This window comes from Spinacia oleracea, chromosome 2 (genome assembly GCF_020520425.1).
Source record: "Spinacia oleracea cultivar Varoflay chromosome 2, BTI_SOV_V1, whole genome shotgun sequence".
In the NCBI taxonomy this organism is placed as follows: Eukaryota; Viridiplantae; Streptophyta; class Magnoliopsida; order Caryophyllales; family Amaranthaceae; genus Spinacia; species Spinacia oleracea.
Window position 1 is genome coordinate 50,217,256 of NC_079488.1, and position 144,179 is coordinate 50,361,434.

Genomic DNA, 144,179 nt, shown 5'->3' on the forward strand with positions numbered 1-144,179 from the left:
TGCATCCTAAACATATTTAGAACTTTCCCCAATATCAAAACTTAAACATTTGATTTCCTAGAATCATAATTATTGAATTAGTGATTGAAATTCGTTGAAAACTTTTGCAAACATCGTACTTTAAATTTTCAGCAATATAAATTCATTTAAAAGCTTCACCATGGTCAATCTACGTTCCTAGTATCTCAAAACAACCAATTCAATAATCCACACTCAACTCATCATGATTAATAATCATAAAAACCTTGAATTTCATACTTTAAATAATCAAAACCAATATTTCAATGTAATTAGATAATCTGAAAATTAATAACTTTATTATAAAATTCATATAATCTTAAATTCATAATTTAAATCACAATACCTATAGCTTTAATTCAAGAAAACATAATTCAAATTAATAAATCATGATTAAGCTCTAATCTTAATTTTAATTAATCAAAACTGAAAATTAATTCGTTTTTAATCTCAGCATCAAATCTGAAAATCATATTTACCATAAAAATTATAAATTTAATTTAAGAACATAATCTAAATTAACAAACTTTAATTTAAAATAATTAGTTACTTAGGGTTTAAGAAAGTAACCAATTCAAGAAGGAGGAGAGAGAGTTGGCCGGCGAACGGAGGTGGCTTGCGGCAGGGGCTGTGCGACGGCGGCACACGGTGGTGCTACTTGCGGTGGCTGCGCGAATTGGTGAAGGTAAGCCATGAAAAGGGAGGAGGAACGAGTACGAAAATAACAGAAAGAAAAAAGAAAGAAAAGGAGGGAGGATGGAAGATCATTACCGGCGGCAATAGGGTGGCGGCTCAGCGACGCGGTTGGGCGGAGGAGTGAGAAGACGGTGTCAAGTGATCGTGGTTGCTGGTGGCTGCGGCTAGCTTGCACAAGGAGTTTGCAAGAAACAAAATTAGCATAGGAACGAAGGAGGAGGGATCGAAGGAGAAGGAGAAGGAGACTCACCGGCGTCGAGGAGTCCGACGGCAGGAGACCGACGAGAGGGAGGAGAGCAGCGGCGAGGAGAGGGAGGATGAGTTCTTGAGGGTTTGAAAACTTACGTGAATAGTGAAGGAGGGTTTTGTTTTTCTCTTTCTAGCTTTCACGTGAATTAGAAGAAAGAAGGGGAGGGTTTGAGTTTGGGTTTTAATGTTGGGCTTTTCAAGTGGGCTAGACTTAGGATTTAGCTTTTATGATTCGAGTCCAAAACTGAATAGAATCGTTTTCTAAATTCAATCAATTTTCGTAATTTAAATTCTTTTCAACTTAAAATTCTAAAATCATTTTCGATTTCGTAAATCGTTGAAAATATTAAAATGTAATAAATAAATATACGTTAACTATATATTTATTTCCAAAATTCATAAATTCTTATTTAAATATATTAAATATACGTTAAAATATATAAATGAAATGTATAAAATTACGGGGGATTACAATCTACCCCTCTTAAAAGAAGTTTCGTCCCGAAACTTGACACGAAAATTCACATATTTTTCCAAACTTTTCAACTTACTCTTATTGTAGAAGTACTTTGTGCCACTCTTGTGCATTATTTTGCCAACTAAGAGTTACTTGTAATACTCAAGAACACATTTTCTTATGCGGAGAATCTATTTACTTGCATCAACATGTAAAAAAATAAGCATGAAATGCATAAAAATACAATAAAAATAGGTAAAAAGCGCGAATTTCTATCGCATTCTACCCCTCTTAAAGAAAACGAGTTACGCCCTCGTAACTCACCTCAGAAAATAACTCTAGATACTTGATCTTCATTTCAGCTTCGGCTTCCCACGTTGCCTCTTCGTACTCGTGGTTCGACCAAAGTACTTTCACTATGCTGACGTCCTTATTGCGTGTACTACGCACTTTCCTATCAAGGATTTTCACCGGCCTTTCTTCGTATGTGAGGCTACTATCAATCTGGATTCTCTCAGGCTCTAAGATATGACGCTCATCAGGGATATAGCGCTTTAGTTGGGAAATGTGAAACACGTCGTGCATCTTTTCGAACTCCATTGGCAAGGCTAACTTGTATGCTACTTTCCCTATTCGTTGCAGAATCTCATATGGGCCTACATACTTGGCACTTAGCTTGCCCTTTTTCCCAAATCTCATCACACCCTTGGTTGGTGATACTTTCAAGAACACTTTATCACCTACTGCAAATTCGTCATCTCTTCTTTTCAAATCAGCATAACTCTTTTGCCTATCCTGGGCAGCTTGAATTCTAGCCTGAATCATTTTTACATTCCTGACAGTCTCCTCAATGAATTCTGTTCCCAAAACTATATTTTCACTGAAATCATTCCAGCAGGTGGGACTTCTACACTTTCTCCCATATAGTGCCTCAAAAGGTGCCATCTTAATGCTTGCATGGTAACTATTATTGTATGAGAATTCGATCAAGTCTAGATGGTCTTCCCAACTACCCTTAAAGTCAATTGCACAAGCTCTCAACATATCTTCCATAGTCTGGTTAGTTCTCTCAGTCTGACCATCGGTTGCAGGGTGGAAAGCAGTGCTCATTTTCAAAGTTGTCCCAAGGTTCAACTGGACCTTCTGCCAAAATTTCGAGAGGAATCTTGAATCACGGTCTGAGATAATATCGGTTGGGACCCCATGCAACCGCACTACATGCTTAATGTAAGTCCTTGCGAGCTGTTTCTTTTTCCATGTCTCTTTAATCGGAATAAACACGGCTGATTTTGTTAGACGGTCCACAATAACCCAAATGGTATCATTTCCGTTCTTTGATCTAGGCAAGGCAGTAACAAAATCCATAGAAATGGAATCCCACTTCCATCCAGGCACTTCTAAAGGTTGAACTTTCCCCATGGGTCTTTTGTGGTCTATTTTGACTTTCTGACAGGTTAGGCATCTAGACACAAACTCGGCAACTTCCCGTTTCATATTAGGCCACCAATAGATTTGCTTCAGGTCTTTGTACAACTTGTCACCCCCAGGGTGCACAGAATATGGAGTATTATGCCCCTCATCCATAAGACGTCTCTTGAGTTCTTCACACTTCTGTGGTACACACCATCTCCCTTTGAACCTCAAACTACCATCTTCATGAATCTTGAATTCCACTTCTTTCCCTTGACCCATCTTTTCTTTAATTTTCTCTAAGTACTCATCCCCAGCTCGACTTTCTCTAATCTCCTCGAATATAGACAGCCCCAACGATAATGCACTCAGTTTTGCTTTGGTTTCCCCAGGATTTACTATTTCCAGGCTAAGTCTCTACATGTCTCGACACAACTCTTCAGGCACTACCAAGACATTCATACTATGGCTAGATTTCCTACTCAATGCATCGGCAACTACGTTTGCTTTCCCCTCATGGTACTGGATGTTCAAATCATAGTCCTTGATCAACTCTAACCATCTTCTTTGTCTCATGTTGAGATCTTTCTGGGTGAAAATGTATTTTAGGCTTTTGTGGTCTGTGAAGTTCTTACATGTTTCCCCATAGAGGTAATGTCTCCAAATTTTCAAAGCGAAAACAATCGCAGCTAGCTCTAGATCGTGGGTAGGGTAATTAGCCTCATATGGTTTCAATTGACGCGACGCATACGCAATCACCTTCCCATTTTGCTGTAATACACACCCCAACCCATTCTTCGACGCATCACTATATACCTCAAACCCTTCATTCCCATCAGGCAAGGTTAAAACAGGTGCTGAGGTTAAACGCTCTTTGAGAATTTGGAAGGCTTCCTCACATTTTTCGCTCCACTCAAATTTTGATTCTTTCTTCATCAAGTTGGTCATGGGTCTTGCTATCTTTGAGAAATCTCTCACAAATCTCCTATAATACCCAGCTAGACCTAAGAAACTCCGAATATCAGACACATTCTTCGGAGTAGGCCACTCACTCACAGCTTGAATCTTGGCATGATCCACAGAGACTCCTTCCTTTGACACATAATGCCCCAAAAATGCTACCTTTTCCAGACGGAACTCACACTTAGAGAACTTTGCATACAACTGGTTCTTCCTAAGCGTCTCCAAGATAACCCTCAAATGTTCATCATGTTCCTTTTTATTCCTCGAATAGATCAGAATATCATCAATGAATACCACCACAAACTTATCTAGGAACTCATGGAAAATCCTATTCATCAGATCCATAAATATGGCGGGTGCATTGGTTAACCCAAAAGGCATTACTGTAAACTCATAATGGCCATAACGAGTCCTAAATGCAGTCTTAGGAATGTCTTTTTCAGCTACCCTCAATTGGTGATATCCCGAACTCAAATCAATCTTTGAGAATACACTTGCCCCGTTCAACTGGTCAAACAGGTCATCTATCCTAGGCAAAGGATATTTGTTTTTTATTGTTACGTTGTTCAACTCCCTATAATCAATACATAGCCGCATACTCCCATCTTTCTTTTTGACAAACAATACTGGAGCTCCCCATGGTGATGCACTAGGCCTAATGTACCCCTTGTCGAACAAGTCCTGCAATTGTGTCTTTAACTCACTCATTTCTGGGGGTGCCATCCTATAAGGTGCTTTGGCTATAGGTGCGGTTCCGGGATTTAACTCTATGGTAAACTCGAGGGCTCTAGCCGGTGGCATACCCGGGATCTCATCCGGAAATACATCTACGAATTCTCTTACTATTGGGACATCCTCTATCTTTACCCCAACTTCCTTACTCACATCTTGGACACTACAGAAAAATAGTTCACACCCTTTATTGACCAATTTCCTCACTTGCAATGCGGAGATCACCCCAAAGTTCCTAGACTTCCCAAAACGTCTATATGATATTGATTTCCCAGTAGGGTTCTTTAGGCTTACTTTCTGAATCTCGCCATCTATCCTGGCCTTGTATAAGCTTAGCCAATCCATCCCCAGAATCACATCTAGGTCCCCCAAACTAAATTCTATCAAATTAGATGGAAAAGTGCAATCTTTTATCTTCAAAGGCAAGTTCTTAAATAATTTCGTACACCTTATGGTTGCACCAGTAGGCATACTAACAGGTAAATCAATTGCCTCAAAATCTACTAGCTTCAAACTTTTAACAATAGAGGACGAAATAAAAGAATAAGTTGCCCCTGAATCAAACAACGTTTTAACAGGTAAGGAGTGAACAGAGAAAGTACCCGAAACTACATCTGCAGAACGTTCAGCTTCATTTCTACTCATTACGAACAGCTTTCCAGGAGCCCTGTTGTTATTGTTGTTTCCATTGGCAGGTTTATTTTGGTTTCCCTGGTTATTTGGTGCCCCAGCAGGCTTCGAACTTTGGTTCCCCGAATGGTTAAACCCTGGTTTCCCTTGGTTACTACTCCCACTACCATTCTGCTCTTTGTTCTTCTTTGTGAAGCACTCAAACTCCCTATGTCCCTTCTTATGACAATAGTTGCAAATTACTAATTCCCCCTTACAATCCTTCCCATAGTGGTTGTTGTTGCACCTCCTGCAGTGGTACACTCTGTCAGTTTTGTTTCTGTTCTTATAGTTATTCCCCTGGTTGTTTCTTCCCTGGAAATTACCATTACCATTACCATTACCATTACCATTCCCATTTCTATTCCTTTTGAAGTTCCCCTGACTTCCCCCAGCATTAAACTCTTTCCTTTTATCCCCAACAATAACATTCTTCTTGTCTCTCCTGGTCTGCAGGCCATAAATATGAGCAGCTCTCCCATACACAATGTCTAAGGACGTAAAGGTTTCCCCGCCTAATCCCAGTTGGATCTCATCGGTTAACCCTTGCTCAAACCTCTGAGCCTTTAGTTCCTCAGTAGCTACTACCTTAGGTGCAAACCTCGACAAAGCTATAAACTTACTGTATTATTCAGCAATGGTCATATTCCCCATCCTAAGGTTGATAAACTCCTGTGCTTTCTGCTTCCTCATAAAAGGAGGATAAAACTTCCCCCTCAAGGCAACAATAAAAGAATCCCAATTGAATCCCTAAGCAGCACTTAGTCTAGTCCCATTTTCCCTCCACCAAAGGTCGGCCTCATCTTTCAGGTAGAGGGCAGCTTGGCCTACTTTCATATTCTCAGGACAGTTTACCGCCCCAAATAGTTTCTCAAATTCCCTGATCCAGTTTTCAAGGAAGGTGGGGGTCTGCCTGCCCCTTAAAGTATGGTGGCTTAACTTTCGCAAGCCTTTCAAACATGTCCCCTGCAGAATCGGGGCGCTCAGTTCTTTCCTGGGTTAGTTTTTCCGCCAAGAGGCGAATAGCAGCAGCCAGGTCACTATTATTGGCCATCCTAGAGTGCGACCTGAAATTCATATACTCTAATTTAGGTTCAAACTTTACTTATATTATCCTCTAGTAATGCAATATCACATCAACATTCAAAATTCACACAAAATGGACAATCATGCAGAACATTCAACCGAGAGACAAGGAATAACTTCAAACATCACGAATAATAAGGTAGAATAGAATAAAAGAATAAAACATTCCCCCTTGCGTGCCCGTAATAAACCTTGATCTTTTAGATAGTCAATAATCTAGCTTTTATTCCTCAGAAGAATGTCAATAACAATCCTAAATATTAACACACACCTGTTCTCCAAATAAAGTAAAAAGGTTCTACGATATAAACATAAACTATGGTTGGGCGGATTGTCCAACATTTTTCTCACACACAACTAAATATGTAAGCAAAGCTAAAGGGAAACATCATCAGACTTGTCCTTTGATTCGCTATAACCTTCTAGGGTGAATAACTCATATTTAAGTTCATCATCATCATCCATATCAAAATAATAAGCTTCCTTTCTTGGCCTAGAGGATCTTCGTAGACCTTGAAGTTGATGATTAGCTTCCTCTGGCTCAGGCTCAGGTTCAGGTTCATGTTCAGGCTCGAGTTCAGGCTCAAACTCAAACTCAGGCTCAACCTCCAATTCATGCTCGAACTCAAATTCAAATTCATGTTCGAACTCATACCCAAATTCATGCTCAAACTCAGGCTCCGAATCGCTTTCAGGTCTCAAAACAGCTTGATAAATATCGACCCTAGTTTGCCTTCTAGCACGATCAAATTCACGAAGGGCTTCATCATCACTATCAGGTTCTCCTGCTCTTAAAACTTGACGCAGAACAAGTTCATGGCTGGTGTAACTGTTAATGTCAGACTCGTAATCCATTTCATTTTCATCATCGCTCAGAACAATAGGGTTAGAATTGCTCCCTATTCTATTTCCTTGTATGCCAGACATGATTAATGATCTATAACAATTAAACATAGTTTCTATGTTAGTAATTAGTACTCTCGCTTGCCGTATGATCCCAATACACAACAAGTAAGAATATGTATTAATGGCAAAGCATAGGAAAGACACGACAGTTAGCAGGCACAAAAGTACAATCATGTTGACATAATGCAGACACAATGTTCCTATTCTATATGCCCTTTCCTATGCTACCCATCTCTCAGAATAAACATAGTATATCAAACATTGAAGCATAAAAGAATAAAACGAGAATGATTTATAAGAATTAATTTGCTTAAACGAATAATTATTTAAACGACAAATAATTAATAAATAAATACAATATTTTTTTTTTTTTTTTACGGTACTGTAGCAGCAGCAGTAAATTTTTTTTTTTTAATTTTTTTTTTTAATATATAATTACGAAAATATTAATTTAAATTTAAAAAAAAACGAAATACATGAAGTCACACAAACAAGAACGTATTTCAAAGCATGTAATTCAAGAGTTAATTTTTAAAATAAATTCAAACATTTCTAACTAATAACTTTCAATTTATTCACTAGTTGTAGTTTACTTCAACGAAATTCTTTTTACGTAACTAATTAGTTAGTTAGGCGCCTAAAATTTAAAAGGTAGACACGAAATGTCAGTAAAACTTTTAGCTCAAAAATACCACTTTGTAACACCCCGACAATTCCCATTTTCTAAAATACCCCTTTTTAAACATAACTGTAGGGAATTATCAAAGTATTATCGCCCGTGTGAAAACGTAACGGCTTATTCAGAATTTTGCAGCGGAAAACATAAAACTAACTTGTAGGTTCATAATTAATCTTATTACATATTCGGTCCAAAACCAATTAACTGAAATAAGGAAATGCGAATAGTACGACAAATTTCAAATTTAAGTAAACAAACTAAATCACTTAATAAAGCAAATATAACTACAAGCTCTCTAATCCCGATCCCCAATGATGCATCATCTTCAAACCTGTAGATGGGCAACGCTTATTGATCCTTAGAGACTGCTCACCAAAGATAGGTCATCACAGGATCAATAAGGCATAGCCATGATCAACACACACAAACAAAGCACGTAATCAGCAAAGCTGAGTACTACATACTAAAACAATAATTATCCTAACATGATACTATTAAATGAACCCTAACATGATACTATTAAACATAAGTAAGGGCAGACAAAACACGATAATTTGACGACCATACTTGACTAGACTAGGCTAGACTTATGACAATAATATTATTTTGGTTGAAATAGACAATGGACCGAGTTGTCCATCCAGAAGTCTTCACTAAGGAAGACGAGGTACGGGCGCGACTCCGTAACCTCAGTGACCTGCGATATCGAGGAACGTTTAAATAAAAATAGAACACGGTGATCAATCCGGTCCCAGAAAAGGCCATGGGCTACCACCATGAACCCCAACTCCTGTTTGTCCGTCACTTTAGACGTGCACGGTCTAAAGCTATTGCTACTCAGTTTCACTTTACATGATTTACAATTGAGATTTCGTTATGACTCAACAATCACATAAGACATACAATTCACATTTGTTCACAACTGTTTTTATCTTGGAAATTAAGTAAGTGATCATAAAAGCATCAATCAAGACTCAATCCAATTTATCCAACCTTTCCTTTAACCATGAGCAACCCTGTATATGGGCATAAGTTTCAACTTACTAAACAAGGTCCACCGCCCTCATAAAGTAGTGAAAAGATAGAAAGGGAACAACAACAAATGGATCCAAACCAATCATATAGAATAATCTAGTGTTCCCAACCAACATGTTTGTATCAATCATCCATACTAACATGTTACAGTTCTCATAGTGCAAAATAAGTTCAATAAGTTTGTCCAATAGTATTAAACATGCACATTCCATATAACCAAGTTCGTCCATAATATCAACATCACCAAGTTCAACAACAAATTCAACATGATTTCAACAATTAGCACACATTCCAAGCACGCAGGTATGTACGTACCTTGTGTAAACAAATTGATAGGCCACTTTAACACTTTCAAAAGTCGCCTAAAGAGAATTCTCCGCCTAAAACAACCAACAAATATTCCCAATCAATTCCTAATCATTGATAACCATAAGAGAGCATTCTAAATGCATCCTAAACATATTTAGAACTTTCCCCAATATCAAAACTTAAACATTTGATTTCCTAGAATCATAATTATTGAATTAGTGATTGAAATTCGTTGAAAACTTTTGCAAACATCGTACTTTAAATTTTCAGCAATATAAATTCATTTAAAAGCTTCACCATGGTCAATCTACGTTCCTAGTATCTCAAAACAACCAATTCAATAATCCACACTCAACTCATCATGATTAATAATCATAAAAACCTTGAATTTCATACTTTAAACAATCAAAACCAATATTTCAATGTAATTAGATAATCTGAAAATTAATAACTTTATTATAAAATTCATATAATCTTAAATTCATAATTTAAATCACAAAACCCATAGCTTTAATTCAAGAAAACATAATTCAAATTAATAAATCATGATTAAGCTCTAATCTTAATTTTAATTAATCAAAACTGAAAATTAATCCGTTTTTAATCTCAACATCAAATCTGAAAATCATATTTACCATAAAAATTATAAATTTAATTTAAGAACATAATCTAAATTAACAAACTTTAATTTAAAATAATTAGTTACTTAGGGTTTAAGAAAGTAACCAATTCAAGAAGGAGGAGAGAGAGTTGGCCGGCGAACGGAGGTGGCTTGCGGCAGGGGCTGTGCGACGGCGGCACACGGTGGTGCTACTTGCGGTGGCTGCGCGAATTGGTGAAGGTCAGCCATGAAAAGGGAGGAGGAACGAGTACGAAAATAACAGAAAGAAAAAAGAAAGAAAAGGAGGGAGGATGGAAGATCATTACCGGCGGCAATAGGGTGGCGGCTCAGCGACGCGGTTGGGCGGAGGAGTGAGAAGACGGTGTCAAGTGATCGTGGTTGCTGGTGGCTGCGGCTAGCTTGCACAAGGAGTTTGCAAGAAACAAAATTAGCATAGGAACGAAGGAGGAGGGATCGAAGGAGAAGGAGAAGGAGACTCACCGGCGTCGAGGAGTCCGACGGCAGGAGACCGACGAGAGGGAGGAGAGCAGCGGCGAGGAGAGGGAGGATGAGTTCTTGAGGGTTTGAAAACTTACGTGAATAGTGAAGGAGGGTTTTGTTTTTCTCTTTCTAGCTTTCACGTGAATTAGAAGAAAGAAGGGGAGGGTTTGAGTTTGGGTTTTAATGTTGGGCTTTTCAAGTGGGCTAGACTTAGGATTTAGCTTTTATGATTCGAGTCCAAAACTGAATAGGATCGTTTTCTAAATTCAATCAATTTTCGTAATTTAAATTCTTTTCAACTTAAAATTCTAAAATCATTTTCGATTTCGTAAATCGTTGAAAATATTAAAATGTAATAAATAAATATACGTTAACTATATATTTATTTCCAAAATTCATAAATTCTTATTTAAATATATTAAATATACGTTAAAATATATAAATGAAATGTATAAAATTACGGGGGATTACATTTAAATTATAATATTAATATTGTTTTGAGTAATTAAAATGCTGGGAACCGGTTATGAATACCGTGGTTTGAGGATTTGCGTGTTGTGATTCATTAGGCTTATTTTAATTATTAAAGGACGAATTTTCAGATTTGTTTATTGAATAAAGAATTGATTTTTATGATAATAAATTAGTTTTATTGGGATTTTCAAGTTAGGGTTTTAACCTAGACCTAATGAGTCAATTCATTAGCATAATTAGGTGATGATTTTAATTATGATAATAAATTATATTTTCATATTTGAATAAAGGCTTAAAGTGTTGATTTTTATTGATTTTAAAAGGCGGAAAAAGTATGTTTTCGTACTAGGGATTGGTTTTACAAATTGAGACGCTTATATTATCGAAAAACGATTGAATTCTAAAGTTTTAAATTTTATAAAGTTTCTGGAAATTTAATGAACATTGAAATAATTTAAGTTTCATTATTTTGATGATAGGAGGTGATTTCTAGTTGAGTGCTCGTTATTGCAAAGTGGCTCCTACGCTTAGGTATTCAAGGTACGTACAAGTCTAGGGCGACCACACCAATTGTCAAGAGAATTACATGATTGTTGTTGATGTGAATTATATTATGTGGAATCATGTTTATTTTGGTGAACGAGCATGTGATTTACGATGTTGGATTTATTGGATTAATTGTTGAACAAGCATGTTGAAATTATTATGAGTATGGATTTCATCGTCAATCATGTTGTTCAATATTTATGCATGTATGGTTTGTTTCACATGCAAGGGATGGATTATTTATTTGTATGCTATTGTACGGGATGTCTAGCATACTTTGAGCCAATTATTCGTACCTCGTTGTAATATTTATTTTACCACATGTGAAGGGTTAGCTCGTGTAAGCCACCGCACATGTAGGGTTCAGTTGGGAATATTATGTATGAAATGAATTAGGATTTGTCGTGCAAGGGCACAACCCTCATGTTAATGTGCATGATGTGGAGTCTCACTTTGGTGAGGAGGAACATGGTAGTAATTTCACAAGAGTCTTACTTGGTTGATCACAAGTCTTAAAGCATTAAAATAAGATTGTTTTGGTTGTTGTTTGTTAATTGTATGTGTGTACATTGTTGAGTCTTGAGTTCACCTTTAATAAAATATTAATAAACGTAAAGTGCAACCAGAACAAGCTTCAAAACTCTTGGAACGTATATACCTTGAGTATGAACAATGGGGGGAGTCTTGCCGGAAAGCTTGTACTCCTACTAATGATACAAGACGTTGTTTCATTTATATTATGCGCAGGAATTCCGTCGGTATGGCCCGACACTCGGTATGACCCGAATTTATTATTTATTATTTGGTGTATGGTTGGCTCCCATCACCTTTTCCTTTATGGAATATTCTTTTGGCCCGTTCGAAGCTTATTCTAATTGAACTGTGAGTCAAGAGTCGAGTCAAGGGTCGAGTCTTGTATTCATGATTGATTGTTTATTATTATATGGCTTTTGCATGTTGATTAGTACTCAGTGAGTGATGCATGTTTTAGTTTCATTCACTCTATTCTTGTAAGTACTCAGCTTTTGCTGACTGCGTGCTTTGTGTGTTTTTGGTCATGGCCTTTGCCTTAATGACCCTATGATGATCTATCATTTGCACTTGCATTGGTGGGGAGTAGAATAATATAGCAGGTTGGTAGATCGGAATCATGTGGCTTGGGATGATCGAGAGAGTTGCATGTTTTCGTATTTTTGAACTATTTAATAATACTTTAATTATGTTTGAAATGTTTGAACTATTTATACTTTGGGTTTTGGGCCATTATGGTTCCAAATTGTAGGAGGCCTCGATATTTCATTAATTATGTTTTTGAAAGTTAGTTGACATTAAATTCCGCTGCGTAATTCTGGTAATAGCCTTAACCGTTATCACGGTGGCGGTAATGCTTTAGTAATTCCTTTATTTTAAGTCGGAAAATGGTTTTATAAAAGCAAGGAATTATTAGGGTGTTATAGCACGTCTATCTTCCATTGGAAGGAAAGGTTGAAGGAAAGAAAAGGATGAAAGAGGAGAAGCAATGAGGGATGCAGGAGAAGATGGGAGGAAAGAAACTGGAGAAGGTGAGGATGGAAGTATGGAGGTGAGCAGCTAAATGGCTAGAAATCGAAGGTGAATATGCACTGGATTTATATTCCACCACCGAGGCACGGGGGATAGAAAATCGAGCTTAATTAATTAAGATCTTAAGTAGTATTAGGCTTCCACTGAGAGAAATGCATTTTTTAGTTCTCATGAACATGTTAATAGATGGTAACGGGGTTGGTGGGGGGGGGGGGAGAAAGATAAATGGTTTTTTTTTTTTGAATTAAAATATAAAGGTATGGGTAAGGTTTGCACTGGATAACATCCGTGAAAACATAGAAAGGGAATAACGGCTCACATAAAATTGGAGGAATAAAAGTAGGAAAGCTGACTGTCGTTTTCACGGTTAATGACACACTTTGTCCAAAAGGATAGAAAAGAAAGAACAACTACTGGCCAAAAGAAGAAAAATGATTGGGATAGAAGAACACTACTGGTTAGGCAAGCAGGTTCAATAGGAGGACGCCACGTGGTCCGTAGTCATAAGCATACAAAGGGGCAACCAATGAGGGGAAATAGTCTAAAGCAAGCTAAAACACTCTCAAGGGTACATGCAAAAAAAGTGACTCTTTAAACAAGACAATTAATTAAATACTAACCGACCTTTCGTTAACCAAGGCGGATGAGGGGGATTAACCTAGCAATGAGTGGGATGTGCACAACACGTCTCACCATAAAAAAATGTAAAATATCTTTTGAGAGAAACTCTTTCTGTAAGGTGAAAAGCTCTCTATGTTAGAGTTCAAGACTGCGCATGTTGAAAAGAACAAGAATAGTAGAATCATGAATATAATTTTCCAACCAACACATAACGGCATTTGCATCCCAATATTTTGCATGAACTAGTAGCATCTGTTTGCTTCCATTCAATTTGAATGAAATTTAAAAACTGTGCTATCATTCATTTGGCAGTAACGGCACAAATTAATGGTTTCCTTTTTTTTTTTTCTTTTAAGAACACAAAAAATCCACTTAACCACTTAACCATTTTACTCACGACTGTGAAGATTTTCTGGGTGTATTTTTTTGGTAGGATTTACAAGGGTACTTTCAAAATTCACATTTCCTCCCTTTTCCTCCCTTCCAACCATGGCGGAAATCCACCACCCTGCACCACCACCACCCTATGACATCATCGTACTCGGCGCATCAGGCTTCACAGGTAAATACGTCCTCAAAGAATCTCTAAAATTCCTCAACTCATCCTCTTCCCCTCTCAAAACCCTTGCAATCGCCGGTCGAAACCCCACAAAACTCGCCCAATCTCTCATCTGGGCTACCCACCCAACCCCACCTCCCGACATCTCCATCCTAACCGCTGATACTTCCGACTTCTCTTCTCTCCTCCACATCGCTTCCCTCACCCGACTTGTTCTCAACTGTGTCGGCCCCTTCCGCCTCCACGGGGACCCTGTCGTTCGAGCGTGCCTCGACGCGGGGACCGATTACTTGGATATTTGCGGGGAACCTGAGTTTATGGAGAAGATGGAGGCTCGGTATCATGATCAAGCGTTTGATAAGGGTTGTTTGGTGGTTTCTGCTTGTGGGTTTGATTCTGTTCCTGCTGAGCTTGGATTGCTGTTCAATTCTCGTCAATGGGTTTCGCCTTCGGTGCCGAATTCGGTAGAGGCGTACTTGAGCTTGGAGAGTGACAAGAGGATTGTGGGTAATTTTGCTACTTATGAGTCAGCGGTTCTTGGGGTTGCGAATGCAGATGTGCTTCGGCAGTTGAGGAGGTCTCGTCCTACAAGGGCTCGTCCTCAGGTTCATTTTGCGGAATTTTCGTGTGATTTGATTAAGATTACAGATTTTTGGGTTCATTAATTGGTTGCATAATGAATTATCTGATTGAGTATTTGTTGATTATCTGATTAGTTAAATATTGTTGAGGAGGTGTCATCCTACAAGGGCCCGTCCTCAGGTTGAGTATTTGTTGATTATCTGATTAGTTAAATATTTGGTTACATGTTTATATGTCAATATATGTGTTAAGGGCTATTGATGTGAGTTTTAGAGCTAAGAGAAAGTTCAGAGAGGGAAATAGAAAGAAACTCTGGAAGAGAGCTGAGTGCAAGTGAAAGAAAAAATTGGTATAGAGATTCTTATATTAGAATGATTTAATCAGAGGAAGCAAATGTGTTTTAATTTTGTTGTTATTTGATGTCAATATTGATTATTTGCTTGTGTAGGGATGTGCTTTGATTTACTGTTTGTAATGTGTTTAGTATTCCTCTGTATCACATGTTTAGGCTTTGAAGATAATTTACAAATGTGTAGGTTGATAAAGAAACCTTTGAAATTTGTTGTCTTGTTTCTGTTAGTTTGCATTTGGGTTTCATGTATACCCTCTTGGGCAGGTTTTTGTGGGCTCAACTTCGTTTGCCTGTTTTTTCTTTTATTTAATCTCCGTTTCTAGATGATATCAATTGCGTCAGATTCTTGTCACTGGTATGGTTTGACTTTTTATTTGGTGGATTGAGTTGCAAATATATTTGTCTAACAAGAGCAGCTGGTATTGCTGTTTTTTATGTTCCCAGAACTTGACCATGGGAAGTTTAAGTCTTATTTTTTTCGATGTATGCAAACATTATAAAATGGAAGGGGTTTGTGGTGGCAATATTGAGTTTTGAGTTTATATCTTACAGGCCTACTTCTGGAAATTTGATTTTGATGTTTTTTTTTTTCTCCATCGGTCTCTCCCCACCTGTCGCGGGGAAGGTGTATGATAACAGTTAGCCTTTGATCGTTCATGCTTTCATGTATGCAAGTTCTCAGAATTTCCAGCAAGCAAGCAAGCATTTTCTCTCTTTCATTTCATTGTTTTTTGTGCTCTAAAATGAGCTCTTACATGCCCTTAAATAGGCGGCGCAATACTGCCACAAAGTTGGAGGCATTCACCCTACCAACCCTACCATACAGCTGTCCCATATCAACTTAGAAAACAGCAAAACAATCATTGCCATAATTGGCAAGAAAACAAAAAACAAGTAGAGAGTATTTTTGGATAAAACTACATGAGCTGAAATATTGTAGTGGACTTGCTTTAGTGGGCTGGACCATGATTTCTTTCTTCTCTTCTTAACAGTGTATGTGGAGGGAGCTAGGGAGAGTTGCAGTGGCTGGTAGGCGTGATAAAGTTTGAAATTCTTATCCCTAATCACCAGCTGAATCATTTTAGAGATTTTTAGCACACAATAAATGAAAGAGACTATGTTTTTTCTGTTGGCCAACATAGTTCGTATATTAGTTGCTAGGGTGGTGAGTTGGTGAAAGTAAGCATGCTTGAGGAGAATATAAAAGTTGGTTGTCACTCAATTATTTTATTGGGGGACAGGTTATTGATAGAAAAAGGCCACAGAAGTGAAGATATTTCTCATGCATGTAATCATGTCTATTTTAGCTAGTCAAGTGAAATATTATATATTGTTATAGCTGGTCTAATCAGTAGCTCAAATAAGTGACTGAATGATCTACTTCGATGTTGAAATATAATTAACTATTTCAAATATTTTCACAATATTCATTAGTTGTGTAATTTCTGGTTCATTTTCAGTCTTGCTGCTAATTCAATTGTGGATCTTCTCGATCATTACATTGGTACTTATTTAAGCTGAAATGTAATTACTTCATTCTACAATCTAAACGTTGATCATTAGATAAGTATTTTGGTTGAAGCTTCATTGTCACTACTGCGGTACTGTTCAGATGTCAATCTGGTGGAGTATGAATTCGGAAGTAATCAGTTGCGGAGTATTTTGTGTTTCTATGATGGGGGGAAAATGTGTAAGTTTTATTCTCATATCCTTGTTCTTCCATGCCTTTAGTCAAGAGAATAAGTTAAAGCATAGATGTTCATCTACCTCTAAAATTTGGAGAGGTGGGGGGAGGGAAGCGAAACATTTTGGAAGAAGTGCAACGAAGCGCATGAAGCGTGCTTTTATGCACTTCATTGAAATTCTTTATTCTGTTTTTATTTTATGATGGAATCTTCTTTTCTTATGTTCTTACTGTGTTCATATATTTTTGCGGTTTAATCTTTAACAATAGAAAGTGGGCCAAGAGTCCAAAAGAAAAGGAAAAAAGAAAAAAAAGAAGAAGACATCAGCCGGTGATGTTTATAGTATATTTGTTTCTCAGTGGATAGTGCATGATAAACACTATGTTATATGCTTCTTTTTTGTTCTAACAAAAAGTAACAAGGAAGCAAATCTGATGTTCATATATTTTTGTGGTTTAAATACTCTATTTTAGTCATATATATGCATAATAGTAAAGAAACCTTTAATTTTAAAAAGTGCGCTTCACTTTGATGAGGCACGCACCTTGCACTCAGGCTCTAGGACTCTTATCGCTTTAGTGCGCCTTGTGCTTTTTTATAAACTGGTTGGTTTCTGCTATCACATCTCCCTCAAATAAAAACTCATTTTATGCAGATTCCAGGTCCTGCTCCTAAAGGACCAACAATTGAACAACATAAAGAGCTTGGCCTCTGGGCTGTGCGGCTACCTTCAGCAGATTCTTCCGTTGTACGAAGAACCCTTTCAATATTAGCAGAAAATTCTAGGGGTCTCGTTGGGGTTAATGAGAGTGCTGATCATGTTGTTAAGAGAGAAGCATTTTGGTCGACTGTGAAGCCAGCTCATTTCGGGGTGAAAATTGGCACCAAATCATTTCTAGGCGTCTTAACATTTATCATTGTGGGTGTGCTTATCGGGCTCTTAGGTAAATTTTCCGTCGGAAGGTGGCTGCTTCTGAAATTCCCCTCAGTTTTCAGTCTTGGGGGGTTCAGGAAGAAGGGGCCCACTGAAGCAGAGGTTAGTAGTGCAAGCTTCAAAATGTGGTTTGTTTGTCACGGCTTTAGCAACAACAGTACTTCATCCCAAGGAAACAAGAATCCTGATACTGAAATAATCACTAGAGTAATGGGGCCAGAGATTGGTTATATATCCACCCCAATTATTTTGGTTCAGTGTGCTCTTATCACTCTTAGTCAAAGAGAAAACCTGCCTAAAGGAGGTGTTCTTACACCTGGCATTGTGTTTGGACCAACTGATCTTCAAGAACGGCTTCAACAGAATGGGATATCGTTTGATCTGATATCTAAACGTGCTTTGTCTTCCTAAGAAAGTGGTACTCATCTTTCATTAATTTTTTCTTCTCCTTTTTACTTTATTTTTTAGTTTTTCACACCCTTTCTTTAAACACTAATGTGGACTAACTCATAATTTCACTGATGATGGAATGCACTGAACTTAGAAATTTAGAAGAACTGCACTCTTTCTCATAACACAAAGCTGAGATCAGGATGCACACCCTTGTCCCTTGCATATATCTTTTCAGTATTCCTACATATACCTTTTTTATGTTCCTTTTACCAAATCTTCATAATACATGTTTATAAACTTTGTTATATGTTGTTTATCAAAATAAAGAAAAATTCATCCTGATCTTGCATATTATCTTATCATGCCTATTTGTTCAGTACGGAGTATTTTTTTTAGACGGATAGAATTCAATTAATTAATAAGCAGGAACTTATTTACTAAAATTTATCTTAGCTGCTCCCTCTGAAACTTTTTGGCATATTTTCCACCACACCTCTGCAATAATTCTATATCATATCTTTCGAAGAAAACAAATACAGTAATAAGAGTTATAAAGTTAAGCTTCAAGTATTTAAAGTACTAAGGAAAATTTGCAAATTAGTACCTAGTTTTTAATGACTGCGAATTACTACCTAGTTTTTAATGACTTTGCTAATTACTACTCCCTCCGTCCCATAATATAGTGCCTGTTTTCCTAAAATGGTGTCCCTAAATGATGTGCCTATTTCTATTTTAAACCATTAATTTTTACTTTGAAAATTGTACTTTTTGACTTTTATTCAACCCATGTGCTTGATTTTTATCCTTTTTAGGCCTATTTATTATGTACACACCTTTAATCTATAATTTATCTCTCCATTTTTGCCAACTAACATGTACTTTATCTTGAAAGTACAAATCATTATTGTTTTTATTATCAATGTTATCCTTTACCTTAATAACCGTGATTTTGGTCAAACGGGCACTATATTATGGGACGGAGGGAGTACCTAGCTTGTTAAAAGTTGTCAATTACTACCTATTTGTTTTGTTATTGTTGTCAATTGCTACCTTAGCTCATATTCCGGCCAATTAGTCACTAATCTTATCATAATTAACAGTTAATAATACTTTAATTAACTTATTAATTTATAAAATTAATTTTTTTAAAAATATTTCCAAAACTAATTTAATCAGAAAATCCATAAATACCAAAAAAAACATTAAAAAAAGACCCAAAAAACATTAAACTCCCTAAAACAAAAAGTTCCCTAAATTAACAAAAAAATTTGGGATTTAATTTTAGAATTTTTTTTTCGGGATTTTGGAATTTTTTCCAAAATTTACCCAATAATTTTTTATAAGAAATTTAAAAATCCAAAACATCAATCCAAAAAAATAGATATAATGTTGGTGAAGCTTGTTGCTGCTATTAAAAAGGGAAAGAGATTCCCTTCTTAAGGAGGAAAGTTTTTTTTAGATAGAATCTTAAGGAGGAAAGGTGGTTGTTGGTGGTGTTATTTTACTAGTACTGCGGTACAGTCATATTCCTCACTGAGTTGTTGATTTTTCTCAAGGAGGAAGAAGAAGCAGAACAGGAAAGAGGAGAAACTAACCATCATAATTAATTGATTTTTTTTTCTTTTTAAGTTTGGTTGGGTTATTTTTCAGTAATCTATAGGTTTTTTTAAAAAAGTTTTAAATAGTTTTAATTTTTAATTAACTACATTAAAAAAAAAAAAATAATTAACTAAAATAATTACCATATAATTAAGGTGATTATGGTATTGATGGTTGACTAATTGGTTAGAAAATAGATTGAATGACAAACAGGTAGTAATTGACATCAAATATTAAAGATGTAGGTAGTAATTCACAACTTTTAAAGATGTAGATAGTAATTTGCAAACTCATCAAAGAGCTAGGTAGTAAGTGGCAAATTTTTCCTTATAAACCAAGACCCTACTAATTTAGCCATTCATCTTTCTCCTAGACTTCTCGATTAGTGTCTCAAACGATTTTCTTGAGCTTCCATCAATTTCCCATGCTTTTGTAGCTTCTTCCCCAACCTTTCCCGCACTATTCCTTGGATTCTCGGTCGTCATCATCTCCTTTATTTTCTTTGCAATCACCCCACCTTTCACCAATTTATCTCCTCCCCATCCCCAACTTCTTTCCCAGATTCCTAGCCCCGCCTTTTCCACCAACCCGGCGTTGACCCTTTGATCTCCGTGTAGGGGCCAGGCAAGCAAAGGTACCCCTCTCTGAGCGGCTTCCATGACTGAGTTCCATCCACAATGAGTCAAGAACCCTCCTATGGCCGAATGAGCTAGGACCTCCTCTTGATTTACCCAATCCTTCACGACTAACCCTCTCTCTTTTGTGTTATCTAAAAATGCTTCACCTAGCAAGTCTCTTAGCTCTTCTTTATCTTCTTTGTCAACTACTGTTGTTTTGATCACCCACAAAAATCTCATTTCACTTCTGTCTAACCCTTCCGCTAGTTCTTTTATTTGATCTTTGCTCATTGCTGTTCTGCTTCCGAAGGAGACAAATAATACTGATTTTGACGGTTGGTTGTTCAGCCATGATATTTTGTTGCTTCCTGTACATTATAAGGTATTACAGTGGGACAATTAGACAGATAAGTATAAAAAATGTTCTCTCGCCACATTGATATAAAAATTATTGACTTTAGTTATCAAAAAATAGTTACTACAACATTTTAACTTCTTCCTCCAGCGGAGTAAACGCATATTAAACTTTTTGTGTCCTCTTTTATCTGTTTCTATTTTTCATGTATTCCACTACTAACCATAATCAAATGACATGAACTGCGGTTGAAACAGCGTCCGTATCAAGATAACAGAATGGTCACTGTGATTTCTGTCTTCCTCAACTAATGTAACAGAAAGTTTCAGAATGTTTTACAAGTTAGTTTTTACACATATATGTGCAGCATAGAGGGGTGTAGTTACCTATTTTTGACCCAAATGGAATCAACGGTCCAATTGGGAAGATCGGTGGTAGACTTGCTAGAACCTTGCCATTTTGAAGAGCTGAGATAGATTCAGGTTCAAAGAAGTCAAAGGTGTTGATTACTATGCCCTTGGCTTCGTGAAGATGCTTACAATTTGTCTCTATTAGTCGAGTAAATATATGGTCTGGATTAGAAAATATAGGAGGAATATCATCTCCTAATATCGGAGATAAACCTGGGATCTCAACAATATCACCTCTTTTACCTCTCTGGTAAGGAAGAGTAGCCATGAATGAGAAGAACCTTGCAGAAGAGGTAATGATGGTGTAGTTGAGGATACCAAGGTCGGTGAGTGGCTTGTTGATACCTGAGGCGAACATCAAGTCAGAGAACACGGCAGAGGGTGGTGGAGAGAGTGTGGAGAGGTGGTGAACAAGGAGGTGTGCTGATCGAGAGATAGCGTCGTATTGGAGGAGAAATGGGTCGTTGGTGTTGGGGCCGTCTGATGAATGTTCACAAGGAAGAGTTTGGAATTCCGAGGTGTTAACGTGGGGATGTGTGCATAAGAAGGTGTTGATTTGGTTGGCTTCGGCGGAAGAAAGAGTGGGGCGGATAATTACTAGTGTGATCCTGCAAGAGTCGAAGGAAGTTGATGCTGCTGCTAGCATCGACGCCAGCCGAAGGAATGGGGTTAAGTGTCCGATGCCTGCGCTTGGGCAAACAACTAAATGTGGCGGGTTAGTGGGTGGTGAATCCATTGATATGGTTTTGGTTGATCTTAAGCAGAGTCGAATCAGGAGAGAGAATGAGTTCGGTGAATTGTGTGGTAGATTTGATCAATGGTTTTAAAGAATAAGGTTGTGATGGAATATGAGGCACGACACCTTGGATCAATGCCTTAAATTAATGTATTTGTCAATATATTGGTAGAAAAAACAGTGGTTCAATAATGGTGTGCCATCAGAATATGTATTTTACTACTTTGAACATAAATAAATCAAATACACACTTCATATATAACAGTTGGACTCAATGTAACTTCTACTTTAATGCTATAATCGTGATGAGTTTGTTACTTCGTACTACCTCTCTTTTAAAAAGATCTTTACACTTACTATTTGCACGGACTCAGGTGCAATGTTTGACCGTTAATATATCCAATTCTGTACGACAAAAATCACAAAAATTTGATATTTATAAAATTTATTTTGAGAAGAATATAACAAGATATCCCATGATAATTTTTTATAGATATAATAGTGAGAATTTATGGTCAAAGTTTTAATTATTAGACACATTTTTCAAAGCGTAAAAAACTTAATGAAATGGAGGTAGTATGCTTTATGGTGAGAGTGAATGAGTCAATTGATTAAGAATGGTTCTACAACAATGAGGAATACCTGAAAATGGAAAATGGAAAATGATTTTGGCATACTAGAAATTGATTTGGTGTTCCCACTGTGAGAATACATTTTTCTATGCTCCACTATGATTTTGGCATACCAAATAATTTACTAAGAGATGTGCGGAATATAATTTTTCCTGGAAAATTCACAATTATTTAATCGAAACTCTAGCATAAAACAATATTAAAATATACTTTAAACCCCTAAAAATCAAAGTTTTTTTAATAAATAAAGTAATACTCCCTCCGTATTTATTTAAGGGATACACTTGCTTTTTCCGGCCGTATTTATTTAAGAGATACACTTGCCATTTTTAGTAACTTATCAACCCCACCATCTAATTAAATAATACATCTAATTTACCCTATGACCCACCATCCTATTAAACAAATAATTTCATAAACCCACCCAACCTCCCAGTTCCCACCCACCAAAATGACATGGTCCCCACTTGTTTAATTATTAAAATATCTATACAACCCAACTTGCTTTATTATTTTATTTCATTAAATTCAATTCTTCTTCTTAATACCCGTGCCCGACTAAGTGTATCTCTTAAATAAATACGGAGGGAGTACCAACTTTTATATTAGTCGGTCTTACATAAAAGACCACCTTAAGATTGGGGAGGTTTTTAATTTCGCTTTCGATTGTTAGGTATCCAACGAGCCACTGCATGATGGCGAATGTGATGCTCCTTCATCTTCGCGTGTTTGCTTGGTCCATGTTGTGATAGAGCTATCGCATGATGGAAATAGTTGTTGTTGATGGCGGAGAATTCAATATTAAAACATCAACAACAGAAATTGTTGTAGGCAAAATTACCGTGCCAGTTTGTACCAATAAGATGGAGACATGTAGCACTATTTATGCCTCGTGAGCAGTCCCTCGTAGGCTACAGACCAAAAGGGAGACAACGTGTCCCAATCACCGCTCTACACGCGAACAAATACTCCTCTATTCACATCAGCATGATTGAAATCAGCCTTTTGGACTCTCTTACTTTGCACAGAGGCCCAAAAAAGCCATTTATGTCATTTTATCAATGTGACTGCACAAGGAGAGGGACACATGTCCTCTCCTCCAAGCTCAACCAATTATATGGGGAGAATTTTAGGTCATTCCTTGAAAACCTAATACTAAAGCCCCAAATCCCAAGGACAAGGACATTGAATTACCCAACAACCACAAAATATTATATGCTCTGCCATCTCTTTACTTTCTCTCTCTAAATACCTTTGCTTACTTAGGCATCGGAGGGAATATTCCGAGAGGAATATTCTTGTTTTGCAGGTCATAGCTGAGATCGGGCCGTGTCAGACCGGAAACCTCCTTGTCACCAACTAATCGGAAAAACCCCACTACATTTGGCGTTGTCTGTGGGGAGGTACGGTAACATGGAAGATCAACGACCTGAGAGTGAAGTGGCACATCCGGTTCGAGAGGAACGACCACCTTGAGAACGGGAAATGCCGCTTGAGAATCAACAGACACCCGTCCCGAAGGTCACGGCTGATGCCGCCCGGACCTTTGCTGCAGGACACACTCCTCGTCATCCCCCCCCGAGCTGGAGGTGTCCAGTGAGGAAGATGACCAAACAAATCAACCACCCCCTGGAGGACACTTGGATCCTAGGGCAGACACTGTGCTACATGAGAATCCAGACTAGCCTGTGTCTGTGGGGACTCTGCGGAGTATCTTGGCCGGCCTGCAGGCTGAAATAGGAAAGACGGTTAATGCGGAGGTACGCAACAGTATGTTGATTTACAATACAAGTGCTAGGGAGCGGGCGACAGAGATCAGACCATCACTTTCTCTGAGTCCCTCAAACGATTGGACTAGAATACACTTTATCAAAGAATACACTTTCATTTTTTATCAAAGAATACACTTTTATTTTTTTGTCATGTCATGGTCCCCACTTCCAATTATTAATATATATTTTCTTCTTGTGGTCTCCGATCCACTCTTACTCACGTCATCTTTTTTACTATAATACTTAATTCACCCACTACCCCACTTTCATCTTATTTTAATAAATTCAACTTACTCTCACAAAGCTACGTGCCGGTCAAATTGTATTATAAAATACATAGAGTGTAATATGTTGTTTGATTTCAAAAAAGGTCTTGTACGCACAATGTGTATAATATACTTATCGTATATCGATGTAACATTTACCCAATTTTTGATAACATTTAACATTTTTTGACAAAATTTTAGATTTTAATTATTCAGTTTTTGATAAATAATCATTTTAAAAGGTTACATAATTACTTTTATACATTATGATTTGGAAAGGATAGTTTTAACTCAAGGAAAAATATTATCACTAAAAATTAGATAACTTTTACATTATATCGGATAACTTTTAAACATTTGACCTTCAATTTTACTTGATGTATAATCAATCAATCAATACTATACACTAAAAGACACACCAGGAATGACACATGCCATCTCCTGGTGTATCCTTAGGTTATATTTTTGAAAAAATAAATAATTAAAGAATCTTTTAAAATATCTGCTTTTCTGGTTTCTTTTTTCATGTGTTTTATGGCAAAAATCTAACATAATATATCAATACTAATTCGAAAAATATATGATAGGAATGGAAAAACCACAATTTTTATGATACTAGTTGTTGGACTGTGCGCGCTCCCAAGATATACAAAACTATAGTGTAAAAATGTCAAGTAATATAAGAGCACTTACAAATTTATGTAAATGGTCATATAGAAATTACGATTTGCAAAAGTAGTAGCTCATTTTCCGTGCATAGCAGTATCCGAGAGAAATAGAGAGACAAAGGTAACTTACTACAGAATAATATAAAGTACAAGGCAAAAAACGCATGGAGTAAAATCAATAGGGCGAAAGCTACTTCATTGATACACAAACCAAATGTTACAGAGTACAGAAAGGAAAACTTCTGGTTTTCTTAATAACGGCATACACAATGCAATACATAGGATGATATACACACAATACAAGAGTCTTCTTTTCATATTCCTGCTGAACTAACTCATTCCAATAATACAAAAAAGAGAAACATAGTGTTGTTCCAGGAAGCACCATATCACAACTCTTACATCTTTGTCTTCTGGATTAAATGTGTTGGGGTTGGATCTCATCCTAACATCCCTCTTCCCTATCAAGTCTTCTAAGAAGAACGCATCTCATTAAGAGTAAACCATTTGGTTACACATGATTGTAATTTACACAAAACAGATTAATGAAAAAAAGTCCGACTTACCTCTTCATTAGTTCCAGGAGAACAGTAAAAAGAAAATTAAATGGTAAGTTAGAGAAAATACACAAATCATATTGAGTAACAGGTTATAAAAATGACTCATATAGCTGGATGTAGCATGAGCTTTAGTGATTATTAGTTACGCAAAAGAAGTCTTATGTAAAGCTTGAGGCATGTGAACACTGGCTAAAAACACAAGAAAAAAGTCATAACAATTGTAGATAAAACTATTTGAAGCCAAATCTACGTTGTAGACTTGTAGTAGTCAAGTGTTGTATTCAGAAATCAAAGGGCTAAAGTTCGACAGTGTATAGTTTTCCATAGCTTTTCTTTCAAGGTGATAAATCAACAGTAGCTGCTATGGAGCAACAAGAGCACTTATATGGAGGTCATTATGAGAAATAGAAGCACCTATGTATGGTGGTCGGACATATTTTTGAAGTTTTAGTATCAAAGCAGTGTGACTATAAGAAAAAATTATTGATCCTACGCTAACTGTATCAAGATCCATATAAAGATGGTGTTTAATGGCTTAACAATCTTGTACCAAAAGGGGCTTATCTATCTAAATATTAATTGAATGACACTGAGCACTAAATTTATATAACTTATAATATTTGGGTAATTGGAAACAGAACATAAAGGAATTAGATTATTATCTTTATGATTATTCTAGCTTACCTCTTCTTGCTTAAAAAATCTAATAGCTTGTACATCAGTAGCTGCAAAAAAATAACTTGTACAAATTGTATATGCCCACAGCGCTTAAAGAACAATCATCTCATAAAGATACTTCATCCTATCGAAAAATACTATAGAACCAAATAGACTATAATTTTTTTTTTAAATAGATTAAACAAGGAAAACGATCTTACCTTATGAGTAATCAAACATGGGTTGGCCTAAGTTACATCAAAACCTAAGAAATTAACATTACAAACAGACAAACAAACAAAGATATTAGATTTACACCACCAAATAAAATTACAAACAGCAATAGAAAAGAGAAAATAAATGTATACATCAAAACCAAATTTTATAGCAGCAAACCTAAAGCCGAACCTCATCAGGTTAGAGCACAGAAATACCAGCACTGATCATAAGTTATTTAACCAACACTGATGAGACTCCAACAGGTCTATAGACCCTCAGTGCTGCAGTGAACAGACTAATAAAAAAAATCTGAATTCCTTTTCCCAAACCAAAAAACAAACTACCAACCTGCTGGTGTTACATATTACTTTTTGAGACAACAAAACCAGAATACATCAGCCCCCTTTCATTTATCAATAATCATCCTCAATCCTCCCATTGACTTCATGTTTTACCTTTTCAATGACCTGTAATTTTTCTCTTTCTATTCCTCTTCCAACAAGACGTTTATGCTGCTAGGACCTAGGATGGCCAAGAGCAACCTAATTGTGCCGCATCACTTCTTTCTCTTATTACCTATTTTACTACAGTAAAGTATCTTTATAAACTAAAAGGGTAGCTCTTATGATAGGAATTAAACTTCATACAAGCAGAATTAGCCAGATAAGACAGTTAGCAGGGAGCTTCCTTATTGAAGAGTATGTGAGAAGTAAGTGCGTGCAGTTTGCTCATATCACTTCCCCCCCTCTAAATCCAGCCCCCGAATTAGAAAGGGGAAATAAAAAAGATGACAATTAACTGCGAGGAATTCTTTAATCAGGCATATTTGAGCAGTAAAGTAAAAAGCTTGAAGTGATTCGACATCAGTTGATCATGTTTCATTGAAAGAAAAGAGTTGAAAACCGTAAGGGGTATTTATAATGAAATTTTCAATTACCATATCCCACGTACTCTGGATCAATACTCATTCCCACCTCGGCCCACCCTTTACTTGTAATTCCTTTAAACAAAGATGGGACTTTAAGGAGTTGAGATTAAAAGTTCTCATTCCCACCATCAAATCCCACCCCCTAGTTTCATTATTAATAAGCATAGTGGTTTAACTTGAATAAGAACTGCCAAGGGGAGATGATTTTTTTTATATATCCAGAGTACAAAGGCATATTCACCTCAGCCCAATGCAAAAGGAGCGCAGCTATGAATCCCATTGGCAGATCCTTCCATTTCTTCCAAGTGACGTGATGCTACATCAACAACCCAATCCACCCGAAAGAAGTACACCAAGTGGGACATCTGTCATTAATCTCTTAAGCACAGATTTAAAAGAAATCAAGAGAGTAGGTTAATAAATCTCAAGACATAAGTCTACCGTAAACCAGACAAGAAGTAGAAATCTAACACAGGTAATTTCATATTCTTCAAAAATAACAAGAGAAAAAATTCTTCACATCGTATAAACCCGGTCTTAAGTTAGGAGCAAGTCGGAATAACCATGTAGTAAATCCAGGGGAGAAGTTTGGTTATTGTGACACTGAAACTAAGAGAAAATAGACAATCAACAGTTTTAATAAACCTTTTCAAAAGCTTCACGTAAAACTACTGGATCGTATGGAGTTGGAGGTATCTACTCTAAGTACCATGGCGGGTTGTTCCACCTTCTCAATCCACCTATAATATGTTAAATTTAATGGCAATAACATCCTTAAATGCCTAGTCTTAGAGTTAAGACCACGTTTTGGCCATATAGTTTATGAATAAGATAGTAGCATACCCTGTTTGCTTGAATATATATGTCCAGGAGGAAAAACGATGAACCGTTCACAATCATCACTTAAGATAGCAACTTATTCTACAACTTACTACTCAAATTGATAGTTGATATAATATTTGATCAAGTCTTCCAACCAATTACCTTATAATCCCAGACTGTAAATGTAAAACCTCTGCATATAACCTTAGCTTACAGACTTCCCTTATCTCCTTAGTCTATCATGAACTCGTGATGATATACAACACTACAAAAGATACTTGAACAGAAAAGAGTATCATGATAAATCTATAAAATATGACATATATTACTATTTTTCCTCATGCCGAGTAAGTGCAGTAACCCATTATTTTGCAATCATGCTACTGATATTTTGAAGTTGAATTTCCGAACTGACCTTCGACCATCAGAAAAATGTTCAGTAAAATCGAGTATAATAAACTTTCTGTGGACTGGTAAGTATAACTGAGGAAACCGCAAAAAGATTGAGCACAGGAGTTTATAACTCTGATAACTGATTATACCAGATTACAGAATTCTATTCTTTCAAACAACTATGAAGATTTTCACAACGGCAATATTATGAATTTGTTCAACAATAGTTACTCAAACAAAGGGGGGCTAGTGAGGAAGTGAATAATAAAAAAAATGCTGAATATTACATGTGGATTTCCTATATATCATCATATTATTTTACCTGTTGATTTAGCAAATCATTTTTACACAAACACAAACCAAAGACATCACTAAAGTGAATGCAGACAATTAAAAAATATGCCACACTGATATTTTCGTGGTGGCGAATGAGACTTAGAGAAATAATACCTAGGTAGAACGAGGCCTTGGGGTAGATTGTGCTGCGACGTACTGTAAAATCTCGAAGATTCTTGTTTCACCATAGTTCACAGCCTTTTGACGTACATGTAAGTCATATCACCAGCCCTAATTCTTAATTCCATCAAATTGCGATCAATTTCCGTCTCATGCTTTAAAACATTTGGTTTAAAGAAGGAATCATAAATGTATGTTGTTCCCTGAAACAAAAAAATCAGTCACATAAGAATAACAAACACATTCACTGACATTAAAATCAAACAAATGTGTGTATAAATTGATACCTTTTTCCTAGTTGATACAAGTATATTACGAATGCCAGTTTCGCCTCACTATACATGGGAAGCCTAGAAATAAGGAAGTTCAGAATTCAGACAATGCATGAGTTGAGCATGACAAGTTGACAACATCATCGAAAATCAATAACAATTCAAGCACTCACCATAAAATGAACGTGTCACTAACCCTCTCAAACACTGTCATTAGAGCAACTAAAATCCTGAAAGTTCACCAAACATAAGTACTTTGCTTCCAAAAAATTCACCGATCAAACAGAAAGAGAAACACAAATTAAAGAACCAAATTAAATATGATCAATATATACTCCATATATACCAGTATTGTCACCAAAAGCGAAACTACTCTATCTCCGGTTTATTCCACTCATATGCTGGATAGGCATAACCGAAAATCATACTGCAAGAAAAAACGAACAACAATCATCCAATTAAAACCAAAATCTGAGCTAATTTAAAACCATAATACACACAATATTAGTAGGTTACTTACACAAGTCCTCTAGTAAGAAAGTGCCCAATCATTTTGTATTCCTGAAACACAACAAAACAAATGCAAAAAAGGTAAACAAACTTTGCTAAAATATCACAAAATTAGACGTTTGTAGCAACCTGCAATAAGCTACATCACCTTAACTCAGAAATAATTACCAAATAAAGAAATCATACAATCTTTCTAAGGTCATTGAACAATTTCTATTGAATCGCCTAATTTTGGCAGCAATGTATAGACATTGCAGCTAATTACACCAGAATTCCACTTTGAACAATTTCATTGAACCGCCCAGTTTTAACAGCAATTTAAAGACATCGCCATGGGAGACAGAAGAGGAGACTAAACAAGGTATGGTGAAGGTAAATCCCTACTTCCTCTTTCTCTATCATGATAATCGATTTTTAGAAAAAATCGTCATTATAATCGTGAAAAAACATATTAATTGATCGAATGAAGTTGAAGAAAAATCTCAAACTGACCCCCTAAATTTATCAAAAATACAGCTTCAAGGAAATCAAATTAAAAATGAGGAGAGAGAAAGAGGATACCTTGATAGATCGGCTTAAACGGAGCGAAGACCAGAAGAGAAGCAGGAACATATGATCAGTGAGAAAGCCATGGAAGAGAAGATGAGGAGATGTTCCAATCTGATCGAAAAGGAAGGAGGGCGAACAAACCATAGTGTTTTTTGATGGAAGAGGAATTAAGAACGGCAGGTGAAGTAATGACATGGGAGAGAAGAGGAGAGGGGCAAGTGTTAAGAGCAGCGCCATGGGAGAGATGAGGAGAGTGGGCGAAGAAACCACAGAAGGCTGAATGAGGAAGAAGGGCGAAGAAACCCGACAAAATTAGGGGTGGAAAAATCAGGTGAGATAATGGAGGATGGGTAGAAGGCAACGTGGCAGGATCTGGAAGGAGGGCAAACAACGTAAAATAAAGAAGAATAAAGGGTATTATGGTCGTTTAACTGTTACATGAATAGTAAAACATATTCAAGCCTTTATATGTGTTATGATTGTTGTTTTTATAATATATGTAGTAAGTTGCTACTCTGTAAAAGCAAGATAGTGTTTTGTTTTTCATAAACCCTTTTTAAAAAAAATTAGTTATACTCTTAGCCTACATGCAATAGTTTTAAAAAAATAATGTGTTATTATATCCATATCCAAACAAAAAAAAATTATTATTAATTTCTTCCATTTTATGTAGCGGGTACGGGTATGGTTACATTTGTGGATATCATTCAATTTTAAAAGAAACAGTTATCTGATAAAGATATGATAAGTTTTTTTGCCCAACTTAAGTATTTTCTGTCGAAACCCTAAAGACCTAAGATTGCACTAATCACTTTACAATTCGAATAAATAATAATTTTCTCTAATTTTCCAACAACCCGTGATAAATTTTGATATGATTTTGTTCCACTAAAAATCCTATAAAATAAATTCGTTAGAATAGAGAAAAAATTTATTTAATCTCACTATATCGGAGTGTTAATTATACACTACCTTTAAATAAGAAATTGTGTTGTATTAATTTTTTAGAAAAATGATAGAAAATAGTGGAGTACTCCGTATTTTGCAAATGAATGTAATAGGGGTTGATAACCTCCCATTTTTTTTTTTTTGGTAATGATGACAGAGAAGTATAGATTAAAATAACCAGGGAGCCTTTTCTAAAAGCAAATATTGTCCAAATTTAATCGTCTCACGTACAAGCTTTTTACATAGTTTTATGCGATAATTTGTTGTACGCTTATGTTGACCCACAGAGTTTTTGATGATGACAGGCAAACTTAACTAATAAATGTTTAAGTTTCTATGCTAAGAAAACCAGGAGTTCCAGAGCAGGAACAAGAGAAGGCCAAAGCATGTAGACTTAGACAATCAGAGAAACTGATCAAGCAGGCATAAATAAGTTCCTGATGGGAACATGGTTCGAGAAGTTCCAGAGGTGGAACAACCAACATGCGGAGCAGCATGGAACATGAAGACAGGAAATAAGAGTTTATTTTCTAGGATTCATGTAAGTATGTAGTAGCGTGAAAGGTAATGGAACAAGGTGTCAAAAGGAACTCGTGGAACTTAGAGTCAAAAGCATCTAAGAGTCAGTGAATATGTTGCATATTATTATCGTAATCTGTAGGGATTTATTTAGAGTTTTGTTTCTTAATAAATCTCTACTTGGTTAAGAGTTTTAGATAATATGCACTAGTTATTTTAGGATAAGATTTAGTTTTAAATAAAAGATAAGTTTTAAATTAAATCAACTTTAATTAGGATTCTGATTTTAATTTCATCTTTTATTTATTTTTATCTTACCTGCTTTTGGAAAATAAAGAGTCAAAATTTAAAATACGTATAATGAGTTTGTGAGTGTTGGAACTTGTAATGCAAGTTCCTGCACGAACGAAATCTCATGTATTTATTTCACGTTTATGAAAAGGTTTTCAGTAAAATATTTTTGCATAAGAAAATAAATAAAAAGTGAGTTTTGGAAAAATATCTCCTGGATTATGTTTTGATAAAACGTTGCTTTTTCTCCAAGTATTTATTTTCTTTTTATTTCCTATTTTTACTCTAACTGTTTTACTGTAAACGTGGTATAAGTTGTGCCCAAGACTTTGACTGCTTTCTCCCCAAGTTTCTCCCCAACTAACTGATCATGGGTAAGTGCCTAGAAGTTAGGAAACTTACTGTTAGTGGAGGAATTAGTGGGATTATGGTTAAGTCTTGTACACGCTATAAATAGAGGCTTATATCTTCATTCCAAAGAGTCTGACTTGTGTCATTCCATAAGGGTTGGCTGTGGAATAATGTTATAGAAGAATATGTTTTTCATTCCACATTTTTGAGTCAGTTCCTACGAGTTCCAAGTTCCTACGAGTGACATGTTCCCCATTGGTTTTTCACGTGCTACATTCTAGAGGGATACTAATCAATTATCAATCATCAATATTTTGAGAGTTGGTCAAGGGTTGAGTGAACTCTTGTAATGGGGAATTGGTCAAGGGTTTGAGTGAATTCTTGTATCAAGTTTTGGGCTGGAACTTGAGTGAGTTCCTGATGTGTATGGGGCAGGAACGTGAGTGAGTTCCTGATATGTATTTGGGTAGGCTTTGAGTGAAGTCTATGAGAGAGAAGCAGAGAGGCTTTGAGTGAAGTCTAAGAGTCAAGAGAGACTTCTAGGGAAGTCAGTGAGAGCGTAGTTGTTTGAGGGAACAACTATTGGGAACTTGAGTTCGTAGAGGAACTCAAGTAATGGCCAAGTTTCTTATAGGATTGTAACTGAGTTGTTGCCCTATAGTGAAAAGAGTTTGAGTTGAAATCCCTAGTGGGTCGAGGTTTTCTTTCCAGTTGGGCCCTGGAAAGTTTCCTCGTAAAATCTCTCTTGCATTGTTTCTATACTTGCTTATGTTCTTTATAATTCCGCAAAAATTGGTTAGCAAGTTCCATATTACAATTCACCCCCCCTCTTGTAGTGTTCCATCCAAATAACAATTGGTATCAGAGCCGGAACTCGCTGATAAGCAGGCAACCCTGCCGAGTTAAGTTCCTGGAAGGAGGAACAATTACAAGAAACTTGATGAAAGGAACTCGATCCTACCCATTCAAAGGAACAAGGCAGATCTGACTTTTATTGTTGAATAAAAGTCAGTCAAGGTGTAACAGGCGATCTTCTAAGGTAAATATCTATTCCTTTAGACCTTCTTTGTGTGCATGCATTAATTTATTGTGTGTTCCTTGCATTGTTTCTAATGGAACTTCTGTTTTGTTTTCATTTAAAATTAAATTTGAAAAATCTAAAATCTATATTTAATAAATGATTTTTCAATTTATTTTTTCAAACTTCAGTACATTAAAATTATGTCAAGGAAACGTATTTTGAAAAATGCATATATGTGGAACTCGGAGTTTTTAATTTTTAGGCAACAAAATATTCTTCTTATTTTTTCTCTGCCTAAGAACTATTATTTTATATGCTTCATGAATATATTGAATATCATTTATATGAAGGCTTATTGTATCTTGGTAGTAGTTGTTGTGTTGATTATTTTCTTAACAGTTACTACTAACAAGAAGGGACCCAAATCTGTTGGGTTCCCTTGACAAAGAAATTGGTACAGGAACAAACAAAGATGCACATTAATATGTCAGAGTTCCTATGAATATAAGTTCCACATTGAGGAACTCACTGGATCACTGTTGACCCACGAGTTACACTTAGTAACTCATGAGGGTGTGACATTATTAAAGATACATTACATCAGCACCCCACTTCGGAACAAGGATCAAAATCCGAAGAGGAACTTCTAGATAAAGGAACTCATTCCAGCACCATTCCAAGGAACAGATAAAGGCTGCAACTAAAAGATCCTTAATGATATATTTAAGGTAAACATCTAATGTTTGAGATCTTTATATGCATACGCTATTTATTTAACTCAAGTTCCTGACAACGTTTTATGAAAATTATTCAAATGTATTTTGAATTTGTTTAATCGATTTTGGATCTTCTCAAATATGTTTTTGTGAGACAAATTTCAGATTCTAAAATTGATTTTACATTTATGCATTATTTGTTTAATAAGAATGGTTCAATGAACAAGACAAAGGAACAATGCATATAGCCACTCTTGGAACTTGGTTTCCCTGCGAAGGGAACTTTATTCTTTGGGCTACATAATCTAATGTTATATCATTTATTGTCCAAAGAACGATTTTTCCATGTATTATGAGTATATTGAATATTTATTACATGTATGCATGTTGAATCTTAGATCCAGCAGTTTAAAATAATCATTTTCTAAGATGCTAATGCTAAAAACAAAGGAACTGAAATCATGTCAAGTTCCCAAGACCATTAATTGTTTACAGGTCTGTTAGTTTACAATTTTTGTATACTTTAATCTTCTAAATTATGCTACTTAAATATATTTACTACTAATGCATGATTATGGAACGTAGTAGAAGAGAAATGATTTTTACAGGTTTATAACTCATGATTGAGTGTGTGTATGAAGTAAAGGAACAACATCAGAATTACACCAAGGAAAAATGAGTTGGAAATCCATTAGATTCGTTGGAATAGTGAAGAGGAACTCAGGCTCGGAACTTGGAACTTCAGATGTAAACTAGTTCCAGTTCCACCAGCATGTAAGTTCCTTCCAAATATGATGGGTCATATCAACGAATCAACTCACATGCACTATATAATTGGAAGTCACTTTGAACATCTCAAAGGAACTCAATCATGTGAAATGCTAGTAAGGTTGTTCCCTCATTTTACTTGTGTTAATTAATGTTGAATTTTTTATAAACCTGTTTCTCTTAAATTATTGTGCAAACTAACCTTATTTGTGTTATAGGTTTTGTTTTGGAATTTAATATGTATAAAATGCATAATAATAAGTTTCATTGATCAAAGGAACTCTTTCTAAGTTCTGGTGAAACAATCAGCGAACTCAAGGTTACAGTAACTTGATAAATGGTGCATAAACTATTTGATAGCAAATTTTTGGTGTCAAAGTTTTTCATGTACAAGTTCTTGGTTCTTGTTAACCTAAGTTCCATGGAATATATGTTTCATGTTTCTTTCGTGAAGTAACTTTTCAGGAACATCATATTTTGTTATTATGTTTGAGTATATATATATATTTATTTTAGACTAACCTGCTAATCATAACTTTGCACAAAAGTACTACACTTGAGTGTTATTTTTTCCCAGATTACTCATATTAAAATAACTCAAGATGGAGAATGGTCATGAAGACCATAGGAACATGTTCTAGCTTACTTGTAACATGAAAAATGAGGTGGCTACAACTAAGGGGGAACAACTCGTTATATCTCGACAATGATTGTTCTATGAAAGAAAATTCACTATTATCGTTTGGTTGCTACCTACAGTGGAAACTTATAACTTTTGACAGTTAAGGTAAGATTGGTTCCAAATGAAAAGTTGGTAAGTCAAGTTCCTGTTCCATTGTGAATTTTTATTGTCGAGTAATTAATGCACATTTGTTTAGAGTTTCCAAAATTATGTTTTCTCTGGTAATTTTAAAAACAAATTACATCATTAGTAATAAATGTCATAGTTGAAGGGAATCAAAGAGGGAACACATACTTTGTGGATCACAATTTGGTTCCTAACAATAATTTGATATTTCTAGGGGTTATTGAAGATGATCCAGAGTTTACAACAAATATAAAAATGTGCGTTGAAATAAGTGAATATATTACTTGTGATTGAAACTAACATGACTATTCCCAGCAACAGGTTAAAGTTTATTTCAATATTGAACTCGCAAGTTCCTGTAGAACTAATCGAGTTTCTAATGATAAAATATGTCACTATTAAAAGCAACAGTAGCCAGCTACATAAGCTCATGTCGAGGAACCTCAAACTAAGGTTCAAGTTCCAGTTCATGAAGCTGAAGATCAACTCGATCAATCAATATCATGCAACAAGTTCCACGACTGCTCTAGTAGTAGAGGAATTGCCAGATTCATTTATCGAGTTCCTGTGTGCACTACAACATTCATTCAATCAATTTATCAATGACATCGACAAAGGAACTCAGAGAAGGTTGGTTCTTGAAAGGAACAACCAGTCAGAAAGGTATTGATTTTTAGGAGACTCTTTCTCCAGTAGCTTGTTTATAAGGTAATTATATATAATCCTATGTTGTTGCACATATGGGACGTAGGTTGTTCCAAACAGAAGATGACTTCTTTTTTTCTTATAAAGAACAATGTCAAGTCCCTTCTTGAAAACTGATTTTAAAATTAACATATTTTGTTTTCAAGAGAAACTGATTTATTAGTGATATATATACATAAATGTTGAACATAACGAATTGTTTTATAAGGTTTCATTATCATAAGTGTTTATATGAACATGATGAAAGAACACAACAACCACTCTCTTAATTTCTATAAAAATTAAATAGAGAGTGATATTTGAAATGATCAAATGACAAAAGCATGTCAAGGAACTTCTGAAGAATGATTGACAATATTCGATTACACATGAATGTTTCCATAAGATGTGAGGGCATCAAGATGGTGGAACTAGCACTCTAGGAACTCGAACATAAAGTCATCAAAATCAGTCCAGCACTTCAAAGAAATCATATACATGGTGAAAATTTATATAAGGTAAATTTTTCTTATTCATATCATAGCATGTTTTAATGCGTTATATTGTTAACTTATTAATACAAGTGTACAAGTTTTGCAATGCATTATGTGAATATGCTTTCTTTATGATTTCATCTACTCATGGACTGTTTGGAGGATCAAGACTTAGTGAAGCATGACATGAGCATAACATAGTCTTTAACAAGAGTTTTGTTGATTTGGAACGCATACACATATTTAAATAAGGCACTTATGTATGCTTAAAGTAAATGTGTCACACTTGTATTTTGTGCTGTAAAAGGAAAACGCATTATAGCTTATTTTTCCAAAGAATTATTCTTCATGCATCATGAATTTTCTTTAAAAATCCTTCATATGAATGCATGTTATAATTTGGTTGTTGTACGTATTTATCACTGATTATATATTCTTTGGTACAACTAACAAATCTTTGTGTAAGTACTTTACTAAACTCATAAAGTAACATGAGCGTAAGAATGCAGAGACGCATCACACTCCCACAGGAACACGAGCAAGACTAGATGAAGGTTCCTAAGGGATGATTGTGAGCCATACACAAAGCTTCAGAGGTATGATTGTTAAATTGTCCAATATTTAACCGCTAATAGACCAAATATTGCCATATCCATAGGTCTAAGCGAGAGGTTCCAATCAAATCTCCGAAAGTCGCATTTTACCATCCTATAACTCTTGATCAGAAGCACGAGAAAATGTGACTGGAACTCAGTATATTCAAGCTGGATATATTTTCCTTGAAGTTCCCCAAATATGGCAAAACTGTAAGTATTTAGCTTTTGGTAAAATTAATCCCACGCAATTCTTGTGTGTGAACATAGATCAGAATTGTACATTGTGAAGGACTCTCCTAATTTCTCGTTTTTTGGTTCATAATTACTTGTGCTAACTGATGAAAAGGTAAAAAGAAGAGTCATAAGCCATGTTGTTTTGTGTGTTCCTATTACTAGTACGACAAGCAATTTTTTATATTTTTTCTTTTGATTCAATCTTCGTTTATTCTTTTTCCTTTACAATTTTTCGTATTTGCTTAATGAAAGGACTCCTTGCCGATCTCAATTTTCCTCAAGGATGTTCCATCTTCTGTTAAGTTACACCCAATAAAATAAAATTTTATCTTTTAAATGTTTCAATCTATCATAAACACCTAAAACACTTAAAATCTCTTTCACCTATATCCTAAAAGACTTATGCACCAATTAAGTTTTGTTCCTCACAAAAATGTTTCCCAATATTCTCTTACCATATCAACCTATTAGAAACCACAAAAGCCAAATCAATACCACACGTTGATTTATTTGTTCTCTTCAAAAACATTCTCAAAAATTCATCACTATACAAAACCCTCTACAAAATATTCCTCCTTTGTCACTAAATCGATGCAGCAACAACTGAGGGGGAACTAATGAGGAAGGTGATTAATAGAGCGTTAATGTACATTTTGAAAAAAAAAGGGAGATGAAAAAAAAAAGGAGACAAAAGAAATCGAAAAAAAAGGGTAATAAAAGGAGAGATATGTGAAAATAGAAAGAGAAGGGATCATAAGTTCCTACAAGCATTTCAAGTTTCCAAGTTGAAATGCAAATGAAGCTGTCTATACCTTAAAGAATTATCTCAAAAATTATGTAGTTCCTTCAAGATTCACATGGGAACTTACACCATAAATGTAAGTTCCTACAAAAATTGAATCAAGGAACTATCAAAAAGTTTCAAAGAATTTATACGTACTGCTAAAGAAGAATAGAAGAAAGAAAGGAACAACGGTGTATTTTATGGCGAGGATCTTCAGTTGAAAATCCGTAAAGAAGGAGACATGCAGAGAAACAAGTGACAAAGGAATACATTCATTAAAATCATGAGCCATGCCTAACCTTTACCTCATAAATTGCCTATCCCTGCAAAATACAAATTGATGGTGTTTATGTATTTTGAAATAATTTTTCATTATTTTTATTTTGCTTTTCTGTTTTTTTTTTGGGTGAACTTATTTCTTTCTTTTCTGCTTGTTGCTAAGGAACATTGGCTTATGATAATTTCTTTTCACTTTGAATTCTATTCGCTTGAGTATGATTGTCTAAACAGTACAACATTGAGGGAGATATTTTGCTTTGTCTCTGATTCTGACTAACCATTCTCGTTAGTATGGTGCTGTGATGGGATTAAATTAATACAATTAGCTAAACCTTTTTGATGATGCCAAAAGGGGGAAAAGAAAGGCAAACATTGAAGGCAAAATATTTTGAGTTCCTAGTCTCAAATATCTGCTTTTCTCAAGTATGTTACAACTATGTATATTCTTTTAACTCTTGTAAATATTTTGTTTTAAGATTTCTATGCATGTTGGATTTATTTTCTCTATTAAGTTTGCTTGGTTTGTCATCACCAAAAAGGGGGAATTTGTTGACCCACAGGGTTTTGATGATGACAGGCAAACTTAACTAATAAATGTTTAAGTTTCTATGCTAAGAAAACCAGGAGTTCCAGAGCAGGAACAAGAGAAGGCCAAAGCATGTAGACTTGGACAATCAGAGAAACTGATCAAGCAGGCATAAATAAGTTCCTGATGGGAACATGGTTCGAGAAGTTCCAGAGGTGGAACAACCAACATGCGGAGCAGCATGGAACATGAAGACAGGAAATAAGAGTTTATTTTCTAGGATTCATGTAAGTATGTAGTAGCGTGAAAGGTAATGGAACAAGGTGTCAAAAGGAACTCGTGGAACTTAGAGTCAAAAGCATCTAAGAGTCAGTGAATATGTTGCATATTATTATCGTAATCTGTAGGGATTTATTTAGAGTTTTGTTTCTTAATAAATCTCTACTTGGTTAAGAGTTTTAGATAATATGCACTAGTTATTTTAGGATAAGATTTAGTTTTAAATAAAAGATAAGTTTTAAATTAAATCAACTTTAATTAGGATTCTGATTTTAATTTCATCTTTTATTTATTTTTATCTTACCTGCTTTTGGAAAATAAAGAGTCAAAATTTAAAATACGTATAATGAGTTTGTGAGTGTTGGAACTTGTAATGCAAGTTCCTGCACGAACGAAATCTCATGTATTTATTTCACGTTTATGAAAAGGTTTTCAGTAAAATATTTTTGCATAAGAAAATAAATAAAAAGTGAGTTTTGGAAAAATATCTCCTGGATTATGTTTTGATAAAACGTTGCTTTTTCTCCAAGTATTTATTTTCTTTTTATTTCCTATTTTTACTCTAACTGTTTTACTGTAAACGTGGTATAAGTTGTGCCCAAGACTTTGACTGCTTTCTCCCCAAGTTTCTCCCCAACTAACTGATCATGGGTAAGTGCCTAGAAGTTAGGAAACTTACTGTTAGTGGAGGAATTAGTGGGATTATGGTTAAGTCTTGTACACGCTATAAATAGAGGCTTATATCTTCATTCCAAAGAGTCTGACTTGTGTCATTCCATAAGGGTTGGCTGTGGAATAATGTTATAGAAGAATATGTTTTTCATTCCACATTTTTGAGTCAGTTCCTACGAGTTCCAAGTTCCTACGAGTGACATGTTCCCCATTGGTTTTTCACGTGCTACATTCTAGAGGGATACTAATCAATTATCAATCATCAATATTTTGAGAGTTGGTCAAGGGTTGAGTGAACTCTTGTAATGGGGAATTGGTCAAGGGTTTGAGTGAATTCTTGTATCAAGTTTTGGGCTGGAACTTGAGTGAGTTCCTGATGTGTATGGGGCAGGAACGTGAGTGAGTTCCTGATATGTATTTGGGTAGGCTTTGAGTGAAGTCTATGAGAGAGAAGCAGAGAGGCTTTGAGTGAAGTCTAAGAGTCAAGAGAGACTTTAGGGAAGTCAGTGAGAGCGTAGTTGTTTGAGGGAACAACTATTGGGAACTTGAGTTCGTAGAGGAACTCAAGTAATGGCCAAGTTTCTTATAGGATTGTAACTGAGTTGTTGCCCTATAGTGAAAAGAGTTTGAGTTGAAATCCCTAGTGGGTCGAGGTTTTCTTTCCAGTTGGGCCCTGGAAAGTTTCCTCGTAAAATCTCTCTTGCATTGTTTCTATACTTGCTTATGTTCTTTATAATTCCGCAAAAATTGGCTAGCAAGTTCCATATTACAATTCACCCCCCCTCTTGTAGTGTTCCATCCAAATAACAGCTTATTTATTATAATTTAATAGAAAAATAGGTATAGTGGGATATAGTATTTTTATTGAACACAAATTCTTATTTACAAAGGGTGTACAATAAATATTGTACACCAAAGTAAAAGTTAACTCATAATGTTTAAAAGTTAAGCTTATATATGTAAAAGTTATCTACTTTTTAGTGATAAATTTTTTCATTTCAGTAGAACATATTTTTCAAAGCCACCAATAATTTATAAAATTAATCATTTAACCATTTCTATGAACTTTTTTTTACTAATATAAAAGTTAATCAAAACTAGGTTAAAGTTACAAAAAAATGTGTAAAAGTTATCTTGGTGTACAATAAATTTATTGTACACCTTGTGCGCGCAAGACCTTTTGTTTATTGAATGCCAGAGGGTGTGGGGGACATAATTTTAAGTAGTGGAAAGAGAGAAATAATAAAAAATTAGTGAGCAGGGCCGGCTAAAGGGAGGTCCAGGCGGACCTACAACACCGAGCCACAAAATTTGGGGCCCCAAAAAGAAATTATGTTGGTCAAACCCCAAGAACAAATATTTTATATTTAACGGCTGCTTTATTATGCATTATGTAATCTATATCTCAGTTGGTAAGGACTCATAATTGTAGTAGCTAAGATCAGGGTTCGATTCTTCGCATGCCCCCTTTTTTCATGTCCATCAAACCTTTACAATAATTTTCTCAAACCATCATACATAAAACGTTAAACCATATTATTAATTTGAGTCTATATTTTGTATGAATAAAATAATATTAATATAATAATTATGTATTTTACATTAAATAATTACCCGTACAAATTTATAGGGGCCCAATAAGGGCCCGCTAAAGGGAGGTTCAAGCGGACCTTCAGCACCGGGCCACAAAATTTGGGGCCCAAAAAGAAATTATGTTGGTTAAACCCCCAAAACAAATTTTATAAAAATAACAGCAGCTTTGTTATGTATATGTAATCTTTGTTCCAGTTGGTAAGTACTCATAAGTGTAGTAGCCAAGACTAGGGTTTGAATCCTCGCTTGCACCCTTTTTTATTTGCTTTTTTCATGTCCATCAACCATTTTCATCAATTTCTGAAACCATCACACATAAAACGTTAAACCATATTATTAATCTATATAATATACTAAAAGAGAGGAAATCAATGTGGTGATGACAAATGTCACTCATTGATTCGCCTCTCTTTTAATATAAAATGAATTAATAGATAATGTTTATGTCATATTTAACTTAATGAATTTTATGGTAACCATTGCTAATATGGAAAAATCAATAAAGAATTAAAGAGCCATCAATATTTTTACTAACTTATATAGAAAATTTTCTATATATATGTATAAGGAATATCATGTAAATCTATATTTTATATCTATCTCTTTTCTATTGTTGGAAAGGATCATTCTCTGAAAAAATAATCTATTACTTCGTAGCCTATGTTCATGATTATTAGTTCTTTGGCATTCATTTTGCTTAATCATATATATACTACATTTTATTATTATTTTTAATTTTTCTTACTGCTGTGTATTTAATCTCATCGCAATAAGTTTCATATGCGAAGATCGATGATATTTATTACGAAGTATTATTCGTTTACACCTAAGTATAGTACGAACTTCTACGTGTTATTCAAAATTCCTATTCAAAAATTTAAAGTTAAATTTAATAACATACCAGTATAATTTATTATCCAAGTAAGAGAGAATAATTTGTTCAAGTATTACTTAGTTGTGTTGATGTTGGACATCTGTCCCCAACTTGTGTTAAATATTATACTTTATTCAAAATTATGATCTTCGACATCGCTAATGATTCATCAACCTTAATCTCTTATACTTCCTCCGTTCCGGAAATATCGCACCATTGTTGACTTTTACTCTTTTAACCATTACTTTGACTCTTAATATCTCAAATCGTGTTTAAGTAAAAATTATAAAAAATTAATATTTAGAAAATATATATCGATACGAATCTAACATGACCTAACATTAATAAAATTTCATTACGTACAAATCACAAAAAATGGCCAAAGTCGTAGTGTGAATAGTGTAAAAAACAAATGGTGCGATATTTACGGAACGGAGGAAGTATATGTTTTGACTTCGGTTTATATGAATTCTTACTCATAACATACTAATAATGAGTGGTATTGGAATGGAGCATGAGATTGTTTTGACCAAAATGCTAATAGTTGATAGAAAATGGCTAATTGATGGAAAATGCATTATTTCTGAATTCCTATATAAAAAATGCTAACAGTTGATCGATAATGGCTAATTGTTGAAATATATTGTGTACACATCAAGATCATTGACTAAAAACATTATACTAAGAATCTCTTCAATATCACAATATTTACAATATGACGATAACCTGTTTAACATAAAAACAAAAATATTTTAACAAGGTTGTCTAAAATATTTTATTTAAAATATTTTAACACCAATTAGCATGAATTAAAATATTTAACTTAAATTTACTATGACTAATTGTATGTATTGTCAATTTTTATTTAAAAATGTGTCTTATATTGACTGCGGATATGTATAACGAATATTTACCTTTGCTTTAATATTCGAAGTAAAGGTTGTGTAAAATATGATTTATTGAAAAAAAAAATTGTTTAATAAATTTGTATTTTTTCTTTTTCGAATTTAAAATTTCTACTTATCCTTTTATTTAATACTTCCTTAATGTTTTAAATGATTTTTTAAAGAGTTTTATAGTTTTATTTTATATTATTAGTTTCTTTGTCTTTATCATTTGATGGGTAATATATTTGCCTTTATTTTACATTGTAATCTAATTATAAATCTTCACGCGCATTTTTTGATAACGAAAATCGATGTGCAGCTATGTCGCTCTCTGATTTGCCTCTCTTGTACTTGATTCTATAAAAATTTCACTATCTCCCAACGTACCTATTTTTCAATTAAATTATAATATATAAGCTTACAATAACTTCACGTAAAACTCCGTGAAAAGACTATTGCAACGATTAAATTTGGACGGAGAGAGTACATATTATAATGTTTTGTTTATTTACTCAATTATTCTAATAAGACACTGGAATTGTAGAAGACTCTACAGAAGAATTTAATTCAAAAATCTCGACCAAAACAAAAAAAATGTTAGTCCAGGGGTGGGTTTGAGGCGAGTGTGGATACACGGGTCGGTGATAGACCGGGGATGAGTTTTATTTTTCACCCGTTAATATATAAGGAGATTGGGAGGGTTGAGTATCTTTCCTATCGTGATTCGTGAGTGACGGGGATATGGATGAGAATTTTAGACGAGTAAGAGTATGGAGACCCCGACCATCCCCAAAGTCATGACTAGCTGAATAAAGGAAATAAGTTTGACATAAGTGATGAATGGGGAGGAAAACAATTTTGTCTATGTACCCTTATTTGTTTTTTTTAATCGATAAGACACTAAATGAGGCTATAACAAATTTATCCATCATTAGTTTTAATTAGGAGATTATCTATAAGCTATATGTGTCCAAAGTATATTCTAATCAGACACCCAAATTGTCAAATACGCTAGGATAGAGTTTTAAAATTCAAAACTCTCTTACCCGAAATTAATGTCGGGCCCAACCATCTCGGGCTACGTTTGACACATGTGATGAATGGGTCGCAAAATAATTTTGTCTATGTGCCCTTATTTGTTTTCTTATTTTAATAAATAAGACACCGAATGAGGCTATAACAAATTTATCCATCATTAATTTTAATTAGGAAAATATCTATAAGCTATAATTAATGTGTCTGAAGTATAATGTAATTAGACAACCAAATTGTCAAATACTTTTAGAGTTTTAAAATTCAAAAATCTCTTATCAAAAAAATAATGTATGGTCCAGCCCTGTAGGGCTTGGTTTTAGGCGGGTGTGGATACACGTACATGTAATGAAGCGGGGTTAATTTTATTTTCCGCTCGTGAGGCGGGGATTAGGACGGGGATGAGTATCATACCTATCGTGGAGACGGGCATGGGGATGAGAATTTTAGGCAGGTACAAGTGTTGAGGGACCAACCTACCCCATTTCGAAGTTATCTCTAGCTGAATACGGTATATGGTGGGAGTGAGTGTTAAATGATCGGGCAATGATATAGATGGTAGGGGAGTATTAACTGGATATGACTATCGATGTAAAGAGCGGATGGGAATAAATTTATGTTTGACATGGGTTATGAAAGGGGAAGAACATAAATGTATCTATATACTCTTATTTAACTTTTTTTGAATTTGTTAAATAAATAAGACAAGGAACGGGGAAGTAGCAGATCTATCCATAAGCTCTATTTTAATGACAATTTTATTTAATAAGAAGATTATCTATAAGCTCTATTTTGATGACAATTTTCTATAGCTATAGTTTAGTAAAAGTTTAGATATGCAAATTTAATATTCATATCATAAATCGTGCATCGCACGAGTACTATACTAGTTTGACACTATATTTTGTATAAATAAAATAATATTAATATAATAATTATACGTTTACATTAAATAATTGCCTGTAAAAATTTGTAGGGCCTAATATTTGTATTTAGCAAAGGGCCTCCAAATTGTGAGAGACGACCCTGAGTCTAATATCTGTATTTTAGCACATAATCTCTAAATTACTGGAGACGGCCCTGTTAGTGAGACCCCATAAAAAAATGTGATGATTAAATTAGAACAGATATAAATAAAAAGTTTGATAATTAAAATGAGGCAAATGAAGTAATTTGACACGGACGAGAATGGAGGGAGTAACAAAATAACGTTAGCACCAAAAAAAGTATGGTCCCACCGTAGCACTGTTTATGTTCCGTAAACTAGTTCCCTCTTTCGTCTAAACTAACCTTATATGCTCCCACCTTCACAACTCGACACCAACGCCCTTATCAGTTATCACTCCCTCCTTCCTCACTAGTCACTAGTCACAGTCACTAGTCACTAGTCACTACACTACATTTTAAGTATTGAACTTACACCTCTCCCTCTCTCTTTCTATCTTCCATTGCTTCTCATTCTCAAGTCTCAAGTCTCAAGTCTCAAGTCTCAACAACAACAGTCGATCATGCCCTCCCTCCTCGAGTACGTGTTTTCCATTCTCAAACACTTGTTTAATTTATTTATAATATTTTGTATAGACAGATTTGAATTCAGGTTGTATTGGATTTTATATTAAAGAAAAACTTAACAATATAATGCAGGCTTTTGAAGAATGTTGGGAAGAATCAGGTAGCTTCAACCCCAGATGGCGTAACAACGAGTGGAGAGGGAAACAACAATACTACGACTAGTACTAGCAATGAGGATGATGGTTATAATAGTGGAAGTAGGAGTTACCCACCTATTGAGTGCTATGCATGTACTCAAGTCGGTGTTCCAGTATTCCATTCTACTAGTTGTGATCGAGCTGGCCAACCTGAATGGGAGGCTTCTGCAGGATCCTCCCTTTATCCAATTCGAACCCCAAATGATTTTCGATCTCGCTCTAAACTACAGGCCAAAGGAAAGCATCTCCAACGACGTCCTACGGGCCCCTTTGGACCGATATTAGACCCCAGGAGCGATACGGTCCGGAGATGGAACCGAAACATTTTGTTAGCACGTGCCGTCGCACTAGCCGTTGATCCTGTCTTCTTCTATGCTTTATCTATCGGCCGAAGTGGCTCGTGTCTTTACATGGATGGGGTTGTAGCAGCTGTCGTCACCCTCATTCGTACGTGTGTTGATGCTGTTCATCTGTGGCATGTGTGGCTCCAGTTCCGCCTGGCGTACGTGTCCAGGGAATCGCTCGTTGTTGGCTGTGGGAAACTCGTGTGGGACTCACGTGCCATCATTTCGCATTATGTACGTTCATTGAAAGGCTTCTGGTTTGATCTCTATGTTATTCTTCCAATTCCACAGGTATCAATTGTGTTACTCAATTTTAATTCTACTTTTTTTTTTAAAAATAAAGATATTTGTGATATTTATGCCAATTTAATTTTTAAATTTTGTAACAACTATTTGGGATGGACGAAAAAGAAAAGTGTAACAACTAATCTGAGATGGAGGGAGTAACTTTTTAATTAGAAATTCAATGAAAAAGTAGGGAAATTAAAGCGTTGGTTAACTGAGGCTCATATGGATAAAAATCAGATAAAATCCGTTGAAAGATGGTGAGTATCAAACGTATTTTTCATAAAATTAAGGTAATAAATATTGAATTACATTTTATAATATGGTAATACAAAAAAAATGAAATAATACTTTTATATATGTATCATGTTATTCATGTACGAGGCATTGATGTGTAATGTAACGGCCTAGGTTCAGAACAGTAACGGAGTGAAATAGTGAAAGGGGTGTTGAATAAGGTTCCTAGTTTCCTACCTAATGGCTGATAGTGACTTCAGAAGTTCATAGTAACAGTCCAACAGACCTAACATGTAGTTGAGCTTGTCTTACTGTACAATTTGTGATGTTAGTATGTTACTGTTTGGGTAAAACTGGTTTTAGCAAATAATGTACTTATGTACATCCCACGTTATGTTGCGATTAAAGCGAAAATTAGAACAAACTTATCTGATTCGATGAACTGAACGAAGAACAATTGTTGCGTCGTGGACACCCACTGTCCTAAAAGACGATTCCGCGCTACCTCCCGGTGCAATTTTGTGTGAGAGTAAAACGGTCAAAAACATTGATCATAGTAACGGACGTAATTAATGGCATTTAATAAGTACCAAGTACCAAGGCCCGGCGCGCGCGCGCGTGTGATGTGTCCACCCATACCATTCTCACACTTTCTTAAACAAGAGTTACACTCATTCCCCAATTAATAAACAAGAGGAATATGAAGAGTTTTTCCAATGTGGGACTCTTGAATTTTCACTCACCCTTTTTTCCTTTGTGTTTCCCAATGAGAATTTCCAACACGTTATACACGGAGTAATACCAGTTCATTTCAGTAAGAAAATATAATTTTGTTTCGTTAGAATGGAAAGATGAACATTTCCAATTTTTAATGTGTTTTGTAATATAAATGGGTATGGGCAACCCAATTGACAATATTGGGAGTAGCTACTCAAGTTTATAAGTTGGTATTTTCTTTTCTCTTTGTCCAATGTGACATGTGAGACACCTGACATGTGGTTAATAATGGGTTTCAACAGTACCTGTTGGTAAGCACTCCAAAACTCGTGTTTTTTTCGATAAACTTGTTTAAGCAATTCAAGTCCTCAAGTTTTTAGCAAAACTCCCTGTATTTTATTAAGCAGGTATGATTATCATCTTCATCATTAGAATGAAAAAAAAAAAAGTACAATTTCCAAAAAGTCTTTCATGTGTTTTGGACTTTTGGTGTCTGAAATTTGTAAATATGGTTTTAGCAACTAAAGTCCTAGCTAAATGCGTTGCTTTCATTAAGCTGATATGAGAGTCTTTCAATAGAATGGAAAAATATACATTCACCTCAATAATTTTCTTAATTTCAAATATTTTCGAGGATTCTGAAACACGGTAAATTTTGGTATGAACTAAAGCTTTCCTCACTTCAATTGTGTGTTTTTATAAAAGAAAAATTGTGTTATTTCAGGTATTTATATTTTAATATCTATCAAAATTCAAAAATTATGTGGAATTGTGGCACATATTGTCAGAGTTATGATGTAACCAGGTTGTTATCAAGCTGTGAAGTTAAGCTATCAAGTCAATATCATTCATTAATATTATCCTCTGTAGTTTAATACATATTGCCATTTTGCTTGCTATTATGTGGGTTAAGGGAAAACAGAAATTTGCAAATTTGGGAGTTTCTGCTGAGATCATGAACTAGAATCTGTTTCCAGCATACATATTGCCTGTTATCATCTCTGCTAATCCACTGACTGTCAAGATACAATCATACAATACCTCATATTGTATAGTTTGATAGACACTTTCAAATAACCTAAATTAGGTTATTCCGTTTCAATTAATCTGTAGCTCCTGGAAATTAATGTAAACATGCAGCTTATTATTTGGTTATAACGTCCAAGTCATGAAAGAAAGTTGCCAACTTATGCAACTTTTCCGTCAGCTTGATGTGTACGTATATGTGTATATGTTATCAAGTGTGTGAGAAAAGTGAAATTAACTCTGCAACTGCTAGTCTGTTTGCATATTTAGCGAAATTAAGGGGAAAAAGGAGTTAAATTGGTTACTTGAGCCTAAATGCTGAGTCAAGCCTGTCTCCGTCTTTGAGGGAATTGTTCTGTGGTTTTGGTTTAGGAAGGTAACTCATCACAAAATGTATGTGTATGCAATGAAGAAAGGGCATACCCCAAAAAGTACTTTTATACAATTTGCAAATGAGGTTTTCATGAGACATGATGTTGATAGTGTTATCAATAGTGAGTAATAGTACCCCAAATTCCAAGCACACTGGTGCAGTTGAATGAGTATTCAGTTGATACTGTCTGAATACAGTCGTGTGCATGCTAGAGTTCTAGGAAACATTCAACCAGATTGTTAAGATTAATCTTTGTTCGTGCTTGCAGCTCGTATTCTGGTCTGTTGTTCCAATGCTACTCAGACAAGATCGAATAAAGATTTTGATGACGTTACTCCTGCTTATTTTTCTGTTCCAATTCCTGCCCAAAGTTCATCACAGCTTATACTTAATGAGGAAAATGCAAAAGGTCACTGGATATATCTTTGGTACCATATGGTGGGGGTTTGGACTTAATCTCATTGCTTATTTCATTGCTTCTCATGTAAGCCTTCTTCTACACCTTTCCCTTATTAGTGTTATTACTCTCTCCATCCCATTATAGATATCAAATAGTCGAGGATAGTTCTCATGTTTATCAAAAAGCCTTAAAAATGACAATACGTATCAAATATAGTCTATTATTAGGGATGAAAGGAGTGACTTTTATTCTAAACCCAGAATATTGGAATATGTATGCTGATTAATTGGTGAATTGATGTGGCATGCAGGTTATTGGAGGATGTTGGTATGTTCTTGCAATTCAGCGCGTTGCAGCTTGCCTCTCACAACAGTGTAATAGAAATGGGAACTGTAATAGGTCTTTGTCTTGTTCAAAGGGGATTTGCTACCAGTTTTTTGAGCAACCAAATACAATAGAAAGATGTAATGCCAACTCCACAGTGAGCCGAATGTCGTTTTGCTTGGATGATAATGGACCTTTCAGTTATGGAATTTACAGTTCAGCTGTTCCTGTCATCTCCAGCAATGCCATCATTATTAAGATCCTTTATCCCATATCATGGGGTTTATTCCAGCTGAGGTATGTAACAATTCGCAAACTCATAAATATTGCCAACTCTCAGTCCCAACGTACGATAATCATCATGCCATAAATCTGACTAGTATTTGCAATAATGATCTCTAAAGCAAGCATCAGGGAGAATTCTCAGGCAGAGATGTCAAATATTTACCGTGTTGATGATTCTGTGTTGTGTTGTTTCAGTACTTTTGGCAATAATTTGACTCCAACAAGCCAATGGGCAGAAGTGCTTTTCTGCATGTGTCTTGTGCTTGGTGGTTTAATGCTTTTCACCTTGTTGATTGGAAACATTCAGGTAGCCTATCGATGATTTTTCAGCTATATATAAATTGATGTTTTTGGCCGTCAATAATTTGACTGGGTGTGTTTTCTAAAAGGTATTTCTCCATACTGTCATGGCAAAGAAGAGAAAAATGCAATTGAGGTGTCGAGACATGGAATGGTGGATGAGGCGCAGGCAATTACCATCCGCTCTGAGGCGTAGAGTGAGTCACTTTGAACGTCAGAGTTGGTTGACTACAGGTGGAGTTGATGAGATGGAGTTAATTAAAGACTTGCCTGAGGGGCTTCGGCGTGACATCAAACGTTATCTTTGCCTTGATCTCATAAAGAAGGTGACATGCTCATTCTATAATATGACAATCAAAGTTTCAGTAACTAATAATAAATCTTATATCCATGTCTTTCAGAATTCAGATGATGATTTGATTTGATTTGATTATTAGCGTAAAATGATCTGCAGGTTCCACTATTTCACTGCTTGGATGATCTTATCCTGGACAACATATGTGACAGAGTCAAACCACTAATTTACTGCAAAGATGAAAAGGTATATGGCTAGATTAATTATTTAAGTCGTACGTACATTCAATCAAATGAGTTTGAGATAAAAGTTTAGTAATTGTATATGTGTGATGGTATTTGACGTAGATCATGAGAGAAGGAGATCCAGTACAGAGGATGGTGTTTGTAGTTCGTGGGCGAATAAAAAGCAACCAAAACCTAAGCAAAGGACAAGTAGCACAAGACATTCTACAGCCAGGAGCTTTCCTTGGTGATGAACTATTATCTTGGAGTCTTCGAAGACCATTCTTACATCGACTTCCAGCCTCATCAGCAACTTTTGTTTGTCTTGAATCAACTGAAGCTTTTGGGTTAGATGCTTATGACCTACGTTACATCACTGAGCATTTTCGTTACAAGTTTGCCAACGACAGCCTTAGGCGGACCTTGAGGTACCATTCTTCCAACTGGAGGACTTGGGCGGCCGTTAATATACAGTTTGCTTGGCGCCGTTATACTAACAGAACTAGAGGCTCACTTACTCATTTAGCTTCCCATAATGGAGATGACAAACGTCTCCTTAAGTTTGCTGCTATGTTTATGTCTATCAGACCACATGATCATCTCGACTAAAACAAATTTGGGTTTCATATTGTTTCCTTTCCTTTTTTTTTTTTTTCATTTGTTGTTAAGAGTACATGTTTGAAACTTTAGAATCACCCATTGTTTGTTATCAATAAAGTAAAATTGTTCACTTTCTCAAGCTTTCTACTGAAATGTTAATTGATATTGACACCCAAGGACTAAGTGCAAGATCATTAGTCACTCTGGATAAGAAAGTAATTTAAGCAAAGTGGTTGATTTATTCTTCTCTAGGATGAAATAGTTGCCAGAATTAGATTTAACATTTCAACATGGACTCTTCTTCCTATAGGCATTCAGCATTCTAGCTCTCTAATTCAAGTGTTCCGATCTGAAACTGTTAATATTAATGTATACTTTACTTTTAATATTCTCTACTTGTTTCTCTTTAACAGATATTCATCTCCTAATGAAGCTTTTAAGAGGTGAGCTTCTGTGGCAATTGTTGCTGTTTTTTCTTCGCAATACTTGCGTCATTAAAAGCTTTTGATAGAGAATAGAATTCTCTTAGGATATAAATTGTACAATTCTAGTCACATTAGATTTCCTATTATAATTAGGACTATTGTAACACTATAAATATGATCAATGGAATAAACTTCAATTCAAGAAGTTTCTCACAATCTAACATGGTATCACAGCTTACGTTTTAGATCAGTCTTTCACAAAATTATTAGTCTTAATATTTTTTTTAGATCCGGGAACAGTATGACTACACAATATTAGTTTCCAGACTCATAAACTAAAAAGTATTCCTTGTTAATTTGGTTTATTTTATCATAGGAATAGGGGTATAATCCTAGAATCTGGAGACCGATGATGAAATCAAGAACGACAATAATATCATCCCACCCTCTGATTGTCTATCATTCGGCCTTCTCTGTCAACAATATCAAGAATGTCATCCCTTTAATTCTTGATCGGGAAAAAGTTCAATACTCGAATTGGGTTGAATTGTTTGAGTGTCATGTTCATGCTTTTAACGTCATAGATCACATAGATCCAAAAGCTCCTCGTCCGCAGGACATCTCCGAACCTATGTGAAAGCAACTCGATTCAGTTGTGAAAATTTGGATTTATGGGACAATTTCTACAGATCTTCTCCAGATGATTCTCTGCAGAGGAGCATCGGCTCAACAGATCTGGGATAAACTCAAGGATATTTTCCGAAATAATAAAAATACAAGGGTCGTTTATTTGGAAAATCAGTTTAATTCTCTTCACTTAAATAATTTTCCGGACATTGATTCTTATTGTTTGAAATAAAAACATTAAGTGATCAATTAGCTAACATTGATCAACCTGTGTCAGAAACAAAATTGGTTTTACGTCTTGTTGAAGGATTGGTCGAAACGGATTATGATACGGTTGCTACAATGATCCAACAAACCGACCCTCTTCCAATATTTGAAGAGGCCCGCTCACGATTGCAACTCGAAGAGGATCGTCGTTCGAATGATCAAGGTGCAAATCATACCTCCTTTATGGCCCACGGTACGAACCAACCACCATCACCACAACCGCAATTGCATCAACCACCACAGTACCATGGTAGAGGTGGTGGCAGGGGAAATGGCGGCAGAGGTTGTGGCCAGTATCAAGTGGCATTGTGTTATAGGAACTCACCTTGCCGTTCCCCTTAGTGAGAAGAGTAGCCGATGGTGGTGGAATTGTTGATGGAGATGGAGGTTGACTCGGAGCACTCTCAAGCTTCTCAAACTTTGAGCTAAGCTTCTCAATTATATTTGCTTGCTCTATAGCGAAGGTTGAACCCTTGCCATCTTCATACTTCCCCTTGCTATCATAGTTCCTAGTCCCAACATGCCATGCTTAGTAGTTTTGCACGACATCTTCGATGATCTTCTCTATTTGGTCCTCCGTCTTATTCATAATTGGACCACCCGCCCCCGCATCAAGACTTGTTTTGGAGGTTGGGTTTAGTCCCAAGTAGAAAGTTTGTAAGAGTATCCATTTAGGGATTTCGTGGTGAGGGCACTCCCTTTGGTATTCCTAAGCCTCAAATAGGGATTCATCACGCTTTTGCTCAAAGGATTGAATCTTATGCCTATACTCCGCCGTCTTCAATTCCCACGAGAGTAGAACTTACTAAGGAATGCACTTGTCACTTCGTTCCAAGTCCTTAGTGAGTTTGGCTTGACCTCCTTGTCAAGTCAATCACTTGCTCTCCCCAAGAGAGAAAATCGGAAGAGCTTCAACCTCACATAATTCGAAGTCACCCCGTTGTGTTTAATAGTATCGCAATAATGTTCAAACTGTTTCAAGTGTTCATGCGGCGATTCACTACTTTTTCCACAAAACGGGTGACTTTGAACCAAGGTAATCAACGGGGGCCTTATCTCAAAGTTGTTGGCATTAGTAGTCGGGGCTTGTATGCCACAAGTTGCCTCAAAAGCGCCCGGTATGCCTAGATTCTTAACCGGAAGAGCCATTCTATCAATGGTTGGACTTAATGGGTCTTGATCCGGAACTTCACTCAAAGGATCAAACCGATTGTTGCTCGATGAACGGGTTCGGATACGTCTCAAGCTCCGCAAAGTCCTCTCTAACTCTAGGTCGAGAGGGTAGAGAAGCCTATGACGAGTTCTTCCCCTATCTTGCATACAAACTCAAAACCAACCGTGAGCAATGCAAAAGAAAACTAAAGCAATAACGAAATATTTTTTGTATTTTTGATGAAACTAGACTCGATTGAAACTAAACTCAAGAACAACAACCGTTCCCCGGCAACGGCGCCATTTTGATGAGGCTTTTTCCGTGTCGTTGAAAACGGAGTCTACCTATCAAACAATATTTATAAATCCCTAAACCGGCACACTATATCAATTATAGTGGTAAGTTCGAGAATCGTCCCAAGAGAACGGGAAGTCAATGAGTTTAAGATCAAGCTAGCTTTGAAGACTAAGTTTAGGAATTTGACACAACTAAGGAAATCAAACGATTAAGCAATTAATATTAAGGGAGCTAGGGTATCGGGGTTAAATCGGGGTTTAACGGGGGAAATTCAAGACGCTATGCATTCATACGATACAAAGACATGCAAAACTAGGGAGTAACTAACCAATATAGTCCGGCACCCCTTTCGGTTAGCGGACCATGCCAAAACTAATCGCAAAACACGCTTTCGCGCCACTCTAAGACTAGCATGGGAGTTTAAACTACCTAGTTACTTCCAATCCAACAAAAACCCTCAATGTCTTGACAAATTAATGAAGGAAGTTCCAATTATAGAATTATGCCTAGCATTTGCAACTACCAAGCTTAATCAACATGGAATCCCCAAAGAATGCATATCAAAGTTTAATTGCATCAATAATCCAACACATTATCTCTACAACCCCCTATAAATCCCCAATTATTCCCCTAACCCTAACTAAAGAATTACTCACTAGCCATTATGCTATTGAATGAAAACATAGAGTTGAATTGAGTCATGAAATTGAGAATTAATAGGAAAACAAGTAATAGAAATTGAAAGGAAGAAGAGAATTAAGGAAAATCAATCAACAACATTCAATTAATCACCAAAATTAAGAATTCAAAGCAAACAAACTAAGAATCAATTAAAGAAGTAAAGAGAAGTAAGAGAAGTAGAGATTATTATGAAGCTTCACAAAATTTCTGGAATTAATCTTCAAATTGAATGAATTCTTGAGTTTCTCTCTCTACGATCAAGCTTGAAAACTAAGGATTGAATTCTAAAATCTCTCTAAAACTAATTATGAAACTAATTCTGAAAACTCACTTCCTAAAATGAATCATAAATTCTATTTATATGTTGCCCCAAAATAGATTTTAAAAACTCAAAAATGCTTAGCCCGCGTAGGCATGCGAACGCACAGAGGTGCGAACGCACCGGTGTGGCCGCACGAATATTTCGTGCGAACGGGTAGAGCGACAATTGCTTTTTTTGTACCGTGCGAACGCACGAATATTTCGCGCGATCGCACATACCTGAAATAGCCAAAATCTTCAAAAATACTCGTGTGGTCGCATGGCATATCTGAGTGCTCGCACAAGAATTTCGTGCGAGCGCACAAAAATCTCGTGCGATCGCACGCATAGGGGAAGAGTTCCTGTAAGTTTTTTGCGATTTCGTGCGATCACACGAATCTTCAGCTCGGTCGCACTGCACTGCTTGCTCCAACACATCTTCCTCTTCCCTGTGCGAGCACACGAAATTCCTGTGCGGTCGCACAGGGCTGCTTCGAGTTATTTCTACTTTGTTTTTCCACTTTTCTTCAATGTTTACCTACAAAAAACAAGGGTGGAATAAGGACATATAAATGCTATGAAAACTACCTAAAATCACCAAAAATCAAAATAAAGTAATACGAAAACCTAAGCTTAGAGCGACATAAATGCCGCTCATCATTAGCCAATCAAATAGCTAGGGTTTTAGGAACAAATTCCAAGACCCTAGCCTTATAAATAGTTTAGATCCCAAGGCAAAGAGCAATCAATTCAGTCTCACCTACCTTAATTATACTGCTATACCTTCTCTCTAGAAATTACTTTCTCTCTCTAGCCAATACTTGCTTAGGCATCAGAGGGAATATTCCTATGAGAATATTCTTGTTTTGCAGGTTGCAGGAAGATCGTGGCAGAGCATACTTGATACCTCCGTGGAAAGGGTGACACATCATCACCAACAAAGTTCACACAACAAAAATAGAATATCAAATAGTAAAGAGTCAAGTAAGAAGTATGCACAAAGTTAAATGCAACTCTATGCCTATGGGGGGTGGAGCACCAAAAGAAGAAAAATCAAAAGCCAAAGTAAGAAAATAAGAGGAATCAAAACCATAATCACAAGCTAAATAAAAACAAAATAAATACTCCTTTTATCTTGCTCCTTTAGAGGAGGAGAATCATTAGGACCAATAAAGGAAAAAGAATCCTCAAGCGGAAGGAGTTGGGAAAATAAGGAAGAGTGATGGGAAAGGAATGATAAATGTTGAGTTTCTTAGTTCAAAAAAGGATATGAGAGGAAAAAGTGTGAACAAAAGTTTTACAAACAACTTCACCCACATCACAAAGATTACAAAAACTCTCAACAAATGATCCTTCAAACGAAGAGGGGACTTCCTTATCATCAATTTCCTTAATAGCCCCAAGAAATTATTTTTAGTTGGCAAATTCACTTTCATTCTCAATTTGAATCGAATAAAACACTTCAAATAAAAAAGGAGCAAAAAGATTTTCATCACCATCATGGAGGCATTCACTCAAATAGGAACGAGTAGGAACAAACTCTCTAATGCTTAATTCTTTAATGGCATGCATCATAGGTGGCAATATAGCCTCAAACTATTCTCTTCTCTTCTCTTCTCCTTGTAACATCCTTAATAGATTCATGCATGAGGTTAATGATTCCCACAAAGCCTTTTACAACTCTTTGGGACATGTCCTCAATTGATTTCAAACTAGAATATACTCTATGTTCTTCTTGGAAATCAAGATATTTAATGAAAAGGAGCATATGCATAATGATTTGTGAGATTCATCTTTCAAAGAACTTAGGAACTTATCATGGAGATAGAGAAGATCATCAAGTTCACCCGATTCTCATTTCAAGGAATCATCAAGTTGAAATATTTTTCAAAATTGTGTTCTAAAAGGAAGAATAATGGAAAATGAAAAATGAAGTAGACTAGTGAACTAGAATAAAAAATCAAACAATGATGTCATTCTCCGGCAACATCGCCATTTTGGTAAGCGATTTTCCCGTGGTTGACGAACACTACTTATTCAAACAATGTTTATAATTTAAACACCTAAACTAACCAACTATAAGGACTATAGAGGCAAGTATAGTGATCGTCCCAAGATAATAGATTTTTGACTTTTGACACCCAATCTATACCTAGTCTATACCTAGTATTTAAAAAGAAAAACCACATTTGATTAGATGACATGTGTCAACACATTTGATTAGATGACACATGTCAAAAGCAAAACCACATTTGATAAATGACATGTGTCAACACATTTGATTAGATGACACGTGTCATCCATTCTTTCCTCCAACAATTTGCTTTTTTATTTTATTTTTTCTTTGTTGTTTGATATATTATACAACTCCAGTCACCTCTTTCACCCCATCTTCCTCATACAGTCTATTCATTCAACATTTTGCACTTCATCTTCCCGATTAACACTCGATATTAATACACTATTAATTTATGTATTCTTTCAACTTTCAAAATTTACCTCTATTTAAGTCATATATTCACTCTAAAATCACAACCTCGCAAAAATTAGAACTTAAAAAGATAGACTAAATAACCACTGTACAACCGTCCGTTCTTTGAACGAGGATCAAAAGCTAGTTGTATTCACAAGCTAGCTAGCTATATTTGAAATTGTATTTTTGTATCTATACAACTATTGAAATAAAAAAATAAAAAAATATATGCACAAGTTCCTTCAAAATGACGTCTTACAAGAAATAAGTCTCGTGAGGTAGAGGCGTAAAAATAACCCCTTTTTTCATAATCACCACCTTATAAATTCCGGTTTTTCAAAATTACCACTTTATAAAGTTTTATATTAAAATTACCACCTAAAATTTATCTCAACTTTCAAAATTACCACCACTTAACGAAACTGTTAAATCTTATGTTAAGTGGTGGCAATTTTAAAAGTTTAGACAAACTTAAGACGGTAACTTTAAAATTTTATTTCAAAATTACCACCTTAATTTTGTATCAACTTATAAAATTACCGCCACGTAACAGAAAAAAAAAAACTAAATATTTTACGTTAAGGGGTGATAAATTTAAAAGTTTAGACAAATTTAAGATGTAAAATTTTAAATAAAATTTTATAAGATGGTAAATTTTAAATATGGACTTTACACGGTGGTAATTTTTTTTTTGAGGGGAATACACGCTGGTAATTATGAAAAAGTCCTTACGTTTTTCACAATTTTTTTCATATTCCATTAACAATGAGCGATTTCCTTTAATATTCCATAAAGATCCAATAATTCCCAAATACGTTACTTTCTAACTTAATTCCCACTATACCGTCCACGTCAACAAGGGAGAAAGAAAAGTATTTTTTTTTTCCGGTTCAGCGTTGAACCGCCATCTGAAATGGCGGTTTTGTTTTAAAGCAAACCACTATCTCAGATGGCGGTTCAATGGTATAAACCGCTATCTGAGATAGCGGTTTCTTTTAAACCAAAACTTTATAAAACCGCGTGGTTTTATAAGCCGCTATTTCAGATAGCGGTTTACCTCTTTAAACCGCTGTTTCAGATAGCGGTTTATTGTAGATTTTATAAAAAACTAGATTACAGCCCGTGCACGCACGGATTTTGATAATTTTTTTCACAAAATATTTAACTGAATCAGCGCGTTTTCTATCAGGCGGCCTGACGGCCACGCGCCTGTCAGTCCGCTGACTCCCCCACGCGCGCGTGGGCTTCACGCGCCACATAAATACGAAACAGCGCGTTTTTTTCTCTCTCTTCCTCCTTCCTCCTTCCTCCTTCTTCCTTCCTTCTTCACAACAGCGACATCCTTTCTCAAACCCTAATCTAATTTCGCGAAATTATTTAGCTTGCTCCGCCGCAATCGCAGCCAACAACTTTCAGATCCGACATGGGCGACGGCGGCTATGAGCAATTTCAACCACCAATACCGATATTTCCGCCACAATCACCGCCGACAAATTTCAGATCAGACATGGCCGACGGCTTTCAACCACCACCACCATTATTTTCGCCACAATTTCAACAACCAACACAAATGTTTCAGCCACAATTTCAACCACCGAGTTTTCAACCTCGCCACCTTCAACATTCTCCTCGATTTTTAACACCACCGAATTTTCAACCTCGCCACCTTCAACATCCTCGATTTCTACCACCTCCGATTTTTCAACCTCGCGACCGTCATCCTCCTCCTCGTTTTCAACCTCCTGCGCGATTTGATAACCCTAACCAAAGAAACCTTCATCCTCCTCCTCGATTTCAACCTCCTGCCCGTTTTGATAACCATTATCAAAGCGATCTTCATCCTCCTTCTCGATTTCAACCTTCTGCGCAATTTGATAACCCTAATCAAAGGGCTTTTACAACATTGCAGCAAGTAACTACTGAAACAAGTTCTGGAACAAAGGAAAACACATCTGAAACAAGTTCTGCAACAATAGGAGAAACAACATCAGCTTATTTTTCAGGTTTTAAAATTAATTTAATGAATATAGTTAACTAATTGATTACTTGTCGTAACTAATTAGATTGTGCAATTAACTAAGCGGCTAAAAAACTAAACAAATTGGTTAACTAATTGCTTTGAAAGAATCACTAACTGGTAAAAATAGTTAACTAATTGGATAATAAACTAAATAATATATAAAGGAACTTAACTAATTAATATCAATACTAAACTATTTTTTTTTAAAGCTACTTTTCAAATTTCATTTTTCACTAAGTTAACCATTACCATCATTTAGGTAACCTTTTCCACCAAATAGTTAACTTTTTGAAGCAACTAGTTAACCTTTTCCACCAAATAGTTAACTTTTTGAAGCAATTAGTTAACTTTTATCATCAATTAACTTTTTGAAGCAACTAGTTAACCTTTTCCACCAAATAGTTAACTTTTTGAAGCAATTAGTTAACTTTTATCATCAATTAGTTAACTTTTATCATCAATTAGTTAACTTTTATCATCAATTAGTTAACTTGTACCATCAATTAGTTAAGTTGTTCCCTTAATTAGTTAACTTGTACCATCAATTAGTTAAGTTGTTCCCTTATTTAGTTAACTTTTATCATCAATTAGTTACCTTGTTCTCTCAATTAGTTCAATTGGTTAACTAATTTCCTGAATTATGTAACTAATTAGTTTCTTTTGTTAATTATTACTTTTGTTCATTTTACAGGTTCAAAAGATATTTGGAACGATTTAACAGAGGATGATATTAGAGGACCTTTGACTGGATATACTGGCACTGTAGATGAACTACATGAACTTTATGACAAACATTCAATACTTCTTGGATTTTCAATAAGAAAAAACACATTAAGGAGAGATAAAAAAACGGGAGAGATAAAGGAAAGACACTTTTGTTGTTCAAAGGAAGGAAAGAGAAAGGAAAACACAAAGAACACAAAGAAAGAAGAAGCAACTGTATCAAGTGAGAGCAAACAGAAAGAGCAGTCAAAGAACGCAAGGCAGCAAAACCTTACTAGAACAGGGTGCAACGCATCTATACGATTGAAGTTACAAAAGGATGGAAAGTTTATAGTCTTTCATCATGTTATAGAACAAAATCATGCCTTAACAAGAGAGTCACTGCAAAACTTTCAAAGGTACAAAACAAAATACAAGTAATTAGTTAACCATTAAAGAAATTTAGTTAGGCTTTGACATTAATTACTTAAGCGTTTAAATAATTTTGTTTTAATAATAAACTAGATAAAACAGTTACTTACCTTTTTCCATCAATTACTTAACTTTTTTCATAAATTAGTTAACCTTTTCCATGCATTAGTTAACTTTTCAAAACATTTAGTTAATGTTTTGCATCAATTAGTTTACTTTTTCAATCAATTAGTTACGTTTTTGCATGAATTAGGTAACTTTTATTTTAATAATATATTAGTTATTTACCTTTTACAACAAATAGTTAAATTTTTGCATATATTAGTTAACTTTTTGCATATATTAGTTAACTTTTTGCATATATTAGTTAACTTTTTACAACAATTAGTTAACGTTTTGCATCATTTCCAGATCACAAAGAAAAATTGATGAAGAAAAGGGAAAAGTAATTGAAGGACTCACACTATCAGGAATAACACCAGCAGATTCCTATAGATATATGTGTAATGAAGCTGGCGACGCAAGGGTCGTTGGACACACATTAGTTGACCACATAAATTTCACAAGTAGATTGAAAATGAAAAGACTAGAAGGAAAAGATGCACAAGCAGTTGTAAACATGTTAATTAAGAGAGGAGAAGAAGATCCAAACTTTTATTTTCGAGTAAAGGTGAACGAGGCAAACCAAGTAATAAGCATGTTTTGGAGGGATGGAATGATGCAAGAAGATTATGACATATATGGTGATGTCTGTGTCTTTGACACAACTTTCAGAACAAACAAATACAATTTAGTTTGTGCGCCATTTGTAGGTGTCAACAACCATTGGAGTAATGTGATGTTTGGTTGTGCTTTTATTGCTGATGAGAAGACACACACTTTTGTGTGGCTATTGGAAACATTTCTGGACTCTATGGGAGGCAAAGCACCTATAACTATCTTTACAGATCAAGATCAAGCAATGGCAAATGCTATTGAACAAGTAAGAGTGTATTAACTATTTGGGTTTTATAGTTAACTAATTGCTAAAAATTGTTAACTATTTGCTACTGGTCTTTAACTAATGAGTTGAAAAGTTTAACTAAATTGATATCCATTCATCAGTTACTTTTTCCATCAATTAGTTATCCTATTACATACATTAGTTAACTTTTTGAATCAATTAGTTAACTTTTGCAATGAATTAGATAAGTTTCTGCATGAACTAGTTAACTTTTGTTTTAATAATATATTAGTTACCTTTTTGCATAAATTAGTTAACTTTTTGCATGAATTAGTTAACTTTTTGCATCATTTTCAGATTCCTAACTAATACAGAATTCTGTTCTGACTTAACTATATAGTTTAAATTCTTAACTAATACATCATTCATCAAAAAAATTGCAGGTATTTCCTAATACAAGACATAGATTATGCTTATGGCACTTACAAAAGAATGCTGTGTCAAGATTTGGAGACTTAAAAGCTGACAATACATTCAAAGACACATTCAAGAAGTGCTTATATCGTTGTTACAATGAAGAAGAATTTGAAACCACTTGGTTTGACATGATTACTAAGTATAACCTTCAAGATCATGATTGGTTTACAAATCTCTATACAATAAAAGAAAAATGGTGTACAACTTTGAACAAAGATTTTTTCTCAGCTGGAATATTGTCTTCACAAAGGTAAATGCTTAAATAAAAGAAGTCCACTAATTTTTTTAATGCTATTCTAATTGCTCAGAATAATTCACTAATTGCTATAAATACTTCACTAATTACTATGAATACTTCACTAATTGCTTTGAATACTTCACAAAGTTTAACTAATTGTTTCATCTACTTAACTAATTCCTTTGCCTGCTTAACTAATTAATCAGAAAGATTAACTAATTAAACAAAATGTTTAACTAAATGTTTCACCTTCTTAACTAGTTCCTTTGTTTGCTTAACTAATTCCTGTACCTGCTTAAATAATTAAATAAAATGTTTAACTAATTCAATCTTGTTACACAGGAGTGAGAGCACTAACAATGCTATTGGATTTAAAGGGAACAAATCAACTTCACTAACAGAATTCTTTCACATTTTTGGAGCAACAGTGGATCGTTGGAGATATCAAGAAGATCAAAATGAATATGATTGTGGAAATGCTTTGCCTAAATCTGATTTTCCAATGGTCGGAATGATAAAACATGCGGCAAATGTTTACACACTTACATTGTTTAGAGATTTTGAAAAAGAATTCAAGTATGCAATGGGTTGCATCTCAAATGTCAACTACATCAATGGAAATTTCTTTGGTTACAAAGTGCAACATGAATCTTGGCCTGAACATACTGCCCATTATGTAGCATTTGATCCAACAACAAATTCCATTAAATGCACTTGTAGGAACTTCGAAGAATCAGGTTAGTTAATGCTCTTAACTAATTGTTTTTTTACATACACTATCAATTAGTGAACTTTTTCTAACAAATAGTGAACTTTTACTATCAATTAGTTAGCCTTTTCCATGAATTAGTTATACTATTAACGTACCTAGTTTTGTATTCACTTCAGTTAGTTTGTTGTACAATTAGTTAACTTTATTCATCAATTAGTTTACTTGTACCATCTACTAATTAATTTTTTCATCACTTAGTTAACTTTTTCTATCAATTAGTGAACTTTTTCTATCTATTAGTTAGCCTTTTTCATGAATTAGTTATACTATTAAGGTACCTAGTTTTGTATTCACTTCAGTTAGTTTGTTGTACAATTAGTTAACTTTATTCATCAATTAGTTAACTTTTTCTAACAATTAGTGAACTTTTACTATCAATTAGTTAACTTTTTTCATCAATTAGTTAATATTTGGATGTCACAATATGCAGGATGGCTATGTTTCCATGCAATACGAGTTCTACATATACATTCTATTGTCAACATTCCAGAGCAATACATTTCAAAAAGGTGTACAAAGTTTGCAAAAAGTGAAGTATGGAAGAGAATGGAACATAGAGAAGATAATGGAACAGAAAAGAGAAAAATTACTCCATGGCGTTATGAGATGGCAAGAAATTTGTACAACTTGGTTATTAAATGTCAAGGGAGTGATGCAGCTAAAAAGGTTTTTAATAACTATTATTTAACTAATACATAACAATAAATACTAAATACTTCAAGAGTCTAACTAGTTTGCTTTAAATCTTAACTAATAGGTGCTTAAAGAGGCTTATGCTCATGCTAACGAAAGCATAAATAAGGTTCTAGAAAAAGAAAAAGCAGCACAAAAGGAGGCAGCACAAAAGGCACAAGACGATGTTGAAGCACAACAAACCACAATCAACATAGCACCGTCTACATCATCATCATCATCATCAAATGCACCACAAATAATAGTTGAAAATCCACCACTAGTGAAGACAAAAGGAAGAAGTAAAAGAAAAAAAGGATTCTTTGAGATAAGGACATCGTCAACAGCACCTACAGAATTTGGAACTTTTACACCAAAAGAACAACTTTTTTAGTGACATTGGATTAAATTTAGTGTTTATCAAATTAGTTAACTTGTACCAGCAATTAGTTAACTTGTTCCCTCAATTAGTTAACTTCTTCCCTCAATTATTTAATATTGTTAACCTTACAATACATTAGTTAACGTTTTCCATCAATTAGTTAACTTTTTTCAGCAATTAATTAGTTTACCTTTTGCATCCATTAAGATTTTAACAATAATTAGTTAACTTTTTCCATCTATTAGTTAACTTGTCCCATCAATTAGTTATCTTTTTCATCAATTACTTATTGTTTTAACTTTTTAACAACTTTTTCTATCAAGTAGTTAATCAATTTAGGTAACTTTTTACTGCAATTAGTTAACTTTTTACTACAATTAGTTAACTTTTTACAGCAATTAGTTAACTTTTTATAGCAATTAGTTAACTTCTTCCCTCAATTATTTAATATTGTTAACCTTACAATGCATTAGTTAACCTTTTCCATCAATTAGTTAACTTTTTTCAGCAATTAGTTAACTTTTTCTATCAATTAGTTAACTTTTTCCATCAATTAGTTACCTTTCTATAAAAATTATTTAACTTGTTCCCTCAATTAGTTAACTTTTTTCATCAATTAGTTAACATGTTCCCTCAATTAGTTAACTAATTGATTTCATTTTCAAAAGTCAAGTTACTGTAATTATTGTTGACGTCATAATATGCAGGATGACTATGTTTAACTAATATTGTTAACCTAAAATTAGTTAACTTTTTGCATCAATTAGTTGAACTTACCACTCTTTAGTTAACCTTTACCATCAATTAGTTAACCTTTTCCACCAAATAGTTAACTTTTTGCAACAATTAGTTAACTATTTTCATTAATAAGTTTTAACTAATTGAATTTGATATTTCACTAATTGAATTTAATGCTTAATAATATATTGAATTAGATTGACTGACTTATGAAATATACCAAGTAAATAATTCAAAATAAGCTCCCTCAATTAGTTAACGTTTTCCCTCAAATAGTTACCTTTTTGTAAAAATTAGTTAACTTTTATCATCAATTAGTTACCTTTTTCTAAAAATTAGTTAACTTTTATCATCAATAAGTTAACTTGTACCATCTATTAATTAACTTGTTCCCTCAATTAGTTAACGTTTTCATCAATTAGTTAAATTTTTCCATCAATTAGTTAACTTGTTCCCTCGATTAGTTTATAGTATTATTAGTTAACTTTTGCTACCAATTAGTTAACTTTTTCTATCAATTAGTGAATTTTTTCTATCAATTAGTTAGCCTTTTCCATGAATTAGTTATTCTATTAAGGTACCTAGTTTTGTATTCACTTCAGTTAGTTTGTTGTACGATTAGTTTACTTTTTCTATCAATTAGTGAACTTTTTCTATGAATTAGTTAGCCTTTTCCATGAATTAGTTATTCTATTAAGGTACCTAGTTTTGTATTCACTTCAGTTAGTTTGTTGTACAATTAGTTAACTTTTTTCATCAATTAGTGAACTTGTACCATCAATTAGTTAACTTGTTCCCTTAATAAGTTAACAAATTGATTTTATTTTCAAAAGTTTAACTAATATTGTTAACCTAAAAGTAGTCAACTTTTTGCATCAATTAGTTAACCTTTACAATCTATAAGTTAACCTTTTCCATCAATTAGTTAACTTTTTGCATCAATTAGTTAACTAATTGAATTTGTTATTTAACTAATTGAATTTAATACTTATGAAATATATCAAGTAAATAATTCAAAATAAGCTCCTACTAAATATATATATACCAAAAGAGCTACTTGCCCAAAATATTCAAAGATTAAATTTCTGTTTTAAAGCACCTATTCTCAAAATATATCAACCAAACAAAGCAGTTAATAAAAATATTCACATATAAATTGTTTACTAAATAACAACTAAAAACAACCTGATAGATAAGTTTACTGATTAACTGGAAGGTGGCTTATGATGAACAACTTTTGCTCTCTTTTGTTTCAGTGCAACAGTAGCTTTGTTTTGATCCATATCAGAGAATGGCACTGCTTCTACTGTTGGCACTGCTTCAGCTGCTACCACTGGTTCGTTGTTCTTGGCAATTCGCCTTGATGACTTGTATGTTCTCAAAGGAGCATTGTCATTTCCTTCTGGCTTCTCTTGGGCTGCTGCTTTTCTTTTTGCAATTGTTTCTAACCTTTTCCTTGTAGTTTCAGCCTTTTTTAAATCAGCCTGCTGTTTCAACTTTGCAGCCTCTTCTTCTTCTAGCTTCTTCTTTGCTTCTGCTTCTTTTTTCTGTCTTTCTTCTTCTACTTCTTTCTTTTTCTTTCGGCGATCACGAACAGCATGGGAAATACCAACTTTAATCATGTTGAATGATTCCATTTCCTCCAGCACATCAGCCCGAATTTCATTCATATCAGAAAGGACTAAGGTTGAACAAATCTTAGCCCGTAACATTGTCCTTGTACCGCGCTGAAATAAAAACATAATATATAAGATAATGTATGTGTACTAAATACTGATTGTATGAAACAAAAAATAGGTTTATTAATAGATTAAAAAAGTTAACTAGTTGCTGTAAAAAGTTCACTAATAAATTTAAAAGTTAACTAATTGCTGTTAAAAGTTAACTAATTGCTATTAAAAGTTAACTAATTGCAGTAAAAAGTTAACTAATTGTTGTAAAAAGTTAACTAATTGCTGTAAAAAGTTTACTAATTGCTGTAAAAAGTTAACTAATTGTTATAAAAAGTTAACTAATGGCTGTAAAAAGTTAACTTATTGCAGTAAAAAGTTAACTAATTGCTGTTAAAAGTTAACTAATTGCAGTAAAAAGTTAACTAATTGTTGTAAAAAGTTAACTAATTGTTGTAAAAAGTTAACTAATTGCTATAAAAAGTTAACTAATTGTAGTAAAAAGTTAACTAATTGCAGTAAAAAGTTACCTAAATTGATTAACTACTTGATAGAAAAAGTTGTTAAAAAGTTAAAACAATAACTAATTGATGAAAAAGATAACTAATTGATGGGACAAGTTAACTAATAGATGGAAAAAGTTAACTAATTATTGTTAAAAGCTTAATGGATGCAAAAGGTAAACTAATTAATGTAAAAAGTAAACTAACTGAAAAAAGGTTAACTATTTGAAGTAATAAGTTAACTAATTGAAGAAAAATGTTACCTAATTCATGAAATACTTAATTTGAAACTATTGAAACTAGAAAAGATAAACTAATTGCTTGAAAATCTTAACTAAAGTAGACTTACATAGGAAAGGTCCATGGGAATATTTTTGCCATTAGAGTACTGCATTGCTGTCATCAAAAAAATTCCGCAATCTATATGATCAGGGTTATCTGATCTCCCAGCAAAGTCCAGAATTGACATTTCAAAATTTAAGCAATCAGCAGCAGCCGCATGGCCAATCTCTAGCAGAAACTGTGCAAATGCTTCAATAAGCAATGACACCATTGCCATATAATCATCATGAATCTTCTTATTCCAAATTATGTTGTCAACATAGACAAGACTTCTCTGATTTATGTTGACAATCAACAGAGAGTGGTGTTCTTGGTAAATAATGGGAAAGAAAAACTGCAAATGAATCAAGGGAAAAAAGTAAGAAAAATCAAACTAAAATATATAAAAACTTAACTATTTAATATCACAAATTAACTATTACATATAAAGGCATAACTACCAAAATACCAACTTACCATTCCCACATTTTTCAGATTGAATCTGTGGTCATTGATTTGCACCCAATATTTCCAATTATTGATAAGTTCATCAATAATTTGATTTAGAGATTCAGCTGACTTCGTCTTAAGAGAACCTTCAAGCTTCCTCTGGCATAAGCAAAAAACCAAATTTAATTAGAAAACAGTATAAACAAATTAACTGAACTGAATACAAAACTAGGTACTTTCATGTGTAACTAATTGATGGAAAAGGATAACTAATTCATGGAAAAAGTTAACTAGTTGATAGAAATAGTTAACTATTTGATTGCAAAAGTTAACTAATTGATAGCAAAAGTTAACTAATTGATAGAAAAAGTTAACTAATTGTACAACAAACTAACTGAAGTAAATACGAAACTAGGTACCTTAATAGTATAACTAATTCATGGAAAAGGCTAACTAATTGATTGAAAAAGTTCACTAATTGATAAAAAAAGTTAACTAATTGATAGAAAAGGTTAACTAATTGATAGAAAAAGTTTACTCAATGTACAACAAACTACCTGAAATGAATACAAACCTAGGTACCTTAATAGAATAACTAATTCATGGGAAACTAATTGATAGAAAAAGTTCACTAATTGATAGAAAAAGTTAACTAATTGATAGAAAAAGTTCACTAATTGATAGAAAAAGTTCACTAATTGATAGAAAAAGTTAACTAATTGATAGCAAAAATTAACTAATAATACCACAAACTAATTGAAATGAATACAAAACTAGTTACTTTACAGTGTAGGTAATTGATGAAAAAACTTAACTAATTGTTTGAAAAGGTTAACTAATTGTCAGAACAAGTTAACTAAATGATTTAAAAAGTTAAAAAGTTAACTACTTAATGGAAAATGCTAACTAATTGATGTAAAAAAATAAGTAACTCATTATTTAAACGATACAACATAAAAAAGTAAAGGACATTAATAAAAAAAATTACGTAAAATAGAAACTAACTGTGTACTCAACACCAAAATAGAAATTGTTTTGTTCTTTATTCAACATGAACTGATTTTTGTTCAAGAGAATAGACCAAATCTCAACAATGTTGGATAAGATATATTCCTCAGGAATCAAACATTGCATTTCCTCCCTATTTATTTTGTGGAGCATCCCAAAAATAAAAACATCAGCCCTGTTACACAAAAATTAAAACAAATAAATAAGGAAAATATTAAATTATGTAAAAATCTCAACTAAATGACATATATAGTTAACTAATTCATCTCACAAGATAACTAATTGTTAACTTACCGTTGATCAAGTGCCTCATCATCCAAGAAACAGAAGTCAATTACTTCTTTTTCCAGTCTCCTCAGACGACCGAGGGTCTTCGGAAATCTCTCCATTAACTCAGATAAGCAGAAGACTTCTTCTGTAGCAGAACCAATGAGAAGACTGCTATAGAAACTCCTAGCTTCTCGTTCAGGTTCAGCATCTTGGGGAGCAACATTTCCAGAACCTTCAACATTTTTCTCAATTGGCCCTTTATCACCAGGTCCATTATCACCAGAACCCTTGTCAGCAGCACCAACATTCTCCTGAATTGGCCCCTTGTCAGCAGCACCATCAACAGCTTGAGAAGGAGCATTATCATCAACAACATTATTTTCATTTCTCAAGTGTTCAGCATAGGCAACAATTGAGTCAATTATCTCCAAAAACACAGGATCACTGTATCCTGGACTGTCTGATAATTCTTGTCGCCGACTCTTTAACAAATTTATACGGTCCTTATGGAAACTGGACACAACATATAAATCGCGACAATATATTCTCATTACCAATTGCAACTCCTTCACACAAAAAAAAGAAAAATATTAAGAAAAGAAAACAACAGCAAAATAATTAACTAATTGAATTATCTAAACAATTATATAATTCATGGAAAAAGATAACTATTTGATGGAATACATTAACTAATTGCTGTATAAAGTTAACTAATTAAAGGAAAAGGTTAACTATTCGATGAAATAACTTAACTAATTGATGGAATGATGAAACCATTGGAAAAATTCATTAAAAAATAAGTTCACTTATAGAGAAAAATAGTTAACTAATTGATGAAATAAGATAACTAATTGCTGAAATAGGTTAACTAATTAATAAAACAAGTAACACTTGGTTAACTACTTAATGGAAAAAGTTGACTAATTGCTGTAAAAACTTAACTAATTTAAGCAAAAGGTTAACTATTGTGAGATAGGTTAACTAATTGAATAAAAAGGTTTACTAATTCATAAAAAAGATAACTAATTGATGAAATACATTAACTAATTGTTGTATAACGTTAACTAATTAAAGGAAAGGGTTAACTATTTGATGAAATAACTTAACTAATTGATGGAATGATGCAAGATTGGAAAAATTCATTAAAAAATAAGTTAACTAATTGATGAAATAAGATAACTAATTGCTGAAATAGGTTAACTAATTCATAAAACAAGTAACACTTGGTTAACTAATTAATGGAAAAAGTTGACTAATTGCTGTAAAAGGTTAACTAATTTAAGCAAAAGGTTAACTATTGTAATAGGTTAACTAATTGAATAAAAAGGTTTACTAATTCATAAAAAAGGTTAACTAATTGATGGTACAAGTTAACTAATTGAATAAAAAGGTTTACTAATTCATAAAAATGTTAACTAATTGATGGTACAGGTTAACTAATTGAATAAAAAGGTTTACTAATTCATAACAAAAGTTAACTAATTGACAAAATAGGTTAACTATTAAAAAGATTCATTAAATATGAACAAAAATAAATATGAACATTATCATGACTTACATCATCGCAGGTAGCTTGAATTTCAGCATCTGTTTGAGCACTTTCCGGAATTTGAAACTCAATAATCACTACAAAAAAACGCGGCACATTGTGACGCTTTTTGGGACAAATTGTGACGCTCTACAGTGTCGCTATTTCACATAGCGACGCTTTGGGAGAGGGTCGCTATTTTCATTGCCGCTATTTACCGACGCTTTAGAGCGTCACAATTTGCAAAATATCGACATATTTCTCCGTCGCTATTTGGGATATAGTGACTCTTTAGAGAGTCGCAATATTTAGACTGTATAAAGCGTCACTATTTGCACGTGTATAGACACATTTTTCCGCCACTATAAACCACATAGAGACGCTTTAGACACCCGAAATATATAGACTCTTATTAGAGTCACTATATGTTCACTTTCGTGCGAGGTCCCCCCATTCCCTCCAAAATAATTTAGACCCTTTGGAGCGTCACAATTTGCATCATATTATTTTTCATATATACATAATAATTTAGACGCTTTGGAGCGTCACAATTTGCATCATATTTTTTTCATATATATATATATATATATATATATATATATATATATATATATATATATATATATATATATATATATATATATATATATTAATCTAAAATCATGAATTATCTATAAAAATATATATCGACCATAGATAATTAATCATAATCAAATACATTAACTTACTATACGTACGTACACTATATATCTTAAAGCAACATATTAACTTGCTATGATTCATATATACTTAAGTAGTTAATTTAGGAAAAGTGATAAAAATCATCTATACATTAAATTAATTCGCAGATTCTAGTCAAACTGAAATAAAAGCGATATTTTAAAACAAATAACTTTCTAACTAGCATTATCATTTTTTCTACAAGATAGTCCAAAACTAAATAAAAACAACTTCCTGACTACGAACAAGTAAACATATCGTTATGCTAGCTTAGCTTCAAGATAACTTGTTCATCTCTTGATCTACATTTACTATTACCACTTGAATCATCAATAATCTGCAAAGAAAATTTAATGTCAAATATAGTATGATGAACATTCCATAAAATCAAGGGAAAATTAACAGTAATCCTAACCAGCTTGATCCTAACTACTAGTCGTCTTCTCAAAATAATATCAACTATTAATCAAGGGAAAAATGCATGACTATTAGAAATATAGACATGAACAATGAATATATATATATATATATATATATATATATATATATATATATATATATATATATATATATATATATATATATATATATATATATATATTATTGGTAAATTAGTTAACTTAATTACCAAAGGTAGAAACCCAAACAACAACCAACAGAAAACAACAAGGGAAACAAAAGCTAAGGGAGCACAGCCCGCACCCAAGCAAAAACAAAAAACACTAAAACATTCTACAACGACACCAGCCAAACTCGCAAAATTTGAGTTATAAAAGGTCATTTTTTACAAATTTGCAATGCTTGTATAATAACACTTTAAACATTAACATTTGATTTTTGCCTTGTTTTTTCCCCGTATGAATTAAAGGTTAGTTCCTACTTCCTAATCAATGGCGAAGAGACAAAAGTTAAAAGTGCTAAGTGTACTTGACGTAGCAAAGACACAATGGTACCACTTGAAAGTTTTCATGATTCTTGGTATGGGCTTCTTTACTAATGTCTATGAGCTTTTCTCCATATCTGTGGTGACCAAAATCTTAGGCCGTCTCTATTACACTGAGCCAAATCCAACTAGCCCAGGGTTTATACCCATGAATGTGGCCTTGTGTGGTACCTTTGCTGGGCAACTCATCTTTGGGTGGTTAGGTGACAAGTTAGGAAGGAAAAAGGTATATAGTCTTACCTTAGTCATAATGGCTTTCTTATCCTTAGCCTCTGATGTTCATTAACTTGCTGCTTAAACTGTGACTTTCTTTAATTATCAGGCTTGCCCATTTGAAAACCAAAAAAAAAAAAAAACAAGACACCAGCCCAACAAGCTACACAGCAGAACCAGACTGAACAACACAAGGTTTGCACAAAAGAACTGCACAACAGCAAGCCAGCCTGAGCAGAACAGTATGCTTGACTGACTGCAAACCTGCAAAACTACGCAACACCAAGACTGAGCAGTAGCAGCAGCTACAACAGCAGAACCTCAAGAACTTTCAGTTTTCAGATTCAGTAGCAGTAGCAGGACCTCAACATCAGGACCTCAACAACAGTAGCAGTAGCAGCAGATTCAGTTTTCTCATGTTATCAAAGCTGTAGATTCTTAATCTTTCGAGTTTAGTTCCTCTTGTCAGTTATAGATTTAGATTAAGACCCCAAGAACTTTCTTTTTTCCTTTGATATAATATTCAGGCGTGATGAGAAGCAAAGCAAGTGATGCTTACAAGTACAATAGCTAAAGAATTTGTACTTGGTATTCATTTATTGGTAATTGGTATTCATTTCTTATGATTTTCTTTTTACTGGTGATTTTAGATGGATGAGGAAATGCTAGAGGAGGAAGTTGGGGAAACAGAAGAAGAGACAAGTACCAAGAATATGTGGGAAAGTGTGGAAACTCTCACTAAATATTATAAGGAGGCTGTTTAACTGGGGATTATCAGACCATTACAGAATAGAGATCGCTGTTTACCGACTAGAAACAGAAAAGAACGAGTTGGTTGAGAAATTATCAACTTTGACAGAAGAGATAACTTCTGGAAAGGATAGATTTATCCGCCTGCAAGCTGACTTTGATAACTTTAGAAGGAGATCAGGTAAAGAGAGACTATCAGTTCGAAGCGATGCACAGGGAGAAGTAATTGAGAGTCTTCTTCCAATGGTGGACAACTTTGAGAGGGCGAAGCAACAGTTACAACCAGAAACGGATAAGGAAAAACAGATTGATACGATTTTTCTAAGATAGTACTATGAGTGAACAGACCAAAAATGAAACAGACTATAGAAGTCAATCAAACAGAAAACAAGCTTATACTATGAGCAATTTCTATGGCAACTAAAACTTTTTATAGTAGTTGATTTCAGACTTATCTCTCACTCATGGTCAGAGTTCGAATGAGGTTTTATTAGGAGAGTAAGTCGGAGTCGCTGCTGTCTTGGATTGACATTTAACACTGTGTTTTCTTTACGCGTTACAGAAGGAGCATCATAAATTAACTAACAGAAACCATAGTTTGTTAACAACCCAGACCTAACACCAAACTCGTGTTTCAGCTAATATCAACATAATACCTTATTATGATAATACTAAATCTAAACATCTACCTTCTAATCTCACCATCATCCATAAATAATCGACAACTATAAAGCTTGTTTCAGCTATAAGTTTATCTATAAAGCATGAAATGCAGTTAATTAATTCCATATGAAATTACCTTGCATTTGGCAATAGTGTCAAAGTCTCATTTCTCGGCCTGGTTGTCACCATTGCCACCAGAATCATCAGTAATCTACAAAAAGCATTTTAATATGTAAATTAGATATGCCACATTTCAGGTAATGATACATGATGCTCAATCAGAATAATTTCCAGAAATAACTAACCATATTTATTGCTGATTCCGCACCATCTAAAAGGTTCGATGAAACATTCCCTTTGCGTACTTCCTTCAAAACTTGTCCCAAAAAAGAAGCAATCATTTTAAATGATTGTGTTGTTTCTTCAAACTTGGTGTTTAGAACTTGATTTTGTTGCGCAAGGTCCTCATTTTGCTTCTTGACAACTGATATTTCACCTTTCATGTTCTCCACTTCCATAGCATTGTTGTTAACATAGCTTGACCCTTCTTTCCTCAGCAAACCTTCCACTCCAAAGATGTCGCTTTGCTTCACTCCAAATCCATAATTCAGAGGACGTTTAGGTACTTCACCTTTATACATGAGCTCATTAAAGACTGCATTCTCAATTTCAATTACGGGCTTTGAAGAAGAGGAACTCACAAGATTTTCTTGGACCTTTTTGTTGGCATCCTCCTGTTATATAATATGAAAAGATCACTCAAAATCTATTAACCAAGAATACTATGTACAAGCAAAGAAAAAAATAAATAGACTTCAAGAGACAAGATTGATTTATAGAATTAGCTCAATGCAATGATACCACAAATTGATGAGGAAGTGTGCCCTCTTTAAAGCTTCCATCTTCTTTGGCGTAAACTGATTTGAAAAATGCCAATTCGCTAAACACTCCTTTCTTCTCTTTCTGCAATTTCAGGAAAAAAATAAATTGAAAACTGAAATTTTGAAGTTCTTAAACCGACTATCACTATATTTGTTTAACACTTTGAGTTGTTATCCCCGTAGTAGGGTTGCTGGGTGCATTGCCACTTTGCAAGGGGTGACAGAGTCGGCAACAGAGGCAGTGACATCAGCAAGCTCTCTGCTAATTGTGTCAGGCTAAGGGGAATTCAGGAGTACGTTTCCGTGTAGATGCAGGGAAGATAATAAACAGAAGAAATATCAGCCAATAGTTGCTTTATACCTGTATTCAGTTTGTTTTGTTTCTGTAACAAGTGGCAAATATTAGTTCTAGTTATTAAGATATTAGGTAAATAAGTTTTTGCAAACTTGTTTGCAGGTACATTTTCTTTGCATTGTTTTTAGTTTATCTTACATGGTCCAATAATTAAAATCAATATGGACATTGATGAATCCCATGATCCCAGCTGGCCTCTATGCTTTTGACAGAGGACTAACAGATAATCTATCGATTCTTATAATCTGATAATGTAAACATTGACAGATAATTTGACTACTAAGTGAGTAAATAAAATGAAAACCCAGACCAATTGGACGACTTCGACGCTGTCCCACGGGCACCATAGGGTTCCGATTTCCCCTCATAAGAAGGAGAAGGAGAAGGAAAAGCCTAACTCTTTGAAGGTTGTGAGGGCAGCGCCGAAGGCAGAGTCGAATACCGATGCTAAGAGTGGAGTTCAGAAGTTTAGGGTCAAGCTGTTGCCTGAAAGTGGTGGCCAAGAGTGTCATGGATGTTCTCTGTATGGTATGTTGTTCTTGCAGCCGTTTACATACGTTTTATTCTGTTATTGTTGTGTTTATTGATTTTGGCTTCTGTATATCCTTTAGCGAGCTTGGATTTCCTGTTGGTTTTCAGTTCTAGAACAATGTATTGTCATCATGAAGGGGATTAGAATTTCCTGGAACATATATGGTTTCCTGAATGAATACTTTATTGGTTTCGAGTCAGATGTTTGGGAAAGAACCGGATTAGTTGGTTGTTAACTTTTTATGTCAGCTAGAATTTAGCTAAATTAGTGAGTTTTAGTGCTGAATGGCTTGATCAATTATCAAAAGTTCTAGAACAATGTATGTCATCATGAAGGGGATTAGAATTTCCTGGAACATATATGGTTTGCTGAATGAATACTTAATTGGTTTCGAGTGAGATGTTTAGGAAAGAACCATATTAGTTAGTTGGTTGTTAACTTTTGATGTCAGCTAGAATTTAGCTAAATTAGTGAGTTTTAGTGCTGAATGGCTTGACCAATTATCAAAAACTCATTTTAAAGGATCAAAGACATTATTTCGGGAATAAATTATATGGTGGACTGGTGGTGGTGAGGTGAAGCTTTGTTATTTTGGTTGAAATGTTAATAGAGAAAGGAATGTTGTTGGTTGTTTGTTGATTGGATAGGTTTGAATTTGTGTAATTGATTTACTCTTGAATTAGTCATGTTTAGGCTGTTGTGCTTGATTAATCTCAAATTAGAAATAATAATGGTGTTGATTTGCAACATTTGCAGCTCACAAGGCCGCACTTCACATCATCTCTAATTTTATTTACATTATGCTATGCTCTTATTAATGCTGGTTTTGATGTCTCAGCCTTACTTCAATAGCTGGGAATATCATCAACTGAAACAAGTGAGAAAGTTGGGACATTTTCACTTGCATATGCAGCTCACAAGGTTTCTGCCTACAGTTGCCCTAACTCCATTGTTGCTTCCTGGATTTCAAGAAAGTAGATAAAGATAACTAATCCCAGAATATATGACTACTCTGTATATGACTTTTCTTCCATTTGTGTAATACCAGAATATGTTATTGGATACGTAGCAGAATCAACTCTTTGTCATTTCATTGTGAATTTGCATTTTAGTGTGTTCAGAGCAAATGCAAGAACCATTAATTGCTGGCCTATCTCAAACATAGATCTCCATAACAATTTATCTGTTAACAGCTACTTACTTGATCTGTTCTCACTAAGACCAACAATGTAATTTACAGGCTACACCTACAGACTAACAGCTAAACATGTTTCGTTCACAATTAATTGATTATCATTGCAGGGTTTTTGTTGTAAAAATGCAGATCGAATAATGATTAGTTATGCTTAATTATGCATAATTTTTATTCTTTGTTATTGACTTTTAGTTAGAACTTTGTGAACAATTTTTTATCGCCTTAAGTTTATGGGGATAATGTAATAGAATGAAATACTGCCTTTGTTGTTTAAATTGAATAGTTTTTGCAGCTTCATGCACTGCAGATGGACTTCATTGCCTCTACTTTCTGATTTTTTCTACTTTAAACTTGGAGTAGCCACGCACACCCGCTCCCATCCCCAGACCACCCTCCAGAATCATACTTCTTAGTTCCTGTTAAAAAGTTGACTCTATTTGACAGTAATAGTGTCAGGTAACCCCGTTTCCTGATCCTAAAAGCTCTAAGTTCATGAGAATCTAGGACAACTATCTCCAAAACGTTTGAAGAGTCACATAATGTATACTTCTGCAACATGGTTTATAACAGAAACGGAAAGTAGGAAGATTTTCCCAGCTGCTGCTTTCAATTCCATTTGCCCGCATAGCCAACTTTTCTACATTTCTCTACTTTAACATTAGAAAACTAAAGAATGTCCTTATGTGTGAGATTAGATATGCATATACGAGTAAATATTACTCTTATTTGTTTATGAATTTTAGACTTTTATATCACTCTTATTTGTTTATGAATTTTAGACTTAGCACCTATAGCAATTGAAATGCTACAAACCAAATAGCTAGGTTGAAAAGCATACCATATCAACTCTTCGATTAGCAAAGCTTGTAGCACCACTGTTGTGCTTATTTCCTTGTAAAGCTCGAGCATTTTTTCCCATTTCAGATTTTTCCTAGTTTCATGAAACCAATGTTAGCATATATAGGTGAAACAAATAAAACTTACTAAATTTAGGATATTTTGGGGTCACAAACCATGGCCTCTGGTAAAAGCCAATAATCTACCAATTCCGTCCAACTCCTAGTGGACACTCCATCAGGCACGTTGGCATAGTTCTCTTCTCGAGATTTATTCACTGGATCGAAAAAATCCCTCTTCAATTTGTATCGATGATTGTTCCATGGTTTGTCAATACGCATCACTAGTGCCTTGTTAACTAGAGGTCCATCAGGTAACACAAAATGTTTCTTCAAAAAAAAAAAGGAAAAATTAAGTTACAATGTTAACAAAATAATTTGCCTAGCTAGTTCTGATCAGATCAGATCAGACTGATCTGTCTGATCTGATCAGCACTGATCTGATCAAAACTAGCTAGGTGAACTTAGTGATTCTGCAGAAACTTAACCCGGGGTCGGAACCCCCATGACCAAATAAAAACCTGAAAAACGGGCAACTGATTGATGAACACAGATGGAAACAGAATAAATTTAAAGCTAATTACACAGTTAACCAAGCTAAAATAAAACTACAATTAACATAAGTGTTAAGAACAATAAATCCACATACCCGAATCATTGTAACAACATTAGTTTTTAACTGATTGTTCACAGCACGCCAACTTGGGACTCCCACTGGACAAAGTGAATCATTTTTTGCAATATCTCCAAGGAAGCTCACAAGGATCTTCCCACCTTTTCGAATAGGTTGGTTGAATTCATTGAGCTTGACAATGTATCTGAACCCCTTTGCATCATGCCAAACGTCTCGAGGCAGAACTGGTCCCTTTACTAGATGTCGTATTCCATCAGCATCTGTCACAGGAGCTAAATCAGACTAAAAAATCACCAAGATCGATAATTTACAGTTTGCATATTTGATGTAGAGACATGTTTACCTATAGCTATAGCCTCCACCTTCTCATCAAACTCCCTCGATTCTGGCCAATTTGGAATAATGATTCGATGTCGAAGTGTTGCTTTCTTCACAGCAGTATCACTTCCTTCTCCTTGATCAAATTCATTTTCACTCTCAGAAGCCGATTCTTCAAATTCGTCCCAGTTGTAGTTTGGCATAACTTCACTCTCAACCTGATTGGATGGAGGAGATCGCAGAGGTTGAAATGCATTCTCACTCACATGCATGTATGTTGGAGGCAACTGACCTTCTTGCTTCCCGGTTCTCTTTTTCATTGCCATGGTGTCTGGTGGTGTAGGAGATTGTGACATCACATGTTTTGTTGCTCCCAAAGGTGCAACAAATGCTCTTTTCTCTAAATGTGGTTTGACACTTGTAAAAGAAGATACCGGCTGTTGTGTAGCTTTTTGAGGTTGTTGTGTAGCTTTGTGAAGCTGATGGGTAGTTTTTTGAGGCTGATTGGTAGCTGTTTGAGGCTGTTGGGAAGCTTTGAAAGGCTGCAAAGAAGGCTGCAAGGTAGCTTTGAAAGGCTGCAACACAGGCTGCATAGTAGGCTGGTGTGGATTCGGTGTTGACGCTTTTTGTGTTGCAATTTCAGTCAGATTGGGAAACGTAGGTCCTTTATACCATCTACTTTGTGTTGTTCCTGTAAGAGTGGGCGGAATTGGTTGTTGTAATGGGTTAGAGGATGGTTTTGTCTGGGTAAAGGATGGTTTTGATAATGCCTTCAGTTGTGGCTTTGAAACCATGGAAGTAGGCCGAGACAAGGATGATTGTGGTGCAACCATGGTTTTTTTAGCAGCTACTGGTTGCTTAATGGGTTGTGATACCGTCCCAAATGTCTGTGACACTCCAAGTGTTGGAGGACTGAACGGTCCCCAGTTTTGGGTGGATGGATCAGAAGATTTTGGGGACTTGGATGCAGCAATGCTCGACCCTTCGTCAATAGCTACCAATGTTCTTTTAGTCCTGTAACTCATATTTTAGTTCCTGTTCAGAAAGTAAGAAACACAATCAGCCATGAATAAAAAGGTCATTAAACCAACTCAATTGCTACAAGAATGAATCACTAAATAGGATAATAGGTATTCACTCAAAGTGACAATCATACACGTTAAATCAGTTTAACATTTTCACATAAACAAGAATTACAATGAGCAGAAAACTCCGAAAATATAGAAGCAAAGTGCAAATCTGATTGAGAAAAAGAAATTCATCTTGGCTCTAATTGGTCGTTAGCTCACTGAGTGATCTAGAGTCTAGAATATACAAGTCATAGACTCAAAAGTCTGAAACCTTCAAGGAACTTGAAAACTTTATATTGGAAGGCCTTTTGCTCCGTTCATCCCTTTATTAAGTTTCATTATAACCTGTCACATTACAAGCATAAGCACGAAACAAGATAGAGAAGGCAAACCAGAAAGGAAACAACTAACGGAAATGCACTGAAGATATTATCAGAAAGTGAAGATATTAGCACTATGGAAACAACCAACCTCCAGGTGGCTACCAAATCTCCCTGGAGGTCGAATTAGCACTATGGCCCCTACGAATGTGGATGCGAATGAGTGTGTAGCAGCTTGGTGGAATGAGGAGGGTGATGGATGGCATTTGGAGGGATTGATCTCACATCTTTGGGTGCACGAACAGGAAGCTATCAAGATAATGAGGGTAGCAAGAATTTTGTTTATCTCCCTTGAACTCAAATTATCCCTTTATTGGTTTTAACATGTATTTTGTTTCTGCAGAGATACTTGAAATTTGAAGAATCTGCAGGTGACCCTGCGCGTGTTCAGATTCTATATGAACGTGCTATCACTGAGTTTCCTATATCTAGTGATTTGTGGACTGACTATGCACGCTATATAGAAAAGAAGCTCAAGGTACTTTCTCAATTTCTGATTTTAACTGTTTTGGTTGAGAAATCTGCTAGCTAGCTTATTGTCAGTTGCCAAAAAACAATTTTTTCAGTTCTGATGGATCAAAGAGATGATCTCATAGCTGGCACACTTCCTTTTTTTTGGGTGTAGTTTAGACTGAAGTTATAAGCAATATTTTAGTTGGCCTACACTCATTTACTACACTTTTGCTCTACAGTTATGAGGGAAAGGGCAAGATGAACCTGCTACACCCTCCTTTTCTGAGATTCAGACTACAGTGAAAACTCTCAATTTTTATATTATCATGGCACCAGGAAAAAGCTAAAGAACAATCTAAAACAAGTCATCAAACAAATCAGGAAGCTGTGAACCAGCAAAACAACATCAAGCAACAGTTGCATGTCTGACATGTATTAACAAAATGATTTGGCTACCTTATTAGTTATTCCCCATTCTGTTTTGAAAAGAAAGGAGGGGAACCATACCTAGAATAAAGATCTTTGCTGCTTGATTCAGAGAGCCTAAATCAGTAATATCCTGAGCCTGTAGTTTTAAGAAAATGATTATCAAGAGAGTTATACATTCCATAGGAGAGAAAACAGGCGATAAAAGGATCAATATTACAATACAAATGAGCTTAGAGAAGCTTGAAAAAAGCTAGCTATAATTATATAAAGTCGGTGGTCACATATGATTCTCAAAGTCAAAAGACATAGAAAGACGATCCAATGGGTGATCCAGCAGCTTAGTATAGTAGTAAATGGCAGCTTTGAAGAGGTGGATGCACATTGTTAATTGTTAACATGAATGCAGAACACAAACATCTAAGGGAGAATCAAGCCTAAATTGCAGAACTCGAAACAGACAGAAACATAAATGAAGAAGTAAAGAGGTAACGTGTTGATACTTGTGTAATATTGGAAACTACTGGAGTGATGTTTACTGTTATAAACAATGAAATCTAGTGAATTGTTTTTAGCAATATTTTACATTGGAGTCATTTCATGATTAACTCACAGCATTTCACTAATCTTACAGATTCAAAACCGGTTTGTCTGTGTGGTTCTCCTTAGATAGCCAGGCATGATATTTTGGCAACTCTGACAGATACGCTTTGTCAAAGGGGGGTAAAACTTTCAGAACCAATACAGATGCATACAAACAAGAATCAATCTTTTCCCAATAAACCTTATTGTTTAGTTATAATGGACCAACCCACCCCTGACACACATTTTCTTGTGTACCACAGGCGCAACAAAAAAGGGAAGAAAAGCAACAACAACACTGCAACAACAATGAACCAAATCAAATACAAAAGGGGGAAATCACAAAAAATAAAGATAAATTGCCCCCTTTTCACGGAATAACGGTATAAAAATATATGTATCACCATCAAAGAAACTAGTAGTAGGGTACTTGGACATTAGTAGACAATAAAATAAGTGAGTATAGATTAAGTATATAACTCATTATTCAACCAGATTAAACAATATGACTCACAACGTCATGAACAAATACAAATACAAAGCAAAACAATAAAAAATATGCATGATCAATTGGTCCCACCCTCTTCCTCTACTGGTAAAGAATCCCCTAAATCAAACACATCTCTAGGCTTGTTCTTAACAACATGCAACCATCCCTTTTGTATCTCATCTTCTATGTAAAAAACTTGTTTTGCTTGAGATGAGAATACAAATGGATCATCTTGCAACAATCGTCCAGAATGCATCAATTTAGAGAAATTGACACATACTCCGCCATTTGGATATGCTTTTACACCCCTATGAATGTCTACCCAATCACAACGAAACAATACAACTTTGTAATCTCCGTAATAATCTAATTCATAGATATGTTTCACTTTTCCATAGTAGGCATCTCCATCCGCTTCGACCATAATTCCAGAATTTTGTGCCAAAAGACGAGAATCGCGATCCGTGGAAAGGAATTTGTATCCATTGATTATGTATCCTTTTAATTTTCTACCATAAGAATGCAAACCACCCGCCAAAGCTTTTCTTAGTTTCCCATCTTCGGTGGTTGCATCTATGTAATGTACCTACGATGATACATCATTAAATCAAATACATTTTTTTTAAAAGAAGTATGTATTCACATTAAAAGAACTTAAGTAACCTTATTTTGCAGCCACCCTCCAAACTCATTGATGATCCAGTTACTTTCATCACTCTCCGTGACAGGATTTTGTAAGTTCATTTGACGTTTCTCGGTTAAAAATTCACTTCATGGAAGAAGAACAAAATTAAAAATCATCTATTATAACAATTGATAATTCAAAAGAAAACCAACATAATACTTACTCCAGATCCCCTTTTATCTCATCAGAGTGAAGCAAAATGTAGCGATGAGCTTGTTTTAAGCTTTTGTCATCAAGGCGAATGCTGACCTCCTTCCCAATAACTCGACCACCAGAATTAAACAAGTAATCATTGGGATTTGGAATGTCATCATCCATCCTTTTAGGTATGTTGAAAATGGTCTTAACACCTTGAAGATATCTCGAACAAAACCTAATTGTCTCCTCTAAAAGGAAGCCTTCTGCAATAGATCCTTCAGGTTGGGCTTTATTGGTTACATGTGATTTCAAATGGGACAAGTACCTTTCAAATAAAACATTTGTACTTAATATATGATAAATGTGAAATATTAAATAAAAAGAATATAATTTAGACGTGTAAGATATTAACCTTTCAATGGGATACATCCATCTGTATTGCACTGGTCCACCAAGTTTAACCTCCTCCACTAAGTGAATCAACAAATGGACCATGATTGTGAAAAATGAAGGCAGAAACTCCTTTTCCAACTCACAAAGAGTTAAAATAATTTCATTTTGAAGACCATCTAAATCATCTGGATCAATAGTTGTAGAGCACAACTTCTTGAAAAAGGAAGACAATCTAGCCAACAAGTCAATTACTTTTGTAGCTTTAGAGGCCCTTAAGGCAACGGGAAGGATATCCTGCATTAGAACATGGTTGTCATGACTTTTGAGGTTAATCAACTTCCTTTGCTTCATATTCACACAACTAGAAAGGTTGGATCCATATCCATCAGGAACTTTAATTTTCTGCAAAACATTTAGGAACCTCTCCTTCTCCTCCGTAGACATAGAATAGGAAGCCGGAGGCATGCATTCACCTCCGTTAGGATTAGTACTCAGCCAAAGGTGAGACTTTATTCTCCATGCTTCAAGGGCTTCTCGATCATTCCTACTATCTCTACTCTTATCCATGCTAAGAAGAGTTCCCAAAATATTCTCAGACACGTTTTTCTCAATGTGCATCACATCTAAATTATGCCTTAGAAGATTATGCTCCCAATACACCAAATCAAAGAATATGCTTCTCTTGGTACCAAAGTCACTTTCATCTTGGACATCATCGTCATCATCGTGTCCTCTTTGCCTCTTTTTCGGTGGTGCCTTCGACTTTCCATAAACATGCTTCACCTTTTCTTGCTGCCTCAATATATCAGTGCCGCTAGGACGAGATGGGGCTTTACCCCACTCATTAGTTCCAAACTTCTCACAAAACTTGTCACCTTGACATCGATATGGGTGATCTGCAGGTAACCATTTTCTATAGCTACAATAGCAAATCTTGCTCCCAAATCTATCAGAAGGCGTGGAATCTAAGCATATAGGACATGCATTGTAACCTTTTGTGCTCAAACCAGAGAGCATTGCATAGCCGGGAAAGTCATTAATAGTCCAAAGCAAAGCCGCACGCAAATTAAATTTCTCTCCGGCAAAAGCATCAAAAGCTTCAACCCCTGTCCACAGCAATTTCAATTCATGCACTAATGGCTGCAGATACACGTCAATATCATTTCCGGGACCTGATTTTCCAGGAATAAGCGTGGACAGAATGAAAGAAGACGGTTTCATACATAACCATGGTGGAAGATTATAAGGAATCAACATCACTGGCCACGTACTATAAGTGGTGTTCATTAAACGGTAAGGATTAAAACCATCACTCGCAAGACCTAATCGAACACTACGAGGGTCTAATGCAAAATCACTGTGACGCTCATCAAATGCCTTCCATGCTAAGCCATCTGAAGGATGCCTTAAAATCTTCTTATCATCTTCACCCAATCGCTCTGTATCATGCCATCTCATATCTTCTGCTGTTGATGATGACATGTAGATTCTTTTTAGTCTCGGTATAAGAGGGAAATATCGCATTACCTTAGCTGGCACACCTTTCTTACAAGTATCCGTACCTTGATCACTTACAACGTTGCCCCTATCCTTAGTTTTCTTCCACCTCGATGTACCACAAACATGACACTTGTCTTTCTTTAAAAATTCACCCCAATACAACATGCAATTATTCGGACAAGCATCAATCTTTTCATACCCAAGGCCCAAGTCTTTTATCATTTTCTTACTGTAATAATAAGATGAGGGAAAATCAAGTATTTGAGGAAATGCATCTAGAATTAGCTTCAACAACATATTGAAAGATTCTATGGACCAGTGATTCATACACTTCAAGTGAAACAAGTGTAACAGAAAAGATAACTTTGAAAAATTGATACACCCCTCGTACAATTTCTCCTCAGAAGCTTCAAGCAACTTCTTATATGTCACATCTTCTTCTATTGTAGAATAATCATATTCTACATCTGTGTCATAGGCCAAGGGCTCCTCAATCCATTCATCATCCTCTCGTGCTTCTAAATTTGGGCAATTGGGAGGCATATTAACACTAAATGCTGATCTTAATAGCCCTCCCATATTATCTCGACCTACAAACCCACTTTGGTTATCAAGGGATCCTTCACTAGTAATCCCTCCATCACTCTCAAACATACGCTGAAACGTATCCCCTTTACCATGAAAAATCCAATCCTTATATGGCTTATAAAATCCCTTAAACAAAATATGCCTCTCCACTTCATTTACGGAGAACCATTTCTCTACCTTACATTTCTTACATGGACATCTAATTTTTCCTTCGACTAGATCTTGCTTGGCAAACTCAATAAATTCCATACAACCGTCGATATATTCATGATGACCAGTGGGTAGATCGATCCAACTTTTATCCATATCTATACGAAATTAGTTGAGTAATTAGTAATATACGTCGGTCGCAGAATAGGAAATTTTTATATGTACTTATTAAAATATTATAATCATTCTTAGAACCTTGATATATCACACGAGATTAATTTAAGTCACATAACACCTCCGTACACAACTCTTCTTAATTCATACCATAACTTATGGTTTTTTGTTTAATCATTCTTCCTTAGTGACTAATATTTGTGATCTATCTTCATCTTCTAAAAGTTATTACCCTATATCACTTCCATATTATATTTTCTTTTTGCGTACAAGATCATACTTTCAACTTCACATGAATTTGCAAGGAAAATAAAGCATGTGATTTTAGCGCACAAGGTGATATTTTCAACTTCACACGAAGACAACAATATAAATCCATTTTTTAAAAAGAGTAAGAGTACCTTAAGTAACGTGGCATCACATAATCAGAATTTATGGTAAAATTTCTTGGATTAAATGTAATTAAGCTAAGAAAAACTATGTAGTGGGGATAATGTAATTAGACAAACAATACCAACACAAAATGCCAAAGCTAACAAAAATACGTACTTACAAATTTGAAGCTATTATATCAAAACATTTGAAATTAAATCAACAGGAATACAATAGAAAGATCCAACTTTTGCATGATTGACGTAAGTTATGATAGCACAATAAACGTCGGTATATGCTCATTGTATATATATTGGACATCGAGGAAATGTAAAGCCACGGAAATTATATTCTAACACTTAACAAACCTAACTTGCAGAGTTGTAGCCCACCCTTGTCCATACAAAATTAGGGAAATAACAATTGTCCAATAAAAAACCTAAAAGGGACTTTATAGTATACATACCTCTAGTATCAAAGAGCATATGCAACGTACGAACCGATGCAGAACCTACGAACAACGCTAAAGACTTGCAGGAAACCTTGAACCGGTGTAGCAACGCACGAACTGATGCACGAACCTACGAACAACGCTAAAGAATCACAGGAAACCTTGAACCGGTGTGGTCGGCGAAACCTGATAATGTTGATAAATTATGGTCAAAATATAAGGACAACAACATTATCAGGAATTTAAAATCTAAAAAATATAGTAGATGAAGTTATCAACTTAAACAGAAAACACTACAAACATATCAATTCATGACCATGAATGCTCCATGAAAATGAACAAATGTAGGGAAGCAATGTGCTAAGCGCAGGTCAAAGAAGGGTGTTTTTTCTACATGGAAAGTAAAAGCAAATATTATCTGCAATCTACTCCGCGATAAGGGGATCAAGCAATTGAGTTTACGAAAGTCGTTATTGTGGGGCGACAAAAATACCAGAGGAGAGAGAAAGGAGATAGTGGTGAACGTAGAGGGACAGGAGAAGAAGTGAACTGATCAGAAGTGAACTGATCAGAAGTGAACTGATCAGAAGTGAACTGATCAGAAGTGAACTGATCAGAAGTGAACTGATCAGAAATGAACTGATCAGAAGTGAACTGATCAGAAGTGAACTGATCAGAAGTGAACTGATCAGGACTGATCAGGATTGATCAGTAAGGACTGTTCAGAACTGATCTGATCAGGACTGATCTGGACTGATCTGATCAGGACTGATCTGATCAGGACTGATCTATTTTCTATGTCGTCTGAGAGTGCAAGTGTCACAGTCCATAGAAAGCTAGCTATTCCATTTATTACTCAAAAGTGATCACCATACTCCGTATTAAGCAGCCATATTATCTCATATTCAAGGAAGTTGACAGAACACAACACATAATTAAAAAGACTCCCAAAAGTTTTATAATAATATTAATCCTACCTTGTTATGTCTAATCTAAATATTAGTCATTATAGATTACTCTTCTATTATGACTCATCAATTCCACGATCAATTATTTATAACTTGTACACCGTAGCAATCAGTATGTATTACTCCACTTCTTAAGCTCTTAGCTAGTGTTTGTTTGAATAATGAAATAAGAATAGTAATCACAATTTTGGATTAGATTCTATTAATTTGTTAAGAATAGAGTTATTCAAATAGAACGATAATCTCATGATTGAGCTTGAACTGATTTAGTGAAACACTCCTATCCGGTGCAATTGCATAGCCTCTAAAATGTTTTCTGTTAATGTTTCCCATTTTTTCCCGGTTATGCGCAACACATGATGTATATAGTTAAGGTTCGATAGTTATATTAGCAAACCAACATAAATTGGGATGTTTTCCAATTCCAATTACATTATTTATGTGTGGGATAAAGTAATTAAACCTAAACAACACCAACACAAATCAGGAGAAGAAGTGAACTGATCAGAAGTGAACTGATCAGAACTGATCAGGATGGATCAGTAAGGATTGATCAGGACTGATTTGATCAGGAATGATCCGATCAGGACTGATCTGATCAGGATTGATCAGAGCAGGACTGATCTATTTTCTATGTCGTAAATAGCCTAGGACTGATCTATTGTCATGTAATGCATGATCTATTGTCATGTAATGCATGATCTATTTTCTAAAATCAATAGAGATAAAAAGTTCAGGTATGTAATAAAAAATACTCTAAACAACTCTATAGAGCAATGGGGGCGGTTCGTTCCTCTTCCGACCAGATAAGAATTCCAGCAAAGCAGTCTTCAACACACAAACTTGTCTGCATCCTCGGGAGGGATGGGTTCGGTTGAACACGGATGGGGGCATACCAGGGAAGTTTTTACGAAAGGAGGTTGAGCCTCAAAAAGCTCAACCTCCTTTCGTAAAAACTTCCCTGGAAGCACTAAAAAAAGCTAGGTAACGACTCTTTACCATAATTCCATAAACCCTTACTCGCAAGTTCAAAATAATTCAACAGAAGAATACAATGTCGTTCTTTCTAACAATAGAACCTAAAGTGTAGCCAAACCATCCATCTCAAAAATTTGCTACTGTTACTTTTAACTCGATACATGTTGAAACTAACTGATATGTTATTATCAAAGCTCGTAGTCATAAAAACCATTTATGCATGCTGCAGTTTATCGGGGCAAAGATGGGGGCCTCAGGACTACAAATACAAACAGAAAGTGGCCTAATTAGCATCCCTAGTAATATCTGATGTGTTGTTGTGAAATATCTTCCTAGAGGTGCCCTAAAGAAATACCTCATTGATAATCGAAGGAAGAAGCTAGCTTTTAAGGTTGTCCACCAGTTGGCGCTTGATCTTTCTAGAGTGACAAATAATTTTGCAAACTCAGATAAATAATACCGGATGATAAGCTATAGTTCAAAGCTACTCTCAACTTGGCATGATAAACCCAGATAAACAATAAGCTAGTGCTGATAAGATAATATTTGGTTAGCTATGACAGTTCAAAACCGGATGATAGAAACTCAGAAATGGTTATCTGAGTTTATCATCCCAGCTATGACAGTTCAAAAATCAAAACCGGATGTTCTATCCCTTAACTCAGTTAAGCTATAGTTCAAAGCTACTCTCACTTCTCTGTGTTTTGAACTGCATATATTCAGATTAGGGTGCTTACTGCATAGGTTTATTCCTTACTCCATACAACTGGTAGTCAAACCTATATTTGGTGCCAACTAAAGCAGGGAAAGGCAAAGAAATTTATAATAAAGACAAGCAAAGTGCTGATAAGATAAGATATTTAACACTGCGATACACTGCCACTACCTAATACTACAGTTATGACATATAGAAAGCATGCAGTAGCTTAACATAACGATGACAGACAGACAATGAGCTTATCAGTCGCCTAATACTAAGTTCTGCTTTGTAAAGCTCAGTTCTGTTTTGTGCAAAGTTTGTTCAGTTCTTTTCTACTTACAGTCAGTCCATCGGTCACACATTTCACATAATCAGTCACAGAAAACAGTGTAGCCTCAAAAGAAGTTATAGATAACAGTAGAAAATGCTAAGTGAAAGGGTTCAAATAATTAGTATAAGTTCTATAGCGACAAATAATTTTGCAAACTCATCCAACATGCTCATTTGATGCACCAAGTTTCTCACTAAAGACAACCTAAACTAACCAAGTACAGCTAGGTGTCTTAAAGATTGACAACAGATTTTTCATACTAAGTACCAGATATCTTGGTCAGAGATTATCACCTAAATCTCACTAAATGTCTGTGTGTCTTTATACAAAGCATTGCCATGTATCCAAATTTCAAAGATTCTAGGCCAACTAAAAGTTGCAAATTTAAAACTATGAAAATTAGAAATAGATAGACAATACCTACAGTAGTAACAACACGGAAGAAGAAGTCAGACGTTCACCACTTTCCAACTATCGTCCAAATTACCAACTATCTGCAATTGAAAACTAAAATAAATGAAATAGCAAACACTCTGTAAGCGGTATATAGAAAATCACAGAAACTAAGAAGACCCATTCTAGTTTTTTTCTTGAATTAAGGATGCAATATAACATGGAAAACTTAAAGGCATATGATTGACATTAGAAATTGACATGAAAAAACGTGAATTAACAATATATGACGGAAATTAAAATAGTGAATCAAACCTAAACATTGTTATATGATAAAAATCAAATAGTGAAGGCGTGAAGCAGACCAAAAATACCTGGCGAATATATCCGGCAACACCGAGGATGAAGCAGCAATTAAGAAACCAGAGTATGCTTGAATTTCTCCAATTAAAAACCAGAGAGAGCAACGAATTTATCTTGAATTTGTTGAGCGAATTGTGAATTCAATAATTGGGCTTTTTCATGAATTTATAGGATGAGGAGTGAGATAGCTTATACTGGGAGATTTGACTTTGCTAACGTAAAGGTTGAAGACGGAATTCATGGAATTCGTTAATGGCCGGTGCTGAAGGTGAGGAGGAGAGATACGAATTCATCGGAAATCTGACGAGGGTGGTTAGTTTCAGCAAGGTATGTCGGTGGGAGGAGGTTGAGAGAAACGTGGGAGGTGGGTTGAGAGTTAGGCGGGATTCTGCGAAAAAAACAGAGAGTTAGGCGGGATTTTCTGCCCAAAAATTCAGTTGCATTGCTGCCTCACAAACACGTGCAACACACGTGTCTTTTTTTTTGTAAATAGCGACGCTTTAGAACGTCGAAATATTTTGCGGCTCTCTAAAGCGTCGCAATTTACAAATTAATATTCGCGCCCCAATTTCCTTGCGACTCTTTGTTAGACCGTCACAATAATTCCGTCTCAATATGTACCTCTTTTTTGTAGTGAATCCTGCTTCGATCAGCTTGGGAATTACCCGGTGCACCTTCCGAAGCTTTAGCAGAAGCAGCAGGAGCACCAGAAGCAGCACGAGCAGCAGAAGCAGAAGGAGCAGGAGAAGCAGAAGGAGCAGCAGAAGCTTCAGGAGCAGCAGAAGCTTCAGGAACCTCGAGTTTGATAGGGTTAAGACCCCCTAACAAATCAGCAAAAGTCTTAGACACGGGATAGCTGGTTATATCAACCAAAGCTACCCCAAAACCCATCTTCTCTTCGGAAACCAGACGTTCAGTCACTTGTTCATCATTCCAATGTTGAACAAGTGGGATTTCCTTAGGGGGGACTACACCCCGAAATAACGATCTTTGGAGATAAATTATCTCCAAAAATAGAACACAGCCACCAACCTTGTCATTTTTGACACTCTCTCTCCACCTCTCAACAACAAACCCAAGCTGGTTTAACACGTATTTACACCAATTTTGTTTCACAATCTGTGAAAACATCCTCAACAGCCTTCAAAACCTTGATGTCTAACAACCGGTTAGACGTAGGAGCCAAAAATACACCTATAAAAACAATAAGATAATTACAGAAATCAATAAGAAAATATGTTAACTAATTCATAAAAATAGTTCACTAATTAATGTAAAAAGTTAACTAAATGATGAAGAAAGTTAACTAAATGTAAAATAGGTTAAATGATTGATGAAAACAGTAACTAATGGATAAAAAAGGTAAACTAATTATTAAAATGAACTAATTAATGAAAAAAGAAGAATAATTAATAAAAAAAGGTAAACTAATTAATGTAAATAGTGAACTATATACTTGCCGTTAAAGGTAAATAACTTGAGCATGATTAATTTAGAAATTTTTACCTAAAACATATACCACAAAGGCACGTTTAAAATCATCTCCACATTCATCTGTTTTCAAAAAAGATTCCAACTCCGTCAAGGTGGGTGCCTGAACAGTTGGTTTCTTATGGAACTTCTCATTCCATCTTTGAATCATTTCATGGTTGGCATCTCCTTCAACCCGCTTTCTTGGCGTCTCTTGAACATCAAAATCCTTGTTCCATGGCAAGCCAAAGACGTCATAGACATCATAATCATATAACTGAACATTTTGTGTTTCTCCAAACTGGAGCATATGACCAACACAATTAAAATATTGAAGCAGCCATGGAACAAGGCGTGTGTTGACTTAATGAAGTCGAACACTCAACAAACCACCAAAACCTATCTCTTTAATGGCTTTCACTTTGTTTTCATTCTTCTTTATAGAATTAAGAAGATTAATCAACGCCTCTGGTCTACAATTTAGTTTGTAACCCCTACACAAAACAAAAGAATTTAATTAATGAAAATATTTAACTAATTGCTTAAGAAGTTAACTAATTGAAGAAAAATGTTAACTATTTAATGAAATAGGTTAACTAACTGCAAAAAACTTCACTATTCATGCAATAGGTTAACTAATTGATAAAATAGGTTAACTAATTAGTGGAAAGATTCTTTTTAAAAAAAGGTTAACTAATTACTGAAAAATATTTAACTAATTGTGTTTAAAGGTTAAATAATTATTTTGATTACATAACTACTTCATATAGGTAAAATAATTTGTTTCAAAGCAAAAGTAATTAATTTAAAAATAAATAACAAATAGTCATACCTATCCAACTAATTAAACAGTGATAAATAACAGTTACAAAGATAGGTTAACTAATTGAAGAAAAAAGTTAACTAACTGAAAAAAACTTCACTAATCATGCAATAGGTTAACTAATTGATGAAATAGGTTAACTAATTAATGGAAAAAGTTAACTATTTGCAGTCAAAAGTAAACTAATTATTGAGTTAACTAATTGCAGTCAAAAATTAACTAATTAATGGAAAAGGTTAACTAATTAGTGGGAAAAGTTAACTAATCAGTGGAAAGATTCTTTTTAAAAAAGGTTAACTAATTACTGAAAAATATTTAACTAATTGCAGTCAAAAGTTAACTAAATTATGCAAAAAGTTCACTAAATGTAAAATAAGTTATGATAATTGCAAAATCAATTTTTAAATAGTCATACCTATCCAACTAATTAAACAGTGATAAATAACAGTTACAAAGATAGGAGTTATACCTATCCAACTCTACAACTTCCCCACCATCTTCCGTATATTCTACTTTAACTTTCGACTTCTTTGGCCCCCTTCCAATTTTCCTCTCATCTGCACTCAGCTTTGGACTAGCTGGAATATCTTCAGTCGGCCTTGAACTGCCTTCAACATCTTGACTCGACTTCCCAGCATCGTGATAATCAGATGCTTTGTTTGCATTTTTTGACCTCATTATGTGAACTGAAACTATAAATGAATGTAGTTCAATATATTGCAATGCGCAAATAAAAAGAATGTGTAATGAACATAAGCAGTATAAATAGCAATAAAAACAAAACAATTTCATTGTGTAACTAATTGATTTGAATGTTTCACTAACAGGTTAAAATAGTTAACTAATTGGATTATGCAATTAACTAATTGGTCAAAAAAGTAAACTAATTGCTCAAGAAAGTTTGAAATTAAATAAATTAACTAATTCGTTTAATACTTGATTTATGAATGTCAGAATATGACTAATTGCTTTGAAAGAATAACTAATTGGTAAAAATAATTAACTAATTGATTAAAAAACTAATTATTTATCAGCGAACTTTTAATTGAACAAATTGAACAAAAACACCAAAACAAACTTCAAATTATGAACAAATTGAACAAAAAGAAGGAAAAAGGACAAGAAGCTTCAAAAATATTGTCGAAAATGAAAAACAACCAAAAGTATCACAAATCACAATTACAAAACCCTAAATCACAACCAAAACAGTAAGAAACAAAAACGAACTTCAAATGATAACAAAATTGAACAAAAAGAAGAAAAAATGACAACAAAACTTCAAAAATATTGTCGAAAATGAAGAACAACCGAAATTATCACAAATCACAATTACAAAACCCTAAATCAAAACAAAAAACAGTAAGAAACAAAACGAACATCAAATGATGACAAAATTGAACAAAAAGTAGATGAAAATAGAAAGAACTTACCGAAACTTGAAGTAAATCGGAAAATATCACAATCACACCTTCAAAACCCTAAATCGAACGAAAAAAAAGAGGATAAATCAGTAAGAACTACACACGAACAAAGAAAACCAAGTGAAAATGCAAAAAACTTACAGAAATTGAAGAAATCGAAGAGAAGATCAAAGAGTAGAAGCTTTCTCTCTCCTGAAATGGAAGAACTCGGCGGTTTCTCTCTCTAAAAGTGAACAGTGATTTGAAAATGGGCAAAAACGTGGGAAAGAAAACCTTTTATACTAAACCCGAAAAAATAACCGTTTTCGACCCAATTCGGATTTGACCCGCGTCCTGACCCGCGTCACGACCCGCGTCACGACCCGCGCTGCCACGTCACCCGTCTAACGCTGTCAGTCCGCCTTATTCAATAATTTGTGTAACTGAATATCCCCAAACTAATGCATAGTTATAACATTTCTAACATACTCGTTTAAATTTATTTATCTAATATGCATATTTAAAATGCTAATATGGTAATTTGACCAAAATATTGAGTGATATATTTTTCATTATTAATATAGCGATTTGACTAAATAATACCAATTTAGAATAATTATTATTATGCCGTATCTATTATTGTCATAATTTATAAACTAAATTTTGTTTCCATACATAAATAGTTTGTAAAAAGGTAGAAAATAAATATAAAATCAAACAGATACACTTTTATTGGGAAAGTGGTTTTTGGCGGGAAAAAATCGCACCAGGTAATGACACGTGTCATTCCTGGTGTCTCTTTTAGTATATAGTAATAGATTAGACCGGCTTTCCTGCTGACGTGGACGGCAGAGTGGAAAATAAGTGAAAAAGTAGCGTATTTTGGAAATTTACGAATCATCGAACAATATTGAAGAAAATAGCTCCATTAACAATAGAAAATCCCAAAAAAACATGTTTATGAATGAGAATTTCCCTAAACAAGTTCAAGATCAGCTTCATCTCCCCACATTTTGTCTCCTCTACCTCCTGGCATTCCATAGCTTCCTGTTTTCATCTGCTTATCACCAGGAAAAAACTCTCAGTTCTCTCACATTCACTTCGCCGTTGTCTTCAGGTTTGTCGCGCCTTCTTTAATGCTTCTGGTGCTTTTTTTTGTTGGTGTTGTTGTTAATTTAATCTGGCATTTTCCGTTTCCTGCAATTCTTTTTCTGCCGCGAAATAACTTGTAATGTATGATTGCTCAATCAATCGGAAACTATTTCGAAGTTGTAGCTAGATTGTTATATCAAATTGCTCATCCAAAAAAAAAATTGTTAGAGGCAGATTGAACGAAAATTGGAAATTCATATAATTGGATCAGTATTTTGGGAAATTCAACCCCCCACCCCACCCACACACCCCCATCTTGTTTGACTCTTTCTATTGGGGTTTTAGAATCATGTGTACAAATGAAATCAAAACAATAACTTACCAAGCTGCTTGGAAACGAAAAAGAACACTTGGTTTTTGCAATTTTTTTTACAACTAAGGTCTTGTATGGATAATGTATGATAGATTGGGTATATGGTGGTGGACTTGTAATCTCTTCAGGTTGAAGTTGTTTATTCAAGGGAGATTCAGTTGCAGGCAGAAGGATAAAAGTGGTAGTGTTAAACTTAAATTAGAGATGTGCATTTTTGTTCAAAAGTTTCAAATACACCTTCTTCTGCAAGAAAGATCTTAATTCTACGTGGTGTACATGGGTAACTGGTCAGTCGAGTTGCTTAACTTTTGGTTGTTTGGGTGATTTGATTGCCAGCAGACATCTTGCTTGATGCAGTTTAGGGTTTTAGTGGGATGATATCATGATCTCATCTTTTTCCTTTTTGTTTTCCCGTTGTTTATTCAATCTTGTTTTTGATGTCCCGTGTAAGATGGTTGTGAAGAGGTTATGGAATCCTTAGGCTACAAATTATTTGGTTGACTGTAATAGTAGCTGCACTTATATTGCTTCTTAATAATCGCTGAGGAGTCTCAGGACCCTTAGAGGGATATTCTTACTGTTCTCCGGCGATAAGAATCTTCATCTCAACGTAAGCATGAGCAGTATTACGTAACCTTGCATCCATGAAGGTTTCAAGTGAGCAAATTTAAAATTTTGGGATTCACTCTTCCAATATTCTTCTTTCTGTTATTGTACTACGGTTTCATGCTATCTCTGTTAATCATGTTTAAAGATGGGAGTTAGGAGGGGTTGGTTCCCTTGTAATTTACATCTTCCTGGGTCTATAAATGAAGTTCAACGCTCCATTGCTGCATAGAAATTGAGCCCAGGTTAAGGCCAAATTCAGGTCTTTTTGAAGCAGAACAACAGTGACTCTGGGCTGATTGTTAATGAATTACTGGAGTTTATTTCAATTAGCGAAATGATGATAAAAAATAACTCTAGCGATCTTGAGTATTTTTATAAAAATATTCGTAGAGTTTAAAATCTGTAATCAAGCGAGGAAGAATGAAATTGTTAACCATCCAAATTTAGCTCCTTATGTCATGAAATGTGGCCTTTATATTATCTTTGCCTCCTTGTGTATCCTTTAAATCATTCACTGAACAGGAAAAGTAAATTGCCACAGATTTGAATTTAAACCAAAAATTGCTGTTTGACAGTTGTAAAAGTGATCCATGTTGGGCGGCCCACGTGAAAGATTTTCATATTTTCTGCCAAATTTCTCACCACAACGATAATACAAAGTATTTAATTTTTTTAAAGGGATTATAAGATTATTGTATATTTTTTTTCCAGAAATTAAAATATTGTGAATTTAACAATAAGCAATTTTCAACCAAAGAGCTAAGCCCAAAAATCTTGCACCAATCAAGGATTAATGGAACCTCAAAATGATTCTCCAGAAGGTTAAAAAGAAGAAACAAATAATGAAATGAAAATGGTGTAAGACCACACACTCTAAGCATGAAGCTCAATTTACCAAGCAAGGATTTCTCATTATCACATTCTTTTTTTTTGGGCAAAGGATTTCTCATTATCACCAAGTGGAATTAATGAAAGTAAGATAAGAGGAAAATATAAATATATTACAGAAAAAATATTATAAGGGATAATAAAAATAATTAAAGTTATACATAAATAAGTAAAATACGTACATTTCAAAGTAGCATGTAAAAAAAAAAAAAACAAAAAGTAAAAAGAGTCAAAATGGAAGTTGTATAAGTCAAATGAAGTCATCAATGTATATTCTCTCCTTCCACTCTGTCCTATCCAACGCCATATTTTCCTCAATCCCAAAAAGGCTCATATCATGCTCAATTATCTTTCTCCAAGTTTTCTTTGGTCTTCCCCTACCCCTTGCAATTCTATCACTTTGCCACTCTTCTAGCCTCCAAACCGGAGCATCACTTGATCTTCTGCTTACATGCCCAAACCATCTTAAACGATTTTCCATCATCTTAAACTCAATCGGTGCAACTCCTACTTTCTCCCTAATAATCTCATTCTTCAAACAATCCTCTCTTGTATGCCCAATCATCCAACGTAACATACGCATCTCCGCCACATTCATCTTATGCACGTTACAATGTTTCACTGCCCAGCATTCCGTGCCGTATAACAACGCCGGTCGAATAGTCGTGCCTAAATTTTCCCTTCAATCATTGGGCATGTTTGGATCACATAGGAACTCCGTGACACTTTTCCACTTCAACCAAACTGCTTTGATTCTATGAGCCACTTCGTCGTCCAATTCCCATCCTTTAGGATAATAAATCCTAAATAACGGAACATTTTAGAGCCTTGGACAATTTTCCCATCTAAGGTAATCGCCCCTGTCTCTCTGTCTTGGACTCCACTAAACTTACATTCCATATATTCAGTCTTGTTTCTACTCAGCCTAAAACCTCGAGATTCCAAAGTTTGTCTCCATACTCCAACTTACTTTCTACTCCTTTTGTTTCATCAATCAACACAATATCATCTGCAAACATCATGCACCAGGTTATACCATCTTGTATTGACCTCGTCAATTCGTCTATGACTATAGCAAAAAGAAACGGGATAAGTGCGGAACCTTGATACACTCTAATCGTAATGGGGAATTCTCCGGTCTTACCAACACTAGTTCTCATACTCGTGCTAACTCCCTCATACATGTCCTCGATGATATCAATATAGTTCCTCGAAATTCCTTTCCTACTTAATTCCCACCAAAGAATTTCCCTTGGTACCTTATCATACACCTTCTCCAAATCAATGAAAATCATATGTAAATCCTTCTTATCCCGATAGTTTTCCATTAGTGAAATATGTTTTCTTAGGTCTTCTCCAAATCAATGAAAACCATGTCCCCGATATGTTTTCTTTTTTTGCAGAGTAAATGGAAGAGGAAGAAGGGGTTTGGGGGGTGTAATGGAGGGTGAAGAATTAAAACCTGTGTTTTACCAATTCTTCCCTCAAATAGTTTGGAAAAAACGGTAAATTAAAAAATTAAAGGAAATTTCAAACACTTTAACTTATTTAAATGGTTATCGGTTAAAAGACCCACACTAAGTTGACACCCCATACAGTTGGGACCTGCCAGAAATAATCCGTAGTTGAGCCCTTTTAAAGATGAACGTTCATAGTTGGGAGTACCTTTATCAATTTCCCTTAAATTTATGAAGTAGTTTCAAATCTAATCACAACCTACAACCTTTTTAGGAAGCACAACACCTTATTCTTGACATAGTGTATGTGACAACTATATCTTGATGATGTGAGTTGTATATTACCATCTATTGCATACCAACAGATTTTTAAGAACTTGTGCACATGTCAAAATGGTTGGTTTGGAGAATAATTCTTTATTTCGTTCTGTTATACATCCATCCATGGCAATGAACCTGAAATGGGCAGGTCATCCACTAATGTGCTAAATATTGGGAAAGATTTGATGATTTTCTAAAGCTTCTTGTCTTCCCACTTTTGCTTAGTTTCCATTCCCTCTAGCATCTTCAGAAAAGAACTTTTTTTTACAAATAAGTCATGTGCGTCAAACCGTCCTTCTATATCCCTCATGATGTAGCAGGGTATTAGAGTCATTTATGTCTTGTAACTGTTCTGGTAGGTTCCACAGTAGCTCCTATAAAGGTCTCAAATTTTTGTGCATGATGCACATAATGGCATCGCAGTCATTTTGTCCTTTGACTCTTTGAGTGTTGGTTTCGTCTTTTGAGCTGATCTATTTGTAGAGGAAGTTCTATACTCTGTTGACGAACAATTCTAGGTCCCTAAAGAGAAGATTCAGAGAACAAGGAAAAGAAAATCGTGGAACTTTATTCCTAATTAAATCACTAGCAGAAATATCAACTATGCCATGTTTGATATGTGTTTATGCAAGGGTCACCAATTCACCCATACTATCATTATCATTATCATTACCCCATTGCCTCAAGAGGCTTCCGCGAGAAGCGGGGTAAGGGGGGGTCGGGTGTACGCAACCTTACCCCTGCAATTGCAGAGAGGTTGTTTCCAATTGACCCAAAAGCGATAACATGACGACAATGGGAATCTTCTACTTCATGGAAAGGAAGCGAAGAGGTTTTAAGAGCCATTTTGATTTAGTCCATTACATCCCACAACCCAAAGAACAAATGAATCTTTGGCTCCATCGGAAATGGACATCCATAATATCAACTCACCTATACTATCAATCAGCAAAAAAAAAAAATTGTGCGTCTTTGTTTAATTCTTATAATTCTTATCAAAGAGATGAATTTTCTGATGAATGGTTCTTAATGTTGCTGCCTTGCTTATATTCTGTAGTTATTTGATCTAGCGGCAAGGATGGTTGTCAAGTTTGAGGTGGATTTAAATGAGCCTCTGGTCTCCCAGGTGAGATTTTGATCATGTGCTTACTTTCAATAACCGTATGGAAAGACTTGATCATTCATTTACCACTCTCTTTTCTATTAACTCAGTGGGTTGCTTCCGTGTCCTTTTGTTTTCTTGCTTTTTCTAATTTCATGCATGATAATACATACTATATGATCGATTCCCATTTTCTCCCCTAAGGTCATAATATCGTCATTTGTATGTTAAAAGGTCAATATATTTTTCAGCTTCTTTCCACAAACTTTTCTCTTGTCTTCAATTTTCCTCAGGATTTCCCCCTTTTTCTTCTTGGTTGAGTAGTTGATGCTCTTAAATCTTAAGCTAGTAATGTAAAACATCCATTCAGGTTGGCCATCTTGGAGAAGCTTATGATGAATGGGTTCACCAGGCTATTGTCAGCAAGGAGGGCCCTCGCTTTTTCGCGAATGACTATCTGGAGGTAAATCAAAGTTGTGTGGTACTGGTACTGTGATTATTTCTTTATTTATTTTTGGAGTTTAATTTTTGTCCCCCTTCGCCACTCAATTGTTTCCTGTTTGCTAGTTCACTTTGTTTGTTTAACCAGGGAATATTAGATGCGTGTATTGGCTGTATCAGGGAGCTGTTAGCATTTGCTGTTTATGAAGATGTTTATTATCACCTCTTGGCTGTTAGTTGTTAATATGACTTTTTATTTTGTTATTTTTGTTAGATGTTATTTGCTGTTTAAGAAGATGTTTTGGATATTTTTTTATTGGGTATTTGACCACTTTATTTTGCTAAAAGAGAAAAGCCAAAAGCCAATCAAAGTGGCAGCCAATTGCCATTCGCCAAACAAGGTGGTTATTGAACTGGAGGCCAATGGGGAGGAACTTGGCCCAAAAATAAAACTTTTATTCTGGTATTTGATGTAATTTCACTACCGAGATGGCTACTAGGGTAGAGAAGTCACATCTAATCAATGGATGGACCACATACCAACATTCACATCCACCATGGCATGAATAGACATATTTTAAAATATAACTTAACTCCAATTGTCCGATATGATTCAAGCTGTGTTCTTGAAAGTATACCTTTTCCAGACTTTGCAAAGGCCAAATACAATTAAATTTTTTTATCTATGAAATGGAGCGTTGTAATAACTTTAAACAATGAAGTGTCTATAATTCCTAATGCTATTATGTAATGTTTCATAAAAAATATTAATGATTATATTACTAATGACTTGAGATGATTATATTAATGATATTAGTTGTGACTAATAATAATAATAATAACAACCACATTAACAACAGGTTTAGATATGCCAATGCTGTAAGTTGTATATTATATGTGATACTAATTTGCCTGTTACAAGTCTACAATATTATGACATTTAGTGATTGTTACATGGATGACTTGCAATATATAACCTGTTAAGAAATTCAAGCATACTTCTCTTTGGAAATATGCAAATTTGATAATCCCTAAATCGGTTTACATGAGACTGGATAGTAATCCCATAAACCAGATCGTTGTAAGCTCTTCGGTTCTTAATTCCTACATATTTCTTGTCTTAATAGTTTGAATTAAGGTACACCAGCTTTAGTGTTGATTGATGCTTTTAATTGCAGAAAAGTGAATGCATGAGTTCTTACCTGAATATTTTCCATGTGAACTAGTTTTTAACTCGCACAAAGTGGTGGGTGATTCCGTTGGTTTGGCTACCAGTTGCATGCTGGCTTGTTTCCGTGTCTATGCAGAGGGACCTTTCCCCTGCTCAAGCAGCAACAGTACTAGTCTCCGGTGTCTTCCTCTGGTCACTGATGGAGTACAGTTTGCACAGATTTCTTTTTCATATGAAAACACAAAGTTACTGGTTAGGTCTCTCTCTCAACTTGCATGTATAAGCCTGGCTGACATTGCTTCTCTAATGCTCTATTCTTTCTGTGCTTTATTAGGTTCTTTTTTGTTAAAAAGTTGGTAAAAGTAATGCTAAATTGAAAACACGATTTTTTATATCAAGGATGCATATTGTCCTGTAATCAGTAACTGAGTTTTTAAACCAAATTTTCAGTTGTTATAGCTGTCCTTCTAAAATGACAATGGTAAGGCTTGTGAATTTCCTAGGGAATAGAAATCTGTCTAACCTTTCATTTTTCATGCTTAGGTCCTTGACTTGTGCACGATTTCCAATTGTATAGTACTCGCTCTGGTTCTTTTTATGCACCCATTTTCCCAAAAGGGGTGTTTTTTTTTTGTTCTGCTCCCACTTCTTTTTTCTATATTTGGCATGCATACATACTTTACCATCTTACCCCTTTCCTCAGTGGAAAGTAATTATACCATTCAACGCTCTCCATCCTACTATAAACACCTTTTTCTTACACCCACTCCACCATTTTATTACCTCTCTCTTAATTATTCCACCTTTTTCGTACACATTACACCACTCACCTCTCCTAGAAACAACAGTTTACAGTAATTGGATGCTTAAAAAAATTGGAGGGAGTAGTATTATTTATTTTGTGACATATGGTTTTTGGTTTGAGGGGGTGGTGTGGGGCTCATCAGTTTTTGTTGGCCTCTTTGTCTTGATTTCAAGTACCTGGCATAGTGGCTTTAAGGTTTTCAGCATGTTGATTCACCTTGGTATATAAATAGAATGGGAATTGTCTCGTTGGTTTTAAAAACTATAAAAATGGCACGGAAACAAATACTCCAACTACTTACCGGAGTTGGCATGTGCAATCTCCTTTCCTATTTCCCTTTCTTAAACAATTTTTACTATAGTATTGTGAATAAAAACTCTGTTTTTCCTAATTACGAGAAGAAAAATAGGGAAATTACTAATGACGTTTCCGACATAAGAGCCTTATGAAGATAAACTATGAGAAGAAAGAGCATGAGGAAAACATAAATCTAAAGGGAAAATACTACATATGAGACCTTGCATAGCACTTAAGAAAATACCATTTAAGCGGGAAAATAAAAACATATACGCACTTAAGAAAATACCATTTAAGCGTGAAAATAAAAACATATACAACTACTGAAAAATAATAAAACCAAGTATTTGCAAGAAAGGGTTCAAATACCAAATGAAACGACTAGTAAGCCCAAATAATTCCAGCTACCAATTCCAGCAAGAGACGAGTGAGGCGTGAGGAATTCCTGAGGTTGACGGAGGTGGCAACGAGACCACACGAACCTCCCTTATTTTCTCCTTTTCTTTTCGATATACTTAAAGGAAGGTCGATAAGAGAGTAGAGAGAGGTGAGCCTTGAGCAGTACTAGGCTACATTGGTTATTTTGATCCTGAACCATTTTTCCGTCTAATTTTTTTCCTCCATCCTATATTAATTACTACATTTTCCTTTTTTGGAAGTTTAAGTTCCACATTAATTGCTACATACATATAAATTGTAACTTTTTTTCAAATAGAAAGAACACAAACATACCGTTCATCTTTTTGAAATCTAACTAGTTGCCCCATATTTGAAACAACCTCTCCGCAATTGAAGGGGTAAGGTTGCGTATGTCCGACCCCCCTTACCCCGCTTGTTGCGGGTGCCTCTTTGGAGGCACTATGATAATGATAAGATGTAGTCTAACTAGTTGCCCCATATTCTCTCTTCACCTTGTTCCCAAATTACACCCTTGCAAATGGTCCCCTCCACTTTTTGCCCTTGCTTAATTTGTGTGCCTCCCCTGCAAAACAAAGGAAGTAGGTTTATTTATTTTTCTTATTTCAAACTATTGTAAAGCTTGTGTTTAACACATTTGTGATGATTCATATTATTTCTACTATTTTCTAAAAGTATATGCGAAAGGTTTGTCATTTCAAACAGAAAAAACAATGCCGGTAGAGACACAATAGCAAGATCGAGTTCTCCATGCAATGCGCAAGCCTCCATTTAAAATTGGAGATTATGTATGGCTTTCTTTGAGTGCTCAAAAGATGTAATGATGTGGGGTTTTTCCAGAAGCTGACGTGGAAGCTTTACAATGAGGTATCGGGTACATGTCATGGTGTAAAAATGCGGTATCGGTCGCGGTCGCGGGATCAGTGCGGTGATGCGGTAACGGAATGGTCTCGGTGGTCGCAGATCGGGTCACGGTGGTGGTCGCGAATCGATTGGTGGGGAAATATAAATATAAAGTAACTAAAAATCTTAGTGAGGAAAATAAAAAAATAAAGAAAATTAAAAATAAAAATAAAAAAGATAAAAAAGAGAAGAAATTCCGTGGGTTAAATGGCAGAGGAAACAAACAAAAAGAGTTAAAACTTTAAAGTAACTTTAATGGAAAAGATAAGTGCCTTTATTAGTTATACTTAAAATAAAATAAATATCTTTGGAAAGATTTCCCCAAAAAAAATGGAAAAGTGTATAACCAGACAACGGTAAATCTTTGTATTAATTAGGCCATGTTCTGTTCACCTTATTTCCACTTATTTCAGGAAAAATAAGTTCAGATAAGTTCAGTTAAGATAAGTTCAGGAAAAATAAGGGTTGGCCAAGTACAATTTATAACTAAACTAAGTTTTGATAAGTTCTAATAAGTTCAGATAAGATAAGTTCTGGAAAAAAAAGTGAAAATCAGGTGAATAGAACGCAGCCTTACATAGTATATCTTTAACTACTTTTCTCCTGCGTACCACCCAAGCCTCACCTATCTCTCTTCTCACGTGGATCCGTAAATAAAAGAATGCTGAAAGTCTCATGAACAGGTGGTTCCGGGGGCCAATATGGCAGATTTCGGCGACTAAAAGCAATAGCTTTGTCAGCCGACTGGTAATTTGGGAATGCATTTCTCAAGTGAGCAGAAGCCCTAAGCCTTCGTTCTCTTTCTCCCTGATTTGGATCCCCAATTTTCAGATCTGGTTTTCCAAAACCCTAACTAACAAGTTGGTTTTTCTGGTCAATTCGCGAATACCTCGCTTTACTCTGCCGATTTTGGTCCGTAGCGATAGGAGAAATATCGCCCTTTTGGGAAACGACGTGACAAATTGGCTAGTATCGTATTGCCAATGTGAAAATTCGAGTCAACTCGGGCGAACCGAGTTAACTCGGCCGAGTTTTTATTCCATGGTACACGCTGACGTTCTTTAAGGCAAACCTGCTAAACAAGAATATTTCTTAAGGAATATTCCCTGAGATGCCTAAGTAAGTATTTATTAGAGAGAGAAAGTAAGGGGTGTTTTTAGAGGGAAGACAGAGCAAAAAATAGTGTAATTGTAGGTAAGAGAATTGTGTCTTTTCCCCTTGGGAATTGGAGTATTTATAGCACTAGGGTTATTGGGAATTGCCCTAAAACTTAGGCACATGATTTGGCCAATCATTAATATTGAGTGACATGTATCCTTGGAGGTTGGCCTCCTTTTGTGTAAAGGGCTTTAATAGGCCTTTATGCACTGAGCTAATGTTTATGGACCTTATTTAGAGGTCTTGCTGATGTACCTAGTTGTTTAAACCCTCGTACAAAAATATGTATGAGACAATACTTATTACTTTCCTATAAGCCACGTGGCGTGACTAAATTGTTTCTACCTAGACATGTATTTTGTGTGACATCATTTGCCCCTCAAGAAGGGTATTTCGGGAAGGCTTCTTATGCAGTTGCCCTTATTGATCTTCAAAACTCTCAAAAGAAGATCTGGACGTGCTTAGAGGAGGACACATGGCTCTCTCACTTTTTCACCTTTTCCCCTCTATAAATATCTCTATGAAACTTCACTTTCACATTGTCATTTTTTTTCGTGAAATCAAAGAGCATTTTAGAGGCGATTTTCGGCCTTCTGAACCACCATATAGACGATTTCAGACCACCGTCAACCACCGCAAGATATTCATTCAACCAAGCCTTGTTCTTCAGCTGTTCTTGAGATTTTGTAGTTCATCGACTAGGGTATTTAAATAACTTTGTACTGTTTCCTTTTGATCTTAAAGGTAACTTCTTTTCATGGTAACTTTTATTTATGAATGTTAGTCCTTCTTCTGCTGTTTCTCTATTCAAGACGACATGCCGTTCTGGTTTTTAGGACGGCAAACATTTTTGGCAAACATTGAGGGATTGTTTCACCCACGTAATAAACCAGACATTCGTCTTCCCTTATGTAGGACGTTATGGCAAGGACTAAGGAGACGGCTAACGTGGGTCCACTAAACCGTAAAGATGGACGGGACCTTCAACCTGGTGAAGGGTCGTCCTATCATGAGGAGGTAGAGGAAACCTTGGAGGCGTCTATTGTCGCTGAGGATTATGAAGGGGAGTGACCAACGTTGTTGGACGATGAGGAGGTTGAGGAACCATAAGAACCGAAGAAATCGATGGTTGTCGCTTCGGGAAAAGAGGAAACACAACTCTTGTCGTATGAGATCTTCCCGTCCAAAGGATGGTTGGACTATCTTGCTGAGAACGGGTACAACTATATGGTGAGCTTGAAGGTACAAGGCGGTTTTGAGTTTCGTATGCCGACTAACGAACGGTGCACCATAAACCAAACGACATGACTTTGTAACAATACAATCCTAACAAAGGATCTTTTCCTGATCGTCGGCCAAAGGGGGATCTTGTGAAATCCTAAATAGGCGTACATGAAACTCATTATGGCATGCTCCGCCGAAGAATCGACGAGTCGATCAACTTTTGGCAAAGGAAAATTGTCTTTTGGACAAGCTTGGTTTAAGCCGGTATAATCCACACACATTCTCCACGTGTCGTTGGGTTTTGGAACCAGTACCACATTTGCGGCCCACTTTGGATATTGGCTTTCTTTGATAAAGCCTTCGTCCAACAGCTTTTGAACTTCGGCCGTGGCTACTTTGTTTCTTTCTTCTCCATGATTTATTTTCTTCTGACGAACATGTTTCATATTGTCATCTACGTTCAATTTGTGGACGACAATGTTAGGAACAATGCCAGACAATTCCTCAACGGTGAATGCAAAGACGTCTTCAAATTCTCTGAGTAATGCGACCTATCCTGCCGCCAACTGATCGTCAGGAGAAATTCCAATTAGTACTGCGCTCTGGTTTCTCGAGGTTCAAAATTACATCATAATGCGCCTCAACAGGTTCAGGCCGTCAGTCTTCTTTCATGTGGGCCGTGATCAGTGTCAAGGACTCTGTCCTTTTACCTTTAAAAAAATTGATATAAATAATCCCAACTTTCACACATCTTCTAAAAATAATCCCAACTTTGGATTATTTAAGAATAATCCAAACTTTAGGGGTTACCTTCTCAAAATAATCCGAAGTCTATTTTTCTTGTCATTACTAATCCATTTTGGGTCTATTGTACATAGGCAAATTAATAGTTTGGATTATTTTAAAAAGATATATCCAAAAGTTGGGATTATTACAAAATAATCCAAAATTGGGATTATTTTGAGAATATGAGTGAAAGTTGGGATTATTTATGTCAATTTTTCCTTTACCTTTTTTGTCACGACATCTTCGCTTTCCTCCGTCTTCCTTTACGTCTGTTCCCCATGTCGCTGGGCTGAGTGTCATTAAATAACAGTCCCTTGTCTGTTGTTGATTACCATAAATGGTGCTGGTCGTTAACATCAGGTGGGTTACCACCACAGCTTGACTTTGTTCAACGTTGGTCGGCCAAGAATGATATCATATGCCGTGAGATCTTTTACAATGATGAAACATACATCTATTTCTCGTTTCAGCGCTCGATCGCCTATTCTTAGTGGCAGAGAGATGACAGTACACCTACACCTACACCTACACCTACACCTACACCTACACCTACACCTACAGAGTGAATCACACTTCCTCCGAAGCCGATTATAGGATATTAGATTTCCTCAATAGTTTTGGGGTCGTTTCGTAGTTGGTTTAAGCATTGAAGGCTAATGATGTCCGATGAACTGCGGTATCAATAAAAAAATTTCTTACCCTCAGATTGGAAATTTATAACTCAACGACCAATGGATCGTCATGGGGGGTAGCTAGCTTTCGTTGTTCTGACTCAGAAATGTCCATTTATCTGTATAAGTTTGTTGATAGCATTGCTTGGCTCAACCTATTGCTAGATTCCTTTCGCCCCCGTCTGGTGGGTCCTCCGGCTGCTAGCCCACCAGAGATGAAAGCCACAAATTCCCCATCGCAGAATTTGCCCTCGTCTTCTGAAGGAGGCGGCACAATTGTTTTGTACGACTTCCTACCAGTGTTACTGACGTCACTCGTGCTTCTACTAATGTATTGTTTCAAAAAACTTTGGCGGTCAGTCCGCCAAGGGTCCTATTGAGACTTCTGCAATCCCTGTTTCATGGCCTATGTCTTCATGAAATTAACAAAACAATTTCAGGTCTCAGCTTTCAGCGGCGGATTTCATGGAAAGTGGACGTTCCAGTTCTAGCTTTGTTCCTACGTCCATCAGGATTATACACACATCTGTGTTGTACTCGAAGCGTTCTCCATCATGGGGTCGTCCTTTCTTTTGGTCGTGTGCCGGCGGACGCTGATCTTGCTCCTTCGAGATGGCCCACGTGCCATTGGATCAAGCGGTTTTTCTGTCACCTTTGTCCTTTCCACTCAGGGTGAACCGAGTCGGCATCCTTTGTGTTAGAATCCAACCTTCCTTTACTTGTATTTCTCTTTTCTATTGCTTTCTTGGATCTTTCTAATAGTTTTCTAGGCTAGAGAGAGAATTATTATGTTACTGTAATTCCAGTGTTCACTGGCAAGTTTTAGCTAATTCAAAATAAACCTCTATGAGGGGTATGAACCAATACCTCTCATCAGAAGTTGCCTTTGCTTAATTCATGTGTTGTTGCTAGCCTTTATAGATATTGTGCTGTCGCATGCTTTTAAGCTTTCTAAGACCAACAAAGTCTCCCTCGAAACAGATACACTCTCGTCGACGGTCCCGCTTGTGCCTGCTGCGCGCACACAAGCGCCCCGTTCGACCCTCGACCTCGCTCTTGTCGCCAATAGGCAAGAGTGCCCTTTCAGAATCAGACGCTTACTCGTGCCCCTACGAGTCACAAGACACTCATTCCGCACAAGGCTTGCCTCCTTGCCGCCAATAGGCAAGAGGGCGCCGCACGGTTCCGGTGTCAAAACATTCGGACCGTGACACTTTGGGTCTTTAGGGACGCTGCAGATTTATGTGGCGTGGATGAATGCCTCGGCCTCGTCCCAAGACCTCGTCCATCCACTTGACACTCTTCTTGACCAAGTAGAACTTGAAAGACCCCTTGATGAAGTTATCGAAGGCCACCTCGTCCGTTAAATTAGGAATTTGGCCGGACTCCAAATTGAAACGTTTTACATAGCTCCTTAGTAACCCGTCTTTTGCTTGTTGGATGCGTCCCAGATGCATGCTGGTTTTTCTTTATTCCTTATAGGCCATGAATCGAGTGGAAAACAAGAGTTCCAGCTCGGCAAATGAGGTGATAGTCCAACAGTTTTCCAAACCATTTGGACGCTACGCATTTCAGCATGGCTGGGAAGTATTTTCAACATGTGGCTTCATTTGTTTGTTGGACATACATGTGATGACGGTATGTCACCAGATAGTCAGTGGTGCCGTCGTAGGCATCAATGTGGGTGTCTTGACCTTGGGCTCTTTAGGTGTATTAATTATAGCCGCACAGAATGTTGTTGTGTGCCCAAGCGTCATGGTGGTCGTCCCTTACTCAATGGTGTGCCCAAGCGTCATGGTGGCTTAGTTTTAAGAAGCGCGAAGCGCACCGAAGGGCACAAGGGCCCTGGAGCTAAAGCGCAAAGCGCAAAGCGAAAGCACGAGCTTTTCGTAGGTGAAGCGCACCTTAAGTGCCAAAAACCTTTAAAATCACTTCTAGAACATATTTTGTACTTAAAACAATACTCCCTCCGTATTTATTTAAGGGATACACTTACCTTTTCCGGCCGTATTTATTTAAGAGATACACTTGCCATTTTTAGTAACTTATCAACCACACCATCTAATTAAATAATACATCTAATATACCCTATCACCCACCATCCTATTAAACAAATATTTTCATAAACCCACCTCACCCTCCACCCACCAAAATGACATGGTCCCCACATATTTAATTATTAAAATATCTATCCAACCCCACTTGCTTTATTATTTTATTTCATTCAATTATTCTTCTTAATACCCGTGCCCGGCCAAGTGTATCTCTTAAAAAAATACGGAGGGAGTATGATACTTATATTATAAATGCATAAATTAAAAAAAAAAGCAGAGAATAAAGGTGTAAAAAAAATGAATTAAAAACAGAATAACAAAAAGAATAGAATAAAAAACATAATAAAAAAAGGAACAAAAAAATAAAAAATAAAAAATAAAATAGAATAAAAAAACCATGTAAAAGAAGAATAAAAAACAAATAAAAAAACTAAATAAATAAAGCTAGAAAGTAGAAACCCACAACCCCTTAAATACTTAATCCCTCAAATTATAAAACCCTATCCCCTCAAAAAATCATAAACGCACAACCCCCACAGAAGAAAAAAAAAAGAAAAAAAAAGAAAAAGGGCGCAGAGTATAAAGGAGATCAGAGGTGAAAATCGAGAAAGAAACGAAGATGGAGAAGATGAGTAATCAAAATAAAAGATAGAGACGAAGAATGAAAATCGAAAAAGAGGGAAAAAAAGAAGAGAAATTGAAACAGCAATTAAACATCCCTGGAGATGCGGGATTTACCGGCGAGACCGTGGCTGGAGGAAAATCGTAGCTAGGGTTTTGGAGAAAACCCAAAATTGCAGCAAACTGAGATTCTCTCTCCTAAACTGACTTTCTGCCTGTTATTTCCCAGCAAAAACCCATTTAAAATGGGCCACGTGATTCTCACGTGAGTAATTATTCAATTCAAAACAGAAACTTTTCTTTTCCTGCGCTCCCCATACAAGAAGCGTGCGCTTCAAAAGAAGCGCGCTTCCAAAGAAAGCGCCAAAGGCGCGCGCACCTTGCAGGTCGCTACGCCATTTTTCCCCGGCGCGATCTCAGCTGCGCCCCTGGTTCCCCCGCGCTTTTAGCGCACTAAAGCGCGCTTTTTAAAACTAAGCATGGTGGTCGTCCCTTACTCAATGTGGTGCCGAGTTTCTGATGTATTGCGACTAGCTAGCTCAAAGGGACGATCCAACATTACTGGTGTGGATCTGGTGTCCGATAGCTCATCTGCAACATCTTAAAGTTGGTATCCCATATGACGACCACTGTTGTCAAATTGCCTTCCTTGGTTATTCCTTCGCGATGACTTTGGCTTTTGTCGGGCACTCCTCTATAATATATGGCCATGCTTTTTGTGTCTGGAATGACGCGTTCATTTCTTGTTTGAGACTTGCTAACATTTGCTCAAGTGAAAACGGTAATTGCGAAAACTTTGGCATAGAAGAGGCAAACCGTCTCTTCAATGCACGCCATACACCTATTTGTCTGACAAGTCATCTGACGAAGGAGACCAGGTCTCGGCACCTCAACCGCCTGGCACAATACTAGATCTGTTTGTTGTACGGCTTCAGCGTCAGGTTCTTGACCTGCCATGTTACTGTACCTCCCCACACACGACTCCAAATGTGATGTGGGGTTTTTCTGTGAAAACTTTCTAGGGAGATATCGGGTACACGCTGACACCTTCTTCAAGGCAGCGTGTAAAACAAGAATACTTCCTAAGAAATATTCCCTCCGATATCTAAGCATTTACTAGAAAGAGAAAGTAAAGGGCGTTTTAGAGGGAAGGCAGAGCAAAATATAGTGTAATTGTAGGTAAGAGAAAAATTTCTTTTCTCCTTGGGAATTGGAGTATTTATAGCACTAGGTTTTTTGGGAATTTCCCTAAAATCTAGGTACATGATTTGGCAAATCATTAATGATGTGACATATGTCCTTGGAGGTTAGCCTCCTTTAGTGAAAAGGGCTTTAATAGGCCTTTATGCACTGAGCTAATGTTTATGGACCTTATTTAGAGGTTTTGCTGTTGTACCTTAGTTGTTTAAACCCTTGTACGAAAATACGTATGAGACCATACGTATTTCTTCCGTATAAGCCACGTGGCGTGACTGAATTGGTCCTACCTGAACATGTATTTTGTGTTACATCATGTACAACAACAAGAAGGGGAAGGTTACTTAGGAGTTCCCATCGTGCGGAGGGGTTCCTAAGTTTTTTTTCCTTACCTTGTAAAAAAAAAAAAAAACAAGAAGGGGAAGGAAGAAACTATCAGAGAAGGGCCGTTTACAATTGTTCATCGGGAGAATTATGACATATTTCAAATCCTTCTTGGTGATGGTGTGTGTGCTTCCCTTGGTGCTAGTGATATTGTTTCATGTTTTGATGGTGGAACTTGAGGGTAAGTTCTTTCCAAGGAGGGATCGATGCGTTACCATGCATACATTGCATAATTTCCTTGAGTTGAGTTCTACTACTAATAGGATTCTCCATATCTTAGTTTACTTAGAGCTTGTTTTGAGTTAATTTTTTTTTTAATTTTTTTTTCCAGAATTCTATTGCCGATTGAAAACTAATTTCTTTGTAGTATTTTATGTTATCATTAGCTGATTGTTTTTAGTCTTTTCTAAGCCTTCTAGGAGTCTAATTAGGCGTGACTTATGTGCCTAAATTGGCTTTCATGCTTTTAAAGTATCCCAGATTGTGTTCTCGTGTTTAACAAGTGAAGTTACACATAAACCCTTCGATTAGGTGAGTGAAACCTGATTTAAGAGAGGTTTGATTAGTTAGTGAGTGAAGCTAATTCAATCCATCCCCGAAACCTTCCTAAATCTTGAGGTTAAGGTAACTGAAGCCATAAAATCATATTTAGAACCCTTAGGTGTTAACGAACGAGTGAAGCTTGTTAAAATCTAAGCTAAACGCTCAAGATTCACATCACGTGCTCTTCAAAGAATTTTATCTCAAAATATTGTGCACCATTTCGACTAACCCTTAAAATATTAATTTCGTTCTTTCTTTGGTATCATCACAATTATGTAACATGATCAAGTTATTTTACAACTATGTTAACATAGGTATCAGTGTCGGATATGGGTGCATATCCAAGTGTCAGACATATTACTATGTTAGGGCTCAAATTATGGGAACAATAACAACACTGTCTTTAGATTGTACGTCGATGTACGGACAAATTTCTGATTTCAGAAGCTGAGTTTGCTTTTCACATTACAAATACATGTTCACACATTTTAGGTTGCCTTGTTTGCTAGTTCTTGTTGAATTTTGATTATAAGCATATATTGCATGATTTCTCGTTCTATGAATACTTGGTAGTTGAAGTATATGGTTTCATATTGTTATCATCGGAGTGTCAAGTAATTTGTAATCGACATGAGTTTGTAAGACAAAGTAAAGAGTAAAAGTTCATAACAATTGGTTGCAGGGCAAACACCATGCATTATCTTCTTCATGGTTGCCACCATAAACACCCCATGGATGCACTGCGACTTGTCTTTCCTCCAGCTGGAGCAGCAATTCTTTGCGTACCAGTATGTCCGACTTCCCTTGATTTTGTTGTCATTCTGTTCGAAGTTGAATATTTAATGCTAATGTATCAAAGTTACTTTTTATGTAAGAGGATGTGGTGGTAACTAGTTGGACGAGGATAACTTTTTAAAGAATATTCCCTCTGTTCCATAATGTTCCTCATGTTTAGTTGTTTACTATTCATATGGTCAAAGTTTAAAAACTTTAACCACAATTAGTAGTATAAAAGAGAAAAACATTAACTTGTGGGGATCTCATTGGATTCATTTCAATAATAAATTTTCTAAATATCAATTTTTTATATTTTTACTAATGCGAGATTAAAACTATTAATGGCCAAAGTAGTGCATTGGAGACCGCGCATAATAAAAAAGTGAGGAACATTATGGAACGGAGAGAGTATAGGCTAACCTTTATGATGTACTTGGCGATAATGGTGTGACTTTTATTGAGAATTGGAGTGACTTGCCGTTCTATGTTAATAGACCACCTCATGATAGAATTTACTCAGGTGTACTTGGGCTGATTGTCCTCGCATGTCTCAAAAATTAAGTAATCTTTGCCTTAGTAAAATGATGTTTTCGTGAGAGCAAGAACCTTTTGATCAAATATATTGGACAAGACATGTGCGAAGTCTTGCTTTTACATGTTCAATCTCAGGAGTTAAGGTTTGTATTGCCAAAAGACGGGGATGCAACTCCAGAAGGATAACTATAACTCTGAAACCACTGATTGTGTATGAGACCTAGATCATGTTCATCTTTCTCACTACACTTGTCACCATAACGAAAAGCTTCCATATCGGCACAACTTGTGATTCAAGGTTGAGAATACTGAAGGGATGCCGTCTTCATGAATGGGATTGACTACACTATAATTGGCTAGAAAATTAACCCATGCTTATTTATATCAGATAACTTTCCTGGTTATGTTTTCTTTCTTTTGGAACCTTTGTCATAGCATAGTAGTTTTTGGCGTCTGCTACCAAAATTACCTGAAAAACAGGGGAAAACAAAGTTATCAAGGAGTATGAAGAATTTAAATACAGATATTTTAAACTTTAGAAGTTTTATTATTGTCCTTGGCTTTTCACACTTCAGTGCCTTTTCTTATCACAGCAGCAACAAGCCAACAACCCAATCTAATCATAATCACCAACGAAAGGGTTTGTGGAAGTCTAGCTATACCCAGCCATAACTTTCACATGGAAATTATTTTCCAACCTAAACCTATTTATTACCATTTGGCTTTTCTGACTGTTTGCTATGTGTAAGAAAAATAAAATATGTTTTAAGCAAGGAAAGGTAATATTTTATTTGGGCATTGTAACATTTTATGGTCAACGTTCGTACAAAAGTGAAAAAATATAACAATCTATGGTCAAAGTTTGTACCAAAGTGAAATTATGATGAATGAAAAGGGACGGAGGGAGGACTAGTTTGTTTCTTCCGAACTGATAATTTTTTATTTGATTTCCAGATTTGGAACATAATTAGGGTTTTTTCTACTCCATCTGTTGCACCCGCTTTATTTGGTGGTGTATTGCTGGGATACGTAATGTATGATACTACTCATTATTATTTGCACCATGGACAGCCAGGCACAGGAGTTCCTAAAAAGCTTAAGGTAATAACATATGTTGAAGTGCTGAATGTCCTATATGTTGTAAACTTGTAATGCGAAAGTTAGCACAATTGTTTTTTTAAAACTTATTTTACTGCAGAAATACCACTTAAATCATCATTTCCGAGCTCAAACGAAGGGGTTTGGAATCACCTCCTCCTTATGGGACCATGTGTTTGGAACATATCCCCAACCCAAAGTCGTATCTTGACAATGGTATTCAACACTTCTGCTGATGCATACAGATTGTTGTAAAGCCTGTGAAACTACGGAGATAATTTCAAAGCAGGGGCCTGGAATGCAGAGTTTCTTATTCACCATTTTATTAATCTTTGAAGTAGTGTGATATCTAATTACTTTTCTGGATGCCTATATTATGTAAAATAGTGTATTATGTGAATTTATGCTAATATGTCATGATGAAAGATTAAATGAATTTATGCTAAGTGTGTATTTAACAAGCAAAACAATTCCTCCGTATTTATTATGTCTTTATTGATATGAGGTTAAGGCCAGAATGGTACAAGGAAGTTGGCTTCTCTGAAAGCAAACTTTGACGACCTAGTGATCAGAGCAAAATCTTAAGTTGAAATTATATATGTGGCAATTGATTATGATTGTATGGTATCACTATCTATTATCTAATTAGAAGACATGAACTCATGCTAGAATCGTGTTCGGCGCAGTGGCACATGATGTGAGGGGATTTCTCACACATCACATGGGTATTTTAGTAATTTGTATCAACAAACAAATAAAATAATAACGGGTTTTTCATGAGATACCCCCGAGGTTTAAGTTTATTCACCAGGTACCCTCGTTGTTTCAGTAATCCACCAGGTACCCCTCAGGTTTCATTTTCTCGCATGACTTAACCCTGCCGTTAAGTGGCCGTTAGAAACTTTTTTTCACCAGGTACCCTCGTAATTTATTTCACCAGGTACCCCTGAGGTTTCTTAGTTTTTCACCAGGTATCCTTATGTTTTATGGTAATTTCACCAGATACCCCTGCTCACCAACAGCTACTTTTTTTTAAAAAAACTGGCTGGTATGGAACTGCATTCCATAAGTCCATAAGTCTTTCTGGGTTGCTGCAAATGCATACAACCCATATGTGTACAACAAGGCAATGGAGAAGATTGCCAAAATTGATCCAAAGGTTGTTGATTATCTGTCCCAAGTGCCAAAGCAGTGGTCAAGGCACAAGTTTGAACCACAAGTGGTTTATGATCACAACACCACCAATTTTGTTGAATCTTTCAACGCTTGTACCAAGCCTTTTAGAGACATGCCAGTGTACACTCTGATGGAAGGTAAATGTTCTATCTTTACTGCTTTTTACACTGTGGTTGCATATGTTTTACACCACCCCTGTCCTTTTTATTAATACATTTTCTGTTTTGCTGCTTTATTTTGTTTGTGCTTGGATGCTTGGATCTAATAGAGGCTGGGAGTTGGTGTATGAAGAAGATTGGGTCTAGATTTGGCAAGGCTATAGAAATGGGACCAAACCAATTGACTGAATATGTTGCTGGGGTATTAGAAGAGAGGAGTCAACAGTCTAGGTTTTGTTCTGTAACAGCTGCTGTGGGAGGGGAATATGAAGTGAAAGAGGGGGCTGTCAAATACCCTATTAAGTTAGATGCAAGGACTTGTGGTTGTGGAGTATGGCAAATATCTGGCATACCTTGCAGACATGGCCTTAGGGTTATTTACCACCAAAGACTTGAGGCTACTGATTTTGTGTCTCACTACTTCAAAGGGCAAGCATACAAGTTAACTTACTCAGAGCACATGCACCCCATGCCTGACCCAACCCAATGGCCTTCTTTTGACCTTTCTATTATCCTCCCACCACCCATGAAGAGAGCATCAGGTAGACCCCCTAAACTGAGAAAAAGAGGTAAACATGATACTAGAATAAAAAACATTAGAATGCCATTTTTTATAGCTCCATGCATTAATTTCTTTTGTTGCTCGAGTTTCTTCTTCATTTGGTGAATTTCTTCATTCAAGCTTCTATTTTCTTCAATTTCTCCTTCCTTTGTGCTACCTTTGTTGTTTCTCATTGGCAGTGGTTGCTCAATGCTTCCCTTGCACCACTTGAAGTTGTCACATAAGTCACACTTGTAATATAGTTTTTGAGGATTTTTCATTGTTTCAGAACTTCTTATTGCAAAATTTTTCCCACATATGTTGCATGTTTTGTTTGGAACTACAACGTATGAGGATTCATACGTTGTAGAGGAAGATTGAGATTGAGAATATGAGCTCATTTGAAAGTGAGTTGGGAAATAGGGAAAATATGAGTTGGTTAATGGGAAGAACAGAAAGTTGTAGTGAAGAGTTGCTGATGCTCCCCCTTTAAATAGAGAAGGCTCACCAACGGCTAGTTTTTTTAGCCGTTGGTGAGCTGGGGTATCTGGTGCAATTACCATAAAAACATAAGGGTACCTGGTGAAAATCTATGAAACCTCAGGGGTACCTGGTGAAATAAATTACAAGGGTACCTGGTGAAAAAAAGTTTCTAACGGCCACTTAACGGCCACTTAACGGCAAGGTTAAGTCATGCGAGAAAATGAAACCTGAGGGGTACCTGGTGGATTACTGAAACAACGAGGGTACCTGGTGAATAAACTTAAACCTCGGGGGTATCTCATGAAATATCCGAATAATAAATGAAAGAGAGGAAAATGACAGAAAAAGAAGATAGAGAAAAAGTTGTTGTGAATAAAGAGATGAAGAGGAGAAATTAGGAGAGAACAACTGTGTGTTTTATTTAGGGATGGCAACGGGTAGGATCTGGACCGAATCCTCTAGAATCCAGATCCAGATCCGTTTTTTAGGCAAGGATCCAGATCCTACCCGGATCCACTGGGTAATGAAATTGAGGATCCAGATCCGGATCCTACGGATCCGGGTCCAAAACGGATCCAAAACGGATCCTAACTTGTTTTTTCATCAAACGTCCCTAATTTTAATTTTAACCTTAAAACATAGTTTAATAATTCTTCAATAACAACGCTATTTGTCCATAGTCCATACAAGCATTCACTAAAATCAAATTTAACAAATCCAACATAAATAATATTAAAAGTTCAACAAACTTCAATAATGTTACAATTTTTAATCCTTAACAAATTACAATATTACATCTTCCCTTCTTCACTTGATCTACCAAGAGTACCAACTCCAAGAGTAACAATCTGAAAAACACAACAACAAATTCAGCAAATAACCAATCAAATAACCAGATATATATTACTACCTTAATCAAATAACTAAATATATATTACTAACCAATCAAATTCAGCAAATAACCAATCAAAATCTTCATACGTGTTTGATAACACCGATTTCATTCAAATCATGTTTGGAATTCAGATTTAAATTGCGAAGCTTTCAATTCCGAAAATTGAAATGAACTTCTTGTTTACAAACACACCATTATGTGTTTCATGTCTTCAATGAGGGACGAAGTGGGAACAACTCCAATTAAACGTCCCCAAATTAACCCAAAATTCAATGTCTTTTCACATTTTAAACCCAACATTTTGCTGAAAAAACGAGCAAAATAACGACAAAAAACGAGTAAATAACTGAGCAAAAAAATCCCAAGAAATAAACAAGCAAATAACCAGATTATTTAGGCCTAAATCGAGAAAAAAACGAGCAAAAGAACGACCAAATAACTGATAAAAAACGAGCAAAAAATCCCAAGAAATAAACAAGAAAATAACCAGATTATTTAGGCCTAAATTGAGCAAAATAACGAACAAAACAACGAGCAAAAAACTGAGAAAAAACGAGCAAAAACATTAAGTATTTGAGTACCTGACTCGTCGATGGCCGGTGTAGGGTTGTCGCTGCTCGTCTGCTTGGTTCGCTGGCCGTCGGCTGGTGGTCGGCTGCTTGGTTCGATGGCCGTCGGCTGGTGGTCGGCGGCAGAGAGAAGAGCAAGATCTGCAGCGAGACTGCGAGAGAGAGGGAACGAAGGAGAGGGAAACGGCCTAACGGGCCTGCTTTGAGGAAAGAAGAAATTTAGGGTTTAACTCTTAGTTTTATATTTTATATTTTAATTTTTTTAAAATAAAAACGGGTAAACGGATCCGGATCCGGGTAATTACTTAGGATCCGATCCAGATCCGTTTTTAAAACCAAGGATCCAGATCCTACCCGGATCCGTCGGGTCCAAAAAATGAGGATCCATATCCGCTGAAAACGGATCTGGATCCACGGATCCGGGTCGGGTCCATTACCCATTGACATCCCTAGTTTTATTCCATGAACAATAGGGTATATATACATACAATAGAATAGGGTTTGCTTGGAGAATAATAAACCCTAGATCTAGAATATTCCAGAAAGATACTAGGGGTATAATGGACATCCACATAATATTTCATAACATTCCCCCATGGATGTCCATTGTTGAAGATTATGCCTCGTTAAAACCTTACTAGGAAAACCCTGTGGGATAAAAACTTAGTGAAGGAAAAAGAGTACATCGTTCTTCATAATACGCTTGAGATGTTGCCTCATTAAAAACCTTAATAGGAAAACCCAGTGGGACAAAACCTTGGTTAAGGGAAAAAGAGTGCAACGCGTATTTCTCTCCCTGATGAATACATCAATTGAGATTTTCTTGTGCGATCTATCCAATATTGTTGAATGGCTTCTCAAATGTAGCAGCATGAAGTTCCTTGAAAATTGATTCTCCAAAACTTAACTTGAATCTTCAATTCTCCGCTTGAATAGATGAGGTGAATATTTCTATCTCCAATGTTTTGAAATAATACATGTAAGATCATGTGCTTTTCTCTATCTCATTCGATACATTTGTTTTCAATTTTCCCGATGAATAATATAATAATTCTTTAGCTTCACCTGAGATAAATACATTTTCTTGTACATGATATTACAAAACTTATCTATACACATTGGACATATATACCTTCTTCCGGAGGTAATAAATGGTAGTTTTCGGTCAATATTGATCAAACTTTCTTTGGTCATACTTTCATGGCAATACATGATAAATAACAATACCATCGTCCAACTGAGGTATAATATAGCTAATAATGTTATTTATGGTTCTTCGGGACCATAACATAATATCCATTGGAAGAACATTACATACCTTTATCTTATATTTTAAGATGATTCATATTTGTACAAGAATTCTTTCATGAATAAATTAATATCTATATTTCAAAACTCTCAAGTACTCAAACTACAGGTTGAGACGACATTCCAAAAACACTCTTTTAGAGTTTTGATAATATCTCATCAATGTCGTGACATTCATATGCAAAACTTAAGGATTTGATGTTTATGAACATCGTGAATAAGTTCTTCGGGAACTTTTCTTATTTGCATAATTCATAACATACTATTAAATCAATATTATATTTCTTTTGCAACTACTAGCCCAATGAAGCAGAAATCTCATCTTATAAATTTCCATAAAGTTGCAAATCCGTCTTACCATTATTTGGATTCATATTTCATATACGACATCATAATAGTTTTGAACATGTTATATGAAATTATAACTAGATAATTCTATATCATACCATGATAAAACATAAAACAAACTAAATGTATGATGAATGATGCATTTACTTATTAACTACATATGTATATGAATGTAGGACTCAAATGCAAAACACTGCATAGTGTGGATATTTCAAATCCATAACTTGTTGGATTTCAGGCCCATGAGCTCATTTGATCATTATAGTTATGTCTACATCGAAACAGACATAGATTTACAATCCCCTATTCAAAATCCATTATTTCTCGCATATGCATTATATTTCGGTTCCATCATCTACCGGTATCATCAAAGTTCTTAAACATATATTTTGCATGCTATTCATCAATGATATCTGAATATTTATTCAATAGGTACCATTCATTTTTCCTCACGGGCCATCTATTATTATTCAGATATCTATACCACTTCAAGAGTATTTCATACACTATATAATTAATAGTGTTATCTTTATTTTCAAAAATATCATCAACTGCATTATCTTGCCATCCTTTTCATATAATCAATATGTTGGAACCGTATATATAATCTACACTTCAGGTGTAGAGATTTAAATAAATATTAGCAAGATATATATTTCTCAACACTTACTATATGTAACATCGAGCACTATGACTATCATACACCTTTATGCCTTTGAACATGTAACAATTTAACACAATCAAGTCACATATATTTATGTCCAAACATACTTCGAGGACATAAAGCTGGCATGTACACTTACTCATATGGGGATCAATTTATTATCTTTCAATTTTGCCAACTTATTCTTACTCGTCTCCCCCTAAGTTGGGAAAATATTTTCAATATGTTATGGGGCATAAAAAATTTCACCAACTAAATAATACACTTTTCAACGTGTACTTTGATAATACGGATTTTTCATGAAATGACCCCGAGGTTTGCCTTAATGCACCAAATACCCCTAATCTTTCCAGAATGCACCAAATACCCTCGAGGTTTAAAACAATAACACCAAATGCCCATAATGAGCATTTTTCGTCTATTCCGTTAAGTCTCCGTTAGCGTGAATTTACCTTTTTGCCCTTACTCAACCATTTTTTCTACTAATCCTAATATTAATACTTAATTATATTAATTAAACCCAAAAAATTAATTAACTACTATTATTTTAAAAATAAAAACCAAAACTTTTAGTTTGAGCATTAATTAACTACTCTTCTTCTTTCACTTCACAGTTCACGCCATCAACATCAACATCATCATCTTCCTTTTCTTCTTCTTCCACCACCATTATCTCTACAATCTATTGCAAACCCAAATTATTGCAAACCCAAATTATCGCAAGAAAACCTAGATTGTTGCGAATCCCAAACAAATTAAATTACCAGATAATTGAAAATCCAGATTATTTCGAACCCAAATTAGTTCTCCTTCGCATGAGTCGTTGTCCTACCACCCATATCACCACCGTGCCCCACCACCATGGTCCATCTCCGTTCGCCTCTTCTCTTTCTCCACCCCCAAAGACATCATCGTTAAACGTTAAAACCGCCGATGTGGGAATCAGCTCCACAATTGATGCATTTGCTGCCATCTGAATTTGAACATACACACACGAAAACCCAGAAATATAAAATTAGAAGAAATCGCAATACAACAAATCGCAAAAATTTAGGAAGAAAAGGATGTGTTGGCTGAGAAGGGTTTGGATCGGAAGAAATTGAATTCAAAGATTGATAATTAGATTTGAGGTGGGTCTACGGCTGATGAGGTTGATAATTGGAGCTTCGGGAAAACCACAAATGCCGCCCAGCATCCGAAAATCCCTTTACATGAAGTTTGTTCTTCGGTTCCCCTCTCTTCATTCACCTGAAGTTGCCTTCTCTTCGCTGAAGTAAGGTCAATCAAATCGGAAATACCAATTAGGTATTAATCCCCTTTCCAAAATCTCCAACAATTTGGGGTGGGGTGATTCGCAGATAATGGGGATGGTGTAGAAGAGGAGAGAGACTTCCATGGGAAGAGGAAAGAATAAAGAAAAAGAAAGGAAGATAAGAGAAGAAAGAAAAGGGAAATAGAAAAGAAAAGGGAAAAAAATAGAGTTAAAGTTAACAGAAAAGTTAACATACTAGACGGAAAATGCTCATTAAGGGCATTTGATGATATTGTTTTAAACCTCGGGGGTATTTGGTGCATTCTGGAAATATTAGGGGTATTTGGTGCATTAAGGCAAACCTCGGGGTCATTTCATGAAAAATCCGTAATATTTTTCTTCAGGATTTCGGTATTTGTTCATCCACCAAAAGACAATATATGAACTATATTTCTCAAAATTATCGTGTCTGCAGGAACACACTAGTTTCATTAAAGATATGTAGGGTATCTTGACAACAAGATTTAGAAACTATTATAGTTTTTCGGGTCATATTTTCTTGTACTTCTCCAAAAGGTCTGCAGGCCTTTAATCGTCAAATGTCCAGACTTAAGTCGTGAACCTATTTTGACTTTTAAACAAAAGTTAAGGGTATATTTGCATTTAGACCTATAAATAGTTTTCTTCAAGGAAGAGCAAAACCACATATTTAAGTTTTTCAATATCATATAGTAAAATACATTGGTCATATACTAACTTTTGTAGAGGCCAACCCCGCCCTACATGTGAGTAAATTGGTGGTTGTAGGGACCAGTCCCGACCTACTAGAGTTCTCTATTCATGTCTTAGTTAATATATATGTGGACTTGTGTGATACTTTAATAAATTATTTTTTGAATTGCGTGTATTGTTATCTTGTTTATGTGATAAGTTAAATAATGAAAACTATTAAATTAGTCTTTTTTTTGTATATTTATTTTACTTGCTCAAAAACGTTTTCAAAATAAAATTATTTATTTTGCGGGATGTAATTGTAATTAGTCAGTTATCTGATATTTGGGAGCTCATCTCGCTTTTCTCTTTTCAGTTCATTTTGCAGGTTAGTAATGGGACTTGGCTACGAGTCAGGATGCGCAATCAGAATAAACCACTTAGTCAAGAGACGGTTTACAGTTTAATTTAGTTTATTTTATTTTAGAGTTCATTGTGGGATTTGGTATGTAATGGTTGACTTTAAATTAGACCACTTAAAATATTTTTGTTTTAATTTTTTAGTTTCTTAAGTAATACTCCCAAGGTTTGAACGGTCTTTTCAAGGAAAACGTGGATTTTTATTATATTAAAAGATTGAAATTTTGGAATTTTACAAATTGGTATTTAGAGCTTAGGTTTCGGTTCTTTTAAAGCTAGGATCTTCATATCGTAGTTTTGTTTTTTAAATTAGGATTAAAAGAAAAATAAAGAGCTACTACGTAGGATTTATAAAATGGTTTTTTCAAGAAAAACCCCTGAGATTTGACTTTATTCACCAAATACCCTCGTAGTTTCAGGTATCATATACCCCTGAGTTTCATTTTCTTGCATGACATGACCTTGTTGTTAAGTGACCGTTGGAAATTTCCATTTTTTCACCATATGTCCCTCTGCCCTCTGGTACCTAAAACTTTCGACATATGCCCATGTTAAGCAACGACTAGTTTTAGCCGTTGGCCAATATTCCAAGCATCCTCTCCTCTATATAAAGAAGCGACAACATTGCTTCCCACACATTACACCCTTCTTACAAATGAGCTCATATTCTCAATCTTCCTCTTCCATGTATAAATTCTCATACATCATAGTTCCAACAAAACATGCAACAAATTAAATGTGGAAATATTTTTGCAATAAGGAGTTCCAAAACAAAAAAAAACACAAAGACTATATTACAAGTATGACTTATGTGACAACTTCAGGTGGTGCAAGTGAAGCATTGAGTAACCACATCCAAGCAGAAATGCCAGAAGCAACATAGATGATGAAGAAATACCAAAAAAATAGAAGGTTGAACGAGGAAATTCACCAAATGAAAAAGAAACTTAAGCAACATAAGCAATTAATGCATGGAAGTATCAAAATTGGCATTATAGCATTTTTTATTCTAGTGTTTGTAATGAGAAAGTGAATGATGTAATAAACAGAAAATATGCATCAATAATATGACATTTCTGTTTCTTAAGTTTCTTCTTCAAAACTAGTAACTTATAATGAAGGTTATGGTTAGAGAGAGAGAAAATTGGAGAAACATTCATTGGGGTAATCTACCAGAACCTACATGATTGTAAGAATTAAAATGACAACTACCTTTTAGCATTCTTTTGAGAACGATCTTCTTCCGTCTACCCTTCGCCTAGAGGCTAAGTTCAGAGACCTCGCCAGAGAGTGATGTATAAATATTGTAGAAATAAAATATTACCATATATAAAGAACGTAGGAAGAACGATAATAAAAAAAAAAAAAGGTTGAAAGAGGTAAAAATTTAACTTATAAAACTTCTTTGAGGGAGGTTTTCCCTTTATCATCTCTCCACTATCAAAATGTCTAACCTGCTAACCCGGACGAGTTGACCCGCTATCATAGGAATGGGCATTGATATTTCCTTATACATTTACATACTTCGTATAACTTATACTGATTCGTTTCTCGTTAGTGTAAACAGTTTCCTGTTGGTTTTCATCCTCAGCTTGTTTCCATGGGAGATTAATGCTTGCTTGTGTAAGATTTCTGAATCGGTTATTTTGGGCATAAACGATAACGACATTGTCAACCAAGTTTATACTCCGTAATTTACTTACAAAATATTAGAAAAAACCTCATTACAGACCTTCAAAGTAAATTCTCTCAATGTTAGTCATAAATTAAAAATCAAGCCCAGAAGATAGATGGTAAATTGAAATCCAACGCCGGCAGATCTTTCACAATTTAAAATTTTAGTCATAAATTTAAAAATCAAGCCCAAAAGATAGATGGTAAAGTTCATTTTTCTTTTCTTTTTTCCACTTAACTATTTCATATCCGGGTTTAAAATATCGTTGATTATTGCTCAAGAGGCATCCACTCCACTTCTAATTCTAGCTCTCCACATTCAACATTCTGGAGCTTCAATTGCATCCCTTGTCTAACTTTTCCATCAATAATGTTGATGATGCTGTCTTCTACAAGAGCATTATCATGTGACTTCAACCATTTTCCAATTTGCATATTGCCAAACATTCCTGGGTCTCCATAAGCCATCGCCGAGGTTATCAATGGCTGGATATCAATCTCAGCTTCACCCATAATGTCATCGGCTGAGAATGTGTCGTGATCAAACACTTTCTGCAGAGGCGGAACAAGACACGACAATACGAACCACTAAATGCATCAGAGTTATCGCAGTAGTGAGCCAATCATACCATGTCAGGTGCAATATCAATAACATCAATAAAAAGTTATATATTGTTGCTCAACTAATTTTGTACGATTATTCGTATTGTATTCTTTAAGACGGGTTTATTTGGAAGGAAATAATTTCAAATCCAAAAGTACACTATTGTTAACTTTTCCTCACCTTATTTTGATTTATTCCAAGAAAATAGTTCAAATGAAGGCCAATAGGAGTTCACTATAAGTTCAAATCACTACTGCAATAAATTCTAAAAGTTCAAATAAGGGAAAATAAGTTCAGATGAATGAATGAATATCAAATCAGGACTAAAGAGACCACACATTTAGCAGTTGACATCGTATGTGTAGTGACCCTCTTTGATAAGTTTGACCACTACATGATGAGATGGTGTTGTAATAGTTTGGCATTCAAACGAATCTATTTTGATAAAAAGTTGATTGTCACTACATGATGAGATGGTGTTGTACTAGTTTGGCATTCAAAAGAATCTATTTTGATACAAAGTTGATTGTTCTTGACGAGCTGTCACCTTAGTGTTTGATGTCACGGGCTTCCATTTGTTTGCATCTAAGCAAGAGTTCCTCACTTCTGTCACTTGTTTGAAGAATAGCTTAGTAATGTTGCTTAGAAACTTCAATTGCTTTTTATTTATATATTTAGTAATAGGAAAATTTGTAAAGTTTACCTATTATAACCTACTTTCTGAAAATAACTAACTATATGTATGATTTTTATTTAACTACCTATGTGTTTATTTGGGTTGCACTACCAAAACAACATTTCCGTCAAAGTTTCCTTCATCCAACGCCTCCCAGCAATTCTCTTCACTTTAAAATTATTATAGAGGCCATTACTCATTAGTACTTTGTTCAAGTAACTAACTCTATTCCTCTGGCTTTTAACCCATTAACTACATTCCTCTGTCAAACAAGATCACTGCTATTTGAATCTTCTAGCTTTTGCATCCTATTTTCCGTTGTTCTCTCTCTCTCTTTCCATTAAAAATGACTATGCTATGGTCTGTCATCACCTACATTTATCATTGCAGACAAGAAAAAGATGGATTTGTAAAGCTCCCAGTTGCAACATTATAAGCTAGTCTCATATGCACGCAAATAGAAGCAAATTTTGTGTTATAACTTTAAATAATATGTTAAATAAAGTATATACACGTGATACGAGCGAATATAAGAAGCATATTTGTGTTACTACAATTTACCCTGAAATTATATGCAAAAAAAGAAATTATTCAAAACTTCTCTAAAGAAAAATAGACGTATCTATATTTAGCAAACATCGAAAGTTCGAAACAATACAAAAATGTAATAACAAAATAAAGCATAATATTTTCTCATGTACACGCGATGTGTGCGCATATAAGGGGTTTTGAATTTATGTGACATTTGCTTAACCTGTTTTATTTTCCTCAATAAACTTGATCAACCATTGTTTGCGTGTCGTCCTCTTTCCCAAATTATTAACATTAACAAGCATATGTTATGTATGGAGTATCGGAGTTCTCTCAAAAGACATACGGAGGAGAGAATTACGGAGTAATTGTTTGATTTTTATTCTCTTTTATTACTTCCTGTTTATTCCTTTCGTGTTATTTGACTAATCTCCCCAAATGAGTTTTTATTTATTTATTTAATACAATTTTGATTTATTTAAATGTCATTGAGGGTATTGTAGTTTATTCTACAGGGGGACACCAAATCATTTACGTTAATGACTACAGGAGAGCCCTTATACAATCTAGATCTTACAGGCAACCCTAAACTGAAAACCCTAATGTTTAATTATCATATTTTACCCCAAAATTGAAATCCTAATTTCTAAATTGAAGAGTAAGTGCAAAAACCAAGGATGATTACTTTTAAGTTTGGCGTATACCCAAAACATTTAAAAGCCCAAATTAGTTAAAACTGGAATTTTAGTTCAAATGTTTATTTTTTTGAATGAATTTGTTTGGCAGAAACTTTTGTGTAAGACCGCCTAACGGGATTTAGAAAATCAACGAGGAAAAGGGAAAAGATAAAGGAAGGGAAGGGGTTGCGGGCTAATATCGTGTTTAGGCAGGGTTACAAAACAGACATATCATATTATGTACTCCCTCCGTCCCGGAATACTTGAAACGGTTTGACTTTTTGCACTATTCACATAATTCACTTTGACCCTATTTTATTTCAAGTATATGAAAACAAATGTTAGTATATAATATATTGTTGGCTTCATCTTAATATATATTTTCAAAATATTAATATTTTATAAGTTTTTATAATATGTAGTTAAAGAAATTGATGGTCAAAGTTGTGCATTGGCAAGCGTGTCCAGTCGAAGCGTTGCGAGTATTCCGGGACGGAGGGAGTAGTTATTTACAAAAATGCACAAATTAAGTAGTTATATCAAAGAGTATGTCATAATAGGTAGCTGTTGACAAATTGGCTTTAGTAAATAAGCCAATGGTTTTTCCTAGCTCATGATGTTTGCATTATAACATACAGCTAAATTGTAAATTGGGCTTAGTATTGTGCTTACTGTGTAGTCCATTTCATATGTGTTTTGCTTAATAGGACTGACTATTTTACTTAGATTCTGTTCCAAGTTGTTAACAATTTGTTTATATATTTCCTAATTTAAGCAGGAAAGTATTCATTAGCTTCTTGTTTTCCTTCCTTGGTAAGATTGAAGTAGTGTGGCTTGGAGATCAAGGTAGATTGTCTCCTTGCTCTTTTAGAGTTTCAGGAGTTAATATCTGGTTGTATGGTGCAATAATGGTGCATATCAAACTCTAAGAAGTATTGGGCATACGCCCCAAGCATGAAAAATACACCCTCCTAACGAACGAGTTAGCAAGAGAGTTTTGACTTTAAAGTGATGTTTTGGATTGTCTGTGAGTTTATCAAACTTACTTCCATTGATCCGAAATCAAGAGTGGTTTTAGGATTAGAGTTTCGAAGAGGGATCTAGGTTCTAAGAAAATTTGAACCATAAGTTTAGAAGTGAAGGTGTACGGAAACATTGTTTTCTTTTGATACAAAACTTCAAAAACTATCTAATATCTAAACTTTGTTACAAGATTCATGTATTTCTATAAACTTTACTAAAGTAGGGGTTGAAATCCACACCAAATACCATGGCAAAACTCTAATCTCTTACCTAATCTGAAATTATTTGAACTTATCTAAACACAACAGGACCTTAGCAGAATTTCCCCCACAAAATTTCCTCCATGAGACCATAATCAAAATCTTGGTATACACACTCAACAAACCGGCTTCAAATTTCTCCATCTTCTCTATCACTCTCTCTTGCTCATTCCCTCTAATGCATCAATTTTTTCCATCATCTCTGTATTTTACATTTACATACTATGTGCAACGTCCAAGGTTGAAATTCCGAAACGATTTTAGATTATTTTTCCAGTTCAATATATAGGCATTTGGTGGCAGGTCCAGAAAACCTCTTTTGCATAAGTGGAAATATTTATGTAGTTCACAAACTAAGTAGAATTAAAAAACATAAAAAAAATTATCTCACATGTGGACCTTAGGGATTAAACCCCAGCGAGAAGCCGAGAACGATTTGTTCTATTTAGAATTTTTTTTGGAAAAATTACCCTGTTCAAAAATAATTGAAGATAATTTGTTGATGAAAATCAACATAAAAAATGTTGATCATACGATCATGCCAGCGAGTAGGTAAAAGCAGCGGTAATAGCCAGGAAAAACAGGAGAAGCAAATTGCACAAAGAGCACCTGATGGAGTTATTAAAAAGAAAAAGATAGTCTTACCAATTTTACAGATCCGTATCGTTGTGGTACAGAAAGCAAGAGTTCTTCATTCCAAATCGGATTTAGGTTGCTCTTTACAACAGATGTTTGAATAGTCTGGAATAGTAAATTAAGAATATAAACAATGTGGAAAAAAGATAGTTTATAAAGCATAAGTTTATAAATACTATGATAAAACCCATGCTTAACAAAAACCAAATAGATCAACCTAATGTACAAGGCACCCAGCAAGTGTGAATTGCAGGTGGGGAGGCGGGGAGTCAGAATGCATATGGCCTCAACCCTGAAATTTCAATTGAAATAGGTTCTCTCTTATGCTCCTCGGTAGGACAATTTATCAAGTCAATTATAGCTCAAAGCGAAAAATTTCTAACTCCCAACTCGTTCAGCTTTGGAAAGAAGGGTCACGATACTCTCAGAGACTATTGCATATAATTTGTTTTTGTCTTCATAGACAATAAAAGAGGGAGAAATTCAACATCATAGTTAGTTACAACTTCATCATTATCATCATCATTATCATTACCCTATTGCCTCAAAGAGGCTCCCGCAAGAAGTGGGGTAAGGGGGGATCGGGTGTACGCAACCTTACCCCTGCAATTGCAGAGAGGTTGTTTCCAATTGACCCAAAAGCGATAACCGGACGACAACGGGACAACCATCTTCTACTTCATGGAAAGGAAGCGAAGAGGTTTAAGAGCCATTTTGATTTAGTCCATTACATCCCACAACCAAAAGAACAAATGAATCTTTGGCTCCAACAGAAATGGACATGTAATAGAGACAACTATATGTAATATACCCCTTCCGTCCTCATTAAACTTCTCATACCTCACAAAATGTCTATCCCCATTAAACTGCCAAATTGTCAATTTGGGTGGGTCCACAAAATAAAATATGTTTTCAATCCTTTTATCAGGGTTCCCAATTTCTCTAGCATCCCCTAAGAAATATTAACTTTATCTACTAACTTAAATTTTATTCACCTTTAATCAACAAAACCCCACTACAATAGCTCCTCTGCTAAGAACGTGTGCGGAGGTGAAACGGGCAGTTCAATGGGGGACAACCGGACAAAGGTAGCTGTCATTTGCATGCATATGAAACTAACGGGGATAACCAGACAGCATGTGACTGATAACTGCAATATCTAATGAGGTTCATACCAGCACCATGCAATATGTGTCGAAACATTCAGTTTCAGTAACTCACCTGCTGCCCAAGATTAAGGACAACATAAGGATCACTAGATAACATATCTCTGACAGCTAAATTTGTCCCTTTTGCTACTTTGACCTTCAATACTCCAATAAATTCTACCATTCCTTCCTGTTTAGAAAGTTCAACATTTATTTATACAGATCAGACATCCTTTCATAAAAAATATAGACAACATAATGGCACAAGACAGAATTTTGATTGAATCACAAAGCAATCTGACAAAAAAAACAAAAAACATATGCATACAAATTTACTAAAGAAAATTAATTCCAAAGCAATCTTTTCAGTTTTAATAAAGAAGAAATCAAGCATAATAGCTAAACCAAGGCTGGTCAAGCAGTTACAACCTGGAGGTCATCTATTTTGAAGCTTTAATAAGACATAATAAGCTTTGCACTCTCACGACGGCACTATGTAGTTTGACCAAAAGTGTTTACCGCACTAGCCCCAATATATGGGAGCACAAATTTACAGCTGTAGCATCTACTTTAGACCAATATAGTGTTTCCATTTTTAATCACCATGCACTTTGAAATCACTAATAAGATGAAAGAAATTAAAAAACTTACAGAGTTTTCCGATCTTTTAGATGATTGTGAACTTCGGAAACTACTCATGAGCTTTTTAGAAAAACTTGGTTGAAGCGAGCTCTTTACAGGTTGCATTGAAAGAATCCGCAAGCTAGGTTTCAGGAATTCTTGAAGCTCATACTTAGATCTACGTCGAATTGTTGCGGTACAATAAAAAAAAATATAAGTTAATAATACAAAGTGTTTCAGTTCAACCAAGGATAATGCAATGCCTTTTCATCTAAAAAGATCATTGAACCATACCAGCCACGTGTCAGTGAACAGCTAAACATAAAAATATTAGTGTCCTATGTCATGTTTCATACTGCCTCGTTCCGTTATGTCTACTCACTTACGGTAGACTCTTGTTTCTAGGTAAATATGGGAAAGGTGAGTGGGTATAGAAAGAAGTGAATCAAGTAAAAGAGATGTAAAAAAAAAGTGGATTATGTAAGAAAAAAAGAAATTAAACTAAGAAAGAGTGAGTAGGAAGGTGTAAATAATACGGGGAAATAAAGTTAAAGTGGTAAAATTTGTAGGCCAAAAGTAAAATAAAACAAAAGTGAGTAGAACTTTCAGAAACACCCCAAAACAGAAAGTGAATCCATATTTATTGAACAAGCTTTGTTGGGTTTAACAAAGTTGAGGTAATATGTTTCTTTGGAGGAAACCATGGGTTTGAACACTCAGATTCTTTAATTTCGTTCTTTGTCTCTTTCCAGAGCCATGACGGCCTGCTTTTGGAGTACAAGAACGGTTCAACAAACTCTCCATTGCAAAATTGTGCTAGGTTATTCATTCAGATTGTGCTTACTACTGAAAAAAGGGACGGAGGGAGCACTTTGAATTACTACAGTTTTCATGCCTTGAGAGCGAACAATAATATGTAGAGACTAGAGAGCGGCATAATAAAGGGTAAGTGATAGGCTATTCAGACTGAGCACAGTCTTCAGAATGCAGCATATCAGACCTAGCAATCAATAACTTGAAAGAAAATACAGGAATAAAACCTGATGAATCTCATACGATCATCATGACTTGCATCAGGTCCAGGCTTTGAAAATCCATCTGGAATAAAAGCCTCATATATTGCATTAGCCGCAGCATTTCCTCCAACCTCAATCATCGCATCAATGTCTTCATCAGACCATTCATCTAATGTCACGGATAAAACCTGGAAAAACCATAAGAGATACACTTGAAAGAAATCCTTAAACCTGAATGCAAGATTTGTAAGGTCGAGTAGAATTGAGAAATGTGTCAAAGGAAGACATAAAGGCAGGTTATATTTACATCCATATTAGCAGCAAGGACGTGAAGTGCTTATTGAACAAAGCATTTGTTCTTATGATGTTTTTTCATATGAGTATGAGACAGTAAAGAAGTGAAGCCATAGTTGTTCTTATGATGCTTTTTTCATATGAGTATGAGACAGTGAAGAGTGAACCCATAGTTACATAATTCGCTAGAATGAGATTGGGAGCGGGTTCACAATTCCCAGTCTAATTTGCTGAATTAGGCAAAACATGTAAAATTTTGATGCTACAATTCACTTTTCCGATGGGGATCAGGAAATTAGGTAGCACTATCAAGCACCCGTGTATAGGAGAATAGGACATATTCATGTATTCATCACCATTACAATATTTCTTAGCTTGCTATACATCTGAGAAGTTTCTATTTTGAATTTGTTTTTAGACGAAGCTAGGTATGCAACTATAGAAGGAGGACTGAGGATAGGAGTCAGTTAAAGCATGTCATTTTCTCAACAATGCACTCTAGTAATACAGAACCTTGAATTCGTAAGGAGTTAACAAAAAGAACTTCTATGTTCAATTTCCCTTTCACAAGGTGATGGATTTCCTACTTCTTCTCTGGGAAGAATGCAAAGAGGCAGGAGATATTCGAATCATTCAGCTCGTTTTCATACATGACATCAAAATGCACTTCACTCATACTAATCTTGGTTCTAAGAATCATGAGCAATAAGTGACATCCATTAGTGATCCATCTACAGAAACAGACCCTGGCTAGAACTAGAAGTGATAATTGGTCAGGCCACAGCCAATAAAAGGGGGCTTGCTTTAACCAGACTCGTGTGCTAAGGACAACATTTCTGCTTTAACACGTAAAAATCGGGATGGGCTTACACTTCGGGGCCATTGTTGGTACTCTCCGCATAGTAATCTCAAATATTTTATTCCTATAAATTTAGCAATTTCCAATATATTAGGAAGTTAAAATTCCATAATTAAATAAAAATTTCTACTCATTCCATTCCATTTTGATATTCCTAGGGAAAATATTTTGATCACAAAACTTCAACCGTGAGTGTAATGTCTAAGAAAAAACATACTTTGTGGGATCATGTTGGATTTGTCTCAATATGTACTTTATAATCAACAAACTTCCATTATTTTAAACATAGACAAAAATATTGAATTATTGGTGCTCAAAGATATGCAATGGGAAAAAACTAAAAGGCAAAAAACAACAAAAGTGAACGAAGGAAGTAATAAACTGTATGACTAAAGTTCGAGCAAAATGAATAAGAATTAGAAAATTTTGTCAACTATCTTCTTATATTAATTATCAACTCTAAAACAACTACCGAATAAGTGTTTGGTTTTTGAATAAAAACTAAACGTTATGAAATTTTATTCAAGAAAAAAATAGTCTAAGTTAGAAAAGTCTGTGAATGGGCCCTCACAGCTCACAGCCCACTTCTTCCCTTCCATTAACTAATTTCCTAGCACATTTTAGTTCTTTCATACTGCGTTGAAATTCAAAAGCTGCCACTCAAAATCTACCATGTCCGAACTTCAGGCAACGTATGGGAGACCTTAGGGTAATCCCTTCCGATTTGTTAAGGCAGCAACAGGTACCTAGCCCTAACTTTTAAGGTATGGATTGTTAGGATCATGTCCAATTCTATAGAATAGGCATTTCAGTATGGGTAATTGTTAGATTATTGCATGTTAGAAGAACAATAACTCCAATAATTAGTGAGCTACAACTAAATTGGAATTAAAATCCCCGGATTATTCAATTTGTTGCAAATATGTACAAAATAAAGTGAGTGAGAGAGAGCTTTCATATATCTACGAAATATGTAATAAAGTTATTTGTGGGAAACTGACTAATATAAATCGAGTTTTGGAGATAACTACCTTATATTAACTTTTAGTTATGGTCACTAGTTAATCAAATAAAACCATTATTTCTTCATAGGTAGTTATTTAAAACAACACAATTATTTATAGTTGCTTTCATAGCTCAATAACTAATGGTATAGAATGTTGGTTATGAAACATTATCCGGTTCATAAGATGAATGTGGCAGAGATGCGAATGATGTATTGGATGTGTGGCTATACAAGAAAGATTGGTTGAGGACTGAGATAACTAAAAATAAATTAGGGGTTGCACCTATTGAGTATAAGATGAGGGAAAATCGCTTAAGGTGGTTTGGCCATGTAAGGCGGAGACCGAGTGTTGCACCCTGATAGGCGGCTAAGAGTGGCAAAGCAATGAGTATATGAGATTGTGGGGGTTAGGAGAAGACCTAAGAAAACTAGGATGAAGGTGATTGAAAGTGATAACATGTCATTTAATAGGGTGGAGGGGAAGGGCGGAGGGCGGCGGGGTGTAAGTAGATGACATGTCATTACTTCATATATAAATTTCCTTTTGATAATCCTTTTACTTACCTCCTTGAGTTTTGAAAAGTTTCTCCCTTGAGCATATTTTCAAAGTTTTCTCCCTTAGCCCTTTAATTTTCTTGTTGCTTTTCGCGGTCGGTTCCTTATGACGGTTGTTGTATTTAGCGTTCTCTTTTTCTAATGCTTGCATGCTTTGAAACTCCGTATACTCGTGTTTACAGATCTTCATTTATATACTTAATTGGGTCTGATTAAACCCATATAAAATGGTATCAAGAGCCTAGCCTAGGTTTTGTGAGGTCTAAGAAGTTTCCGTTAGAGCATGTACGTTGATTGGCTCTTCAAAAGAGCTCTTTGAGGGCTCCCACTCTCTCTCTACCACTATCTCTCTACAAGACACTCAATAATTCATTTCTAAAAACACCCAACATTGGTTGGTTCCTCAAGTGACCTATTTAATCTCTTTTTTACCATTTGGTGGTCCATAATTAGTTGTTTTTTAACCAAAGTTACTATCACTTTTCAAACTTACTCCCCATTTTCAACAAGAATCAACTCTTTGAGGGCTCTTGGGCAAGAGCTACCTAAAAGTAGCTCTCCATGAAAAGCTACTCAAGAGCCCCTCAAGAACCACTCAAGATCCCCAATGTTGGCCAAGAGATAGTTCTTGTTGGATTGCTACTTGGGGAGCTACTTGAAGAGCCACTCCATGAGCCACAATCCACATGTGAGTTGTAACCAATTGTCACACATTAAAGTAGAAGGCAGATGATGACTAGCATATAAGATTAGTGGGCTACTCCAATTGTCAATTTGTTTTAGGATGGAACATGTTTATACTCTGACGACGAAGGTTATCGGTGTGATGTTATTTAACATGGGCTTGACTCCGCCCATGAAATTTATCATGGTCTATGACTCGTTATCAACACCTAATAAGTGAGAGCCCTTGAAGAAGGGGCTCACGTGTGAGATTGTTAAGATAATACAACCACATCAATCCATATGTGAGTAGGGACCAATTATCCCACATTGAAGAAGGGAGAAGATGTGTAACATATAAATGCATCACTTCTACATTTGGTAGCTTTCTACCATATTTAATTATTTTTCTCTCTTTCATTACTCCCAGCTTATCTCGCTCTAATGGTCCTCAGTTGAATAATTTAAAAAAAAAACATCATCTCTCACATGCTATCACTATCATGGTCTCCATTGTTATTATTTCAATAAAAAAATTATTTATTTGTCCACTTGAACCATTTAATAATTATTCTGCATGGAGGTCTCTCCCTCGTGGTGCCCACTTCAATAATTTTAAAAAAACCACTATCCCTCACATGCTATCACTATCATGGTCCTCATTGGTATTTTATTTTAATAAACAAAGGAAAAAATGACAAGAATACTCCCACCTTTGTCCAGTCTTTGTAGGGTGTCCATTGGCCACCGACTACAAGGGTAAAAAAATTGGCCACCGACTACATGGGTAAAAATTTGCTGATGGGTAATCTTTCCCTCTAAACCCAACTAATGACCCTAAATTCCAACAATAACCTCCCAATACTCTCCTTCCTCCTCTCTGCAAGAGCTCGACCGTTCGTTGTCTCCCTGCCTACCTAAAATTAACATCAGTGGGCCAAAATTAAAGCAGAGAAACGTTAATCAATTATGTGTATGATTGACAACTAAAAAAGGTAATTGCTTTTCTTTCTTTGATTTGTTAATTCTTCAATTTGTATAAAGTTTGTCTTGTTACGGGATTTTGCTGCATGACTTTCGAAGTGGGATGAAATTTGGTGAGTTAATGAAAGAGACAACCAGTGCCACTTTTGTGAGTTAATTATTAAAGTGATAATGCAACTTTTTCAATTAAATTCATAAAGTTGGAAAGTTAATTTCGATTTTCCATAATCTGCGGGATTGTAATTCAATAAAGTTAAATTAATTTCAATTTTGATTGTCATAATTGTGTGAGTTAATCACGAAGTGATTGTGCAGATGTTCTGAATTTTAATACTTTGTTATTGTATTTCCTTCTTTATTATTTTGTTTCCAGAATTTTTATATTTGTAATTGTAATTCTTGTTAGCAGGTTATTGTATGACGATGGAGAATGTTACATGACGGTTTCTTTAAGAAGCATAAAGGAGAGTTAGTGTACAGGGGAGGTGAATGTAGGACATTTAATTTAGATGAGTTATGCTGGTTTTATCAGCCATAAAATGGTGATGTAGTTTGTAACTTCTGATCCTTTGTGGTCATATACTTTATGATAATATAGATCAAGTTTGAGAGCCTTTTGGCCTATTGCATTCATGTAGTCAGCTACAAAAGTCATTAGTTATAGGTATTTCCTATACCAGCTGCTCAATTAAATACTCTCTCTGTTTCTTTTTAATGGGGACACTTTGACTTTTGACACTATTCATAAATTTTCAATTTGACTATCATTTGTGATGTATGGGTAAGGAAAAATATAGTCGTGTGAGGTTTTATTTGATTCGTCAGTGTAACCATTACTTCGATAAGGAGTGAGTAAAAGTTATATACCAATTAATGGATTTTGAAATGGAAAAGGTTCAATGAATAGGAGAAAAACTTAAACAAAAGTAATTCAAGAGAAAACCCAATGCAGGGGTTCCTTTGTCAATTAAAGGATGAAAAAGAAAAGTAAAAAGCAATAAGAGTAATCATACATGACACGTCAGATGTGTTGCCGGTCATCTATGACTAAGGTCCATTAAAAGAAGACACCCTACAATGTTTTAAGTAATCTTATTAAATTCATTTAACTTGGGACTGTGAAAGGTCTAAAGAAGATCGGAGAAAGGTGTGAGTATTCTTGTCAACTTTTCTATAAAAAAATTATCTATTTGTCCACTTGCACCTTTTAATAATTATTTTGCATGGGCCTCCTAAAGCTATGTGCCCATACAAGTGATGCATTTAAAAAAACGGAAGCAGTAATGCATAATGCATACTCCATGTGTCCTAGATTAGTTTTACACTTCTATTTTGTGAAAGATCTCACCATTATTTTAGTATATCACTCTCCCCACTATAAAAATGTTAGTGCCCCACACTCTCTCACGTTCAATATAAAAATACCCCATTATCTCGGATTACATCTATTTTTTCAGTAAGTATTACCTCATTTTTTCCGTTCACATCTACTTTTTCAAAAAAATAAAATTTGATAACCAAACAACCACTTATCACCTAGAACTAATATGGGACGATATTGTGCAAGTACCTTTGATATATGAGTTCCAAGGCTTCTGTGCACACCACAACATTTTAAGCATATAAAAACTCCAACATTTGCGGATCTGAAAAACAGAAAAATCGAACTTTTTAATAAAATCAGACAGCTGAAAGGAAAACGTATTTATTCCATTAATAACTTCCAATAAGTGTAAAATGCGAAACATCCTCCTGGATTAAGATCGAAAAATATAAATTTATCTTTTTTATGCAGATGATGTTTTCCTTTTTGATAAAGCTACGGCCTCTAATATTGAGATTATGCTTTAAAACCCTAGAGGATTTTAAAATTCTTTCGAGACTTCGAAGTTAATTTTTCTAAATCTTCTCTTATTTTCCTGAAAAAAATGAACTATAATGTAAGCATATCCATAAAGGCCTTATGCTCTTTTAAGGACACCATTACCTTTGGGAAATATCTAGGAAATACAATTGCCACAACGAGATTGAAAAAGTCTGAGTTCTTTAACCTTCCAGGTAAAACAACTAGTAAAATAAGGGGTTGGCAAGCAAAGCTTTTGAATATGGAAGGGAGAACCACGATGATTAAATCTGTTTTTAAACGCCTACCCTCTTTATGTTACGCAAACTGGTATCCTTCCCTGAGTTCCCAATTCAATTACTCAAGAATTAGAAAGTAAATGTAAGCGTTCCTTTGGGATAGGGTTGATCGTTCTAAATACATTCCCCGTACAAATTGGGAAGGAGTTTGTGATCTCATAAACATAGGTGGCCTTGAAATTAAAAAACCTAAAACGTTGGAATCTAGCCTTTATGGCAAAATTGGGATGGAAAATCCTAACGCAACCAAATAAGATTTGGGTTCAAATCTTATCGTCTCGATGCTTAGTGTAACCCTATGTCAAACTCCTCTCCGTTACAGAAAGATATTTTAAAAGGTCGTGAAATTGCTAGGAATGGGATTATTGTCGACATCGGTAATGGAAAAGACACTTCCCATCATTGGGTTGGTGATAAACCAATATATCTAATGCCAAATATCACCATTCTAGATTCTAAAGCCCACTTTAGAGTCTTTACAAGCTCTGCCTTATTTAAGGAGATTTGTTTTAGAGGTGCTCTGAGAGCATAATTAGCTTAATGTTGTAATCTTTTCTGATCTTTTGTCAGAGTTGTTGATTGCTTTGGTTTTTTGTGGCTTTTGAGGAAGTCAGAGTCTCTCATTTCCTAGAGGGTGGTTTTTCTAATCTTTTCTTTTGGTTGTTTATTTCGTAGTGGAGTGTTTGTTCTAAATTGTTAGTTGTTGCTACTCTCTTTTGGTAATAAAAGTTTCTTTATTTGCCAAAAAAGAAAAATAGGGATTTATCTAGCATATCTCATCTCATTCCCAACTTTCTCTCTCTGTCCTTATTGAAGCTATTCCTCTTTCCACCTCGATTGATAAAAATGATTCTCTTCGTTGACTATAGACAAGAAAGGATCTTTTACTATAAAATCTGCTTACAATTCCACATCTCCTTCCCATCGCTCACCTTCATGCTCTATTCATGTCACCTGAAAAAACTCCAAAAAAATACATGTTCCTTATAAAAATAGAATGCTCTTGTGGAATGTCAGTCATTCCACTCTTCCACTTGCAAAAACTCTCATTAAAAGTGTCCAATCTTTATCCTATTTGTGTCTGTTGTACAACTTTTATTGAAGATAACATTAACCTTCACATGTTTAGAGATTGCCATAGTACTGTTGTGTTTTGGTCAATGATCTTCCAATATCATGGACATCTTTTCAATCCGGATATGACTCTTTTTTTTCTTATAACCGCATGACTGGGTTTCTTATAATCTGAAAGGTTCCACTGAATGGCAAATCATTTTTTCTGTTTGCATCTGGCATATTTGGTCTTACATAAAAAATGCAGTTTTTAAGTTAAAATTGGGAAATGCTTGAAGTTTCTATAATAAGTTTTGGGCAGACTACAAGTTCACTAACTCTATGTTGCAGTCTGAGGTATCCTCCTCTTCCTCGTTCAATCTTTATGCCAGGTTTCCCATTGCTTCTTATTTCAAGCTGAACACGGAAGGGTCATGGCTAAACATCAATAATGTAGGGGGTAGAGGGGTAATTAGGTGCGACAGAGCATTGGCCCCGCCTCTACTGAGCTTACTTCTACCAAGGAAGGTCTCCTAATTGCCTGGGAAAGGAAAATCTCCCACTTTGAACTTAAACAGATGCACAAGCTCTCAAGTATATGTCGGAGAATCCTCAAGCTTATACTGATCAGTGGCTTGCTTCTACAATCATTGATGTTGTCTCTCTTCTTGAAAGGAACTGGGTTGCGACAATCTTACATGTCAAACGTTAGTGCTAATAAGGTGGCTCATGGGCTTGCTGACATCGGAAGAAGCATGGAATTGCCAAGACTTACCACTATCAACCTCCTCAAAGTGGTGTTGCAGACTATGAGAAGGAAACCCCTACACCAGATTCTTGATCCTTTTTTGAAGATCTTTTCCATGGAGTGTGTGCTGAATGTTCTTTTATATCTGCTCCATCTTTTTGCTGTTGTTTAGTTATGAACTTCTTCGTTTCGTACATTTGCTTTCAGTATGGCTTATTCTCAGCTTGGGTTTAAGCTCGGTTTTCACTGCTAACCCTTTTATAACTAAAGTATCTTGTGACTGTTGGGGTTCTCTTTTAACCCTTTTGTACTATAATCTCCTTCTTTGTGTAAAAAAAATATATATTCAACAACTTCATCATTGAAGCTTCAAGCTCCTATTGTCAACGAAATTCTTCAAATTTCAAATAAAGTCTTCATCAATTTTTCAGAAATTGAACTTACTCGGGTTGAATTCGATAGGTAACAATTTGATTTTGAATCTCTCTCCTCAAGGAGACCCATTTTTATCTTATTAGGATTACCCATCTCTCTCCTCCATTAGAATACCCCATTTAAGCTTCAAGCTTAAATACAACAAATTGTTAAAAAATTCAACGATTTTCTTTATCAACTTTCACGTAACCCGAATTATTTAGTTTGAATTCAATAAATACTAATTCAGTTTTGTTTCAAATTCCTCCAGTAGATCCATTCTACTCAAGAATAACCATTCTCTCTCCTCCAATAGACTCCATTGAAACTTGAAGCTCAAATTCAATGAAGTTCTTCACGAATTTAATGAAATTCATAATCAAACTTTCTGAGATTCAACTTTTATAGGTAGAGTTTCATGTTATTCCTCTTTTTGAGACTATGTTCTAAAAATTTAAGTCTGATGTTCTAAATGGTATTGCACATGTTTAAAGCCTTGATTTTAATGTCCTAAGCGGCTAAGCCTAATGAGTCCATGTTCTAAAAAATGTTGCATAGGTACTAAATAACTTTAGCCATTTTCCCTTCTCTTTCCTCTTTTCCCCGCTCAATCTTACGCACCCATCTTTTTCTCCTCCATTGAAAAAGTCCATTTCAATGAAAATATTTAACCTCGAATTCAATTCTACATAAAAGCAAAATATACAAAGTGTAATTGATAAAAATAAAAATAAAAATAAAAAATAAAAATTCCTCCCCCACTCTCTCCCTCTTGAAAATTATTTATTTTTCTACCAAAATTTTCAAAGCCTGAATATTGTAAGGGTTTGGAGAATTTTTGGAAAATTTGGGAGTAATTGAGATTAATGCAAAATTGAAGAAATTTGGGGAAAGTTGGAAGTAGAAGATGAGGTTTTTTAAATGGTTTCTTTCATGTTTGGAAGAAATATTTACATTATGTTCTAAGAAAATATGCATTATGTTTTAAAAATATATACATCATGTTCTAAACATACACACAACATGTTCTAACTTGTATGACAAAAGTCATATTATTTACGATTTTGCCATTAATGAGCGCGTCCAATCCAATGGTCTAGATTCATTCTTAAATAACTAGAATACTAACAACCCTCTCTCATTCTCTCTTTCTCTCTCTCTCTCTATATATATATATACAGAGAGAGAGAGAGAGAGTTGTGGATTTGAGATACAACTGTCAAGAATCAAAGTCAACGTCGTGGTTCGAGTCCAAAGAGGCATATGGTGGAGCTGGTGTTTGGCGTGACATAGCTTACTAAGTTTAATCCTAATCTAGTTAGGATAAATCATATTTTTAAGTATTTTATTAGTAGTCTTACACCTTTATACTAGTCCATTAAGAATCGGATTTTACGTGTAGAAAAAAATTGTTTTAATTTTAGGAGACCTAGTATAATTAGGTGTTTATGCTCTGCGTAATTAAGGATTATTTGTTATATTATTCTAGAATTATATTGCCTATATAAAGCTCTTTAGGATGTGCTTTTATTAACGTGTGATTCAGAACAATAGAGTTTTAAAAAAATTATACAACTTATGAGTAGGTTATATGCTTATTCGGCTATTCGCCTGCACTAGCATTTATAGTTTTGTTTATTGTTTGGTTTGGTCGATGAAATTGTTATGTTTAGATCCGATCGACTCTAAATTAACACCCATGTTTCGTGAAATTCGTTTGGCCAAACAAAATGATATTATAGATCTATGTGATTAAGCCTTTAAAGTGTTTGACCAAAAGTAAACAAAAAGGGCAATGGTATAGATAATCAAAACCAAAAACATAGCACGAAAAATTAAAAACAGAACATGCAATTGCTAGCATGGATGAAATTGAAACATAAATGTGCAATAAAAGCAAAATACTCTCCGGAGGAAGCGACTAAATAGTTGGAAAAATAAAAACTCCTAACAGGACTTACGCCCATTTAGGATCTTGGGCACTGCAATCAGCACAACAACGGTTATCCTTTTGAAGCAAGAGATCCTTAAGCCTTCTTTTACCTGAAAATGGAAAAAAGGTAAGACATCAAACATGCTTCTGCTCTCTTGCAAGTTAAAAATAGCATGTATTCTCTAACTAGTCCTGATATTGTAACAAAGTTGCGCCAAGAATGGATTGTAATATCGGTAGGGGTGTAGGATTCTAAGAGGTCAAAAAATATTGTTACTTCTAACTAGTCTAAACAAGTAGATAGATATTAATAACCATCTATTACTACCCAGGCTACAAATCTAAACTAGTCAAGAAATTTTAGTATACAAGTACCTGAAGTGGGTCTACCAAGCTCCGAGCGGTTATTCATTGCTTTACCTATAGACTTCACTCATCCAAAATAAACTGATATACCTGATGAAAACCTATCATCCAATAAAGATAAGAGTGAGAAACAATTAAAATTAAACCAAAAAGCAACAGAGGTGAAGTCTTCACAGCAACTACAATAATATTGCCATTAAAAATT

At 35.2% G+C, this 144,179-nt stretch overlaps 9 protein-coding genes and 2 long non-coding RNA genes across 19 annotated transcripts in view; 5 read left to right on the forward strand and 6 right to left on the reverse strand.

The window, feature by feature from the left end:
* The first annotated feature begins 13,766 nt into the window (after window positions 1–13,766).
* Window positions 13,767–21,999, forward strand: LOC110796489 (probable mitochondrial saccharopine dehydrogenase-like oxidoreductase At5g39410). 3 transcript variants are annotated; one of them, XM_022001551.2, is made up of 4 exons: window positions 13,767–14,679; window positions 16,621–16,698; window positions 17,349–18,045; window positions 20,959–21,999. In XM_022001551.2, the coding sequence occupies exons 1-3, from the start codon at window positions 14,005–14,007 to the stop codon at window positions 18,036–18,038; spliced, it is 1,443 nt and encodes a 480-aa protein (XP_021857243.1). In that variant the 5' UTR covers window positions 13,767–14,004; the 3' UTR covers window positions 18,039–18,045; window positions 20,959–21,999. The 3 variants fall into 3 exon arrangements, with proteins under 3 accessions (XP_021857243.1, XP_021857242.1, XP_056692774.1); XM_022001550.2 differs by having other exon boundaries at window positions 13,768–14,679; window positions 20,849–21,999; XM_056836796.1 differs by lacking the exon at window positions 16,621–16,698 and having other exon boundaries at window positions 13,772–14,679; window positions 20,849–21,999.
* Window positions 19,746–21,737, reverse strand: LOC110796490 (UDP-glycosyltransferase 708C1). The gene is made up of 2 exons (XM_022001553.2): window positions 20,978–21,737; window positions 19,746–20,604 (listed from the first exon to the last, which is right to left on the reverse strand). The coding sequence occupies exons 1-2, from the start codon at window positions 21,735–21,737 to the stop codon at window positions 19,970–19,972; spliced, it is 1,395 nt and encodes a 464-aa protein (XP_021857245.1). The 3' UTR covers window positions 19,746–19,969.
* Window positions 22,000–25,245: 3,246 nt separating the features above from the next.
* Window positions 25,246–30,770, reverse strand: LOC110796491 (uncharacterized). Of its 4 annotated transcripts, none has more exons than XR_002535606.2 (7): window positions 30,454–30,770; window positions 29,903–29,943; window positions 29,729–29,809; window positions 29,556–29,612; window positions 29,398–29,460; window positions 27,681–29,313; window positions 25,246–26,557 (listed from the first exon to the last, which is right to left on the reverse strand). It is a non-coding gene; the product is annotated as an uncharacterized lncRNA (long non-coding RNA). The 4 variants fall into 4 exon arrangements; XR_008927822.1 differs by having other exon boundaries at window positions 25,246–27,804; window positions 29,105–29,313; window positions 30,454–30,766; XR_008927821.1 differs by having other exon boundaries at window positions 25,246–27,817; window positions 29,105–29,313; window positions 30,454–30,766.
* A 15,339-nt stretch (window positions 30,771–46,109) lies between these two features.
* On the forward strand, window positions 46,110–52,055 carry LOC110796493 (cyclic nucleotide-gated ion channel 2). The gene is made up of 8 exons (XM_022001554.2): window positions 46,110–46,322; window positions 46,442–47,141; window positions 49,757–49,972; window positions 50,199–50,509; window positions 50,693–50,804; window positions 50,887–51,123; window positions 51,252–51,338; window positions 51,440–52,055. The coding sequence occupies exons 1-8, from the start codon at window positions 46,306–46,308 to the stop codon at window positions 51,923–51,925; spliced, it is 2,166 nt and encodes a 721-aa protein (XP_021857246.1). The 5' UTR covers window positions 46,110–46,305; the 3' UTR covers window positions 51,926–52,055.
* Window positions 52,056–59,562: 7,507 nt separating this feature from the next.
* LOC130467410 (protein FAR1-RELATED SEQUENCE 5-like) lies at window positions 59,563–64,789 on the forward strand. Its single transcript, XM_056835913.1, has 7 exons — window positions 59,563–60,142; window positions 60,851–61,280; window positions 61,705–62,275; window positions 62,680–62,963; window positions 63,294–63,688; window positions 64,154–64,389; window positions 64,481–64,789. The coding sequence occupies exons 1-7, from the start codon at window positions 59,563–59,565 to the stop codon at window positions 64,787–64,789; spliced, it is 2,805 nt and encodes a 934-aa protein (XP_056691891.1).
* A 7,332-nt stretch (window positions 64,790–72,121) lies between these two features.
* On the reverse strand, window positions 72,122–91,559 carry LOC110784025 (uncharacterized). The gene is made up of 12 exons (XM_056835914.1): window positions 90,962–91,559; window positions 90,615–90,688; window positions 87,233–87,403; window positions 81,776–81,833; window positions 79,391–80,400; window positions 79,063–79,307; window positions 78,531–78,743; window positions 78,356–78,448; window positions 75,416–75,517; window positions 74,860–75,288; window positions 74,691–74,765; window positions 72,122–72,322 (listed from the first exon to the last, which is right to left on the reverse strand). Exons 5-11 carry the CDS (start codon window positions 80,388–80,390, stop codon window positions 74,718–74,720), a joined length of 2,130 nt encoding a protein of 709 aa, XP_056691892.1. The 5' UTR covers window positions 80,391–80,400; window positions 81,776–81,833; window positions 87,233–87,403; window positions 90,615–90,688; window positions 90,962–91,559; the 3' UTR covers window positions 72,122–72,322; window positions 74,691–74,717.
* On the reverse strand, window positions 82,843–86,376 carry LOC130467411 (uncharacterized). The gene is made up of 3 exons (XM_056835915.1): window positions 83,615–86,376; window positions 83,430–83,535; window positions 82,843–83,352 (listed from the first exon to the last, which is right to left on the reverse strand). The coding sequence occupies exons 1-3, from the start codon at window positions 86,374–86,376 to the stop codon at window positions 82,843–82,845; spliced, it is 3,378 nt and encodes a 1,125-aa protein (XP_056691893.1).
* A 2,163-nt stretch (window positions 91,560–93,722) lies between the features above and the next one.
* LOC130466921 (uncharacterized) lies at window positions 93,723–94,989 on the reverse strand. Its single transcript, XR_008927075.1, has 3 exons — window positions 94,806–94,989; window positions 94,674–94,721; window positions 93,723–93,935 (listed from the first exon to the last, which is right to left on the reverse strand). It is a non-coding gene; the product is annotated as an uncharacterized lncRNA (long non-coding RNA).
* A 596-nt stretch (window positions 94,990–95,585) lies between these two features.
* Window positions 95,586–116,065, forward strand: LOC110798277 (dihydroceramide fatty acyl 2-hydroxylase FAH1). The gene is made up of 7 exons (XM_022003453.2): window positions 95,586–95,760; window positions 100,441–100,509; window positions 100,856–100,948; window positions 102,153–102,349; window positions 113,840–113,945; window positions 115,423–115,569; window positions 115,667–116,065. Exons 1-7 carry the CDS (start codon window positions 95,608–95,610, stop codon window positions 115,775–115,777), a joined length of 876 nt encoding a protein of 291 aa, XP_021859145.2. The 5' UTR covers window positions 95,586–95,607; the 3' UTR covers window positions 115,778–116,065.
* Window positions 116,066–116,190: 125 nt separating this feature from the next.
* Window positions 116,191–117,567, forward strand: LOC130467412 (uncharacterized). Its single transcript, XM_056835916.1, has 2 exons — window positions 116,191–116,879; window positions 117,011–117,567. The coding sequence occupies exons 1-2, from the start codon at window positions 116,696–116,698 to the stop codon at window positions 117,565–117,567; spliced, it is 741 nt and encodes a 246-aa protein (XP_056691894.1). The 5' UTR covers window positions 116,191–116,695.
* Window positions 117,568–125,759: 8,192 nt separating this feature from the next.
* LOC110798276 (ADP-ribosylation factor GTPase-activating protein AGD12) overlaps window positions 125,760–144,179 on the reverse strand; it is a 20,619-nt gene continuing 2,199 nt past the window's right edge. For 2 of the 4 annotated variants that reach the window (XM_022003449.2, XM_022003450.2), the window contains exons 2-9: window positions 143,984–144,075; window positions 143,637–143,718; window positions 138,889–138,964; window positions 132,982–133,145; window positions 131,972–132,119; window positions 131,394–131,510; window positions 130,182–130,277; window positions 125,760–126,353 (exon numbers count right to left, since the gene is read on the reverse strand). In XM_022003449.2, the coding sequence (XP_021859141.1) occupies window positions 126,036–126,353; window positions 130,182–130,277; window positions 131,394–131,510; window positions 131,972–132,119; window positions 132,982–133,145; window positions 138,889–138,964; window positions 143,637–143,718; window positions 143,984–144,020 (1,038 nt within the window). In that variant the 5' untranslated portion in view covers window positions 144,021–144,075 and the 3' untranslated portion in view covers window positions 125,760–126,035. Of the gene's footprint in view, window positions 126,354–130,181; window positions 130,278–131,393; window positions 131,511–131,971; window positions 132,120–132,981; window positions 133,146–138,888; window positions 138,965–143,636; window positions 143,719–143,983; window positions 144,076–144,179 lie in introns of those variants that run through there. The other 2 variants (XM_022003452.2, XM_056836798.1) reach the window with 2 other exon arrangements.

Coding starts and splice junctions, on each gene's coding strand:
- LOC110796489 (XM_022001551.2), top strand. CDS start 14,005: ATGGCGGAAATCCACCACCCTGCACCACCACCACCCTATGACATCATC. Junction 14,680..16,620: donor CTACAAGGGCTCGTCCTCAG/GTTCATTTTGCG, acceptor GGTACTGTTCAG/ATGTCAATCTGGTGGAGTAT. Junction 16,699..17,348: donor CTATGATGGGGGGAAAATGT/GTAAGTTTTATT, acceptor CATTTTATGCAG/ATTCCAGGTCCTGCTCCTAA.
- LOC110796490 (XM_022001553.2), bottom strand. CDS start 21,737: ATGGATTCACCACCCACTAACCCGCCACATTTAGTTGTTTGCCCAAGC. Junction 20,605..20,977: donor TCCATTTGGGTCAAAAATAG/GTAACTACACCC, acceptor TATAATGTACAG/GAAGCAACAAAATATCATGG.
- LOC110796493 (XM_022001554.2), top strand. Junction 51,124..51,251: donor GCCTTGATCTCATAAAGAAG/GTGACATGCTCA, acceptor AATGATCTGCAG/GTTCCACTATTTCACTGCTT. Junction 51,339..51,439: donor TTTACTGCAAAGATGAAAAG/GTATATGGCTAG, acceptor TATTTGACGTAG/ATCATGAGAGAAGGAGATCC.
- LOC130467410 (XM_056835913.1), top strand. CDS start 59,563: ATGGGCGACGGCGGCTATGAGCAATTTCAACCACCAATACCGATATTT. Junction 62,964..63,293: donor GGAATATTGTCTTCACAAAG/GTAAATGCTTAA, acceptor CTTGTTACACAG/GAGTGAGAGCACTAACAATG. Junction 64,390..64,480: donor GGAGTGATGCAGCTAAAAAG/GTTTTTAATAAC, acceptor CTTAACTAATAG/GTGCTTAAAGAGGCTTATGC.
- LOC110784025 (XM_056835914.1), bottom strand. CDS start 80,390: ATGAGTTACAGGACTAAAAGAACATTGGTAGCTATTGACGAAGGGTCG. Junction 75,518..78,355: donor CTAATCGAAGAGTTGATATG/GTATGCTTTTCA, acceptor CTGAAATTGCAG/AAAGAGAAGAAAGGAGTGTT. Junction 75,289..75,415: donor CACTTCCTCATCAATTTGTG/GTATCATTGCAT, acceptor ATTATATAACAG/GAGGATGCCAACAAAAAGGT.
- LOC130467411 (XM_056835915.1), bottom strand. CDS start 86,376: ATGGATAAAAGTTGGATCGATCTACCCACTGGTCATCATGAATATATC. Junction 83,536..83,614: donor GAGATAAAAGGGGATCTGGA/GTAAGTATTATG, acceptor TCTTCCATGAAG/TGAATTTTTAACCGAGAAAC. Junction 83,353..83,429: donor GAGGGTGGCTGCAAAATAAG/GTTACTTAAGTT, acceptor GTATCATCGTAG/GTACATTACATAGATGCAAC.
- LOC110798277 (XM_022003453.2), top strand. CDS start 95,608: ATGAGAATTTCCCTAAACAAGTTCAAGATCAGCTTCATCTCCCCACAT. Junction 100,510..100,855: donor ATGAGCCTCTGGTCTCCCAG/GTGAGATTTTGA, acceptor ACATCCATTCAG/GTTGGCCATCTTGGAGAAGC. Junction 100,949..102,152: donor TCGCGAATGACTATCTGGAG/GTAAATCAAAGT, acceptor CATGTGAACTAG/TTTTTAACTCGCACAAAGTG.
- LOC130467412 (XM_056835916.1), top strand. CDS start 116,696: ATGGAGAAGATTGCCAAAATTGATCCAAAGGTTGTTGATTATCTGTCC. Junction 116,880..117,010: donor AGTGTACACTCTGATGGAAG/GTAAATGTTCTA, acceptor TGGATCTAATAG/AGGCTGGGAGTTGGTGTATG.